The sequence below is a fragment of the Mastacembelus armatus genome, chromosome 1, assembly GCF_900324485.2.
Source record: "Mastacembelus armatus chromosome 1, fMasArm1.2, whole genome shotgun sequence".
NCBI lineage: Eukaryota > Metazoa > Chordata > Actinopteri > Synbranchiformes > Mastacembelidae > Mastacembelus > Mastacembelus armatus.
This window is the reverse complement of record NC_046633.1, coordinates 20170781-20314959: the sequence shown is the minus strand read 5'-3', so window position 1 is coordinate 20314959 and position 144179 is coordinate 20170781. Positions and strand designations below refer to the sequence as shown.

Sequence of the window (144179 nt, the reverse complement as noted above, 5' to 3'; positions counted from 1 at the left end):
TGGGTGTTGCATTGATAACCGAAGAGCCTCATCATGTCAGTGAATAACTCAAATCACACTATTGCACAGTGAAGTTAACGTTTCTGTCATTTGTTCTTGCCTTGCAGCAAAGCCTATCAGTCTGGTAGAGCGGTGCTGGTGTCGGTCCACCCTCAGCACAGTCCCACAGCGCTCCATCAAAGAACTCAAGTTCCTCCATACACCGAACTGCCCCTTCCAAGTCATGTAAGTAAACAAGTCTAAGCAACTGCAGTGATTACCTTGCAGAAATGCTTTTCCTAATGTGACCATCTGATGGTCATTTAAATGATGTAGCTTGTTTGAGTTAATTTTTTTCAGTGTTGGTGTATTATAATGAATTTTAATCACTGTGCTGATGAAAGACACATCTGTTTTTTAAAAGTGAAGTCAAGCTTCTGGTATCCAGCAGTCCTTTGGCATGTTTCCTTAGATGTGCTAAAACCTTGTGCTGCAAAAACAAAAGACCATAGCCCTTTTTCCATAAGCAAAATGAAAAGACCCAGTCCAATTCCCTAACAGATCAGTTTTAGAGGCTTATTGTTTTACCGTAATACTCATGCATTGATATAAAACACCCAACTGGTTGGTGACAGTTTGTGGCCGATACTGGTTTGGTCCATTCTAGTCTGGACGTAATGCTCCTGGATTATATAGCTACACTGCTACACTGCTGTGTCTCGCCCCAAACATATTTATTTTAAAATGTTAATTTAGTAGGAATAAAAGGTATTTATAAGAAAATTTCAACAGATATCTGCTACACAAATGCCCCAGTCATTAAAATTCTTAATGAAACTGCAAACAAATTATATTACATATAAGAAATAATTCCATCAAACTATTGATTTGAATTCATAATTAATGTAGAAAATTACATCCAACAAGAAACTTAATTTTTATATAGTGAACATCAGAAATAATTTTTTAAAAATGTAAAAAACTACATGAACACAAACCCTGGAATATTACATGTAAGATTTAAGGAAAGGAAATACAGATAATCAACAGTTTCCCTGTAAAATACACTGAAAATGGCCATCAAATCTAATCATCTGATAATGAAACATCACTATATTAGAAGCAAAGCAGTAACTTTATTGACCTGTAAGGACTTTTTAATTTAATGTCCTCTATTTCTCCCTTTCCATGTTTTTTGGAATATACATCCAAAGAGAAAAAATCAAAACTAGAAATGTGCTTTTACACTAATTAAGTTAATAAATGAAGTGTAAGTGCATAATGTATGGTGTTAATATCCTTGTATTCTTTCCTGCATAAGAGGTCTGAGTTTAAAACAACATGATCCACTCAAAAAGAGGAAAGCTGTAACAACCGGAGCTTGGGGTGGGGACATTGATGTTTTGTAAAGGAAGCAATAATTAAGGGTCAAAGTGATTACCTTTGTATTTATGTTGACCCCGTGTCCCTTATCCACACTTTTTTTGATTTCCCGGCTCGAACCGCCAAGTAACATTGACTATAATGTCAGTGGTCTGAAACACATTAACAAAAAAAGCCTCATTGATTCGTTCGCTATAGAGAACAGGATGGCAGAAGCCTCACAGCCAAAAGGCTAAAAGGCTGTGGGGCTCCTGCCAAAAAGGAGGAGGGGGGCTGGTGAATGAATGACAAAAGGTCACAGAGGATACACAGTGCTCCAGCCGGGCCACAAACTCTAACCTCTCTGCAAAAAACTGCCAAGAAGTCATTCAGTCGAGGAGCCCGTAGAGCGCTGCTTCGATATCTCAATTGAGGCAGATGAAAGAAAGCCAGTAACACTATACCCTGTCCTCTCCCAACCCTCCGCCGCCTCGTGTCCCACTATGTACCCTCATCTATCCCCCCTACCAGCATGCTGTTGGTATTAACTTGCTGTGAAGTAATTACTACCTGCTGCTTGAGGAACTCCGGCCCTCAAATTCCAGCCAAGTCAATTAGGGTTGAGGCTCTCGGTCATACAGACAAGCAGACAGATAAACAGGATGAAGGGAGACACTTCAAAACAGCACAGAGCTTCTGAGCGGATGAGCTGGCCAGCCCTAATAAAATAAAAGAGGAGGGAAAGAAGGGGACATCCCTGGAGGAAAAGCAAACACAGATCCAGTTACTGAGCTGTTCAGCATATAGTGTGAGGGATTTGGGGCTGATGCTTGAACTGATGTTCCTGAACTGCTCTTTTTAAGTTTAGGGGCCATTTGTTAATTTGCTCGTGTGTGCGCATCTAAATGGGGTGAGGAATAGAGAAGGTGGCAGGGTAAAGGGGTTACAGGGGTGAAGGAGAAATTGAATAAGAGCACAGTGGAGCAAGTTGAGGCACAGAGGAATGTGTTTAATTTGCAGAGTTGTGTGATAAAGAGATCGAGGGAAAAGAAAGATGAGCAGTGAGGCACTACACCTCTGAGTTGTTAACTCTCATATACAACCTTCTGCCACGGAGGTGTGAGACCAACACGTTTGGAACGGGCAAGAACTCGATGCCCGTCCACCCCCCCACCTCCTGCTCTGTTTGTCCCACTGGACCAAAACTCACCCTGTCTGATAAGAACAAATATTTGGCTGAGCTATCCATCAACAGGTTGGCCATCACTTACAAGCCCACTCACTGTCTGTGACTGCAGAGGTGCAAATCAAAAAGTGTAATGCATCCTGACAACTGATCAGCACATAAGTCTTAAAATTGAAGTAGCTGTAAAAAAAACAGTTTAATGTGTGTATGCAGTATACAGTATACATTAGGTCAGTCCTAAAATAACAGCACTGAGATAGCAGTGGAAATAGTGAATGTGAAATGCTGTTTTAAAATTGCCTCAACTAACCCTTTGATAACTAACCTTTGATAGTTATTTTAGCTGTTTTACCAAGTACAATGTCCATATCCTGCAATAAAAAGGCCTGTGGTATTGACTAAAAATTAATTCGTTAAATCATAAAAATCATCATCAAACTGAGCCTTTAAAAACTTTTAGACCAGGCAAGTCTAAACAAAATGCTTTTGCTCTTCACATAAACTGAGTTAAGCTGTTTCTGTGCAGCGTAGAGACGGCTTTACAAGGTCTAGGCTACAGCGTAATCTGCGGTGTGAGCCTCCCTGCCAGCTGTCCCTGAGTGGAAACAGAGAGTTGTGATTTTTCACCACTGACCAGAGGCTGACAGCCTGTTGTGTGTAGTAATCCTTGGGTGTTCAGCCTGGATGTGTTGCAGGATGTGCTGAGGTTTTAGAGCTTAGCTTAGGTGTGAGGGGTTTCTGCACTTAGCCTCATAAACAGTGTCAGATATTATGCTGACATATTGTGCTCATTTCAAAGTCACCCTGCTTTGTTTTATTTCATGTTATGATACACACCAAAAAACATGGGTTCTTTTTTTGGTTAGAAATAATATAGACTGGCTGATGTTACATTAAGCATTTTTTTTTCCCTCTTGACATTAAAGGTGACAGCTTGTTAGAAACAGTAATCCTCTGCTCCTAACCTGAAGGTGTCGAAAGATGATCTGGGCTTTGCAGAGATTAGAGCTTTTTTAAGTGCACTGTAAAAAAATGTCATTAGTGTGATTTATAAGCAACAAGGAACATTAAAGACATATGGGTTTAGTTTGATATGCAACATCTTCCGCATTATCTCATCAACTATTACAATTATCCACCAAAACATGTATTTAGGTCCTATGGTAATCTCAAGAAATGTAAATGTTTTTAATAGCACCTTTAAGAGTGCATGTTTACTGCAAATTGCCTATATTGTACATTTCTGCCCATTGTTATCTAAATCATCAACTAGAGTGAATAGTAAGAAGCTTTTCTCCTTCACAGATTTAACACTTCGTGCACCAATCTGTTTAAAGTTGCTCATGAGAAGTATCACATCACAAGTGTGAGCATGAAATTCTGAAATTTGTGACGGTGCATTGAAGGTCACTACAATAACTGACAGCGCTAACCAGCAGCTATGTTCACATTATACATCTGACAGCTCTCATGTTTGTTTTGTTGTTAGGTTGATGATTACCAGTACTTTACAGAGATGGTCAAATGTCTGATCAAAATATTCCCGTATGGCCTTATAACCCCCAAGCAAGTTCTAAGTATTTATAAGTTCATTTATTGGGCACTGACTTAAGCCGAAACTGCTGGATTCCTAGAAGGTGGGAAATAAACTTCCAAAATTAAATTTTGGAAAAATAAATATGTATCATATAATAAATATTGCAAAACCACTTTTAAAGGTAATAATCTGTCTGTGAGGTCTCGTCACATTTTGAGCAAACACAGAGATAATAAGATACACACAATCTCTGCACAATACACCACCACCGAATGTTTAGCTGCAAAGGAAGCCCAGAGTTGGAGACATTCTCCAGTACCTCATGTCCTCAAAACTGATTGATTATATGTGAATTTGGATCAGACTCAAACATTTTGCTGCTTCTTCATCTCTGTGACTTCTATTTTGTGTAAACATCAGTAGGTGAACATAGAAATTGTAAGAGCAAATGTAAATCTGCAAGTTAAAAATGTCACACAAAACAAGTTAATACATTCTGGACATTTTATCAAAACATCTTCAGAGTCAAATTCTACTTTCTTTCTCCCGCAGTGCCAAGCTGAAGAACAACCGGGAGGTTTGCATCAACCCAGAGACCAAGTGGCTGCAGCAGTACTTAAAGAACGCCATTCACAAGTAAGAACAACCTCCTCACTCTCGTTGCTCAAAATGAAATACAGCGCTCGTCTCCACTGAGTTTAGAGTTTGAAGAGAAGAAATAAACCATCGTGGCCAAAGTGGCCATTTCTCAGTTTCCTGCTGACATTTAACCAGTGAAAACAGTGACATGGTTGATGAGTTATTATCTGTGAAATAATTAGCATCACGTAAAGATAGTCATAAATCTAATGCTGCTGTTTCTGTGTCCTTCTTTCTCATAAGCATGTGTGTGAGACTTCAGCCAAGACGAATCAAATGTACAAGTGATCATCAATTTTACCCTCTCATTATGTTATAACATTTTTGTTTTACTTCTAAAAAGTATTTTACACATCATTTTTATCACTGATATCAGTGACATGGTTGTTCAGGTTGTGGGAGAAAGTTTTCATTGTAACCTCAATATGTCTGATGATTCTTCTCACTAAGCTGCATGTCTGCTTCTTAAAACACCACAAACTGGGTGCACAATGTAAAAACAAATAATTTCAGAGAATTTCCGAGATATGTATAGTTTATTGTGCTAATAAAGTCTGCACGAATACTGTTTACGTGTTCGTAAGTGTTAAATGTAGTCTTATCACGAGAGTCATCACAGTTCGTTGAAGCTGGCATGTAGCAGAGCAGCAAACAGTCCGTCAGACACAGAAAACACAGCTCTTCATATTCAAACTCTTGTATGTGTCTCAGTGAATAGTGTGTGCAGAAAGCAGGCAGGGCAGTTCTCATTTTAACATTTGAGGTTATTGAATGAGGTGTCTATGCAAAAAAAAAACATGAAAATGAGTCAAACTGCAGGTACAGGGTTTAGCATAAGAAGTGTTAAGTGATTTGTACTTGTACTTTACACGGGCTGAGAATGGGAGTCATGAATGAACATAATGAATGAAACTAAAAGCTCCACCTGTTTACACCAAAGCCATGTGTTGAACATGTAGAAAAACAGAAATTGCAGACAAAATATTTTTTCCAGGTCTGTAACACCTTGTGACCTTCTTTCTTTCTTATTTTAATTATTTATGCAGGAAATGGTTGTTGTTGGATGTTCTTTGTCACCAGCACCCTTTTTAATGTTGAGTACACTATATATAAATTACACTTATAGCCCATGATGTCCACCTTTCAAAACTGTTTGCCAACACCTGAGGCCCAGAACATATTCATGACCTGTCCTATGCATAGCATGCAAGCCCTTGTCACCTGTGCCCAGCTGCACATTCATATCCTCTGTTAGAAAAAATGTGCACATTTCATCAATGCTGCCTGGAATATATTCCCTGGCAGCAGTTTTTCAAGTGAATGTATTGCGTGCCGGTTGGTCAGAGGGGAGGTCAGGAACTACTTATGGGGAAGTTTGTGGGAATATTGTCAATAAATTGCAACTCATGCAGAAAAGTTATTGCTACTACTGATATATAATTGTAGATGAAATTATAACATTGTTAATCCTGATGCATTAATGCAAAAGCAGCACTTTACTATTGTAGCTGTTCAGAGTGGAGCTAGTTTTAGTAAATACTGTAGTAAGATCTAGCTTAGTCTTGTAGGTCCCAACCAAACCCAAGAGTCAGGCCATGTCAAAGGGTCACAAGACAAATCCAAGGGGCTATAAACTGATTAGTGTAACTGATCATTAGTTATTGTAAGTTAGAAATGTGCCATATGTTTTCAATTTTATCAAACTTCTATCCATAAAGAGAACAACTGGCTATATGAAATGTAGTAGACTAAAAGCATAAAGTAGTATAAAATGGAAATACAAAAAGCAAAGCACAACTATCTCACACCTGAAAGTAACTTCTAGTATTCCACAACCTGTAGTTGGTCAGACTGACCATCCGTACTGTACTGTACATACATTTTTAAGTCCTTTAACTGCAGGTACTCCATATTGTTTGTTCATTCATTTAGCTTTATAACAATAATATTATCAGTCTAATGAATTACTTATGTGAATCTCCCTACAGGGTGAAGAAATCCAGAAGACGCACTAATAAGAAAAACTAAACACAAGGGAGGACACGTAAACATGCTGTATGTACTCTGTCCACCTCCATGGACCACTAGCAGAACCAGCACTTCCCTGCCAAACCATGCTGTCCCCAGCACCACCACCACTACCCCTGGATGCTCTCACAGTCACTTTCCACCTGCCACTTTAGCATTAAGTGCAATTACACTTTGGGATGACAAGACACAGAGACATATACGTGTGTGAGTGCTGGGTGATGAAGAGAACAAGAGAGTATGTATGTATTTGAATGTGTTTCACATAAACTAACCCCTGTGTGTGTGTGTGTGTGTGTGTGTGTGTGTGTGTTGCATTTTTTTTAGCATTTTTTGCTAATACAACTATAAAGTTAAAATTAAAGCTTTCTGTCTCACATTCAAGGATTTGTGGGTAATGCTACTGTTACTTCACTTCCTGTCACAGTGAGACGCTCACCTAGATTCGTTTTGGCAAACTGAAGGAGCCTCAGAAAGGCCTTCACCTATTGAAAATGATTAGTTATATTTACAAAAATAGACTAAACTTTCACATTTTTCAAAAATACCAAATTCTCCTTTTTATTGTTGATTTTATGTTCATTAAAACATTACTTGGGATGATGGTGTTGTGAAAACACTGACGGGTCTTGAAGCAGATGCAGAGGCTGATGTACCACAAGCCTTGCACTGTTATGCTGAGCTGGCTACAGAACAAAGCAGAACCGCTATGCTATGGTGCTACGTATTCTGTATAAAGGGTCAGAGCCTCTATGACTTCTATGAAACACAATTATATTTTCCACAAAATAGTTAAAGCGCTGTTGTTGAGGTCTGAAGTGTCAGATGAAAGGGAAAGATAATGTTATGCTAAGGCCATGCTGTGCTGATAAAGACGGTAAAGAAATGACTGAAACACTTATCAATGCAGCTTTTTTATTGATTAACCTATCAGGAAACAGACCAAATGTTTTAATACAGTGAAACATGCATGAAGAAAACTGTGGACCTTAAAAGCTGTTTGAGTTATTGTTAGAAAAAGGTAGAAAATCATTGAGTCTGAATTATTTTTTTACTCCTTGATAAAGGGAGTGTGGGAATGTGTATGCCACGATAGCTGAGTAAATTAAATGCAGTATTTTCATACCAACACCGATCCTTGGTAGGAATGAAAAGCTAATAAATTCTCACATAAAACGGCAGAATGATAAATGTAACGAAGGGAATGTTCACAGTGGCAAAAGGAAAGTTTCTGATGGATCCTTTTTTGTATTTGAGCCACTTTATTATCAGATGTGTCTTTTATATGTAATTCTTTTATTTTTATATCATGTATAATCTCACTAAATGTCTTTTTAATGCAATGTACAGTAAGCAGTAGCTACTAAATGAAGGTTATTCCGTAAAGTGTGAGAAACTATTATATTCCATTTTTATTTCATTTTCATTTTGGCCATATTTGAAGTACATGTAAGAGTTGGTTTGAAAATATGTTATACACAGTATGCAACACATTCATGAAACACTCCTACTATCTATTTTTGGTTTTAAAAGAATGAGACCAGCCAGTAAATAGTCTCCTGGTTTGGCTGTGAGTCTCTCCACAATCTGAGATGTACAACAGGTGACCTGAATAAAATCTGTCAAGTCAAACACACAGTGCTACGTGAGTCAGGAAGCTATTCAACACAGCCCACCAGATGTCCCCGTCGAACACTTAGGTGAATTTTTCTATAGTTTTGCTGAGGTTGATGTATGATGTGTCAATAGAGCCACTGAGCCAAAACAGAACAAAAACTTTGACTTGAAATCCAAGTAACTAACATGTGCTTCCAATCTGGACACTCCCAGCACCTCACTGGCCTCTGTTTCATTTCATTTATCTGCTGCCATGCTGCAAAGCTACAGCTCAACAATTGTAATACAAGTTGTGGTCATTGTTTGGTCCTAGTTTTGTTTAGTTTTACATGGTCCATTTGTGAACTGTCTACTTACAGGTGATAATCTTATCAATTTACAGCTAATAGTGCAAAAATCCTGTGTAATTCATATCCCATTAATGTAATAGGAGTTAATAGACATTCATTTTATGTTATTACAGTAATTGTTTAAACACATTGCTAAATAAGAGAAAATGCTTCAGTTTCCAAATGGTTTGATATTTAACGAAATTTGTTACAAAACTCAAAATTTGTTACATGCCCAAATTAGTTTATTAAGTTAGTTTTACAAAGAAAGTTGTGTTGTTACTCCTGTAAGTTTCAACTGAGTAACAGGAGAAAGATGTTGAATTGCCTGTGGTCAAGCAATTATATTAAAATTATAGGAAATACATTCACCACGGCATTTGTTTCATTAATGGTTTGTGTGAATGAGACTCCTTTGTAATAACAAGTAATTAGTGTTTTTTAAATAGATTGTTTATCTATAGTACTGTGGCCCTGTTTAACCCTTGCAGTGTTAGTGCCATAACTATAAAAGCATCACTGTAGACAATGTTTAGGATGTGTCAGCCAAACATGCAGACACCTCATTGTGCCTATTCCAGTAAATGTGTGTAAGAGGGTATATTTTGGACCAAATGTGCACACCAATCTTAAATGTCTAAACACATTCAGGTTCACATGTATTCACTATTAGTGTGTTAATAAATTAATCAACCTGATCAAGTGGATGTATTCTGCTTTAGACCCCAAGACAATGTGAAAAAATGTATTTCTTTTGAGGCAGCTTCTGGCACATATTCTTCATATAGTTGTATTAGAGTATAACCCTCTATATTGTCAGTATTTTAGCTTAAGCCATTTTTCAATAAAGTCATATAAAATAAAATCACATGTATATGTTTTTATTTTTTCATTCCTAATAATTATTTCTGAATTGATTGAAAATGAAAGAGGATTGAGAGATTACACAACCAATTTAAAGATTTTACACAGCCTGGACAGACCATTGATTTATCAAAATCTATCAAAGTTTTTCAGTTATCAATAGACATGGAGCAAAAACAGCATCCCATGGAGTTGAGGTTGTACCTACCTAAAGCCCTGTATTCACTCTCACTTTAGCTTTAATGCTTTAATTTGCTCCTCCAGCTTTAGACAGAAATATCTGGGTTTGTAGGTTAAGGAAGGACTGAGACACACTGATGCTGGGTGCTCGACCCATTTCACATTACAGGGAGTAATTTATTGATTTAACAATAATATCTATTGCAGTTTTGAAGTGGAAAATGCCTCACAGAAGAGCTAAGGCAGATTGAAAAATGTCATGCTTTCAAGAACTGCCATGAGGCGTTAACTACTCACTCTGCGTAATAAATATAGACTGTGCTACACCTCAGACAGGTGCAATGAGTTGTACCATAAACCATGCTAAATGTCTTTCCACAGTGAGAAATAAAACACTGGAGATCACACTTCCCACTTCAGGCTCACCAAAATAAACCTTTGTGTTGGAATAACCACCTTAATGCTTAGTGAATAATTCAACAGCACTATCATTTGACTTTTTCCACCTTAGAACTGAAACCCCATTCAGCAAATCATTTTCCAGTATATGGAGAAACAGGAAAGCTAGATGCCCATTAAAATCCATGTCTCATAAAACACCTGAGATTTCAAAAGTATTCACTGGTGCTGGCTCATTATTCGCCCACAGCACCAGGGAGCCCATGTAGCTTCATAAAGCTGTCAGCTCTAATAAGGTGGAACCATGGAGGGCAGATTAATTTCATGGTACAGCTCTTGCCTCTGACCTCTGTGGAGATACCTATGAGGAACGTGAGACGTGAGTTGGATGTGGACCAAGTGCTTTAAAGGGTCAGAGCTGCATGTTTGGGTCTTTTGAGCACATTCAGAAATGATTATGGGATTGCTATACACTGCTTACTCAGCTGAGACTCGACCATGATGGAGGCAGCTGACATATGTTCAAAGTCTCTTTTAATATGTATTTTTACTGACACATTTCTCCTAACCAGTTCAGATGAGGAATTTAGAACAAAAAGCTAAACAGACACAAAAAGGAGTACACACTAGACATTTGTGACTAATAAAATATAGTCAGTGGACTAATTATAGTCTGAATCACATGTACAGTCCAACAGAGAATAATAAAAACACAGATTGATGAGGAGACATACCAATAAATGTAACAGCCGAGTAAATCAACACAAATTGTGCAGGGAAATTTGACCTTACATACAGTTCAAGGAGACAGAAAAGAATATATGAGAGTACATCTCGTTGCACGTTTATTGTGTTACACAGTATAACAGCACGTATGGTGTGTGCTTGTAATAGCATATTATTATACTGACATACTGTATAAAATGTCCACAGGTAAAGCCGACATATTATTTCATTGCAGTCAGACTTCAGGTCGTAATATTTCTATATTTGTTTTGACTATATTTTAACATTGTTTTAGAGCTAGGCGTAGACTCGTTTTCACTTTAATAGGTATAAAGTCTGCATGTGTATGGCCATAAATGGCAATAAAATTCAACTTGAACTTGAATTTAAAGTTAAAGTAAACTTTCACACCCTGAGCTGTTAACATTGTTATGGTGTCAGTGATAAGGATTTTTTTAACCTTTAAAATATTTATGTCACTAAGGTGGTTAGGAACAAAAAGCACTAACATGTCAGTTTCACTAGTTTCCTATTACACACAATATAAAATGCTTCTAATCAATTATTGTTATAGATCTATATTAATAATAACTGGGTGAGGTGATGATGTTTTTGATATCGCTGATATAAAGTTCAGTAAGTACTCTGTTGTTGCAGTCTCTGCTCACCAAACTGAAATATAAAAAGATATTTTTAACACAGCATCAATTTGCTCAGCACACAGCAGCCTTCAACTTAAATCACCTGAGACAGACAACATAACCAGGTTGGACAACAAATTGCCCAACTGATTTGGTCTTGGAGGTTGTGGGTAATCCAGTGTGATTTGAAGCTCTCGAAAGTGTATCTTTGAACAACTTAATACCCAGCCAGTCGAATGTAAGTTAATAGGAAACATGTTGGCTGTGTGTGCGTGTGTGTGTGTGTGCGTGTGTGTGTGTGTGTGTGTGTGTGGTGACAGTGAAGAAGCCAGTGGGACAGTTTGACACTGGGTGTGGTTCCTACGGACAGACACTGTATTAACAGAAAGTCAAAATTAGGAGACACTAACATGATTTTTACAGATCAGAACGTAAGAACATGTATCAGATATACAATTAAGAAGACGCACCCACACACACAAACACAAGAACACAAGAATAGAATAAATACTCAGGAATTGAATTAGTATTGATAAAGAATTCAGGAGAAAAATGTAAAAATGAACATAGAAAAGAAAACACATAGAGGCTACCATTGCGTCAACACATAGACAAAAAGTTGTGACCTTTAAAACATGAAGCTTCTAATTCATGCATAACATATAAACTAAAAGTAACCACCAAAGCACGGTGAAACTTTCTATAAACAATGTTAAATAATATCTACCACCTCAACTTTATCAACTTTGGGAAATAATTTTAACATCATCAACAAACCTGTGGAAAAACTTGCATTAGCCTAAAATTGCTAAATTATAAATGATACCTTTCAAATGTCAAATAGATAATTAAAAACAAACACTCATACTGTAAATGTAAATTCTTTTTGCTGTGAAAATACACTGAAACGCATGAGGACCCAGCAGACAGCACAATTGGTTTACGGCACTAATGCGACAGATAAAGTCAGACCGTTTTTAGGAAAACTGCTATCTTCCAATAAATGGACGACCTGCTCTACCGCTGAGCCCCACAGTTGACCACTCTGTGATCCCTTCAGCAACATGCGCCCAGCTCTGTGACTGTGTGGTGACCCCTTCACATCAAGCAAACCCCACTTACCCCCTACAGATGTCTAATTCCAGGCCTAAACACACAGACTATCAGCAATTAACATCAACAAACAGGCACAGTAAGACAAATGAGGTTTGAGCTGCCTACAGTGATCTGTCTTTTCATAAGAAAAGAATCAAAGGCAGTGCCATTGTAGGGGGGGGGGTGTAAGAATAAAAGACTTGACAGTCCATGTCACAGAAACCACATATCCCACAAACACTTCTTCTCTATCAAATCAATAGGCATTACCATAAACAGCTCCAGGGTGTTTCGAAATGTCCTCAGATCCATCATAGTCGATATTCAATGTTTCCCTCTAACTTTACAGCAGAGAAAAAGGTCATGGGCTTTGTTATTAGAAACAAGTTGATCACTGTTTCCATAGAGGCACATCCCTTATGTTTGAACAAGAGACAAGGCAGAGCAAAGGGGGAAAAGAAAGTGAAAAAGTGATGAATATCATCATTTATCAGCAATGAGTCCAAATAGTTTCATGGCTGAGAAAAGGATGTAATATATCTTTGTTTATTAGCATTTTCTGAAAAAAAAGTCTGGGCAAGGAAAAAAGAGAGACATCATCATTCACGGCTCATTTTGGAGAACGTCACGTACAAAAGACTCACAGTGATTCCCATTACATGAGTCTTTCCACTGTGATGCAGAACTGTGTCTTTGTTGCCTGGTTATCAGACTCCTCTGCTGGCATTCAGCAGACAAGCATCATTAACTTAGTGGAGAGCTGACTTCCCAGCTATTTCCTTTTGTAAGGCAGGCATGCCCTGCAGGCAATTACTACTGACCCACTCTGATTCCACTGTAAAAGGTGGCAAACTCTTTCACTACTTACTCACTATTTAAGATGCAACCAGTGGGATTTCACCGTTCTGCATCAGAAAATGTTCACAGTGCACAGGGGATTAATGGAGTTGCTGATAAATACAAGAGAATCATTCATCTTTCAAGCACCTAAACCTCCTGGCTCATCTTGGAGCAAAAATCTCCACTGTCTGCTCAGCCAAGTATGTTATTCAGTATGTTAGTGAAAAATGACAGCCATTTTCCATGCAAGCACATTAAAGTGCATTAAAGAGCCAGTCCTTTGAACACACTGTGATGAAACACAGAAAGCAAAGCTCAGGCATTTTCATAATTTGCTTGCTAGTTCAGAAAAGCAGTGCTACAGACATTGCACTCGGTTTTGTCAATTACCATTGTTCTCAGTGTATTAGTGTGTTCACCATCTGCTGTGTTATCTATCATCTATAACATGGAAACAATTCTTTTTAACAATATTCCTTTAGCAATATTTTTTTAAAATATGGTCATGAATGTTCTACATATTTTATACCATATTCAAAATTAGATTTTGCAAAAGTAAAACTGTGTTGGAAAATCTTCATAAATATATAAATGTAATCACCATGGTACCTCACAGGTTATTTTTAAAGAAAGATTTTAGTGACATGCTCTCAAGTTAAAGCTGGATTAAAGCCACAGGTAATGAATGATAATGTTACCAAATGCATCAGTTCTTGTCACACAGGCAATCTGTACAAGGTAACGACAAGCTCAGTCCCCCCTGCACAGAGGCTTAGGCCCAAAGTCGAATGCAAACAAGCTCCCAACATATTCCTTGCAGTGTGGTGGTTATTGGAGTAAATCATCAGATTATATTGGACTGGACTTTCCTGGCTGACCCCCAAGATGTTAAGGTTTTCTCATACCCAGTATAAGTCCAGATCATGAACTTGCTTTACTTGGGAAAAGGGCACTCATCATACGTGTTTCATATGTTTCTGTCTCAAATGACCTCATTTTGTAGGTGTGATGTTAAATACATTGTATGGATTCATGGTTGGTGTACAAACACCAAAGGAAGTGAGCAAGCACAGTATTTGATCGTGTTGAAGTTTACCTCATGTAAGTCTGTACTGAACACAGTGTTATAAGTTTTGTTTAACACTGGACATTGTAGACATTATACAGAAATTGTCACGGATTAAAAAGGAGGCAGGGTCACCCTGTGTGTTTGCCAAGATTTCGTGTCTTCACTGCTTACTCCCATGTGAACAAGAATCATAATTACGCAAATGAATATCCACAACTATTGAAAGAATCCTGCTGGTGTTACTGGTCTGTTCTGAGCTATTCTAAGCAGAGCAGCAGTGGCATCAAGTTTAGAGATACAGGCTAGTAAACTGTAAGGTCCTGAGTTCAATGGCCCAGACTGACAAAGACATGGGAAATACCCCGACACTTGTCCATGCCCCCATTACTCCTAACCCCTATCTATTACGGCACAGCTGGCCAGCAGCCAGTATGTGAGCTGTACAATGCGGCTTACAGGTGTGCATGTGCTGAAATGAATGACGTGCAGGGACCACAACTAAATTTTCCTGTATGAATACATTCATGAAGACCATTTTGAATACTGAGGAAAACCATACACTCTATGGATCAAGAGTAGAATGGGTTCATTGTTACTGCTGAAAAATATACTCACTATAACTTGCAGCAGTTGTTGTCTGCCCTCCGGCCTCAGGGGGCAGTAATGGAGACAGAACATGGAAGAAAAAGGGAGCGGTAACGGTACAAAATGAGTACTTGGTTTTAACAGACAGACAGTATTTTTAGGTTGTACTGTAGGTTTGCTGTAACTTACTTCACATCCACAGATAGGGTTAGACAATACACACTAGGGACTCCATTACCTGCACCAACATTACTTTACTGTTAATCTGGAGCCAAGATGCCAGACATACAGAGAAACACAGCTTAAACCAAATGTAAAACATCCCTGCACTGGCATCTATTTCAGCATGAATGATTTGACAATGAAGCAGAATTTCACTTAACAGTCAAGGATGAAGCAAAATGTGTGATTAATAGCTGGAGCAAAGAGAAACCGACAACGTTATACAGTCAAAACAGTGCTACTATTGCAACTTTCATGAAAGGATGATGTTAATATACAACTGGAAAATATGCTCAGCAGCTACAGGGCACAGAAAGGGTTAAAGCTCTATCTAAATATTCTCTGGCTACAGTGTTGTCTTTTGCTTTTACAGCAACAATGCACAGGCACCTCCTTACATGGCATTCAAGAAATGTTGGCTATAAATAAGATTGGAGCTTTTCCCTACATCAGCCATGAGAAAACCTCTTATGAGTGATGGCTCGACAGCTTTATATATAGACATTAAACTGACAACAAGTGAAATATATGGACCAGTGGGTCTGGTCAAACCTGATTCACAACATCACAAAATCTCTCACGAGAAACACTGGTTGACCATAAGGACCTGTTCAAAAATGTGCATATTTATTGTATACATAGACAGTAAATAGGTGAAGATTCTCAGTAGACATCCATGTACAACAAGTATGTGCACATAGAGAAATCTTAGAGTATAATTTTAGGGTGCAGTTTATCAATTAGGGTCACTATGGGTGGGAAAGTACAATGAAACGCTACATTGGAAATGAACTCTGCTGTGACTCCCTCCCATGGAGAGAAAGCTCACATGGTTTAACAGTCAGAGAGGGATGTCACATAGGTCGCAGGGTGTGTAAGTACCTTGGGTGGCATAGTTTGGCTTTCCCCTATAAAATCCTCCCTTGGGGAGCCATGAGGAGACTTTTAATAGATGTGACAACAGACAAACACAAGTTGATCTCTCATTACCCGACTGTGACTCCCGAGCTACACACTAGTCCCCTGCTAACATCAGGACACACTGGGAAAAAGCTGGTGAGAGAGTTTGATGAGTACATAGATTTAGTCATGGGGGACTTTCAGGGTCATGCCAATATGCAAAAGTTTTTAAAACTCCATTTACATGTCAGAAATCATCTAAACCAGGTTCCATCCATCCATCCATCCATTTTCTATACCCGCTTTTCCTGGCTCAGGGTCACGGGGATCTGCTGGAGCCTATCCCAGCTCTCTCTCGGGTGGAAGGCAGGGGTACACCCTGGACAGGTCACCAGTCCATCACAGGGCTAAACCAGGTTCCTTTTAACAATTATAACATAATGAACAATAACAATAACTGACCTGGGATATTTTAACATGCATTATCAGCGGTTTGCATGTACTGCATGATGATATTGTGTGCTTGTGTGTGTACGTGTGTGAATGCAAACCGATTCATGTCAAATGTATTTATAAAGTGTTTTCAACAATACAGATTTACAACAAAGTACTTTTTAGAGAACACAGAACATAAACAGAGAAAATATCAGACAATGTCTCTGATACTGAATAAGCATGAGGGGGGTGAGGGCCTGCAGGCGGGATAAGGTTGTCCAAAGGGGATTTCAGAAGGCCACAGGAGGCCACTAAACCAAAATAAAGACTCCTGGTGCTTTCCCCAACCGTTCAGCCCTCATCCCCAGTCTTCACTAGATGGCCTGATAGGCACTTGTAAACAGCTGGTAGATCCATAACGCTGAGCACAGGTCGTCCCTGGGGCTGGACAGAGACAGCATTAGCTGTAGCCTGTTGCCGCCACCACAAATAAAGCACTTTGATAAATTCGAGGGAGGACCAGATTAAATTGGGAACAGTGAATGGAGATGTAAATCTGAATGAGAAATGGGTTGCAGCTGCCATAGTCGCCATAACTGTGCATTCTTTGCTGAGAGAAATACAACATTTTGATGCTGAGAAATGCACCACAGCCGTCCTCATGGTAAAGCAAAGGAAGTGTGTGAGTCCAATAAGTAATCTGTGCATTTTTTTTTTCTAAAAAGAGACTTGCAGAGTATTTTCCTCAGATAATTATAATAATAAACCTTTCACATCCATAGAAATATTCAAGATATATTTTATTAAACATACTTTCTCTTGATTCCATTATTTTATGTTGCCATGGATTCAATAGTGAAAACATTAACTTGCCAGTGCCTGAGTAGAAAAATCTGGTAAGCATCAGTTGCAAATCCAGAGGAAGTTTATACTGGCTAAATGTGGAGCGGTTGCGCTGGGGGACAGCAGGCCACCTCCAGGTTTTTTGATTGCTGTAAGGTTATTTTGGCATAATTGTTAATTAAATGTACATAACTAAACTAACATGACAAATTGAATACTGCACAGGGAAACCTACATTGTCTCGCTTGATGTCAAAACTATTTGAACAAGTCTTTCTGAACAACGCTTTCAACCTGCAGAACACTGAGCTTTGTACCTGTTTTGTTCATTTGCTGCTTCCCAGGCCAATTACACTGTGATTCAAAATGAAAAGTCTTCATGCAGTGAGGCTCCAGGATTAGGTGGGTGGATATGTCTATACATGTATGCAAGTGTGTGTGTGCGTATTAAGCATATCACTGTCAGCATGACAGGGCATTTAACCATATGTTGGGTATCTGCCCAGGCCTCTGTTTCTCCATTAATAGCTCTGTCAACAGAGCATGACTGTTCACACCCCATTTTATCTGTTGACTGAAGAGGGAGTGAGCCTCTGAACAGCCTCTGAGGAGAAAACTCAGTGTTAAAAAGTCATTATTCTTGATTAGCTATATGTGTAATTATTCATTTTAAAATGAGCAGAACCAAATGCTGCCATCTGGTCTGGCCACTGTTGACTGCACAAATGAACTAAACCTGAAAAACAGCAAACCACACACAGGCTGTCCATATTCAAAATACACCGCAGTGTGAATGGAAGTGCTGTGGACAAAACAACTATTGTGCACAGGCAGAGAATGTAATGGCTGGTTAGCAGCATTGCAGTTTAGATATAAAAAGAGAAAATTGTATAGAAATTTAAAAAAGTGGCACCTGTGAAGTCAGGAAAGTAAAGAGGGTGAAGAGGTGAGAGTTTGAAGCATCTTTGTAATCAAATCTAATTGTATATCTAAATGAATATATTACAGTGACTAATTAAACTATACATCTATACAGAAAAAAAGAGGGAAAATAAAAAGCACCATAATGGGCATTGTTAGGAAAAGAACCAGCTCTGTGGTTTGATTGCACCATGTCTTTACTCAAAAAAGCTGATAGAGGTAATAACTGCATTTAACCATGCAAGCACTTTCTCAACACATTAATGTTTCCATGTGCAGGACTACAGTTTGCCAACAAATTTAAGAAACACTTTAGACCAAGTACAAATCAAAGAAAAAGACCAACAAAGCAAACAGAGATTAAAATGAAAACAGACCATAAAAGCACAGAAAAATAAACAAAAATAAATAAGACAAGTTAGTGTAATCCTTGTGATATTTGCCCAGTCCTTACCCACAGCAGTCGTGCCATGTTGCTGTGCCAAAGTAAGTATGCACTCCTGACTTGGGCGTTTCAAGCAAATAGCTCAGGGAGCCAATTCAAACCTATTAACATGTTAACAAGATCCACGATATAACAGGATAAACATTTAAACATATTCCTTTGGTTTCTTGTTGTTGTACCATGTTTGTTCAATATAAAATATAACTACTAAGGATAATCTAAGCTATGGGATAATTGTAGAATAAACTTTAGTTACAACATTATGTGATGAGTTTTCTCAGAAAAATTCCCAGTTCAGAGCATTTGGACATTTTGGTGCCACATACCAGACATCTAATGGTAAGTGCTTCATTTATTAAATTGTATAATATAATATAATATAATATAATATAATATAATATAATATAATATAATATAATATAATATAATATAATATAATATAATATAATATGCAGTCAACTTTCTATCTGACTCATGTCATCATCTTATAGTCATTTGTTTGTTGGTGTCTGTTGATTTTTCCTCATTTTCAGCGTTAAACATGAGACACTTATTCACATACTTGATTCATTCGAACTTTCTGATTTCTCTTCATTTCCTTCACATCAGAAATGTTAATGGAAATGGTCAAACACCGCAGTGTACAAAATAATTCATTTTAAGCACAGAAAATACAGATGTTTTTACACATTTGTTTAATCTATTTTAGTTTCATTAGTTATATTTAGAATTTTTTGTTGATTGTATCTAATGTTTTAGTGTGTTTTAATTGCAGCTGTAAAGCCCTTTGAATTGTCTCTCCTTGAGCAGGTTGTACATTGATGTCTGTCTTGCCTTGCATTACTCAGCCATAAAGCACACAGCCTCTTTTCAATGGGTATGTAGCCTGTTATGGTTACATACCATGGCTACCACTGTTTACTCTTCCATGTCCATGGAGCCACAACAACTTTTTTGTTCTTGTTCTTTTTCTTCTACTACTGCTTTTTCTTCTTCTCCTCCATGAGTCTTGCTATCATTTGGAAAACCAAGAACCAACCAGAACATGTATTGCTTTAGCTATCTGTGGTAGAATCAACAAAGTTGTTGCCTTCAATAGTTAGCGCTGTGCATCATGTTGCCTGGCCTCAGCATTAGGGTTAGGTCCATTCAGTGCTGCAGCCAACTGCATGGGCAAGGTCATCACTGACTTTCAGAGCATTTCCCAGACTTAAAGTATAATGGACCATTCTACTGAAATCATCATCAATTTCACAATTGTTCTTTTCTCTCTCCTCTATCCACTCACCCCAACTGGTCGAGGCAGATGGCCTCCCAAACTGAGCCCGGTTCTGCTGGAGGTTTTTATTTCCATTAAAGGGAGTTTTTCCTCTCCACTGTCACCAAGTGCTGCTCATAAGGGATTTGATGGGTTTCTGTTTTTGATTTTTTGTTTTTTGTAAAGTGCCTTGAGATGATTGTATTGTGTTTTGGCGCTATACAAATAAATTGAATTGAATTTATCTCACTTTAAATTGCAAAGATGTTTCAGTATACTGTGAACTACCCCAACACATGGGAAAGACATGGACATTTAAACTGTGCATTTAAAATGAGTCTATAATATCATGAGCACCAAGTTAACCTTCCTCTCTATGATCTGAAAACAGTCAGGTTCACAAAAACAGCCTGTCTACACAGCAGCCTTTGTTCCTACGTCCCTCCGGAGGGCTGCACCCTGCAGTGAATGCAAAACCACTTTCTAAAAACAAAAGCTTAAATCCAACACCAGCACATACATTACGTTCAGATCCCTGTCAAGTCATTTTGGACATTGAAGAAGAGGGTTCAGGGCTTAGCAGGGTCAAGCTGTTACAAATTAACGTATAATTTTGTAGGATTTCTCAGGTGAAGTGGGTCATTCTGTTGACAGCACGAAACACATGTACTGCCGGAAAGTATATTTGTCTTCATGTATAATAAGTGGCCGTGTAAGTGATTCATCGTTGGACGTTGTGATTTTTCTTGATTGAGGTGACTGTTGGGTAACCTGAGGCCCAGTACTGGAGGAGGTAGAGCCTCAGGAGAACGTCCTGTTCACTGTCACCATCATGAGACTCAAGAGCCTGTTATTTCACTAAGAAAAGCACCAAATACAAGTCCTCCAACCTAAACAACCAAATAGGCTGTTTGTCCCTACCCTCTTTTAGGAACTTCTTCAGATTTCTTAGAACCATTGGAGAAGGTTCCTCTTTTTGTGTGTCCTCACTGCAGGACTTTAGAACTTTAACTGTTCTTAAAATGCACTTTTAGGGACTATGTTATCTCCAACTTCGGAGTAGATACTTTTTACTATAATAGAAACCACAAGTGAAATACGTTTACATTGTTTCGTTGAACAATAACTTAAGTCAATGCAGCACCGGCAACCAGGATTTTTTCAAAGTTGTGTAAACAGTTTTCACATGGCAACAAAACTCACACAAATGGACCAACGCAGAGGTCTGGGCCTACACATCTGAGAAATTTCAGAGATTACAGTGAGACAAAGTTTTTGGATGTCATGCAGAAGTAACATCACTGTAGCAACCGTCATGCAACTTGCAATGTGAACAGCTCTCAGGTCTGTTCCTCAGGGATGTATTTCCTACAACTCGTTCCCTAGTTGTGCTTGGTCTGAAAGCATCTACTGTCACTTGAACTTTGGGGCAGGTTGCCTGGTGGCACTTAATCTCAAAACATACAGTTACTGGCCAAAATAATAAAATAAAAAAAGAAACAATTTTTTCAATCATGAAATATAATTGGAAGTGTAACAAAATGACATGTGACAAAATGACAACTTAAAATGTTTTTGGAACTTCATCGTTCCAACCAACCAAACTTTACCAGCACTTTGTGCCCAGCACCTTTTTACCCTTGTGTGTCAAGTGCTGTAGCATGTATGACAGTGGCTATTGATATTTCACCAGTTCACTGAATTATAGCTATTTTACCACAGTGTGCATTGCAAGACATGATGCCACCATCGGAAAGATGTCATACTGGTGCTCACGTCTGCTTTGAGATCAACAGGTGATTGCTAATGTCATAGTAAAAACAAATCATCTAATCATGACTGGAATCTATTAACACTTTACCTCTGTTTGGACTAACTCTCACCCCATGAATGGTGAAATAACAGGCTCTTACTCAGGGCAGGGCGTTTCTTTCTCTCATCAGGACCAGATGACAGAAGTCATTAGTTAAGAACTTGATCTCTACTGGAAAATGCTGAATTTCACAGTTAAAGCCGGTGCTTAATATAACTTAGCTACTTGCAGATGACAACAATGCAACACAGATGCTTTTTAAAACCAATGTCTACTAGTGATATTTTAAATAGAAAATACATTTGTGCCCTGTAGTGTTTATTATGCTGTTATTAATCACATTTTGCCCAAAGCCACTTGACTTCCAAGCTGGATATGTTTATTTAGACAAGTTAAATGCACATAAGAAAAAAGTGCTATTAGGTAAGGTAAAATGAACCTGATGTGTATGGAAGGTGTAAAAGAAAACATGAAGCATGCTTATGTAGAGGACAAAAAAAGCCTTTCAGTTGCCGATCAGTATAACATATGAAGTCAGCAGGGACTTATGAAGGTCTGCATAGCTCAGAGTCAAGGGCATCTGCTGCCAGCTGAGTAAACAACACAGAGGAGGAGACCTAAAAAATCTCAGGACAGAATTTGAAGGCGGTATGGAGGAAGATAAAAAATCTTTACTATATACAGGGTTTCCATATAAAGATGGATGAGTGGAAAACTGGGTGGGCATATTTCCTGCATTGTAGTGATTATGTATAGCATATGGTCAAACGTAAATGGACATTACAGCCATATGTGAATGCTATGTCACTCAAAAGCTATGGGCCATTAATCAAATGCCCTCTACTGATTTGAGAGGGCAAACTAAACTAAGCCACAGGAACATTAGTGAGATTAGTGAATCACTAGTGTTGGGTGATAAGGTCTCTATCGCAGTCAGTGTTCCAGGTTATTTATTTACAATCCTGCCATTGTACATACATAAGGGGAATTATCAAGATAAATCAGGACAGGACCTTTCCCAGATGTGCTGAAAGCATCATCATTGTCTATAATGTCACTGTATATGGTAGTGCAAACAATCAAAACAGTTAACCTGACATGGTTTTCATGATTTCTGCAACATACAGCAACATATAAATAACAGGACATCACAAAATACTGGATAAAACATTGGTGACAAAACAAATCATGCTGTTTATCAATCATATTCAAAATGGGATTTTTTGTTCTTTGTTTACAACCTGGTTGTCAGATGTGTAAATCTTGCAATCTTGTAAATCATTTAACAGTATACAAGATAAATAATTAAATTAATAAAATAGAATATTAGTGATCAGTACTATAATGTAATTAATTGATTAATTATTGTAATGTTCTACACTTTCTCAGCAACTACACCCTCAAATACTCTTTATCAAACACACCAAACGTTTTCCCAGTAACACCTCCTGCTCATGGCCACCCATAAACTGTGGTTGTATCTGTAGCTCCCAGATGAGAGTCTGAACATGAAGCAGGGTGACGCTAAAAAAGAACAAATGTAGTCAGTGTACCTTATTTGGATAAATAAATGTGTACATTTTAATTTAGAACACACACCACATACATTGTACTGCATGAAAGGTGTATGTTTCAGTGTTGTTGTCCAGTTCACACAGTGCAGAGAAGAATTTAGCAATAACAAAAGACCCTTAACACTCAATTAAGACTTACTACTGAGATGATTTATTTAAAAGCAATAACTCATGGCCAATCATACTATCACAGAATTTATTTTTAGAGGATGAGTAGAGCATCACATGCATATGCCAGAACAAATATTTGTGATAATTTGACAAGGAAATTACCCCAAGCTATACTCTCTGTGAGGTGAGAAGAATGTATAAACATGCCATTCTGAACACTACAGAGCTGCCAAGACACAGGGTTAGAAAATCTGCATTTATTGTAAAACCAGAGCTGCACACACAGATTATAACACACACTCACACACACACATATATACTGTATATAGAATTAGGACGAAGAAGAATGCAGCAGAAAGCCTGAAAAGTTGGGTATATGATGTTGAATAAAGTAGAAAAGTGACGTGACCAAAGAACAACAGTAAATGTAATTTACACAATGTATGTTTGTGTTCAGCAGAAAAGACTATAGTGTACAGTAGAAGAAAGTCAGCTGTTTCTAAACTTAGTGTGCCAGACAGGGAGTCTGTTTACCTGCACAGTGTTTATCAGAAACCTGGAATCCCCCTCCTGCACAACAAAAGGTGGACATGTGCATGTGCAAGTGAGCAGTGTTTTTTTTTTTGTTTTTTTTTGTGTGTGAGCATGTGCTCATTCATGTACTCTCAGAAGCAACAGTGCTCTGTTCAGTAAGTCCAACTCACATAGGTGTGACCAGCCCTGATTGGAGCCTCACCTCCTGCTCTCTCCCAGCTCCCCTCCCTTGTCTGAACAGCAAGGTCGAAGGAGAGCATGAGTGAGCGAGGGAGCAGCCCTGACCTCCGGTGCTGGATGCGGAAACAATGGCGACGCACCACAGGGTGACAGTGGGAGACAGGAACAGGCACAAACACAGGAACCGTCCATTCTGCCACAGAGACAGACCTGCAGAGGCCTGAGAATCTGAAGGAGGGACTGTCTCCCTCTCTCTTGCTCCACTGCGCTCTCTTCCTTTTTCAATATGCCCGAATATGTTTATAAGTCATACTGATTGTACTCTGTTATTAGACAGGATTCCCAAAGGGAGAGCCTCTGAGCGCCACAGAGTCTTGGGGAATGAGACCGGGATATTTTAGTAAACAATGATGGTCTCTTTCAGCCAATGTACCTTGCACAATAATTCATAAGCTTCATTTCATAATAAAATCAACAAGAGCTTGTCTCAGGTTAGCAGCTGTGTGTGCTGGTATTTATAGGTATACAAGTACTTTGACCTAAATGGTAACATCCATGTGCTTTGATGCTCTTTAGTTCATATGATGTTTACCATGGTCACAGGCATGAATTAATTAGCAGTAAACACAAAGTACAACTGAGAGTGGTAGGAAGAGACTGTCTGGTTGAGCAAGCATGTATCACATAGTTATGTTTTATAATTAAAGCACTTGTTTCCAATTTCAGATTGACAGTCAAAGGTTTGTTTTTAACCATAACAACAGTTATTCTGTAACTTTAACTCAGGTTTGTGCATAAACACAACTAAACCTTGTCAGATCATATTAGTTATTTATTTTTCAACAGTCACAGTTTATTGGTGGCATATCTCCTGCCACTGTAGGGGTGGTACCTCAGGAAATGCTCCTACTATAGCTTATGTGCGAGAGATATGGACATATGATGTATGCGGTCGTCTAGGTTGGAGGATTTGTTAAATGGGAATCTCCTTACTTGTATGGGTATTTGCTTATAACCTGAATTTATAATCTATTTCACATAAGTACAATCAAATAATATGAATCTGTCCAAAGTTAATAAAATGTCCCTGAAGCTCACTAATTAACAAAGTTTATTTCTATTATTTTAGATGTGGCCTTATGAAGGAAGTCATGTCTGTGGCCTTTAGACAAAGCAAGGCTTGATGTTTCCTCTTTTCTTTTTCCTCTTGTCTTTGTGTTTGCTAACATGCTGTGTCTAGCTTCATATTTTATATACAAACATATCAATCTTTTCCTCAAACAGAGTAAGTGTGTGTGCACTATATACACTATGTACATATATGCTTGTGTGTGTGTTGATTTTAGTGTGGATGGAAATACCAGGCAGTTCATTGCAGAAACATTGAATGACAGGCTCCACCTGATCATTAAAGCAGGGTGTAGACTATGCTGAAAAAATGGGCCTGGAGCTTGGACTGAAATACCAAGATTGTATCTGATTTCTTGAAAACATATCATATTGTAGAAATAAACTCTGTAGATACAGGGAAGCTTTTAACATTATAAAATGAGCAATATCTACTTGCTGAGATTTCATATTCTTGATTACTGCAAACCTCCACCTTTTTTTTCCTACAAAGACAACATGCTGTACTAGAAAATGTCCAAGCTGGGCTGTTGTTTTGAAGATTTTGAGGTATTTGTGCAGTTTCGACCTTATGAAAACACACATTTAAATGAGTTGTAGCTCTTAGCTTTATTCAGCTCACACACTGCTTTATGACGGGATATTAAAAACATACGTTAATCATTGCATTACTGTATACATAATTTTGACATCTTCATCCCCAGAGGCACCATAATTTGTGGGTTGGAAAATGAATGTGTGCTTACTTCAATTGTCAACACCTCTGGCCATCTCAGAATAACAGTATTTAAAAAAGTGTCTGTAGTTTAGCTGCTGCTCATGAAGTGTCTGATTTTTCCATTTGGTTGTTTTAGCAGTCAGCTGTATTTTCTTATTAACAACAGGTTCTGAAAAAAGCTAATATGCTTTTGGAAAATAATTTTCTGAGCTCTCTTTTTCTCTGAGGATGTCAGATGGTTAACAGTAAGTTTAAGAGTGTAAAATAATGCCTGCGCTGAAGTTTGACCTGAATGTAGGGTAAAACAGAAGTCAGTACAATCAAATGAGGGCTTCACTTTTATTGTAGTGAATTGTTTTGCTGAAGAAAAGGTAATTCTGCCAGAAAATAACAAGCAGCAGAGAGCCCATGAGACTATCTGAATACTGTACGTATAGTTCAAGTGAAATCAATTTGACATGTTCTTACATACAGTCAAAATGTGGGCCAGTGCCAGCAAGTGGAACCTGATGTGTTAAATCTACACGGGTAAATGTTCCACTGTGTTCACCATCGGGTCTCTAACCGCACTGTATGTTCAAGTGCTGATGACTTTCAGTGCATCTCTGCTAAAACCAGCAGCCTGCTGTGTCTGGAATCACAAAAGTGATAACAGTGGAGCTGTGAGGAAGCTCTAAAACCAAAACAATAAAGAGACATGCATTCAAATACTTGAGAGGAACTATGGAGTTAGATACAGTAATTCACTCTGGCGCTGATTTTCACTCTGAACCAGCCTTCATGTTAAACAATATCATCTGAAATGCTGTTGACAGATATGCATCTTTAAACGCCATTTACCCATTTTCATCAGATATATTTAATATTCAGCTGAAGTGGAAGAGAGCCACAGTGTTTAGATTTGTCTAGTTCAAAATGGCTTCTCTGTAAAACGTATTACACGTAGAATATGCAACAGGAATTTGAAGAAAACTGCATATAGGGAGCAGCAAAAATGACATTTCTAAAATGTTTTCTTGCAATAGATGAAGCATTTTGGTGACAAATGTACCATTCTGCATGTGTAGGCACTCTGTTTTCTCTGGACTATAATGTAATCCTGAATGAAGCATTGACAAAGTAGATCAGAAGGTGGCAACTGCAATAAAAAAAAAACAAATCACAGTGATACTGGGGCCTTATGCTAACAAATGTATGATACAGCCTACATTACTGTGTGCATTCTTACTTTATTGTCTATTCTACATGTAGAATAGCTAACAGTCCATTCTCATTGTATATACAGTACATACTGTACACAGCAACTCATAAACTGTAGTTTACACAATGGAGCTGCTGATAATGGTATGATTAAGCTATAAATCTGCCAGCTGTTGATATAGACCAAAACAATGACTTCCTCTCTTGCTTATTGTGCTGCATTCAAGGTAGAGTAAGTACTTGAAACCTCAAGGGGCAGCATTACAATAAATGACCAGATTGCATCACTCAGCACTCGAAGGGCACCTACCACCCCACATCACCGCACCCTTGCCCCCTCCTGCGACTGCCTTCCCTCATCTAGTAATGTGGCATTGTTCAGTATTGATTAGATTGACCTTGAGGAAATCCCCCCCAGCAGCAAAGTGGAGACTGTCAGTCTGACAAGTATAGCTGAGGTAAACACTATTAAGCTGCCAATCCGCTGCCCTGGTGTCCTTATGACACCTGTCTCAGGAACCAGGCTTTTCTTACCTTTCAGCATTCAGGAATTTAAAACTGGATTTATAGAGGCACAGGAAACAATGGGGACATAACACTGTGAGTGGAGTAGCGCTCCTCCCTCAAGCCTGTATTAGCGTGTGGGGCCGATGCTGAGCCGCGTTTCTCTTTTCAGCAGGAGCTCCCTGCTGCGTGAGGCATCTCTTTCAAAGAACTGAAATGTGTAGTGTAGCCCACAAGGCTTTTCTCTATAGGTCGAGTGTGAGAACCAGTCCTGCATGCTGGCTTCAGTGTGTTGTTTTAGGGACGGAAATTGTATGACAAAGATTCAGTCCAGAAGGGGCATGTACACCCAGCATGTCAAATTGGTGCAGACGTTATATATATACATGAACCCATGAACTTTGCTGGGCTTCCTGTGAAGGTGGTAATATAATGTGTTTCATAAAGGCGAGTGCTCAGAGCACTTAATTAACCTTATAAGGACATATTGGATCATGTATTGAATCTAGTGTCACTTGGGAAAACTAAATCAAAATGCCCTTCGCTGTGAACACATTTTCTTTAGGAGAAATCAATTTCTCAAATGTTTCCTCAGTGTTGTCACAAAAATAGAACATTTTTGTGCTGTGGATTCCCTGGTGAAAGAATGCTGAAAAGGAAAAGAAAGTTTGGGTAGAGTTCAAAGCAGCGAATATTTGGGCTCCAAGAACCAAACTAGGAGACATTTCACCCCAGAGCACAATGGATGTTGTGATGCAGATTATCCATTGTCTATTGTGAGATTCCCCCAGCCTCACCCTGTGTTACCCGACAACACATCCCCTGTACTATTACTGGAAAAAACATAGGGTGAATTAGTGAATCCCTAGATCTTTTTGTTTTTAGACACATCCCACAGGTTAGAGTTTGGTCCAGCCTTGGCCTCTGTTGCTCTGATGCTTCATCAAAACAGCTGATGAAGCATGAGATGGCATAAGGCCAGTGGAGCTGTATGGAGAACGTCTGCACTTATCTCTCTTTTTTTCCATTTAAAGAAAAAAATCCTCACTCTTCATTAGCTCTGCATATTGGTTATGGCTGGTTTAAGAGGGAAGACTTCAGTAGCTCACCCAAGAATTTGATCCATTGTTTTGTTTTTCTTTTTTGCAGAGTGAAAAATAAGAAGCAGCCCTGCTGATTTATTCAACGGTACATGCTTAACTTCTTTGCTTGTGCACTTCTTTTTTTAGATATTAAGTTTCAAACTTAAGTTGCATAACACTAATTCTATATTTATGAAGTTTCTGTTATTTTGAGTGCATGAGGATAGTTTTTGGAAATGGTAAATGTATACAATATGCTTTCAAGAGTTATACATTTTAACTGCATTGTCATCCAATACAGGAGCTTTTGCTGGTATCTCACAGTAGATTTCCTGAAGCTATTTTGATCAAGTGATACAGAAAGAAATGTTTGGGGTTGTCAGTATCACAGACAGAGCTGAGACGTCTTATGAAAATGTTGGATAAAGAAGCGGGGTATATTGTGTTAGCAGGGATCACTTGGATTTCCTGCCTTTTGTGGCTTTCAACCAAATGTAACTCTTTTCCCTTACCAAACAGGATTTCCCATCACTAATATATAAGGTTTATAATCACACTTACAAGGTTTGTCCAAGTCCATATGGTTTAGATTTCCTTGGAGACATAGTGGATCACAGATATAAAGGGGATAAGTAAATGCTGGGGGGGGTGAAAAAAGCAAATATCCTACATTGCTCAACAGAGAGTAGTGTCTTCCTCAAGACTAGAACCTTCTGGGTAACAAAAACAACAACTTATTTTCAGTGCAAGCAGAAGCACGTGTATATTCTATTAACCAGCTCTATATTCAAAATTTGGTTTGGCTTTGACAAAGTGTTATTTCCGAACATCCTTTAGAATTAGAAGAATAGTAAATGCATGCAACAGTCAAATCCCACTGCCGCCTCTCTGAGTCAACCTGCAGAGCTCTGTCTGGAGTACAGTGACGTTTAATTGAAACATACTAGTATGACTATTCATTTCCCTTGTCACATTACCATGTCTCATAGATTCTCTCCATACCATGCTCCCATCCACCTGCACATTCTAATGAGGTGATTGTAGCGCTCAAATACCAGACTGTGATCACATCGAATGCCTGCCCCATGTGTGCACTTTCCTCTCTTTGTTAGCCCACAGCCTTGCACATGGAGGCCCAGGCGGTTTCCTGCAGGCGAGCGCAGCGAGGTACGTTTCTAATTATAAACCTGATGCAGGGTTAAGCACACGCTCTGCAGGCCACCACCGCCACCTGGATTTATGGTACCAGGGTTCCACCACTGAAAACCCACCAGAGACACAAAGCTGGTCACTTTCTGTGGCTATGGGCCAGTAGCTACCAATCTATAGCAAACTGATTAAATGTGTGAAACTGTCCTGCGGTGGTGCAGAACATGTTTGCTGCTTGCATACATCAGTTCAATGTCTTTATTACTGCTTCACAATTACTAAACTTCACCAATCCACTGAGCATGATTCATTGAGTGGAAAAGAATCTCATTTAGAAATGTCTTTCAATAACTTGTGGGATCCATGCTCCTCCATGGAGCCGTGAATGTTATTAACTGTCTATATTTTAGTTTTGGGGTGGTGTCAAACAGTCAATTACTTTTTTAAGCAGATGCACTTGAGCTGTATCAAGATGCATATAAGTCAGTTTTAAACACTAACAAAGTTTAATCTCTACAAAAATGACGTGGTTGTGGATTTATGGTTTAAATGTCAATAAACTGAGAAAAACTTACATAGACTTGTGTTGATATTCTACAGTACATATGTGTCTGACTAATCAGAGGCATCTTTAAGCATATGCATATGTTAATATATACATTTATTTTTAAATGGTATAAAAATTATTATATTTATATTCATGTTTATATTAATTTTGTAAAATGGGTCATAGTTTACAGAAGAAACATACTGATCTAACATTTGAACCAAGCCAAAATGAATCCAGCTCTGGATTATTTTAACCTGAGCCAACCTGATTATTGAAAACAAGAGGAAATCCTTCACAGACAGGAAGGTTTCCCTTTTGTGTACTAAAGATCCAAAATACTGTGCCAAAAACAATCTGGAATGTGGTAAACAGTGTAAGGGAACAAACTACCCAAATGATACATGTATGATTACCAGGATCTGGCATGCCTGGCCACTTCATAGCAGTGGCATACCCCAGGGAGCAATTGCCTTAGTTTAACATTAATAGGGACTGATACAAACATGATGGTATCCCGGTTGCACTGTGACAAATGCCTCTTTGGGAGTATACACACAGTCAGGCATACTTAAGAATATTACGCACCCGTTGAAACACGTTGCATGCCCCTTCCTATATATTGTTAATGGTTAATGAGTCAGAGAGAAGCAGCCAAAATGTTCATAAACACAGGAAATTGTGTTGAATATAAAAGCAAAATCATTCAGGCAGCAATCAGTTTGAGGTCAATGCAATATTGTTGATCATAGGAAGCTCGTCTCAGTTATTAACAATGACAAAAACAAACAGAGGTGGGTCTAATGCTTTGGAGCAGGACAGCAACAAGTAGAAGCGGGGTTTTCCTACAGCAGAGCAAGGATCTCCAGGGCCCTTTAACACATGAAAGAAGCCCTTGGAGCTGCCAGAATCCCTTTGAATACACGAAGGGTTTGCAGAGGGAAAAAAAACTTTCATTCCAGTACCTTTGTTCCTTTGTTCATGTTCTCAAGTGTTCTTCTGGGAGCCCATAGTTGAATCGAGGGTGTTCTTTATCTGGGGTTTAACTGCAACCACAGAGCCCTATCTGCTAGTTATTTCAGGTAGAGTCGATATATAAATGAACAGAACATAGCAAAATAACCCGCAGGCCATAGGAGGACATATCATGCAAAACATGACAGTGACTTCAACTATGCACAGTCCCCATGCATTATCAGTAGGACCCAGAGCAGAACATATGTATCATATTGAAAAAAATAAAATAAAATAAATGAAAAAATACCCTAAAGTAACCAAGATGGTGGGTAACTGTTAGAGATGGTGGGTGAGGTTATACAATATATCGACCTGGCACACACTGTAATATTCATATAGCAGAAACAAGACAGCAATTACTCACTGGAAAATAATCACAGGTTAAACTGATAACATTAGTTATCATTATGCTCTATCTGTATTGCTGACCTGAGATACTGACACTGTGTTCAGCTGCTAAATTAAACTGTAGATACATGTCTGAGGTATATTACCTGGAGTCAGGTGCCCCCTGGTGGACCAAATAACATACTACAGAACAGTGTAATGAGTGGATTAAATGAGAACTGGGTTTTATCCATCCATCCATCCATCATCTATACCCACTTATTCCTTAACTAGGGTCCCAGTGATCTGCTGGAGCCTATCCCAGCTCTCTTTGGGTGAAAGGCAGGGGTCCACCCTGGACAGGTCACCAGTCCATCACAGGGCCACATAGAGACAAACAACCTCACACACTCACACTCACTCCTATGGGCAATTTAGAGTCACCAATCAACCTGACATACATGTTTTTGGACTGTGGGAGGAAACCAGAGTACCTGGAGAAAACCCACACAAGCACAGGGAGAACATGCAAACTCCACACAGAAAGGACCCTGATGGGTTTCAAACCAGGAACCTTCTTGCTGTGAGGCAACAGTGCTAACCACTCATCCACCATGCTTTCTGGTTTTATCATTAAAGATATTTACCAAGAAAAGAAATATCTTGAAAAGTAAAGACTTTACAGCAAAATCAGGCATACAACTGTGCAGTTTTCATTCACTTCCTCCATCACCTCTACAGCCTCACAAATACACAAATCAGTCTCACAAATACTGGCCAGTTAGCCATGATCCTTTTCAACTTTTTTGGAAAGTTGTGCTATAGTTGCAGAGAAACAACAAATTGATTTGATTTACCTCATTATAACAATATAACACTGACTAAATTTATGTGAAAATCTGCAAAAAAGTAAACACACAACTTGTAGTTTAGGAAATCAGATTAATCCTTTGGACCTGCATGACAGTGATGATGAACCAATAATTATTTCAGTAGCATCAGTAGCTCTCTGTCAGTAACAAACAGCAGTAATCTACTTTTATCACTGTACTACTGTAGAGTGACTCACAGCAGGAAATAAGATAAGCATTTCTTAACATGCACTGACTGCATGTAACATATAACTGGAAACTTTCCATTAACTTTAAAGACTGGTGTTAAAACCTTTTGCCTTTATTTTTTCATTAACTGGATAGTGAACAAATTTAGACTTCTATTCAGCTTCAATTCAATTTACACATCATGAAATTTACATCATGCAAAAAATAGGATGAAATTTAATAATGTGACAGCTGATTGGTTTGGAATTTATAGTGACAAATATCTGAAATGGGGGAATACTATATATCATGTTTTACTGCCTATGTGAAGTGGATGTATGAACCTCAAGAAATTTCATATTTTACAACCTGACAGGCAGCCCATGTGCTGCAGACAGAAATTGTGTCTCAGTAACTCAAAATATTAAGACATTAAAACTGAATTAAGCAAAAAAAAAAAAAAAAAAAGACAGCTGGATATTGATATTCAATGCTTACCACTAAAGGCCCTAAAGATCAGCCCTTAATGGGAGAAAGAGTAAAGAGTATGGGTTGAACTGCACAGGAACCTGACTAAAAAGATAAAGGATGGAAAAAAGTACATGTGACCAGAGATCTGATGTCTGAACTTGTACATATACGCTGAGCTAGAACCAGAAAAGACTTGTTGTGATAACAAACTGACTGGATATGACTTATGTACTAATGCTGTTGATGTTGCTGTGGACGCCTGGTAGGACTGAATTTTTCATTCTTGATGTGTGAAATAGCTGTAAGAATCAGGAATTCATGCGGAAAATAGTATAAAACCTCAAAGGGAGTTCTGCAAAGTCTGATAAAGACCATAAATTTTAAATTCAAAAATGTACAGTAGGCAAGAGGTTTTGACAAGGACTGTTATGAAGTGGCCGGTCATGCCAGATCCTGGTAATCATACATGTATCATTTGGATAGTTTGATAATGTCCTTGAGAGTGTAATATGAAATGAGTGAAGTACTGAACTTTGTTGTTGTCATTGTTATTGCTGCCATTCAACTGCACATAAATGTAGTTTAACTTCTAAGCATTTACAGCTTTATAGCTAACAACTTATTCTATTAGGGCCTGTCAACAATTTTTAATTTTGTGTAACAAAGACTAAATATGACATCAGGACACTCAGTCAGTGTGTCTACCACCCTATTTAGATTTACACAGCGTCTCAGTCTTCCTGTATTGTTTTACCCAAAGGGAATAAGAAACTGTGCACTTCATCCTGCCACCCCCAGCTGAGTCTTAACATCCAGCTGTACAACCAGCCCCAAGCCTTTACTGTACTGAAAGTGTTTGCCATATTAGCCTGTGAATGGGGTTTTTTTTCTGTCTGGAGCTCTGAGGAAACTTAAATACTGCTTTACATAAATGTTTCTTTTTTTCCCTTCTGAATGTTGTTCACTGCAGGACTGCAGGAGAAATCTCCTCCAGGTAAAGTGACAATAAGCAATGATGAAACATCACTGATGTTTCGCTATTTATATGTTCCTTATCTAATTGAGGGTGAATGTTTTGTGTTGATTGCTCTCTTGTCTGTGGTCAGAACCTGGTAATATCAGGTTGATGGGAGGTGCCAGCCGCTGTGCTGGTATACTGGAAATGAACGTCCACAATAAGTGGCTGCCAGTGGATGAGCTTTTCTTTGGCTGGAACCTGAGAACAGCAGCTGTAGTGTGTGGACACTTGGACTGTGGATCTGCTATTTCAACAAAAATTAAATACAGTTATGTCTCCAGATTTGTTTGGAAAATAAATGCTTCTAGTGTTCAGTCTGCGGCAGCACTGAAAGATCATATATTGATGAAGCCCCACTATTCCCCTTCCAGTTTGGAGATCGCCTGCTCAGGTAACACACTGACATCACAATGACATCAAGAAATCAAGATTCAGTAATTAAACCTCACATCATATTGTACTGTCATTATAACGAACAGATAATACTGATTGAAATTACCTGGGAAGAGCTACTTAGTTTGGTGATATAAATAAATACATTTCCAGAGAAATGTCTTCAGTATGCATACATCATTGGAAACTTCATCATTTATATATGCTGAATTGTTTGCTTGCCCTAGACAGCTGTGGCAAATATACTTTTTTTTTTAGATTTTGAACTTTTGTAAATACAGCAATGTAAAAGTACTCCATTACAATTAGAATATAAATATTACTAGAAATAAAAAAAATGTATTAAAAATATTCATATAGCAGTATATGCTGTTTAACAATAAATCATATCTTCATTACAGTTTTTAAAATTTTAATCATTAGAGCAAGTGTAGCTGTCAAATGTAGGGGAGCACAATGTACAATATGTATGTCTGAAATGTGGTGAAGTAATAGTATAGAGTATAGCCAGCAAAGGAAACACTAACATAAGTACTCCAAATTTGCATTTAAGCAGTAATTGAGTACATGTACTTAGTTACTCTTTTAAGACTATGTACATGTATTTTTTGTAACACAAAGTATTTTAGAACCCAGTTCTACAAATCCTGTCATTAGATTTCTTTGAACGGATTAACAATATAGCTTATATGGTAGGTTCTTGCTGCTGTTCCTTATTCTTTATGGGCACCATTATTATTTGAAACATTTTAATACCAGTTACTATCTCTGCCCTTCTGCAGAGTCTGTCAGGCTGGTGAATGAAACTACTCTGTGTTCAGGCACAGTGGAGGTCAGAGCTGAGCAGTCATGGTCCTTAGCGTGCGAAGGTGATTTTGACCTGCAGGATGCAGAGGTGGTCTGTAGAGAGCTTGGCTGTGGGGCACCTTTAAAACTCCAGGAGGCACACTATGGAAACATAAATGCTCTTGAGTGGCTGCAAAATTTCCAGTGCAGAGGCAATGAGTCTACTCTCCTGGACTGTGGGAGAGAAACCTATGAGAAACCTACTGACAACTGCACACCTGTAAAACTCACCTGTTCAGGTAAAGGAAAAGTTAGAGCTTTAATATACCCTGTCGTAATGAATGTCACTTTTGACTAGCAGTTAGCAATCTCACCACAAAATCCATTTAGCAACCGATTTGGAGCTTTGGAGTTACCCAGCTGTAATGGAATTATACACTTTCATATTTGTCAAGAAGATGAGGTTCAGCAATACAGGTTCTCAAAAGATAAAGTTCAAAGACAGACATGGACAATAGCACTGAGAACAAAGGGCACTGAGCCATGTGACTGCTCAGTCGTCCTAGGCTGTCATTTAAAGAACTGACTGGACTGGGCTGACATGTTAAAAGGAAGGAGTGATCCTATTAGGTTTCACTTTTTCAGACCATCTTTGCAAAATTAATGCAAGTAATATATATATGTATATATAAGCAAAAATACAGATGGTTGTCTTAAGATTCAACAATAATTAACTTTGAACTTGTCTCTGTTCAGAGCCTGATAACATCAGGTTGGTGAGAGGAGGCAGTCGCTGTGCTGGTAGACTGGAAATGAAACTCCAGGGTGACTGGAAACCAGTGGATGGCCTTAAAGGAGACCTGACATTAGCAACTTTAGCCTGTAAGCAGCTGAAATGTGGCTCAGCTGTTTCCAGTAAAATGAAGACTTCTACACCACAATATGTGTGGGGGATTTCTTCCACGGTTCAGTCTGGATCAGCACTGAGGGAGCATATATCAACGAGACCGTGGCACTCCTCACTCAGCCTGGAGATCACTTGCTCAGGTGACACCTTCAGTGACTCAGACATGATGGTAATCTCTACAGTCAGCCAGAGGTTTGCTGAACATTACTATAAAGTTATCAAAGACAGTGATCTTTACTGCCCTTTCTCTTTACAGATCTGCTGTTGCAACCAAAAATTTACATCGCTCCTTCCACTAACTGGATCTACATGTACTCCTACTTCACAATCAGCTGCTCCATTCAACCCCAGTACCCAGGAGGCTTTTTCCAGCTCATCGTCGCCACGTCCACCAGAACACGCAGCTATGCCCAGAAATCTGTTAATCACACTTCACACTTCGAGATTCCTGCTGCAGAAAACGGCCACCAAGCAAACATCTGCTGCATTTATCACATCTATATCTTCTCTCATAAGTTCTCCTCGAAGAGCCAGCCCCTGTCTTTCAGTATATCAGGTAACATGACTGAAAGTGTAAAGCTGAATCAGACTGGGAAATGTGACTCTAAGCTATTTTTACATTCACGTTTGGGCAGCATGGAGAGCATTATCAGCTGTTTCCACATCACACTTTAAACCAAACAGATATCAGCCAGTTATGTCTATAAAGATGCAGTGGTTGGATAAATAGCGGCCACTGAAAACCCAGGAAATCAGAATCACTATTTCAAAACATGTAGGAAACACATTTTAGCAGATCAACAAAGAAGGCATGAAAGTATTCAGGCAGTGATACAGTTATACATGTTTTATTAAAATCTCTATAGTTTTACTATTTTGAAATAACAGATGTTTACTAGTACAAAGGAATTTTAATCTCTTGAGGATGCAGGATTGAAGCGTAGTTTAATGATCACTATTACACTTATATTCTATGATTTAATGTGATTGTTGTGAATCTGTTTCAGCTTATCCAGCAGCTTTTATCATTAGACTTGCTGGCCTGCTGCTGATTTTAGCATCAGTTTTCACTGCCATCTATTTCCACAAAAAGGTACAGTGTATGTTTATTCATTAGAGGATTGGACATACAATGTATACACTGTTTGACTAGTCTCTGATGCTATGCTCCCCCCATAGGTACCAAGGGGGCAGGTGTCAGCAAGCCAGGAGGACATTGAACTTGAATATTATAATCTTGGTGCATCCAGAGCTGAAGGTGGGCCAAATGATGCAACAGGGGGCCAGGAAAATGATCACACCTAGTATCCTAATGGATCTCCATCTTAGTGAATGCTATTTCAGTTACAGACATGTTCCTTTTCATATTAAAGTGGGAAATACACAATTATAAATAGAAGGGGTGAGGTGAATATCTAGTCAAATTCATGTTCTTTATTGCAAAAAGAAGAAAGTCTTGTGTACAGCCCAGGAGTGTGCATTCCTCCATCCAACCTACTGCCTACTCCTGCAATCCAGCTGGACAAGAGGCAGAGTGCACTGTGCACAGATCACCAAAATATCACAGGGCTGTTATATTCTATCACACTCACACCTAGAGGCAATTTATGGCGTCATGTGCATACGTTAAGATGCAATTTCTGATGTGGTGCAAAAGTTCTGACATGTATTGTGACGACAGGGATATTCAGATTCAATGTAAAAGCATATACTTTTTTTATCTTTTGTGTAATGGGATTAACAGGTCCCTCATTATAAATGTAATACAGTGTAGAGTACATTAGTCTGTTCACTGCTGAGGCCATAACAGTGCTTTAGCTCTTTCTTGTTATTTTATTTGATTAGAACTTTTTGATTATGACTTCAGTTTTTACTAATGGTCTTTTAATGCACTTTTGTTTACTCAGATGTGTCATGCAGTCGTGTTTGGTCTTTGGCTAAAGATGCAACAAAACTATTTTCACTTTTAAACATTAGGACAATGTTATTTGTATAAAGATGATATAAATTATTTTAGTTTTTCAGCTTCATATATTAACTGGTTACCAGACCAACGTAATCTGAATACTCTTGACATTATTAGTATTATGATTTTGTTATATATTAGTAACACTGATTACTTAGCATGTTGTTCCACTTTAAAGACAAGTCCTGCAGTGACCTGCAAATGTGCCTCCTCACTTTTCAATCACACACATCACAAAAAATATTTATTAGCTAATTATTGACAGTGGCCACAGCAGAAAAGCAGCATACCAGAAACACAATTGGCTACACTGCATAAATCACTGTATAATATCTGACTCTGATACCACATTTCATAGACATCAGGTGCGTCTCATCATAATAATGCTGCATCTGGAGCATGAGTTTCACTTTTGATTAACTTCCAAATCCATGCATTTGTTTTATCATCATCTTACATTTCCAAAAACCTTTTCAAAACCTTGACTGTCCATAACACGTCCAAAATGAGTGGAGAAATACAATGTCTCTGGGCTGCTGTACCTCTTTAGTTTCAGTATTGTCTCATTCACAGAGTCCCCAGTATCCCCAATGGTCATCACATCCGACACAGGCAAGTAGATGTCATGGCGCTTGCCCCAAAAGGTGAGGTGTGACACTTTCAGTGTAGTCTGGGATGGGTCAAGGTACATCATCCCCACAACCCTCCTGAAGAAGTGACTAGCAGTGTACAGCATGACACCAGCAAACAGTGCTATACCAGTTGTATAGCTAACAAGAAAGAAGGAGACATGGCCCTGGAGGTAGAGGAAATACACTGGGGGCAAGATGACTACAGTGATTGCAGTTTGGAGCAGTTTGAGTCTGGACACAGCACGGAGTAGCTTAATGTGTGGGAGGGTGTAAATCATAGTGTACTTCTGTGCAGACAGCTCAGAGAGCCTGGCCAGAGCAGTGACTTTAGGTATAAACAGTCCATGGAAGCGCTGGTGGATGAATTTGTCCACTGATGACTGAGGCTGCTTGCTGTAAGATATGTGACCTGTGAGGACACATGATCCTCTGGTACAGGACAGGATGCGGGAGGTTAATCTGCACAGCTGCACTGACCGGATCTGTACAAAACACCAAAAACATTCAATTTAAAATGAAAGATGACCTCAACATACATGCAGGGGTGGACAAAATAATGAAAACCAGAGCTTTACAGGATGACATATTTCAATTGTTTTCCAACTAACAGTCCAAATCACAAAGATATTCACTGTACTATGATAAAAACACCAACAAACAATAAATATTGGACAGATTAGTGCGCATTTTAAAACGGTTCACAGCTGCAGTTGCATTTAATATGTCATTGTAATTTAACTTGTGCGATCATGGAGAAACCAAGTGGAGAAACGTATGAACAAATACAATGTTCATCGCTGCAAACTGAGCTTTTATACAGTTCCTCTATCTGCTCATGATAACTTGGCAAACAGTGAAAGCAGCATAAGAGTAAAAACGACTCACCATGGCTAGCAAAGACAAGAAAAGTCAGAAACCTCCCAGGATAGCATGAAGCTAACAGCTAGCTATGCACTTTGACCCTAACGTGATCCTCAATGGTAACAGCTTCTTTATTAGTGTTTTGTTGCGCGTCCTTGTGTGAGCTGCAGACTCTAACTTCAGGTCACCTTGAGATTTGTACTTAATTCAATTTTATGAAGTTTTATCTAAACTGCACCTGTGACGGTTATTCCTCGTGTGACCATTTCCGCCGAAGTGTGTAACATCAACAACGTACCGGGTTTGTCCTGATCCTCTAGGAACTGTGTTTTTCATGTTGTCGGCACTTCGGCAGACAGAGCAGCATCCTAGGTCAGATAAAGGCTCTGAAAAATGTGACTTGTCCGGACGGCTGGCTAACGTTAGCTGACGGCAATGCTGCTGCTCGGAGATCAAGTTACTTTCTACTCGATCATTTTCGTGCTGGTCTTGCTCGGGACCCGGAGCCCGGTGTGGACAGTCGTCCTCACCGCCTCCCTCTACCTCTTTATGGCCATGATCCAGTTTCCTCAAGTACCGGCCATCCGAGCTCGACAGGTGCTACACCCAGAGAGGGCCACGGCGGGTTCCGCCAAAGTGTCCGTGGTCGCTCACCGGGGCGGAGGCCACGATGCACCGGAGAACACGATAGCTGCCATCCGTGAGGTGAGAGGTGGACGTGGGCAGGTTTGGATAGGCTCGACACCGATATGTGTTTTCCTAGAAGTCCGGGCAGCTGATTATTTATTATATGTTGGGCCCATTTCTCCTTACTAGGGGTTTTCACCTTCTCTGTCTGAAAGTCGGGGGCGATTGTAGGATCAGACTTTCACAACATAATGTGACGTTTATGCTGGGCCTGATGCTCAGTGCTCCTCTCTGCTCTGAGCTGTCAACCAGTCACAGAATCTATGATCTGATTACAGCTATGAATTGATCAATATCAACTTATAACATTATTCCAATTGAACATTAGATTGATATGATCAGTGCAGTCAGGTAGAGTCACTTTGACCTCACTTTCTCACCTGAACCTCATTGTCTATGGGCTTTCCAGTCAGTGAGGATTTGCCCATGGCTTCAATTCACTGTCCAGAAATGTGCTTGCAGTGCTTTTTAATACTACACCTTATTGGTCCTTCATAGCACTTAAACAATAAACTGGATCAGTTGCAGTGTGGCGAGTGTGCAGCTAAATCAGCTAACGTTGCTGTAACCACACACTTTCTAAGTCACAGTAATAATGATTCAGTGTTCACAGTCAGAACAAGCAGCAACTGGATTTGCTGACATTAAAGTTTCTACTTCCTGGTTTTAATCTCAACCATGAAATCCACTGCGACCTTCTTCTTTTTCTGTGTTGCTTTTACATGTGTGATGATTAGAAAAGTTCACACAATTAACGCATTTGCAAAATTTGCTGTTAGTTCATAATAGGTCATAATTATTGACCATATTGACCCCCCCATATTTTTGGGGGGTGCTGAGATAAGGTTATGTGTGCTTGAGTACCCCTAAAAATGGTGTAGATTTGCCCCTGCTAAAAGTAAGCTTTTATAGGTAACTAATTAAATACATGTGGCTTTGAAAAATGAGACTTTAAACTGTGCTGTTTTTTTTCCCATGAAGTTCTTCTTTTCACTCTTTCAGAAGTTAGTCAGCCCCCACTTGTCCACATCCACTGAGCTCTGGTAGAAAAGCAATTTGAGTGAGACAACATGAAGCGTCACACAGGTCAATGCTGATTATGTTAGAAATGACAATCTACTCAAGTCAGCAAATCAATTAATCGGTCGACCTCAAGTTTGCTTCACATACGCTGAGACAGCTCTTCTTACCCACAGCCTAATGCCAGTGGCTCCTCACTGGATGATGACGTGCTATGTCTTCATTTAACGTTACAGCATCGCTTCTCTTTTAACCACTGGAAGCTACAGTTGTTTCAGCAATATCTCTACTGCAGCGGCACAGTCTTTTGTGGTATAACCAATACATTTTAAACACATCACTAGTGTTGTCCGAAATATTTTTTGCACAAAGACATAACAAATAATTTTGATACGGGTCCTTAAAATGTGTGTTTGAACAAATGAGCAAATCACTGCATGCTGAGGAAAACCATTTGACGGAGACACAGTTTTCAGTTATATAAAATTTCTTTGGCATTTCTGCACAGAAGTTTCATGTCATTTATAGCCCAGCAGGGACAAATATTGATATGTTTTTTCCAAGATAGTACTAACTGATTATATACGCCCAATATAAACCAGTTTTTGTGTCAGGGAAGTCAGCTATACTGTTAAAAATCAGCATGTCTGCAAAAAAGTGTTTTTATTTTCACCTAATGTCAGTTTTCTTAGTAATTCTTAATTTTAAGTTAGGGTACATTTTTTAGATACATATTTTGACTGAGACAAAATAGTATCCTGAGATACTTTCATCCCTGTTTCTTCATCTCTAGGCCAGTAAAAATGGGGCGACAGGTGTGGAGTTGGACCTGGAGTTCTCAGCAGATGGCATCCCAATACTAATGCACGATGAGACTGTAGACCGGACCACCAACGGGTCAGGACCACTCAGCCATTTGAAACTTTCCGACTTGGGAAAACTCGATGCAGCTGCCAAACATCGACTTAGGTGAGAAAGAAAGATAAAGGTATAGTGTACATACAGGCAGATATTTACCTTTTTCTTTATTGCAGCAGATGCTGTAGATTTAGGAAGTAGGGGTGGGCGGATCGATCCAAATATTGATATTATCGATACCAACTTTGGTATCACATTGATCGATACTGAAGTGATGGGATCGATACTTTAAGTTTTACATTCAGTGTGTTGCTCCTGTTCCATCAAAGAACAGACATGTCTGTGCAGGTGTGTAAGTGCAGCTGCTGTCACAGCGTGGAGCAGGCCTTTGCTCCTCCTCCCCCCTTTTGTGTTTTGATGTTGTGCCATCACATGACTCTTTGGCGTCAGGCAAACAAGCAAGCAGGCGGCCAACAGCACAGACACGGAGCAGAGACATGGATAAGAGGAGGAGGAGCTCCGTGTGGCTATATTTCTTGGCAGATAATGAAACAACAGCAAGATGTACAATTTGTACAAAGGCTGTAAGACACAGTGGCAATGCGACAAACTTATACAAGCATATGAAAAACCATGCCAAAGAAAACAGTGAGTTACAGAATTGGAGAGAGGAAGAGAGAAATCCCCCACCCCCTGATCTCAACAGACCCAGAAACCTGATCCAGAGGCAGAGCCCTTTCAGTCTGGCAGAGTATCCAGGTAGATAATAGTGGTGGAAGTAATATTTTGGTCATCTTTGGCATAAGTTAATATTCATTTTCAAAGTGCAATTAGTCATTTGTTACTTTAGCCAACTCAAAAAGTATAAATTATGCAAAGACCTTGATATACTACATTTACAATGCAATGCAACTGAAACAAATATACTGAATACTGTTTTACAGCTAGGAAATATTTTGTACCTGACCCTTGTCACACCAAAGGTTACAGCCTAAAGTGTGTTTACCAATTCATCACTGTAAGCATGAAAACCAGAGCATGAAGCATGTCATCACAATGCAGATTGACTCAGATTCTTCCCGACAACTACACCAAGTTTAGAATAGGTCCAATACAACTGTTTCTTGTACATCTAAATATTTGAAGTAATGCAAATGACAATAAATTAAATTCTGTTTGAATTTGTAATAAGTTCATTCAACCAGGAACAGCTCAGCACCGACCAACACCGATTTGATGAGCTGTGTTACTTGGTGCTATTCTGCTAGTGAAGCACAACACACAATGCAAATTTAAAAAATGGTCAAACTTCACCTATGGAGAAATGCAAGCTGATAGGCAAAAATAAGTCCTAAAGGGAAGGACCTTGTTGTGGAGCATTTCTTTGGTTAGCATGTTAAAGCCCTGAAGGTGTTGCAGCAGGTTAGACAAGTCATTTATGTAGGTGTTCAACATATTTGGCTACAGTATATTTTTGTGATCTGACTGGTTTTCTGTTTCAAATGTACTTTCTTCCTTAGAATTGCCTGGTACACAACATATTGTACTGGTACAACTGCTTGGGACACTGAATTGAGCCCTTTACAGTTAGACTAGGTGAAAGAGTTTATAAAAAATAAATAAGGACTTTGCTTTAACTGATCCTGAAAGGAGAGAGACACGTTGCTATTAATACAGGGACATGCTGTTAGTAATACAGGCAGGAGAATAACCCAGGCGGTTTCTAGACACAGCTCACTTAAGAAAAACAAAAAAAGAAAGAAGGATACAAAACAGTCCCTCAAAATCAAGCTAACAAGTGAAGATGTAGCTGGAATAGATGCAAAATGCCACAGCAACACAAGATTTAAAGTAGAAAAATCTAAGAACCAGAGGAACGGATAACTTCATTTTCTTAATCACCAACATTACAACACATTACAAAACAAAATAGTCATTATTTTTGTAAAGATGAGACAGATTATACACAGTAGAATTCATGAGATATACAGATTTATCCTGTTCAGACAGCATACATTTTCAGTGCAGTGTCTGACAAGTAATACTAAAGAAATCACAGGATGTTTGCATATGTTTTCCATATTTAAAAGCTGCAAATAACTACAGGTTTTATGAATGTAGGCAATTGGCCCCTGTAGTGTGGACAACTGGCATGATGCCCCTAAGTTACGTAAATACTTGATCTTTGATTTGAATTATAATAACATATGATGCTTCTTAGGTAAAGAGTAAATCAGCTTGGAAAGTTGTTTTTGCTCTGTAGGGGCTGGAACATTTGTGTCCTCTGTTAACAGGGAGAAGTTTGCTGGAGAAAAGGTCCCAACGCTGGAGGAGGCAGTGGAGGAATGCATCAAACTGCAGCTCACCATCTACTTTGATGTCAAGGGTCATCCAGATGAGGTGCAGTCAACAAAGCTAACAAACAAAACCAGGCTTGTTTCTGTGCAATCTGTCTCTTATACATTGTTGATTTAATTGATCTGTACCCAGTCAATATTACATCATGTAGAGAACATGATGTGGTGGCCCAGTGATGGCCTTTACTGTGTCCCAGTACAAAATGATCATCACACATCTGCAGGTTTTTGATAGGGCTGTTTTTCAGTAGTTAATGTACACTTATTGCTGAGTCCTTTGGCAAGAATTCAGTTGTACACTGGATTTCCTCCAATATGCACTCAAACAAAAATCATTTCCCTGAAACCTTCTGAAAATGAATGAAACAATGTTAATTAAACATGTTAAACTGCTGTTTGACTGAAAATGTTATGTTAATCCTGATCCTGCTCTGATCCTACAATATAATGTGGGTTTATGTAGTCTGTGTCAAACAGAAAGTAAACACTACTACATTATTTAATAATGAATCAGCCAATCACTTCAGGCCTTATCATTTCCACTGTAAGATGTCCAGAACACTTGTTCCAGTTTGCACTGTAGTTTAGAACAAACCAAACCCCACAAAACACATGCACTTAAATGTTCTCACGCATCGAGGACATTGCCACAGGTGAGTCATGTAGTGGCACATTTTGATAGATTTTTTTTTTTTTGTGCTCAAACCTGAAGTACAACAGTCACTTCAACTGTAAATCATTCTTCATATTAAAAAGCTAATGTTAAGCTGGCATCAGTGTATTTTTTTTTTTTGACTCAGCACATTGTTTGACCAGTAAGGAATGCATGGCTGTGGTGATGGCTGTTGTTTCAGGCAGTAACATCCTCGAGCTCAGGACCCACAGCAGTGTGTCCAGTTGTACACAGCTGCAAGTTAGCGCACAGAAAAACACAAACAGTGTACGCGGTAAACAACTGACTGACCTCCAGTAACTGTGTGTTTCCCTCCCCTCCCAGGCAGCAGCAGCCCTTAAAGACCTCTATAAGAAACATCCAGTCCTCTACAACAGCAGCATCGTCTGTTCCTTTGAGCCCAAAGTCATCTACAGGGTAAGACGGGTCTGTGTTTTTCAGGCTGTTGAACGTGAGCACTCAGCCAACAGCGTACTGTTCCTGAACAAACTAAGAACATGACGATTGGCAGTAAATAAAAGAGGCAGTGTGAATATGTTCATAGGTTTGTGTAACCAGCCTGCAGGTTTCGCAGGTTTGTTCTTGCCAACATAAACACTCTATTATAACAGAGCTAAATTTCCATATTGTCTATGATTGAGTATAAAGCCCGACCACCATGGGAAGACTGAATTGTGCCTCAGGTGATGCTGGTAGAAATTAGTGTGCCATAATTCCAACCAAATAACATTACCAGACTTTGATTACGCAACATGAGTATGTTTTTTTTTGTTTGTCTTCTCTAATACACCAAAGCTCACTATATAAATAACCTGATTACTCTGGATTACTTCACGGACAACATATGATGGACTTGTTGGAGTAGACCATTTTGAGCAGAAAATCCTGGCCTTTTATACGAAAATGAGCAGAACAAATTTTTAAATAAATAAATAGATAAAATGTTTTTTCACATTCATGTCATGTATTGTGCTGTTGTTGTATCAGTCATTTTACCAACATTCACCAAAAGCATAGTCTCTGCCTCTGTTGTGCTCTGACCCAGATGAGACAGAGTGACCCCGAAGTGGTGACAGCATTGACCCACAGGCCATGGAGCCTGAGTCACTTCGGAGATGGCACCCCGCGTTTCTCATCACTATGGAAACACTGCTGGATGACAGTAATGGACATCATGCTGGACTTGGCGCACCATCATGTGCTGTGGAGGCTCTGTGGCATTTCAGCATTCCTCATCCAGAAGAACTTTGTCTCACTGTGAGTTTCTGCTGCTGAGTCCAGTCATATTCTCATCCTAACTAGAACTTAACTCAAGATACATGTAGCCTTAAGAAAGCTTCATTAGATTCATGGGTGTGTAATTGCATGATTTAGAGTGGCGTTTGCTTAACAATTACATAGACTATTTGACTGATAGAAGAGGTATTAGCAACCTGTGTAACAATGGAGTTTCAAATGTCTAAATCCTGCTGTAACTGTGTTTCTGTCCGCAGGGACTATGTGCAGTACTGGGCCCAGAGAGGGGTGGATGTTGTAGCCTGGACAGTCAACACAAAAGTGGAGAAAAACTATTATCAGGAGCTGCTGCAGGTCAACTATATCACAGACAGCCTGGTGGAAGACTGTGAACCTCATTACTGAGTAACACAAGAACCCAGCACACAGCATGCTCAAACACATACTCATTAAAAACACACAGGAAAGGACCATTTCCCTACTCATTAATTCTACTGTAGGTGACATCAGGTTCAGTGTATTCAGAAAGTATTCACCCTTCACTTTTTTCAGTCTTATGTTGTAGCCTGATACTATGATTGTTTAAATTCTTTTTTTTTCATGAATCTACAGTCAGTGCCACATAATGACAAGTGAAAGCAGAATTTTAGGAATGTATGTAAAAATATTATAAAGGAAAAACTCAAATATCGCATTTACATAAGTATTCAGACCCTTTACTCAGTTCTTTGTACAAAAAAAGGAAAAATGTAAACAATTGTAGTATCAGGCTGCAACATAACAAAATTGAAAAAAAGGTGAAGGAAGTCTGAATACTTTCTGAATGCACTGCAAGTGAACACGTGCTACTTTTATTTCCATGCACACTTCACTATTGTGAGTGTGTATTTATTCGAGGGAATCAAACTAAGGAGACTGGGGATGATACTTAATAAAACTAGGCCAATTGAATCATTTTATTACAAACTTTTTTGACTAAGTTTTGACTGTAAAACTATTTGACTGTAAGAAAACCTTCACTAGATGTATTGTATTCAACTCAGGGCTGCAAACATTCTTTATATACATTCTATATACACCTGTATATGTTATGCATTGTCTATGGAAACTACCAAGAAAGGGTTTTTATCACTTAGGAATTATAAATATTAATTCAGATCTAATACAGATAGATACAACCCCGTTGAGGACCTATTGAACTGAAATGTTGATGCCACTTTACTTGGTGTAAAGTGCAGGGGAACAGAAAGGGACTTACAATGAAATATGTAGGAATAATGAGTTAAAATTATAATATTTATTTTATGAGGGTACAAACCTGCAGTAGATCCAAAGAAACTGAATTTAACAGTGGGTTCTTAACTCTAAAGCAGCAGCATATCATATGGGGTGTAGCTGTGCGGTACACAACACTTGATGGGCAGTAAATGCCTCTCTCATGGGAGACATGTTTCACAGCGGATGGAAAGGCATAACTAATAATGGTGGGCTGTTGTATTTTGGTGTGTGACTAAGCTGTGCCACAGAGAGGTCATTATACCAGTGTCTGAAGAAGGACATTCACTGTGAAAAAGGTATAAGAAACTAGACTACATGTGGTTATACAGTATACACACCTTGAGTCAAATATCAACCTCAAATTAATTTCATGTATGTTGAATTTATTCTGAGCATACTATTTACTAATTTACAATCATTGAAAATGCATGTAACAGAAAAAAGCAATTAGTCATTAGTCTTAAACTCTAAAATCGTGAAGATTGATAGTTCACACTGACGAATGACTGAAGTGAATATGATGATGAATGTCTTACTTTAAAATGAACTCAGTGTTTTCTCAGCCTTCAGTCTTCAAAATGAGGAACTGCACTATCTTTCCTAAGGATCCTGGATCAACCTTTAACTGACTGTCCTCTGTAAAGTTTGATAGTGAGGCAGTGTGAACCCAGTGCAATGCACAGTATCATGTTCAGCACAAACTGGTCGTTATTTCGCCACAGTTTGGCCTCAGTTGTTAATGCTAAGTCTGTGTACTGTAGTGTGGACTGTTGAGGCCTCAGGTGATTGACCCAGATAGTGCGGGTGAATGGGGGTGGTGAGTGGGACCTGTAGTGTTGGATATCACCCTGGATAAGCCTGTCTGAGCCGCGTCTCAGCTGATCTTCATTTACTAGTAGCTCACTGTCAGATCACCATGTAGAGTAACCCATGATGGATGCTACTCAGGTTAACCCTGCCATATATAAGTGATTCCTAGTCACAGGTTAGCCCTTATCTAGCATAAAGGATCTTGCATTTGATATAATAAAGGAACGGGTTTATTATAGTTTGTGTCGAACCATGTATAATGTCAGTCCTTAAAGTATGATTTCAGTATTTTAAGTATGATACATTTTGTCATTATTTGAAGTATATACTTAATTTTAATGAAGTTGTAATAAATTCTGCAGAAAGGTCATTTAATTTCATTACTGCCTTATCTGTGTCCTATCGACTTATGTATCTGCGCATTTGGTTTAATGGGTGAAAGGTGATCGTGGCCGCCCCCTCCTTCAAACCTGTTTGAGGGGCGTGTGGTGACGTCACTGTGTAAAGTTTCCAAGCAGAGGTTTAAAGAAACAGCGAGAGTGGAAATAAACAAACTCTGAAGGGAAAATAAAAGTCAAAGCTATGTAGAGAACTGCTTGGTTAACAAAATAATTACACGTTAAATCAATGAAATAAAAATAAAATACACTTTGCAATTAGTTACATTCTAGGCAGGCGATTTGTAGGCAGTTCTGCACGTTTTAGTTGCATAACCAGTTTGCAATATCTGTGAATGTGATAAAGCTTGCAGGGTAAATTAACCTTCCGCGTGTTAAATGGTGCTTGGTGTGTTTTAGTCCATGAGATTTTCGTCAAATGTTTATTTTGAAAAATTCAGACCGGAAGTCCATCCCTGCATTCTTGCTGGCTTGACGCCGGACCAGCATGGTGTGTTTCCGTCCTGTGGACAATATCAAAGTGTGTCGTGTCCTTGTATCCAGTCAGAAAGTGGACTCAGTCCCGGAGCACCAGCGGAGCAGAGAGGACGCAGTCGCCGTCCTCGAGTGTCGCTGTCCTCGGACGTTAGGATCCACAGTGTCCCCGCTCCGAAAGACCGATCCCCGGCATGTGCAGCCGCTTTCTCCTTGACTGACCTAGACGCCACCGCTTGCAGGACCAGCGTACGTCGTTCCCTACAAGTCAACACCTGCAGGTTGGCAGGAGCAGCAGGGTGCGGGCAACAGGTCACAGCGGGTCTGTCGCAGGCTTCAGGCCGACTCTGGAGCAGTTGACCTGGGGAGCAAAATACGACACGTTGCAATATTTTCCCAACCGTGGCTGCAGCAGCAGCAGCAGAGAGCAGAGGACTGGGAGAGACCAGGCGCCGGAAAACCAACGGAAACAGCTGGAAACACCTGAACTGTTCACATGATGTACACAATCACCAGAGGTCCCAGCAAACTAGTGACACAGCGGAGGACAGGTGAGTGGGCACGCGTGGCGCAAAGCGTGATGCAGTGTGGTGTCAGGGGAAGGGTGCGCGTTGTTGCATCAGGTGAAGCGGCAGCGCGTGGAAAGGTAAACTGAGCAGCGTGTGAAGACTGTGTCACTTTTGTCCCTCAGGCCCCACGCAACAGATCGAGAGCAAATTCAGCGACTTGAAGCTCAGGCCGACGTCTTGGCTCTCCTCAAAGTAAGTACATGCTCTCACTCATGTTTTGAGCTGTTTTTGTTTGTTTGTGAAAGTTGTTCGCGTGGGCCAAAAGTACTCCGCACGTGCGCCGTGTGCGCGATCATGTAACACATGGACGTGGCTGCGGTAGAGACGCTGCATCCATTATCGGACACAACTTTCCCGAAGTTTCGCGGCCCGGGCTCCGGTGACCTACATTGCCGTGCAACCTTGTGGTTAAATAACCCACGGCTGTCCACCTGTCCTGTCCGTGCTGTCAATGTTTAAGGCTGTGTGCTTCCTTCAGGTGCTGCTCGGAAATACCAACATATCTAGCTCGAACTAATGAAGTGTGATCCAGGGCTCTGATCTCACTGATAGTAGAGTGGACAATATCACTGCTTCCTGAATAACCCTGTAGTTGGACACACGTGTGTTTCAATAAGAACAGTGTTGTATTATAATGCAGGAGCTTTTAAAGCAGTACAGTTAAAATTCAGGGACCGTATTCATAAAGCTTCTCATAATCCTGTCAGAGAGCTCCTGACTGACCTTAAAGAAGCTTTCAGCCTGGAGTCTTAACCTTAGAGGGAGTGAGGACCATGGACCATAGGACCATGTTAAACCAACTCTGAACAAGTAAAAGACAAAAAACTCGTTTACCTGAGGGGGCGTGGTCTGAGACTGTGGTCTGTGATTGGTTGTCAGAAACACGCCCACATACATACAAACAAAAGAGCATATTATGATGAGCCCTTACTTCGGAAACAAAACAGGTCTATTTTTATACCTTTATATTTGACCCATCAGTAACACCAGGGAAGTCCATATCTGAATGTCCAGAGAGGAGAGTGTTTCTGGACTAATTGTTGGTGTGATCAGGACTGTGACAGACAAGTCATCACTGCTGCACTGTTGCATTTTCCCAAATATCTCTGAGCTGTGATGATTTTCATTTCTGGCATTGTGACATGTTTGATATGGGAGAAAAGATGAGTACTGTAAACTGTATTAATCCCTGTAGGAAACTTCAGGTGGTCTTGCAGTGAAAGTTTTCAGTAGCAGACATAAGTGCATTTGTAATAAGATCAACAACAAACGTTAATCCTGCAGGATCTAATCTGTAAGATTTGATTGAGTCAATCTCATTCAGTGTCTTGAGTTTCTTCCCCTTCTTCATCTTTCATCCTTTGCTTAAGAAACTCCAAAGCCTCTTAAAGTCCTCCTCCCTTCTCCTAACAGTTTTCCACCCTAGGATTTCATCACCAGCAGTCACTCTGTGCTAGAAATGTTTATGAATACGATTTTTGTGTCAGTGCATCAAGAAGCAGATTCTGAAGGTACCAAATGAAATGGATACTTATGTTTCAAAAGGCAAAACGGACTAAAAAGCATTGCAGTGAGACAATGTTGAACTGCAAACACTTTTGTTGCCGTTGCAATGTATTTATGTCCTCCTTCTGCACTATGAAGGGGGAGATAAATTGGAAGGCAACCAGCATAATCTTTGCCATCACTGAGATATAATATGTGTTTTGTTGTGCTGCAGGCTGCCACAACTAACTCTGTCTGCTCACTGCAGCTCTCCACCCCCGAAGATCGTCTTCAACCGCCTCAACGGGAAGCGCTACCACAGTGCGGCGGCGCAGAAAGCTGACAGCCCAGCAGAGGGATTCACTCCTGCACATGAGGAAAACGTCCGATTTGTGTATGAAGGTGAGGCTCAGGATTAATAGAGTATTATCAAAGCAGGGACACATGGGTTTGACCTGCCGTGATCTCCTGCAGCTACAGCTATATAAACATTTACTAAAGTCACACTTTTATGTGAGGAAAACTGTTCTCTCTGATTAACATTTGTTTTAGCTGCTAAAATGTGAAGATATGCCACTCAATAGATTTCATTTTTGACTGTTATACAAAATAAGCAATTGAACTCTGTTAGTTTGGGCTCTAGGAGACTGTAATGATCATTTCCACGTCTTCAGACATTTTATAGACAAAATCAAACAATACAGATTATTCAATAATAAAATAGTTCATTATGGCATTATTTAACATTTTTATCAGCTTCAACTTTAACAATTCTGTGTTTACACATAAGATAAAAGCAGGCATTTCCAATGTAGTCTACCAAAAGAAGCTGGTGTGAATAACAGTAGATGGCTGGCAGGACAAAGGTGTACATAAACAGTCAGTAGTAATCAGCACCATATTTTTCACATTGTCTACTCTGGTTAAAGTCCCTGTTGGATGATTATTAATTATGTTTATCTGTTCTTCTAAAACAATTTCTTGGAAATCAACACAGAAGTCTGTGAGGTGTTACAATAACTACAATAACAATAATAAACCATCAGTGCTGCCACAGCTCAAGGTGTCCACAGAGAGTTTCAGAGGAGAAGTTTGTTTATAGTCAGTAAAATCTAACATTGATTAAAAAGCATGACTGTGCACCATTCACTCAGTCTGTGGCCAGCATGCCTTAGTGCGGGCCAATAATTCATACACTTGTGGAAATGAATGACTTGTGGAGCTGAAGGGGCATGAACCAGATATGTGTTGCTCCTGGACTCCTGCCAGTGAGACTGCATGAAAGTTTGTGTTCAAGAAGAGATGCTGACCTTACAGCCAAAACCTTGAGGTTTATCTGATGGTGAAACTGAAAAACCTTCACCCACAGATTAAACACACACCACAGACTGGTCCACAAGGTGATCCACTTCTTTTATGATGGTGCTGCACTGCATTGGTTCTAATAAACCAAATTATATGTGTAAGGTGGTGCTCTGATGCAGTGGAGGATTGTTGCTGTTTGAGTATAATGAGTTCAGAACAAAGACCAAGTTATCTATTCATATTTTGTGCAGACATTTCTGACTAAATATGCTTTAAGGTTTATTTAGTATGTGCTGTTTTTGTTTGTGTGCAGCATGGCAGGAGGTGGAGCAGAAACTGGGGGATGGTGGGGAGACATCCAACAGCCAAGGGCCCATTCAGTACACTGAGAAGACCCCCAGTGCTGTGATGAAGAGTAAGTCCCTGCATATCCTCTTTTCACATAGACACAGGTTACTTCTCATTTGGACTGATTCAATCTGCCCTCATCAACTTTAATGCCAATACTCAGTTTTATAACATCGTATAACCCCTTGAACTAGTAACCTCACCATGTATTTATTATTCCTCATTATTCAAGCTACTTGAAAGCAGAAAAGCTGCCCTCACCTCTCTGCACACATGCTGTCACATGCTGAGTGTTTTTCAGCTCAAAATGTCTATCTGTAGCCAGAGGGCAACTGTTGTAATAGTTTTGTTTAATTTTTAACCGGTCTATGGGAGCCTGCTTGCTCCAGTTACACCAGACTTGTTGTGTGTCTCATCTTGGCTCGCTCACCATGTCCTCAGTAAAAATATGACTAATGGCCCAGCTGAGACCCAGTGCACTAAAGCCATGAAACTTTGCAGTTTTCAAACAGCCTCAGCTGTACTTTGTGTTGACAATGTTAGCTCATCTAAAGTGGTGGACATTATAGACATTACATTCGCTCAACAACAGGTTAGCATGCTGACATTAGCATTTAGCTCAAAGCACTCCATGATTCATTAGCATGGCTGGAGATCTGTTATTTTAAATTTATGTTTTAGTAGTAATCGTTTACAGAACCTTTGGACGGGTGTATGTTGTTTTTGGGGGTTTTTTTTGTTTTTTGTTTTCTTGGTAATCCTTGTTTTCCCTGTAAACACATTTTTAACTTTTTGCCACATTTATCTCCTATTCCCATCTGAATAGATTTTTATTCCTGGCCTCTTTTTAAAATGAATAAGCTTGAGCTTGGGATACATAACAAAATTAATAATTAACACAACGAATGTATCACAGAGCATGGATTATGCTTTTTGTCCTCGGCATTTCTTTTTTTTTTTATTTGCAGACTTTGTGCCCATAGACCTGGAGGAATGGTGGGCTCAGCGTTTCCTTGCCAATATTGCTAACCTGTCGTAACAGTGAAGCCAGGACAGGAAGCACCGCGTTGACGCTGCAGCAGTGAAGACATCACCAGCATGGAGAGGATCAGTGTGTATCTAGGATCTGCAGTGAGAAGGGGTCGTGCATACTTTGGAATCTCACTTGATGCCCTGTGCTTCATGCTGCTGCAGAGAAATCCAAGGTGCACAACACAAAACCAACCCTCAATGCAATGACAGCACCCTAACTGTGCACTCTGGATGTGACGCTGTGCTGCCACAAAGGACAAAGGTCTCTCTACTTGAATGACGTGTTGTATAGAAGTTGAGATTCTTCTAGTTAAAGAACCTGCCTCCTTTCTCAAGTGTGCTCAGCTGTATGTATGTCTTGGCTGATCTTTGGATAGAAAACTGATGAACCAAAAAAGTAAAACATTTTTCAAAACTTTCTTGTGTAGAATCATTTCTTTGATTAGCACAAATTGCCAACATAGCATCAACATATGGTAACATTAAATAACACAGGATTAACTTACACACATTTACAAATGAGACAAGGCATATAAAATGTATTTGGATGAAAGGCACAACCTGAGACATGGGGCACACCATCTAAAATTTCACTTTTTTTTTTCTTTTTTTTTTTTACAATATTTAATAAAAAAGTTGTCCTGAAGAAACATTTAATTTTAATCCAAACAGTATAATCATAGGTGTCATTTCTCCAACCTCAAAATCTTTTTAAAAATCTTCATAACTTATTTTTTTCATGTCCTCTTTTCCCTGAAAGTTTCACAGAAATTTTTCAAACACTGAAGTAAAACCTGCCACTCGTAACAGTCATAATGTTTTAAAGAATGGTGTTAACACCTTTTTTCCTGCTCACCCCACCTTTACCTGCTGTCTTTGCCCCCCTGCCTGTCCTCTTGCCCTGCCTGCGGCTGGGGGCCGAGTTACCTGGTTTAGCTGTGGTGAAGGTGATGCACTGAGAGTCCAGGTAGTCCACCAGCTTGGCGGCACCCAGGCGGATCCCGGCTGCTTTGAGTCGCTCCTGGAGCTGGGACAGGACCAGAGGTTGGTACTGGAGAATCTGATTGTACAGTCCAGAGTCGGACACAATGAAGGAGCGCACTGCCCTGAGGCGATCCTGAAGGCGAGTTGCAGCCTGAGAGGCAGAGATCCCACCATCACTGTCTGAGTCGCTACAGGAGGAGAGATACAGCTCTGGATTGGACCTAATGAGAGAAGAAAGTGTTTAGATTATCATACTGTATCGATTTTTTTTTTTTGTTTAACTAAGGTACATGAGTACAATAATTATGTCACAATACACCCTTCCACTGATTACAAAAAGAATTTGTAAGGAATGTCGTGTTCCTGCATTAAAACTGCTCTATTTTCCTTAACTTAACTTCCTTAGCTTGAAACTTTAAAAAATTTAAAATACAAAACATTTTCTATACATGAAGTAAAGCCCAACAGAGCTTGATAAAATTCCATTTCAATTCATCCAATGAATGATTGTGTATAAAATGTCAAAAACATTTTTTTTTTGTCTGACAACAGCCCAATACCCAGATACTTAGTGTGCAGTTATGTTACAGATGGCACAATGCACAGCACCTTTCAGATTCTTCACTGGCAGCAGTTGAAGAGGTGTTGGAGCCTTGTGAGGCAGACAGCAGCTCTCCCTCCTCCTCTCTGCTGTGTTTCACAGGGGAGAGGGCAGTAGGCGCTCTGGGCTCTTTAAACTTCACCGTTTGACCGCAGGAGACTGGCCTGCTGCCAGCAACTGCTGAACTGGCAGGAGGGGGCTTCGTTTGAACAGAGCGGCCCTCATCCTCAGAGTCCGAACTGACCAGCTGGTGGGTGTACTGGTGGATCTCCTTCAGTTTGAGGATCATTTGGCGCTTTGGTAAAGGCCGAACAGCAAACCTGCACAGAGGAGAAAGTCAGAAGCATCTGTGATGGACACATAAACGAACAGATGGACTGGAGGAAGACGGCAGACTAAGTGGAATGTGACCCCGGGGGAGATAATCGGATAGGCTCCTCAGTTAATAGTCTTCATTAGGAAAAAAAAAACATGGCCTTTCTTTAACATGAGGGTGGGGATGAGAGTGAATCAACAGACCTGTTGAGTCTGTTCTTGAGCTCCGGTGTGTCCATGTCAGAGTAGTGGGGCATGGGAGTGATGGGCACCAGGGAGACACGTTTTCTATTGCGTGATGACACTGATGGAACACAAACAAAAGAACATTTTTTCCACAGTCAGAATTTGGCAGCAGAACTTAAAAGATAACTGCAGTGAAATCAAATGTTCAAGGTTAGATACTTGTCTAAATAAATAACCAAACAGAAATGAAACAGTATACCCACCCTCCCTAACACTGTGGGATATCATTTACATGTTGATGATGACACGATGTCCAGAACATATTGGTATTATCAGTGAGTGACAGTGTTTACAATAGGATTTTACATGGTGTACCTGTTTTCCTAACACGTGCCTACTTCCCAGAATCCTTTCAGAGGAAAGCCAGTTAAGATGCACAGTGGCTGTTTTTATAGAAAAAAAATTGTGGGAACAAGCGTGTAAGTATAAATACAGCAGCACTATTTTCTGCAACTGGCAACAAAATCTTAAATCTACTTCAAATGGGATCTGACAGCTGAAAAATCCCCATCATCAAACTACCAACAAATTGTGGGATGTGCCAACCTGTCACGATGCTTGGACACTCATCCATGTAAAACAGATTAATCTATGCATTACTTTTATAAAACTGTTACCCCAGAGTGCAAGATGACCTATACTGACATTTTATCCAACAGTCAAAAACCATGAAAATATTTAATTTTTTTTTTTTTCATATAAAACAGAAAAGCAGCTAATTCTCATATTGGAGAAACTGTTTTATTGCTCTGATTTGCATTTGATTAGAGCTAACATAAATAGTTCATTAACTGAGTGGTTCATAAACAGAAAATTAATTGGCAATTTAATATTTTTTTTTTTTTTAAAAATCATTTTTAAAATGTGAATATTTGCTAGTTTGTTTTAGCCTCCTGTGACAGTAATTGAATACGCTGGTTGTTTTCTGAGTCTTAACTGACAAAACAGAGTAATTGAGAAAATAACTGTTGATTGATGTACAGTAATGTCTGTTGGTTTTGAACTGTAGCTCTAAAAATAAAGCTCAAAATAAGGCATTATAAGAAACCTAGGGTAGATTTTCAGCTTAGTGTAAAATCAGAAATCCTGCAGCTGAAGTACAATGACCTACCTGGGGTTCTGAGCTTGGCAGATGGGTTTACCCTTTGAGCAAGAGGAAGAGCCTCCTCCTCTTCGTCCTCATCCCAGCTGTCCCATATTTTTGAGTCCAGGAGGCTGTTGATTGCTGGTGAAGTATGGGTGGTGGGATCAGGCAGTGATGGGGATGGAGTGGAGTTAATCACACCTTCACGACTCTTGAAGGACTGGTCATAGTTCCTAGATGGTGGCGTTTGGCTGTGGATCGAGGATGATGACCTGGCTGTTTCCCTCTGGCCCAGGCTGTGCTCTTTCTGGCTGGAGCCTCCGCTGTTCTCCAGCCTCAGACTGAAGCAGCTTGGGTTTGCTTCTACGCAGGCGTTGAGGCCCCACGAATCATTGAAAGCTATGGGAGGCTCATCCATGTAGCTCTGCTGGAAACTGACATCTGCAACCTCAGCCTCTCCACTTTCTGCTCTTGCTTCTTCCAGTTCTCCTCCTTTGCCTGGTTCTTTATCTTCACAGTTTTCATCTCCTGCTCCAGTCTCATTGCTATGTCCTACTGCTTCAACCCCAGCCTTCCTTTTGAACTTAGTTCCTATGTCATTATGACTGTTGGACTCAATAGAACATCGATTGTCTCTTTGCGAACTCTGAAGACCTTTGTGAGAGCAAGAAGAGGGTGGATCTGAATTCAGGGGGGAGAGATGAAAGCTTCCTAACTCTGACTTCTGGGGGCTTTCTAAGGGCTCCCTCTGCCTTGATCCATCCATTGACTTCTTTCTGTCAGGGCCAGTGTGGAGTGGGGAAGCAGCAAGATGAAAAGGGGGCTGGTGCTCCGTATGTAGGGGAGTACTGATGTAAAGCTGGGGCTGCTTTGAGGACCCTTTTACGGAACGTGACGTAGGGTGGTGTGAACGGTTAGGTTGGGACAGGGGAAGTGCAAAATCCTCTCTATCCATATTCACATAGTAGCTACTGGCTCTTTTTGGAGACAAACTGTGGTCCAAGCTGGAGCTACAGGGAACTTTCGTTTCCAGCTCTGCCATAGGATTTTTGGAGGTCTGAAGTCTGTTACCTGATAATGCAGGGGAAGAGAAAACAGAAGAGGTTGAAACACCATTTTTAGGAAACAGCTGCGTCCTGCACATGCTGCTTTTGGTCTGGGTGGAGCTGGATGTGGTACTTCTTCCAGTACGAACTGGTGTAGATGGGATCAGCCAGGAAACCTCTGGAGAAAAGTCTACTGCATCACCAGGGCCAAACTCCAAACTATTGGACTCTTTATTCTCAAAGGTCGGTTCATCAGGTTTCGGAATCCGCTGGGGTTTGATCTTGGTGTAGCTCTGCAGGTTCTGCACAGTGGAAGGAGATCGAGGAGGAGGACTGGAGGAACTTAGCACTACCTCAGACTCCTCACCTGAGTCAGACAAAACTATGAGCTCAGGTTCCTTGATCGGAGGTGAATCAGGATAAAGGGAGGCACTAATACTACGAGGACCTTGGCTTTCTCGCTTTAAAGGAAGACATTCTTTAGGCATATTCAGTTTAACTGCACCAGTTCCCTTGTCTCTACCACCACCCCAGTCACCCACTTGACCAGGGGACAGACCTGGGATAGGCAGCTTGGATGTACTGGGTAGAGGGCTGAGGGAAAAATCATCAACTTCGCTTGGTGAGGACTGGAGCAAAGTTCTGCCAGATGGTTCAGTTGAAGGTTTATGGGTTGACTGTTGTTTCTGGAGCAGGGAAGGATGTGTCTTCAACAGGCCAGAGGTGGAAGGTAAAGAGGAGGGTTCCTCTTCCTCACTGAAAAGGCGGCAGTAGCTGCGATCCAAGCTGGATTTTGTCTCAGGTTGAGACTTTAGCTTCAGGCCTTTATCACTGAAGCCTCTTTTATATTCTGTCAGTTTTGCGAACACATCATCTTCATCTTCTTCCTCATCTACCTTCCCCTCCTCGCTGTCTCTGTCTTCCTCCCTCTTTTTCTGAGTGGCAGCGAACTCATAGATCTCCTCAAGCTCTTCCTCATTCACTTTCTCCTCCCGTATCTCTCTGTCACCTGATGTGAGATCATCACCATGTTGATCTTTGCCCAATACTCTCTCTTCATCCCTTTCTCCATCAGCGCCCATTTCCTCATCTTCTTCCTCCTCTTCATTCCACATGGAGCGGAGGAGCTCCATGAAGGCCTGGTCTGTTTGGTTGTTCTCCTCCTGGCTGGTGTGCTCATGAGTCTCTTCCTCCCCGGGGTGGAGCTCACAAAGCCGCTGCAGCTCCGGCAAGTCAAACCTTAACAACCACAAATTGAGAAGACAGGGAAGTCAATTCCAAAGTAACTTGAATTTGCAGTGTTTTGTTTTGATATTGGTGCATATTCAAAAATGATGGGTCAAACAAATTTGTTTGACATGCCTGGGCATTCTACCCTGCAGGTATGGGAATTAAACAAAAACAGCAGAAAAGTAACAGAGATTTGGTTTCCTTGCAACAGGCACCCCCATTATACATGACGACAAATGAGAGAACATTAAATTAACCCAACCTTCTGATAAGCATGTATGGCGTGGTTGAAATTGTTCAATAAAAAGAAAAGGAAATGAATAAATATCTGGCCTTTAACCCAACCTGGACGCCAGCTCCAGTACATGAGGCTGCAGCGAGGACGGGATGGAGCAGTGGGCTATGTAGAGGTATTGCAGCAGAGCGAACACCGCCTGCCCTGGGATGTCACTCATCAACACCCTCTGCGCTGCAGGCATGCCCTCCTCCTTCACCCCAAATCCACTTTCATGAACCTGTGAGAGGGTCAGGGGTGAAACAAAGAGGAAAATATATAGAGTATATAGAGTATATATGCAGATGTCAGTTGTATCAAAAGCATCACAAAGGTATTTCAATAAAAAGCCTGAAATAACACATGTATATAGATCCCTGAAGAGTGCTGAAATTGAAATGCTTTGATAAATACTTGAATAACTTTGGCTTCAGTTAGATGGTGACAACAACTAAAATTCCTTCTTATGCTAAAAAAAAACTGAACAAAGCTGTTGATACCTCTTAAAAGTCACAATAGATGGACTGAAGTGATATTTTAAGTAGCCTATTGGTTTCAGCCTTATAAACACACAGCCTATACAAATGGAGAAAAGTCTTCACTGTGCTGTTTTGTATCATTATTTGTGCCATACTGAACATGGACAAGAAAAGAGAAAGGTAGCAGCCAAGCATGGTCATGCTGAAGGCTGTAAGACCATCCCTTAATGTTGATGTTCCAGTTACTAGACTTCCAGTTGCTGTTAACAAGTTTAAGCCGACTTCTCTGGATGTGACTGCATGAGGACACTGGAGCCCAGTTTGAATAGAAGATAAAAAGAAAAGATACAAGATACAAGCTGATCTCTGAGACGAAGGTAAAATATTGTCCAGTTGAACTTTCTGAATCAAGACGATCACTTTTGCTAAAATGGAAGTTGAAAAGCCCCAGTCCTTCTGGGACATGAAACTGAATGAGATTGTTTTGGTCACATCAGCTCTATGTGCACAGAAGAAAGAAATGAAGGGGACACCATCCCCACTGTGAAACATGCTATGTGGCTACTGCCCCAGGAATAAGGTGCCTTAACTTTCTGCAGGTCACAGCAAAAACAGGTCATCAAAGCATTCTGGTGATAAACACATGCCCAGTGTCAGAGGGGTCTGTCTCAATCACAGGTCATGACTCCTCCAGCAGCACAACCACATGGAGGAAAACTGAACAGCGTAGAACTTCACCATTATACAGTCTGGCTTTATAACGGGACACACAAGGGGATCATTTTTACCAGTTCTGCCAGCAGGGGACAGCGTGCGTACACCATGAAGGAATGAGCGAAGTAAACCTCTCCACTGTCCACCTGGAGCTGCACATCACTGAGCTGAGGGTTGTTCACCATGCTGCTCAGATCTGACACCAGTTTTGACAGTCCCACCTGCAACAGCTACACCACACAAGAAAAACTTTACTGTCTCTAAATGTAAAAGTCTGCGTACGTAGATCTGTACTTAACTCTCCAGCAGAGAAAATAAGAATCACTTATTTAGTGTGATTACGACTGCTCTTACTGATGGGTTGCTCTCTTGCTCTTTATCTGCTCCTTGCTGGTCATGATTTCTCCTCACTTGGCTGCAAGTGTCCTTTGAGTGTGTGTGTATTGTTTCTGGTAGGAAGCCGCTCACGCACAGGTGAGTCTGCTCCTCTGCCTCCTCCAGGATGAAGCCGCTCAGATGGAAGTTTTTGGATGCACCAGCACTGCTCTGTCGCTCTGTGAGAACAAAAACAACCAGGACCAGTTACATTTTAACACACCCTGTGAGGCTGTAACTGTGCAGCAGGATGTGAAATCAGGAGCAAAATACAATGAAATGTTATTTCCATCCTGGTGATAGTGATGATAGTAATTTCTGATAATCAGCCATATTTGAATATTCAAAATAAAAACAAATATATTCACTTGTTTTCAAGGTAAAATATGAAGCCATAGCAAGGTAACTTGAAACCTGGACCTAAATGGAAGGAACAGGGAAAACACTTCATGCAACTACAATAAATGGACGTTTTACAGGACAACCAAAATCCACAACAATGGTAGTGGATTTCAGCTGTTTATACTTCCACTGTCAAAAGATTTCTTGTATTTCAACTTCATAAACCATAAAGATTACGTAATGTCAACTTTCATAGCCACTGTCAATGTCTGCACTGTTTATTTGTGTAGAGGAGTCCTCAAAGATAAACAAGTATTTTACAATGCAATCTGTGTGATGTGTGTGTGCATTACCTGCGTCAGGTCCAGTAGCAGCATAGCCGCACTGTGTGAGGGTCATGCCGTCTTCAGCCAGCTCCATCAAGTCTCTCAGAGCCTGGCTGCCCACAGAGAGCTGCCTAGTTCCTGGGGTGGAGGGAGCTGGGGAGCTGGAGGCTGCAGACTGAGAGCAGGAAGGTCCTTCACTGACAGGCTGGAGGGAATGGGGCTTGTTGCTGGTGTTGGAGAAGGCTGCATCAGCCTATAAATGAAAGGAACCAGAATCAGTTTAACTAAGCTGTATTTTGATTTCAGGTTTTTGATCAGTATTGAATGTATAAATTTAAGTAACAAATCACTAAAATGTAAAATACAGCTTTTTTTCAATGTTGAGTTCACTTTTTCAAAAGATCACCAGGGAGTGATCATGCTGCGAAACGATTCTTTCCCAAGTGTGTTGAAAAGCGAGCATACATCCGTTGCCTTCCTACTACTAGTGAAGCAAATGCACTGATTCATTTCTGAAACATAAACTGTAAATAGTAAAATCTATACAGAAGTCCCACTACAGTAACCATCTTAAATTATCTTTAATTTTGGTTTACGCAAAAAGGACAGGAATAAAAAAATTACTTCAAAGACAAGTACCACATGCTGTGATTTTACAAAATATTAGTTGATGTTGCTGTATTTTGGATGTGAGGTAGCATTTATACTTTGTTATAGCCTAATATTTTATTTTATTTCTGCATTCCATTGCAATTACCAAACTCACCAACATATTAACAATATCGATCATCAATTCAAACAAAAAAAATAAAGCTGGATTCTCTGGCAGATGCTACTGACAAATCACAGCATTTGCCTTTCACTGTTTCAGACAGCTTCCAGATTTAATTTCTCAGTTTTATTTCCAGGACAGGACAGAACTACCACACAGTGTTGTGGTTCAGTGAAATTTGATTTAAAAAAAAAACAAAACAAAACAAACAAAAGAACATAAATCTAACATTCAGCTTGACTGCAATTCCCCCATTCAGTTCAAACACTGACAATGACAGTAATACCATATATATATATATATATATAAAGATATCTTTGGCCTCTCTCACCACTGCTGATTTCCCAGGCATGATGAACTCCCTGAGCTCTGGAGTGTAGAAATCAGCTGCACAGGTGGAGCCTTCATCCAGCAGTGCGCTTTTCTGCCACAGGGGGGCAGCACCGTTCCAGCCAGGCAGACTGCTGGGGCAGCGTGTTGGGGTGGGGGGAGACGGGGCCCTGCTGCATAGCAGGAGAGCAGAAATGCGTTCCTGCAGCCTCATCAGGGCCGCTGGAGCATCCTGAACCAGAAGGAGCGGCGGAGGACGAGGCTGGGCAGCTTTTTTCTTTTTACCACGCCCTTTACCTGCACCAAGAGATGGAGAGGAGAGGGTTCAGGAGCTGCCTGCATCTGGATCGTCATAAAACTGAACGGAATTTGAGCATTTAAATATAATGTGTTTCATCACCTGGAAATGTGAATACCACTCTGAAAACAACACCTCTGTATTCTAAATCAATTATTTCCCTCAGCTTAAGCTCTGAAACACAGACAGAATCCTAAAGTATCTATTCCATTAAGACCATTTATCCAACACAGATGACAGAGTGACAGTAATGTACCTATGTCTGGCCTCCACTTTAGCCCTGGAGTCATGGAGGTGTAACAGGCAGTCACCTCTGACTGTAACCGTCTCTCTGCCTCCCTCTCGCACCACTGCTCCTTCTCCTGTTCCAGCAGGGAGGAGGACAGAGCCAGAGCCATCATAGTTCCTTCATCCAGAGGATCTGTCTTCTTCCTGGCCTTCTTCCTTGCTGGGAGCCCTGGCTTGGAGGGGCCTTTCCTTTTGGTGCCTCCAGTCTGTGCCCTGATGAGGGTGGGGGGGGGGGGGAAACAGTACTCAATGGCTAGATTGAGATTTGATTAAGCTTTAGATCAGAGAAACTTGATCAATGTGTAGCCAAAACTTGAATATCTCATAAATGCTTGTAGTGAATACTAAACTACTGTCTCGCGGCTCAACAGACAGAAATGTCGAGTGGGGCTCACAGTGTGTTAGCAGAGGGGACATTCTGGGTCTCTCCAGCCTGTCTCTGCAGAGCCTGCAGCAACACAGCTGAAGAGACGCCCATGTCTGAGGAGCAGCGCTTCAGGTGGGCCAAGCGACTCTTCTGAGACCTGAACTTCATTCCACATATTGGACAGTCAGGGACACCAGGAGCAGGAGGAGGAGGAGGAGGGGGAGGGGCCGGGCCGCTCTCTTCACTCTCATCTAAACACCTAGACAGAGGGATCATTTTTCACTTTGTGTCCACCAGTCAACCAGTAAAAGTTTTTTTTCTGTTGCAAATCACTTTGGGTGGGAGAAGCAGGCCTGCACCTGCAACAGGAACATAAATGTTCAGACCTGTTCAGATGCCGCGTGCGGCCTTCAGGGGTCATGTGTGACAGGTCTTTATGGCAGATCTGACAGAAGAAAAGACCCTCGTCCTCCAGATCCACAGTGTGGGCCTCTGCTGCCTCTCTGTCCAGCTCCTGCTGCAGCTGCAGGGCCAGAGCCTCGTCGCTGTCCTCAAGGAGGAGACCAGAGCTGGAAGACGTCGGACAATCTGGACAAAGAGCGGTGGGTCATTATTTGATCCATTATGAACATGGAAATACTAACACGTTTAACTTTAAAAGCTGTAATTCAAATCTAAGTCTCTGATGTTTACAATACCCTGGTAAACGGTGCAACAGATGCATCTATATGCCATTACACTAATGTCAGGTGAAAAAATATTACACAAACCACCAGATTATAATGACATTAGCAATGTAAGGCTATCTGGTTACAAATAAAGTGTTTTTCCCATTATTGCTCTGCTCTTCTTCATTATTAAAGTCAAGAAAACTAATTTTAAAAAGCAAATGCCCACAAGAAACCAGCACTTACATACACAACCATTATTACAGGAATGTCACTTCCCCTTTCCTTTGTAGCATAAAGTTTCATTCAAGCCAGAACTCAAATAAGAACAAAAACTGGATCAAAACTGTAGCTGGAAATGTGTGTCAACATGTCATCTCACCTTGTGTTTGTGGCTGTGAAGGAGGAACACAGTGGTTTGCTGGCACCATCCTCACTGGACTGGTTCTCCTGAACTGTTGCATCCTCCTAAGTATTTTGTCCTTTGCTGTCATGCTGCTCTGGGCCGTGGGTGCTGATGGAGACACAACCGAGGTTCCAGCTCTCTGGGCCGTGGGTGCTGATGGAGACACAACCGAGGGTCCAGCTCTCTGGGCCGTGGGTGCTGATGGAGACACAACCGAGGGTCCAGCTCTCTGGGCCGTGGGTGCTGATGGAGACACAACCGAGGGCCCAGCTCTCTGGGCCGTGGGTGGTGCTGGAGACACAACCGAGGGTCCAGCTCTCCGGGCCGTGGGTGGTGCTGGAGACACAACCGAGGGCTCAGCTCTCCGGGCCGTGGGTGGTGCTGGAGACACAACCGAGGGTCCAGCTCTCTGGGCCGTGGGTGGTGCTGGAGACACAACCGAGGGTCCAGCTCTCTGGGCCGTGGGTGGTGCTGGAGACACAACCGAGGGCTCAGCTCTCAGCTGGGTCCCAGTGACCACACTCCCGGTCTCACCGCGTTTTTTATGAATCCTCCTCCTGTTGTCCCCGCTCGCCTGACTGGAGGCTTGATGCTCTGCTCTGCTCGGCTCTTTGGGCTCAACCGGCCTCTTGCGGACGCGTTTTAGCAGCTTTGAGCAGAGATCCGCAAAGTCCTGGTCCGAGTCATCCATGATGGTGTCCTTTTCTTCACATCACCGAAGGCTGGTTTGGGCTGAACCAACAGGTAACATCAACATTAACACCACACACAGGCGAGATTCATTACTCTAAATGTTTAGCTACGTTATATCTGGGAAACTGTTTGAAGACACAAGGTTTCAAAGTGTTTGCAGTGAATTAACCAGCTAGCAGTTCATGCTAACGCGTTACCCTCACCCTGATTTGATGAATTAGCGCTTCATCCTTACGTTAGTTCTCAGCCTGATCTCTGCGCGTCGTACTGTGGCGCCTCATGTTGGTTACACGATGACCGGTGTGTGTATTAGGTAAACACCTAATGAAGCAAACAAAACCCCAATCGGGTTTGTTTTCATTTCAAATTCACTCAGTCAACCGCTTCATTCTGAACTTCCGGTCATGTGACAACGAATGACTAAGTGGCTGTCCTGCAGGTCACGTGGGTCTTACGCGTCTCTATGAACTTTTATAAATAAGTTCATGAACTCACTAAGTTAAGTTCAACCATGGTTTTAGTTAAATAACCAAGTGTATATTTTCGTGTGCGTGGATTAATCACAGAGCAGCACAGTTGCCTCACAGCAAGAAGGTTCCTGGTTTGAAACCCATCAGGGACCTTTCTGTGTGGAGTTTGCATGTTCTCCCTGTGCTTGTGTGGGTTTTCTCCAGGTACTCTGGTTTCCTCCCACAGTCCAAAAACATGTATGTCAGGTTGATTGGTGACTCTAAATTGCCCATAGGAGTGAGTGTGAGTGTGTGAGGTTGTTTGTCTCTATGTGGCCCTGTGATGGACTGGGGACCTGTCCAGGGTGGACCCCTGCCTTTCACCCAAAGAGAGCTGGGACAGACTCCAGCAGATCCCCATGACGCTAGTTAGGAATAAGCAGGTATAGATAATGGATGGATGGATTTAATCACAAGCAATTAAATGGATTATAAACATTGAAAAATCAAAACAGGACAATTTATGATTTAAAACATTTATTAAAAATGCTATATGTTTATTTATAATGTCCTGTATTTGTCCTGATGGACAGCTCTCTGGCTTTACCTCCTATTACTAAATCATGGTATGGTCTGGTGCAAAGACTTCTCTGAATCCATGGTTGGCCCATATTCTCATAATCTATATTAAGTATGGTTTAAATAAGATGTTTACCTTTCAACACATCCCTGCAAATAAATGTTACAAAACCTACTTAGCCTTTTTTCCAATGTCTGAAATGTGAGCACATCTGTTGCACAGCTACATGTAACAGCTTCAACTCTTAAAATACTTTTCTGACCCCATCACTTATTTCCCACGCACTGTTGGTGAGCTTGTGATAAAACACTGTTGAAACAAATAAACACAAACCAACAGGAGTGATGCCTCAGTATTTAGTCAACAGAGTACTGGAGTTCTTCTGTTGCACACAGTTTATTTAACAATATGGTATATAAGTAAGAAATGAGTCTTACCAGTTTATACAGTGATTCATTCTTTCTTCCTTATATTTATAGTATTTTGCTTAACTTGATTTACAATAGGAGAAAAAGCAAATCCCCCTAATTCAAGTTTTTGTGAGAGGAATGAGGGTTGATAAAACATTTAGTTTTCCTCAGGGTGAATCTTAAATGTGCCTTCATCCCCAGATAGCACACAACTTAGTGTAAAGTTTAGAGGATGGGGCCTCATCTGAGATGTAGCCAACAAACAACCGATGATCATTCCACCTCAGCTTAGGGGGCTGGTCTCTTTCTCACACTCTCTTTACACTTTACAACATTTGTATGACAAAAGTATGACAAATTCTTTTTAATGTCAAATCAACAACTTTCTACACCTGCAATACAGATTTTTTTTTTCCAAATTCCAGGCCACTGAGACATAGGTTGCAGTCTCTGTTGTCTGTTGGTGAAACCAGGAGCTGGGTTTCTCTTAGTGACTGTGAGGGTTTGTGTCAGTGTCTTCATGTGCGCCCGCATACATGCCTGTGTATACACAACCTGTCGTAGTCCATTTCCTATTTTAATACAACTGAGTGCTCTTCATAACACACAAAGAGGAAGGGAGCGGTCTCTGTCCCTGAACACATCGTCTTGGAGTAAGGGTACAACACTAGATTACAAATGCCAGGAATGACAAATTGAGAAGAGAACAAAAACCTGGCCCAATTCAAGACAACTTATTTTACAGTTTTAACACAAAAAACACTTTCAGATTTTTTTTCCAAAGGTACAAAATAAAAAGATATGAATAATATAATGTAATTGTACATTAAAAAAAGAAAAGAAACGAGAAAGGCATGAAACCATACCAAAAACAAACCAAAAATAAATTGAGTATTGGACACATTTGGTCTCAACCAAAAAATATATTCTTTGCGATTTAAATTTCATTTCAGAAGCGACTTGCAAATCTCTCAACACCTTAAGGAAGAAATACCCATCACTGGGTTTAGGAAACAATTACATTTCCTAGAAGTGTTGACTTTTGTTGCTTGCTTTTTTTCCTTGACCAAATTTTCTTTTTTCTTTTTACATTTGAAACTTTTTACATGTCAGTACAAAAAACCGTTCTCAGCCTTAGAAAGAACAAACAAAGCCCTCTAATTGGATAAAGAGGGATAAAGAGTCCAAGGGGAAACTAGCAGGAAAAGTGGGAGGATGGGTCCCTGGGAGTGAGATTGTGTTCTTTAGTTCCCAGCAGAAATGCTACAATCCCTCCACAAACTTCTCCAGAGTGTCCCCTGTAGCATCTCCCACCATCCCCAATTCACTGTTTAGCCCCCCTCTATTGGGTGTGTTAAGCTGCGGTAGCATGGCGCTCTGTTCTGGTGTCCCCAAGTGTCCCTGCTCCATGGACTGCAACGGGCCCCCGAGTCCTCGGTGTGGGGAACCCGAGTGTGGTGGGTGCTGGGGTGAGGGTTGAGGCTGATTCTGGACCTGGGGTGAGGGACTGGAATGTGGCGGCTGCGGCTGCGGTTGCTGTTGCGAGGGCGGACAAGGGGACTGGACTGGTGCGGGAGAACGAACCTGGTTGCTAAGGGCATTGGCCAGTGCAGGCTGGCCAGGGAGGTGGGCTCCACCCTGGGCCTGGCCAGCCAGCAAATGCGTTTTGGGGCTCATTGGGCTGGGCTGGGCAGGGGAGCCCATCTGCTGCTTGAGGACGGCCTGCTGCTGCTGAGGAAGTTGTTGCTGCTGTTGCTGCTGCTGCTGCTGTTGAAGCATTCGTTGATGCAGCAAGTTCTGGGTGGAGTCCATTCCCATACCAGACTGGGCCATCTGAGCCATGGGTGGGAGCTGGCCTATGGGCCCCCCAGCTGCTCCTGTGCCTGCCTGCATGGCTATTTGTTGTTGCTGTTGCTGCATGCGGAGCTGTGAGAATGTAGCTGCTGCACCCTGCACCTGAGCGGGGAACTGGCCAGGGTGGCCCTGAGCCATCACTCCCTGCTGCTGCTTCTGCTGTTGTTGTTGCTGTTGTTGCTGCTGTTGTTGTTGCTGTTGTTGTTGTTGCTGCTGCTGCTGCTGCTGTTGCTGTTGCTGTTGCTGCTGCTGCTGCTGCTGCTGCTGCTGCTGCTGCTGCTGCTGCTGCTGCTGCTGCTGCTGCTGCAATTGCTGCGGTTGCGGTTGCGGTTGCTGTTGCAATTGCTGCGGTTGCGGTTGCTGCTGTCTTAAGAGATGATGATGACGGTACATCTCCTGGTACTGGGTATTCATGATCTGCCCCTGAGCCCCTAATGCTGCCATGCCCTGTGCAGGAGGCTGCTGGGGCTGCTGAGAGGGCATCCCCGGCCTCTGCACTGGCCCTCCAGGGATGGCCATGGCTGGCATGCCAGGCTGTTGTTGCTGACCGGTTTGCTGCTGCTGCTGCTGTTGCTGCGGCTGGTTGGCATGATACTTGGCTGTTCGCTGTTTGATGAAAGCGGCCATTAGCTGAGGGTTTGATTTGAGGATGTTGAGGACTTGCTGCTGTTGCTGTGGCGAGCTGGGAGACTTGAGGGTGCGGAGAAGGTCCTGCAAGGCATTGGGGGCTATAGCACCAGGTCTCTGGGGTGTTTGAGGTCGGACACCGGGCTGCTGTGGTATCAGCATCCTCTGGCCTGGCTGAGGTTGCTGCCCTGGGGGCATCATGGGTCGCTGTATGGTCATTGCCTGCTGTGGGGTCTGGCCTGGGACAAGGCTTGGTTGTTGAGTTTGAGCTGCCTGCATGGGCCCTGCAGCTCCAGGCCACTGTCCTGGGGCCATGCTGGGTGGCATGACCTGTGGTCCCCGTGGGCCTGGCACCATTTGCATTGGTGGTTGCATAGGTCCGGTCATGCGCTGTGTTTGCTGGGGGTTCATGGGCAAACCATTCACCCGGTAGTTCTGCTGGTTCTGCTGGGCCTGTGCCATCATCTCGATTTGCCGTGCCATCTTGACGGCAGCAATCGGAGGCTGCTGTTGCTGTAGCTGCTGAGGTGGCTGGGGTTGCTGGGGGACAGGGGACTGCTGCTGGTGAAGAGGGGAAGCCTGGGGGCCAGGTTTACCCTGGGACACCGGTGTTTGAGGTTGGCCATTGCGAGGAGCGTTGGGGAAAGAGGGGGACATAACACCAGCTGAGTTGGGAGTCTGTGGTTGATTGGAGAGTGGCTGCTGGGGCGTCTGGGGAGTGTTGGGCTGGGCATGGGAAGTGGGAGTGCTGGGGGCAGCTGAGGCCGGGGGGGAAGGTAGTGGCATGGTTCGGCCTTGCATACTGGCCATTCTTCTCCTCATCAGCTGGGCCTGCTGGAGTCTGTGCTGCAGCTGCTGTTGGCGAAGCTTGTGCTTGATGTTCAGACAGAACGGGACAGGACACTTGTTCTCCTGACAGTGCTTTGCATGGTAACAGCATAAAGCAATAAGTTGCTTGCACACAGGGCAGCCACCATTGGTTTTGCGCTTGCAGCCCTTGGTGTGTTGAACCACTCTCTTCATCTTCTGGCAGGATGGTAGAGAACAGTTGGCGTTGCGACACTGACAAGCGTGGACCAGGGACTGGATGCAGCGTTGTATACTTAGGCGCCGGCTCTCCTGTGGGCTCTTTGAGGCCTCTCCACTCTGGCTGTTGTTGTCGTCGTCCAGCCCGAGACCCCATTTCACCATCTGGTGCTCGTGGCCCTTTGTATTATAACAGTTGATGCAAAGATCAAAGTCCTGAGAAAAGGGAGAAAGGGGGTCAGCGTTTTTAATGAGTCTAACCAAGTGTGATGAACAGATTTATCAAAAGTTTTAAAAATAATCTCTGATCTTGTCTATCCATGTAATTCTACATTCATTCTAATGTCTAATCTGTACATTTAAAAACACATGATTCTGTTTTAGACACTGACACACAATACACTCCAGTGTTAAAAGAAAATAACAGCAACTCACCTCACACACTGTGCAGTGCCAGCGAGTCTCCACATGGTGCTTACACTCGTTGCAGGTGTAAACAAAGCGGTCCTGTCCCTGGTTGTGCAGCTCAACCAGCATGCACATGGTGCTCCACTTGCACCTCCTGAGGGAACTGAACTCCCAGTGCTTGTCCCTGGCTAGAGTCAGGAAGGCATCACGGCCATCCATCAGGTCACACGAGAGCAAGGGGTCAGGGTCAACAATGGGAGGCAGAGTGTTGACCATGGGACCAGAGTGCAGATGGATCACAAAGAACACCTTCAGTAGACAGAAATAAAATGCAGAAATTCAAAAAAGTCAGAGAAGCATGAGTGAAAGCGACAGAGGTGATTAAACATACCCATAAACAGAAAAACAGCTTTTACAGGTTGTAAATTATACAGAAACAAAGCAATCCTGACCTCTTTGTGCTTCTCCATGGTGGCGTACAGTTTTTGGGACAGATCATTGGCTACATTCGGCATCCCAGGCTTCTTCTTATTGGCTCGGCTAATGCTGCTCTTGTTTTTGTTGGTCTTCTTGTTGTTTTTCTTCTTTGCGTTTTTGCTGTCGCCTGGTGTACCCTGAAGGAGACACGCAGTGACAGATATTAAAGAAAATAGCTAGGCACAAGTTGAGAATTTGCAATAGCTATAAAATTAAATTCTAATCTAATCATATTGTCACATATTATTACATATTGTCATACCAGGTTGCATACTAACAGATACTCCAATGGGGCTTTTCCACTAGCACTACTTGGTCGACTTTTTTTTGGTTTTCCATTAGGAAACCTACCTGGTACCTGGTAGCAAGTACTTTTTTAGTACCTCCTCAGCTGAGGTTCCAAGTGAGCTGAGCCGATGCTGAAATGTGACGTTAACAGACTGAGGACCCCCAGTTGGACAGGGAGTGACGTCACTAGAGGAGTCATGAGCACGACATCCAACCGGGTCACACACAAGAATCAAACCCACCATTTTTAAAAACCGGCAACAGCAACTGTTGCAGCAGCTATTGTGCTGCACTAATCCGTCCCATCTACATTGACTGAAAGGCTCATTATGCGCGTCTTTGTCTGGTCGTTCAGTGCGTCTTTTGTGTTCTCAGGTAAATCACATGACTATTCACCCTCAGACACACCCTCTTGCATATGGCCTTTCTGCACAAAAAGTGTCTTGATGAAAATTTAAATCAGTGTATTGTTTACTGTGAATGTGTGAACAAGATGACATTCACAGCACTCTGAAGTAAACACTTTAGCCTACAACATGCTGGTCTCCAAAGTCTTGTGAACCAATGTTCTGTTTGTGTTTTATGGTCTTATTTCAGTGAGTAAAAAATTGTAGTTTTTCACTAGCCATGCATAAACACTTTTTTCTCAAAAACACAATCATGTATAAACTTGCTGCTCACATATTATTGTAGCCCATTTTGTGCTCATTACAGTGTTATTAGACTTTAGACATTAATATGTTTAAAAGACACTGAAAAAAGCACAAATGTCAGGACATGTCAAAATTTGTCCAGGCCCCCAAAACCCCCTCAGACCCCAGAGCGTTAAAATTTTATTGTCTTTAGCGAGGCAAATGGCTAACTCCCAAAACAACACCGGGGTCCTATGAGGAGGTACAGTAGAGCCAATGGAAAAGGGGCATAAACGCATAACATCAGTAATCATTCTACTGATGAAGATATTGGCTATCTTCACTATGCCATTAGTCTTTCAATATGTGTCACCTTAGCCCACCTTCACAGTGTGATGGTAATGATTTTCTAAAGCTCAAGAACTGGTAGCATACAGTCGATCTACAGAAGTTGTGACGTAAAATGGCTTCTGAGGCCAACCCAATGTTCTAACCTCAGGGGTTTCAGAAGCAGCTGTGTTCTCCTCCTTCTTCCTCTCCTCCTCCTCCTGCTCCAGCTCCTTGATGCTCTCCTCCAAAACATTGGGCCAGAAGTCGCCTTCGAAGTATGGCAGCTCATTGGCACTGGTCAGTCGGTCCTCTGTCGCCTGCTTGAAGATGTCCTGAGAAAAAGGGGAAAACAAAGTATTAAAAATGTATTTTACTTGATCGTAATTGAGTATGTTGAGCATTTAATCATTTTGCAAGGTCAAATATGAATAAGTCTCCTGATTAGCAGTAGTTAAAAAAACTCAGCGCAATGTGGATATGATCAGAAACTACCATATTTTCTGGACTGTAAGTTGCACTTTTTGTACTCCTCTGGCTTGTCCTGCAATTCATACAGTGAAGCCTCCGGGAGACCAAAAGAAAGAGCTGTACTGCAGATTTCAAGCTGCTGGTAATAAAGTCTGCAGCTGAAACAAAGTTTGGACTGAGTGTCAGCATTCAGGCAACCTGAGAGGATATGCCGTTTCATCTTCTCCCCGACGCTGGCGCAGACAAATGAATTTTGTAATGCACTTCTGCTTGTTGTTATGCCTAGCCTACATTCTTTATAGGCTAATTTAGACTGTAAATAGTATAATTAGAAATGCAACCTGTACATGGAAACAACTTATATGTTTATTCTGTTCAACTGTTTTTGCTAAAAGTGACGAATATTCCAGAGCGAATTATAGTCAGGAAAATACTGTAATCAAAATTAACAAAATAAATTACTCAAATCTTCGCAGTTTGCAAGTGTAACTTTGACCTTTGTTCTAATTTAAACCATATATTAATAACTAAGCCCTTTCAGCCCATCTGAAAGAAAATTTCTCTTCCTCACTTTGTAGTCATGTAGGATCCTCTCTGCAAAGGCCTTGTCCAGCATCTTCCTGTACCACTCCTGTAGCCTCTTAGGCTTGGGGATCTTCTGATCAGGGGGATGGCAGTGGAAGATGTAGTCGTCTCCTTCACTGGGAGGACATGCCCAGATGTGGCCCTGGGCGTACCTGCGGACAGATGGAGACCAGAAGTCAGATGAAAGACCCAGAGAGATGCTGTAGAGGTTTGGATATCTGTTGGCCTAGAAACGGGTCCCAACTTAAAAATTCTTTTGCAAGACTCTTCTCCATAAGCTTTCAAAATGTAAAGTACAAAAACACACAACGATGCTTACCCGAGTTTTTTGACATATTCTAGATAGCCGATGAGGATCTCATGGTACACTGCTGTTCGTAGAATCCGAGGTCTGAAGAAGTGAATACTGTCAAGGTATGATATGTAGACTCGTCTGCAACGGAAAATGGAGCATTAAACTTTATAAGTGAAGAACCAGCTAAAAATGACCATTCATATACTATCGTGTATCACATTTAATAATTGAATCTACACACCTAGTGTTAGGGAATGGGCAGTCTGACCCATATTCCTGCACATGCATGCCAAAGAAGCAAACATCAACACCATCAATCTCCTCAAATGCGAAAAGTGCTTTGGTTCTGTAGGGAAAGGCCTCAGACATCTCACCCGTGTCAACAAACCTATCATAATGAAGACAAACCAGAAAAAAAAAAACAAATAAAAAATGTGTGAACAGCATTATGTGTGGGGAGCTGCCAACAGGTAGACAATTCTTTACATTGAAATTTTTTAACAATTCTAAAAGCAACTTGTCTTCTTCCAGGAAACAATGTCATGAACCGCTGAAGTTTCCTTACGTCACTGTTTTTAGGGACAATCAAGAGCATAATGCGACGATTAAAATCAAGTGACCTCGAGTCAATAAAAAGCAAACAGCCGTAAGTCCTTCAACATGAAGATAAAAGGTTGTTGTTGAGGGCCCCAGCCCTGAGAGGATGGGATGAGCATGGCAGACTTTGATCTTGTGTGCAGAAACAGTGAACAACCCTCGTACTCGTGCACTCCATCTTGTCTAACATGCAGCTCCTACAATCATACTGAGTGGGTATAAAAGCTTTATAGAGAGCATTCAGCTTTGTGTGGCAGGGACATTAAAAACAAGCTCACGACAAATACAAGCTATGTCAGAATCTACAAATCAAAGGGGGCAAGGCAGGTATTTGTTTGTCGACCATTTGTTTGGTGTCCATCATCTTGTGTCGATAAGAAATAAATAATGATCAAGTAGTAAAAATAATTCTAAGGCTCTTCCTGGAGACTGTTGGCCCTGAGTGGTAAATATTGTCACCCAGCATTTGTGTCTTCCTGCTGTCACTGAAGCTCTCACCTGGCTTTCATGCCTGGTTTAACCTCTACTGTTTTGTCGGAGCTCGCCACCACTCGCACAAACACCTCTCCGGCCTCCGGGTGGTTCTGTCTCTTCAAGTATTTATTCACACGGTCCTCTATGTACATTCCCAGTCGTGTCGACTGCAGCCCTGCAGTGAACAAACACACAGAAGAAATAAAAAACGGTTGATTGAAGGCCACCTAATATAATGATTTGCAGGCACAGAAAAGAATGAAAGCAAAGAAAGAGTTACTTCAAGATGCAGTGGTCTTCCAGTTAGGAACACAAGAAAAGCACTAGAACCTATGGTTAAGACACTAATGGGGGTTTATCTGGGATCAGCAATCTGTAAAGATCGGACATGTTCTCCAGGGCTACATGCACCAGAGGATACAAGTGAAACGGTACAGCTAACAACAAAAAACACAAGGCTGTCACTGCAGGAAAATCACAAATATATGTATATTATTATATATATATATTATTATATTATAATATATGTCTGTGTGGAGATGGATGTAGTTTGGATTATCTTGTGTCTTCGGCACTTGTGAGATAAAACCACAATCATTTATGGACATTTGAAGACCGTATAAAGTACTACAGAGAAAGCTGGATGAAGGATTGAAAAATATCAGTACAGAGAAGAGTACATACTTTTTGCAGTGAACTTGTTTTCCTTTCTTGCTTTTCCACTCTTCTTCGAACAGTTGTCACAGATGAATCTGGAAACAGAACAAGAATTTAAGACTTGTTACAAATAACACAAAAAAATATGAATAGACTTGGAGAAGTTGAGTTCGACAGCTCACCCAGACGGCCAAATGACCTCGTAGTGTAAGACGCATATTTGGTGCATCTTCCGTCCACAATCTTTACATTCAACAAACCTGAAGAAAAGCAAAAACATATGACACTTTCCACATTTGAGTACAGGCCAATATTCATTACATTAAAGACAGTCACTGTCTGGTGCTCTGGCCAGCATTTGTATGAATGTTGATATCCTAACTGGCTCAGGCAGCAGGCAACCCAGACATCTCCACTCAACTTAATGTTCCTCCATTCGTTGCTCACTTGCAAGTGAGCCTATGTGGGAGGTGTAGGATTGTGTGTTTTATTCACACTAACACTAAATGACAACATTAAGACAATGCAGGCATATCCAAGTATTTAGGGACTGTGTTCTCTCACGGCAACAAAAAACTCATTGGACAGAGAGTTGTGTCCAATGCTCAGCAGGGGGCGCTACTGAGTTGTCCTGTGGCTTCACTAAAACCAGTGATTGATCGGCAAGCTCCATAGAGAAAATATGCAGACTGTGCACCAAATGTACAAAACCAAAGCCAGATGTGGGTGGCAGAAAATAACTTCAAGGTGTGATCCAGAAAACTGTTCCCCCTCACTGAAAGGGTGTGAAGTTTGTGTCTACTTACGGTTCAGGGTCAAGTACGTCATTCTTCTTTCGCTCAAACTGGTCTTTTGATATCATCCTAAAGCGATAGGGAAAATGAAGGGAAAAAAGAGAAGGGTGCATAAGTAAGAAAAGCAAACACCTTTTTCAGTGCTTAGCTCTGTGTGTGTTTCATTGCTGGCTGAATCAAAAAAATACACAAAACTACAATAAATGGCCCTGAAGTCAACTAGCGGGCTATTGTTAATTCCTGGCTCAATAATGTTTTCACAGGAGGGTATTTAATTAGTTTTTGCAGCTTATTTTGTGGCACTTAACAATCAGATTGTATGTGTGAGTCGCAATGAGGTTTTGCACCACTGAAAAAGAAGAGAAGAGGCACTCCTGGAAGTTACACATTTGGTGTCATCCTTTAAGGCGTTACGCAAAAATACAGGAGGAGAGAATAGAAATGTATACTCATATCCTCACTGCTGCAGCAGAAGGAACTGAGGCTGAAATTCAACATTAGGGGGAAGCAGGTCTAAAATTTGCAGCACTGCTATCAGCATGGAAGCTCTTATTCATCTTAGACATCAAACATTTAAGGAAAGAGGCTGTTTCTACATCACATCTCTATTTTCGCGATGCCATCCAGGAATGTCATCAAAGGCTGACGAGTCAAAGTCTAATGAGTTAAAGTGAAAATTTTACAAGCAGAAGGTTGTCCAACCGTCAGGATATGCCACAATTACTGTTCAATTTTTTTCAGTTTTTTTTTTTTTAAATGCCTGAAATGAAAAGTAATAGAACCTTAATATTTGAAGATAATCTCATTTTCTACTCTCTGCTGACTGACAGGATCATTAAGTAAAGCCTGTTTGCTTTGATTTTATAATACTATAAAACACGAGGAAAAAAACCATTCACCTATGACCTATGTGGTTGCTGCTTGTAGCTGCCCTGCAGAGGGACATTTCCCTTTACTATGATTATTAGAAAAGTTTCACTAATAATAGGTCACCTATTATCATTTGTTTCAAAACGTAGATATAATTATATAGTTGGTTTATCGATAGCTGGTTTACTTACGTCTGTGGCTGGGCAGGATCATCTCCTAATGTCACACTTTCCCCCTGAATCTCATTAAAGCACTTTTCACAGAAATGATACCTGCAGAAATACACATTCAAAATTCAACACATCCACCCTATAATATATGTAACAGTTCAATGCAGCTCCTTGTGATTTTTTTCCACTGAAGTATAAAAATGCAATATTCAGTATTCAACTACTTGTTGTTATGTGTTCAGTTCAAATGTGCACAAAATGACACTTGTCTTAGGTTTTCTAACAGAGATCAGGGAATCCCTGAGCCCCCATTGAGAGTGTAAATACACTGCACTGCTGGAGCCTCATGCTGGCTGTCAGGCTCTGCTGTATCACTACTACTGCTGTGTTCAAGTGCCCAGTGTGAAAAAAAGGGCTGTAGTTACACAGTTCATACAGCAGGCGGTGCAAGGAAACATGGTGTAAACAGTTACCTCTGTGTTGAAAGACAGCAGATAACAGCAATGATTGGCAATGCCGTGTGTGGCCTTCACTAAAGTGTTATATTTTCATGTCACACAAGAGCGGAGGCAGGAGGAAAAGCAAATTCACTCAGTCTCTCGACAGATGCTTAGAGAAAAATAGTAAACATGTAGCTTTGCTCCAATTCGCTCTCTGATACTCTCTTTGGTTTAGGGTCTTCAGAGTGTTTATGTGCAATGCTGGAACCTGGCTGTTAATAAATGATGTTATGAGCAAAACCATTTTGTTGTCTCATGCTGTGCCAGGACTGGAAGGCAGAACCATTAAAACTTTAGCTGTCAGGATGTCTGCACTGCCTGCAGTTGTCCCTCTAGAGCTATAGAGGAACAGATCCCAGGCTTCAGGGGATGGGTTTTACAGTTCAAATAGCCTGCGTTTATTGCCCATCAAAGCACTTAATAAGCAACTGTGCATGCACACGTGAGACTTGTACGAGATCACCCAGTGCAATATTATTTTATACCAAACATAGTTCACAGGCACTCTTAAGTGCAAATATATACACTGACAAACACAGGCATTTATCCACACACATACCTGTTCTGGTAACTGTAGTATGTGCCTCCAGTGGGTATGGTGCAGAGTTGCTTGCCATAGCAACAGAGGGTTTGAGGGGAGAACTCGAACTGCAGACAAGTGAAATGACAAAGGTGGCTAAGACATTTCAAACTAAAATGTTCAAGAAATCTCTTCTATCAGGTGTAGAAAAATGGATTAGAGCGTCATTTAAAGTTCAGCTCAGGTGTATTTAATTTTACCTCATCTATAGTGTTGGTTGAAAAGTAAAATTCATTCTACTCCTACTGAGCTGTAAATCTTCTGTGAAAGAAGCTAACATAGGACTTTTAGTAACTTGGTAGCATCAAAATTATTTTTCAAACGACTGACATTTATACATCTGACATATCAATAATCTTCAGTCTTTCCTACTCCATTTACTGTACATCATAACTGTCCTGAAATCGTCCCCTTCCCCCTCACCTTCCTCCCGCAGCAGTAGCCCAGGCCCTGCATGACTGGGTCGATCTCCGACTCAAACACCTCAGCCAGCTTGGAGCAGTATTTGTAGACACGTGAAGTCTTGCGGTTGTAAAGCCAAGCATTGTTAAACATCAGCCAGACATCTTCCACATACTGCCAGGGCTCTTGGTATTGGCCTGTGTCGAGCTTTCGCTTTATTGTGGACAAATCTATTGGGTTCTTAACAATGTCAAAGTAGTCCTAGAGACAAAAGGACAGAGTGAAGGTTTGAGTGTAGAAGTCCAAAGTGTACTATATAAATTACACAGTATTTGTCTACTCAAATAGCAAATGCTTTTCATTCTATAATTTCAAATACTTGATTTTTTGGTGAGGATATGAGGTGGTATGTGTGCTACATACTGGGATACCCAGAAGCATGGGGTCTACTGGCTGTCTGAAGGGCAGTGACTCAGGATCCTGCCTGTAGAGAGACTCCAGAGTCGGCATTAGAGCCTGGCGCAACTCCTCTGGTTTAAAGACTGGGGGAAAAAAAGATCAATGAAAAGACAGAACCAACTGTTAAAGAAAGAGACATAATCTAGGGGAAAATTATACCACAAAAAAAAAAGGAAGGAAAGAAGGCTACTGTAACCCATGGTCTTCCTTTTCTTTCTAAAACTCTCCTACATTTTTCCTGTCTTTAACAATAAATGAAATACATTTCCCTTGTCCAGTCACATCATTTTGGGTCAAAATGCTACATTTTCTTAGGTGACAGCCTGACAAACACTAGCGATCTGTGGCTGCCCTATAGGAAATCTCCACACTCAACCACGTCAAACAGGGGAGCAAGAGCTTTGGTTATGTTACAGCTCAACACAGTGTTCTGTGCCTGCAAATCATTATATTAGGTGGCCTTCAAGTTGCTATTGTGATTTGCTGAGGATATTCTATCAAAATCAAAGACGGCTTAAAGTGAAGTCTGGACATTGTTCAGTGTCACACTAATAATCTATAATGTAGTTTTACTGAAATTCAAAGTAAGAAATGATACATTCAATACAGGTTTTACTCATCCCTTGGTTTCAGACTCACTTTTTCTCCGTGACTGAGAGGGGGATGAGGAGGTTGTGTTGTTGGCTCCACCCTCTTCCTCCTCCTTGACTTCTGTCTTCATGTCCGGCTTTTTCTCCTCTACCTCCATTGGCTCTGGCTTTTCCTCTGGCTCCTCCTTCTTCACCAACGTTGATGCAGAGTCGTCCTCAATCTATAGACAGATGAACGGCTCATTATACTGTAGTCATGCTTTAAAATGAAACACTTGGTGAATACAGAAATATGTTTTCCTACTCATTTAAGATAACTATCTCCCTGGGTGTGAGACTGTACATCCATGAGGCAGCTGTTTTGATTCAGCGAGACAATATGCTTATCTCAAATCCACATGAGAAACAATGGTTTGGTGCTTGATCAACAGGCGTCATGATGTATTCAACTGCTTGATGCTGATGACAGCCGTGAAGAAATAAGCTCACTGGCTATTGAGAGCAATGGATTAGGTATATGTTTAAAATAAATAAGATTTACAATGCCAAAGGTTAGAACGTGCGAAATCTTGAAATAATGGATCCTACAAAATTGAAATGTCCAGCTATTCAAACTATATAAGCTTGATTTTATATGAAAATATTGAGTGGATAATTCATTGGCAATTATCAGCAGGTCCTTAGGACACCTGCCCTTCACACAGTAGTTGTGTGATGTGGGTGAGTTTGTTACATTTTGGAAACTTACACAGTCTGGCAGATGCACCCACTGCGATTCAGACCATCAAATACCATTTAACCCTTCAACCTGCCCTTTGTTTGAAGTTTAGTTTGATCTGACCACTCCAACCAACCTCCATCTTGGGCTCAGTTTTGCCGCCAGCGGCCTCAAACTCCTGCTGGTCATGGTGCGTCTCTGTTTTGATTTCCTGAATGGGCAGGTCCGCTCCAACATGCTGCGAGTGCAGATCGGCGCTCGTGGCTGAGGCCGGCGTGGGCACACGGTTATCCAAACTGGCTCCTGGCTGAGACAGCTGAAACACAAAAGAGGGAGGGAGGGATAGAGGCAGAGAAAGAAAAGACGAGGTATTTGAAACAGCTTTATTGCTGCTTTGCATGCATGGCTAAAGCTGATGAACTCCTCCCATTTTTATTTGACTGATCCCTAAAGTAGAAATATGCAACATTTCCACTGTGAAGGATGCGATGAACAGTGCTGAAGATGAAGTTATAAGACAAAGAGGTGGATGTAGGTGAACAGGCTGGTATATGGCAGTCAGAGGGATGGGAGTTTGCGGGGGGGAGGGGGGCATGCGGAGGGTCTAAGGCTCACCGGCGTGGCAGGGGGCTGAGGCAGCGGCTGCGTCTGTGCTGCTGCGGGGAGCTCCACCTGAGGTTGGGGCTGGGTGGGGCAGGGCGGGGTGGCACCCTGGATTGGGGCAGGGCCAGGGAGAGTGGGGGTGGAGCTGCGGCTGGAGGGCTGGGGGTGCGGCAGGTTAGTGGCCCCCCCAGCCGTGGAGGCAGAGGAGGCAGCAGGCGGAGGCGTGGAGTGCAAGGGGGTTTGGGAAGAGGCTAGCTGAGGGCCCAGTGAAGGGCCAAGTGCATTCATGGGGAGGTTAGCGCTCTGCTGCTGCTGCTGGAAAGAAGGACACACACATATAGCGGACGGGCACACGCACACACACGCACACACACGCACACAGAAGAAGCCGACAAACAGAGTAATAATGTCACACAGACAAACACACCACCACACACAAATTAAGATTTTAGAGAGCACCTTGTGATTGGTCTGAAAACAATTCCAGAGCAATTAGTGCATAGCATGATTGGACAAAGTAATTTCAGTTTAGGTTTCCAGCATCTAGGTGGAATTAGCGCAGCATTATAGCATCATTAATAGACAGTAAAAAGACAGTATTGTCAAACTAAAACAATCAGATGTTCCATGTGGTTTACTTCAGCTCCATTCCCCTCAGCTCTCTTCATGTCTCACCTGGGTGACAGCAGCCTGTGCCTGTGGCTGACCCATGCCAGGCCCCACAGTTACATTCATGGCAGCCGTTGCAGCAACGGCAGCAGCTCCTGGAGGAAACTGGGTCTGAGCCAGAAACTGTCCCTGGCTGGCCGTCTGGCCCACCATGTTGCCGCCACCGTGTCCAGCCATCATGCCCTGGGCCTGGGGCATCCTGGAGGGAGACATGCCCATCTACACAGCAGGAAAAGATAATGTTACTCCAAGTACTGACAGGAATACTTTGAGTACTTCCACTGACCAAATGGCACACCAAAGATCAATCACATTACTGCCACTGATGTATTACAAGTATTTTCCATCTACAATAATAGTGTAAGGAGGAAGCATGATGGGGAATGGAGGATGAAAAAAAACTATTTATTTTTGTGTGATTAGATCCTCTACAATCCTCTCCTATCGAGTCCAACTCTATAGTAGCCCTGAAGCTATTATATTCTTGTTTTTCAAAATGAAAACCCAAAACAATTAACTTGTCCTGTGAAATTTCACAAGGTAAACCTATTAAAAATTGATCATTTATTACACTGATGATTTAGGAAATGATGTAAAGTGTATTTCTGTTTTTCTTTTTTTATTTACAAATATTCCTAAAATTTTGTTTTCACTTTCTCATTATGTGGATTGTAGATTAATGAGAATGAATTTAAACATTTGTAGTTTCAGGCTGCAACATAAAATCTAAACAAAAAAAAATGAAGGGGGTCTGAATACTTTCTGAATGCACTATATATGTATATGAATGTACATGCTGTGGTATGTCTGCGCCCTCTGCCACCCATCTCACCGCTGGGACGGAGCTAATGTTCATTTGCGGTGGATGGTTCATGGGTGAAACAGCTCGGGCTCCCATGGGTGCCTGGGACATCTGGGTGTTGGGCAGAGCCATGTGGTTGAACTGGATTCCTGAATAGCACCAGACAAGAAAACAAAGCAGAAGCAAGACATAATGTCAAGACAGCTGTGAACTTTTTACATCTTTTCCTTAGTTTGTACAATTTAGAAGCTCATGGTACACAGTAGTGTAGTGACCTATGATATATTATCATGAAGCTGAAAAGCACCAAGCACCTCTAAGTATTGCTGCAAGGTTCCTGTCTTTCCTCCATGCTACTTTGAGTTTGAATATCTGTCTGTGGGTCTGCTTCACTGACATTCCTTTATTCTAACTTTCAGTTATTGTACTTCATCTTCACAACTTATTATCCTTTCTGTTTCTTTTCATTGGTTCATCCACATCTTTTTCTTCTACATCTTCCATTTTCTTTTAGTCTCTTGGTTATCTTTACCTGTGCTTTAACTTATAGACTTCTCACTTTGTGATAAGCAGTTTCATGGTTTTCCCTACTTTCAGTTCAGTCACATGTTTTATTTAACTCTATGTAAACTTAATCTGAAATGACCACAGGTAAGATGCTACAACCATGACGTACCTTGTGAAACCTGCATGCGATTCATGATCTGATTTGGCATGTTGGGCAGAGGAACAGGTCCATCTATAAAACAAAAAGAAAGTATAACAACCAAAAGTTATTACCAACACTTTTTCAGCTACAAATCAAAAACTCTTGAACCTCCAATGCTGCATTCAGCTTAAGAGGTATACAGGTATTCTTATTTTAACACAAAACAAAAATAAATAAATCTTGTGAAATCAAGTTAAGGACATAATATATAGGGTAATATATATGGATAAAACATTTAAACACAAAAGCCTGCAACCTGTCAAGAGACCTGAAATGGCCTGAGAGCTAAGATGGAAGAGAAGAAGATGTGGAGCATGAGTGAGGCGTCACAAAATGACATCATAAAATTCAATTATGGGGAATGTAACATCTGTCCCCAATAAAAATTGACAAGCTGGAGGCTCTGAAGAAGGACCAGAGTTGCCCAGGAATGCAGCCTGCTATGCTTCACAGAAACATAAATGAATGAACTCATCCTTGAGTCTGTTGAAACTCTGCTGACATCTTACTGACTCACCTTAATATAAAATTTTCACACAGTTGTATTTTTTTAAATTGTTGCTATTATGTGTTTTTTCCAGGCTACATTTAGCTATTTTTATTGTGATTTGCAGTGGTGGGGGTTCAATAAAGTGTCATTTGTAGAATTTATTTTAAAGATGTTTGTTCTGTCTTAGTAGGTTAACATGTCAACTTAAATACTATTTGAGATTTCACCTGAAATTCTGTTGTGCTTCTAAGCATGTATACTCACTCTGCGGCCTTGGGCCAATTGCATTGGGCTGAGGGAGACCAGGCTGCTGGGTGCCCTGGCCAGCCATAGGGGCCTGGTTGATGATCTGCTTTTGTAGCCTTGAACGTCTTTTCTCTTCCAGTTCCTTTTGGATTTTGTATATTTTTTCAGCCAGGAAATGATAATACTCATCCTGTACACAGGAAGGTTTAAAGTTGACAGAAAATAATAATCATACTGGGTCATAAAATGAGCAGCTCAAGTCATGTCCTGGTTGAGAACCGATTTAGACAACCTACCCGGCTGTTAGCTGACTCGTACATGTCCCCCTCCACCTTTCTGGCGTAGGCCACCAGGTTCTCCATTCGCCTGTCCTTCAAAGCTGCTGGGTCAGGGGTAGGGAATATGGCTTGTACTCTGCCACAAAAGAACAGAGTAGTGTTGAAAATCTCTGGCACTTCTCATTATTGTACTTCTAGCCAAGAAAAAAACAAAAACAATAATGGATAACAAAGAGAACACCAGTCATTTCGCCAGATGCATGAACTTACAGTTTGTGTACGAGGTGATTGCGCAGGTCCTGAGTGACATGCTCATGCCAGGCCTTTCTGGTACCTGTGGCAGAGACAGGTGCTGCTGTGGGTAGGTTGCCCATTGATCCCACAGCTGACGCATCTGACAGCAGCTGACTGCAAGTAGAAGAGGAGGGAAAAAAGAGGAGTTACATTTTGTCATAAATGTGAATATTTGAATGTAATTGCACTACAATCAGAAAACATATCATGAGTGTGCTTATTTGTAGTGACTGACTTGTTAGTGTTGAGTGTGTTGGGAAGGGAGTCTGTGTGCAAGTTTGTCTGTTCTGAAGTGGACACGCCAATTGTGGCACCTCCAAGAGTCATCTGGTTACCTGTAAGTACAGAACACTGAGCAAACAGCAATGCCTTGATTTCAAAAGCAGGTTCAGTATATACAAAATGGCTTTGACTGTCTGCCACGTCTATAACTGAAACAAACTCAAAACAGTAAAATGTTAAAGCTGCAACTTGAGAGTAAGCATTTCCAGTAACAGCTTCATGTCTAAACAGAAATGACTTTTCCTTAGGTGTTTTTATTCATTACTTCAATTCACTCATTTAGGACACTTGTGGAGGGAATTTATAAATCAGTAAATACATAATCAACTTAGAGTGCAATGCTGGAAATTTGGTTACAGTCGTCATACAAAATGCAGAAATAAAACCAGCCTGTGTGACTTACCAACTGAATTAATGGGCCTCATCTGCTGCGAAAGTTGCTGTTGTTGCTGGGCCTGTGTGTTCTGAGCCCCTGTCTGTCCTGGGCCAGGGGCCTGCTGGGTTTGGGTCTGCCCGGTGGCCTGACTGCTGTAGGGCAGCCCAAGTGCCGCATAGGCTCTCTGCATGGAGCTGGGGTCTATGGGGGCTGAGGTATTGATGGTAGGAGCACTGGGTTGGCCCACACCAACTGAGGACATGGGGTTCTGGAGGCCTGTACTGGGAGAGCTCAGCATGGCTGGGGAGAGAGACAGAGCCATCAGTCCAAAACACTCAGAATCATGCTTGCTTCACTGTCCGCAGCTTGCAGTGTGGACCACGTTGCTAACTTTAATGCAGCATTAGCTAGAGCATGTTAACAAAATACAAATGTTAATACTGTGTGTCAAGGCCAATAAATCTGAAAAGAATCTATTTTGGTGAAAATGTACAATACTTCAAAAGAAGTAATATAAAATGCACATGCATCTGGACACTTTGACCTATGGCAAGATGAAGCCATAATATGGAAGCATGATACAGTGAGAACACTGGTGTAAGGCTAAACACTTTAAAAGCAGTGAACTGAATAAATGCATAATTCCCTTCAGGGGACACAGCATTAACATATTTTTCTGAGTTCACGCTTTGGCCGGGCAAAAAAAGCGTTCAGTTTGCGCAAAGACAAAAATCAGAGGAGGCAGAACAAAGAAATACTGCGCTGTTTGCATTGGCAGGAGAGAGACAAGCCCTGGCATCAAGTTCTTTAACATACAAGCCAAACAAGGACAGACTGACATTGGAATGCTCTGAGTGATCAAAGATGCTGAGCAGAGCAGTCAAATAAAAATAAAATTAAAATTAAAAAAAAAAAAAAAAAACAGGAGAAACAAAGACGGTGATAACATTTCTAAATGTAAACAACAAATTGCAAATAACCCAGCAACCACTGTCCTGTAAGGGACAGAGATATATCAAAAATATGGGAGGGCACACAAGAGACTGAAGCCATGACAACAGAAGAGACTGAAAAACCAAAAAATAAAAGTAGTTTCAGAATGATGCAAAACCAGTGTCACTCTGTTCTAGTGAGGCGTAGAAGTAAACAGCCAACAGCTCAGCAGGACTTCTCTGTTTCCTCCCTCTCTCCCTCCATCGCACTCCTACCCTGCCTGTGTGTGAGATTACAAGCCCAGCAGGACCACACTCTTACTAATCAAGTGCTTTTAGCCATTGTGGAGACAAACCTAGACATAAATCATCTGACTGGCCTGAATGGCAAAACAAGCATCCTTTGCTTACTTGAGTAGAGCAATAAACAAGTTTAATTCTATCTAAATTTGTCCTATGGGCTATGGAAGCCCAGCATCACAACTTACATATAACTAATGATGATTGACTATTATGAATGAGGTAAAGTTTGAGGCCTTCGCAAAACAAATAGAGATTATGATGACTAAATGGCTCTAACTAATTCAGCAGTCACTGGAGGTGTTTCAGTGAGTGTGTGGTTCCACTGAGCGTTTTGGATATTGGAAAGCAACAACGGGGCCAGAGCTTGCTACTTGTACTTACGCTGCTGGGTGCGCTTGTCGCTGGCGTTCTTCAGCGGCAGACATACGGGACAGTCGTGTCGTGTGCAATTTTTCCAGTGGGAGATGATCTGTCTGGATGACGCACAGTGAGCCACTGCAGAGAAAAACAGACCGGGAGATGGGGAAAGTGAACCAGATGGTCTAAAATCTTTATGCTGACAGTTTCCTGAATCTGGTCACCACCATGCACTCAACAAAACCTATGCGTGTTATAACCTGAAATCAATAGCAGGGTTGTAACATTTTCACAGGTAACAAAGAAACGATGGCACAAACAGATTTGACATTTAGTTTTATACTGTTCTGTATTGTGCGTAATGAACTAAAAATGTATCAACATGACGAATGTGGCATCTGTACCTGTAGTCCACGTAACATCTCAGTAAATGACTTGCTTTAAACTGCCAGCTTGAACAATTCAGATATGACCCCTTTGTTTGAACCCAACAAAAAAGGACAAAAGAACTTGCTGACAGGTAGTGCATTGTTATTACTATAAGTCTTTATAATTGTGATACAATTCATTATTTCTACTGGTTTCTGTTTTGGTTAGTTGCCCAGCCCAACTTGGCACTGTGTCCTGGCAAAACAAGCCATAAGGTCTGTAGGAAAATTGATTTTTCATAACCTGCTTGAAAATATGAAAATAATACCATACACAAAAACAGGTTATATAAATGTAACTAAATGAGCCTGGAGGTCCAATTAGAGAAAGAAGAAAAATGCTAAAAGGTGAACCAGATGTGAGAGAGTAAATGAGGGAATCTAGAGAAAAGAAATACATCTCTATGATACAGCTCAATGCATTTATTTCCAATCTTGGAAGTGGCCCAGTGGAACAGGAACCTAAACCATATTTCCCAGTGCGTGACTGAACAAACTGAAGCGCTTCGTTTCAGATGTGGCCAGGCTAATGTGCTAACAGCTAATCTCACGAAATCACAAGCAGACTAAAATCAGCGTTGCTATCTGCCTGGCACCTCAAAGTGCTGCTTTATATACAGTTGCTATACGGCTGAGGTTTATGCACAAATAAACAGAATAAAATTGTATTATGTACCACCAAAGACATAAGACTCAAACATAGCAGTGTTATCATGTCTGTGTTTTTTTTTTATTATTATTCAGTATGCAGTAAAAAGCAAAAGCCTCTGATTCAGGTCCAAAGCCAATCCAAGCATTATAGTCCTACTGCATACACCAGGGTCCCTCAGGTGAAAATGAGGTAAGCCAGGAGACATCTGATAAAGCTAAAATTGTAGGAAGGATAATCATGTGGTGGGGAATGCGGTTCTCCACGTTTATTTATGTTCCAGACATTGTGAGCAAAAAGAAATGAGCTGACTTGTCAGGAGCAGAGACACAGACTCCTCCTTAGCCTCTGAATATATTTGGCTTGAAACGTAACTTAAGTATTCAGATCTAAGAGCAGAGCAATGTCATGGAGCCAAATTTAAATCAGAGCAGCTTGAGGGGAAATTCTTCACCACAGCGATGCTGGGGTTGAAAAAGGAAGGAGAGGCACAGGGGGTTCAAGAGCAGATAGAAAGAGATGATATCAGCAATCCAGAGGAAGATGTTGGTGGTTAGAGGAGCAGCAAACTAAGACACGATGGCAGGCAGGTAGGAGGTGAGTGTATTCTCAGTGGTTGGAAATCACCCAGTGCTGAGTCTGGATTAATTAGAGACAACATAGCATGAACGACAACAACTGAATGGAAACATACTTTCCAGACTTCAAGTATCATTCTGTATTTCAACACATTCAGTCTGTAATAAAACAAAAGATATATTCAGATGGAGTTATGCAAAGTGCAATAAGAAAGACTGAGTATACAGCGACCTAATTAAAGAAAGAGATCATAGGTATTTGGAGATTATTATTATGCTAAAATGACTATAAAAAGATAAACTAGTAGAAGTTGTACCTGAAAATTACTATGATTGTTGAGAATGACATATATGGGAGTAACTGCTGCTACTAAGAAATATTACCCTAACAGAGTATTATTGTACAAATTTATTTACGTGATTATCACTGTGCAGCTTTATCAATAAACACATTTCTGTGCTATACTGAAGATGTCATCATTTAATCTTAATTGATGACCTTCAACACACACTGTACACCTCTCCCATTAGGGAGTCCCCAACCTTTTTTACCTAATGATGTTATAAATGAGATGTTTTATTGCTTGTCCATTTCACATGATGTTGTAGGTGTTATTTTCACCTGCTGTTTTCTAGATATGCATTGTATCTTGTTGACTACAAAGCACATTGAGTGCCAACGCACTGCAACACACACAACCAATAAAGCTGAGTCTGGTATAGTACAACTAAAAAGTTGTATAAACTTGTCTTTTTGGTTATAATATTCAAAATCTTTGAAATATGCAGCTTTAATCAGAAAAGGTGTATTTTCTAATTGTGAAGTATCACACACACAACATTTTAGCGGCTCAAGACTGACAACAAGACTGACCAAACTTGCATCAAGGTTAAGAAATGTTCTGCATTGTTGTGGACTTGACTGTTGTCAAAGTTTAGATCGTACAAACGTTTTAACATCTGGACATGATCAGGTTCATTTTTTCATCTGATAGTTTAAAATACTCCAACTCACCCTGACAGGATTTTCCAGCCTGGCAGTGGGTCATGTGGTTGAGGACGTTCTTCATGGTGCGGCAGTGAGGCAGGACACAGGCTCTCACCTCCCCGTTAGCCTGTTCCCGTCGCTGGCACTTGTGTGCATGAAGCAGCAGGACCAGCTGCTGCTGGATAAGCTTGCGTTTCTCTGGGTCGGCTGTGGGGCCCGCTGAAGGCACTGCCACACCTCCACCACCAGCCAGGGTGAGCATCGCTGACTGCTGCTGAGGCTGCTGCTGGAGTTGCTACATGGGGACCAAGAAAAAGATACAGGTCAAAGTTTTAATGGGTTAAAATAAAACTGTCAAATAATAAAGTAGCATTATACAACAAAAGTATGGTTTTTATTGAGTAAAAAAATGGCATACTTGCAGACTAAATAATTTGCTCAGGGTCACTTGATCATTTCTCTCCACAAGTCATTTTTAAAATGTTTAACATGTTTTTTAATAAACATGAAGTGAGACATGATTTGTGTGTGTGATAAACCTTAACACTTTTTTTTAAACTTCAAATAGCAAAACCGCCTCCATATTTATTCAGTGGTCTCTATTATCTTATGAAGTTATTAGAGTTTTTCAGTTCTTTGTGACTACCCAACCAATCAACAAAGTTAGATCTAAAGTAGCAGAATAGCCATCCAATTATAGATTCTGTCAACTAGCAATGATCATCAATGAATGCACACCCACCAAAGCGAGATGTAAAACATCACACAAGATCTGGTGCAACTGAATGAACATTAAAAAACAGCAGTACAATTTCAGCAGCTGGAGTTAATTGTGAAATACAGTCAATACTGCAATACTGATTATAGAAAAAAGTAAGAGGTTGAAAGGCTGGGCATGAATTAAAAAATCATCAAGACACTCTGTCACACAGTATGATTATTAATCATGACATTACGATTATTAGTAATTTGAAATACCTAAATAGCAATGTGTATGTTCTGATCATAGCTCCATAGCTGCATCAAGTTATATTCAAGGGCCCAAAACATCCTACAGACTAATGCTGCCTTCATATCTATGTGGAAATGTCTGATTACAATGTCTGACTAACTACTAACCATGTTTGGCACGCTAGTGACAGCGGCCCCTTTCAGCTCATTGGGGAAAGGTGGCAGGCTGTTAGTGAGGGCAGCTTTGTTCTGGAGCTGCTGCTGAGGATTTAGTTGCTGGCCTGGCCCTGTGGCACCCTGACTGTAGGGCTGAGCCCCAAACGGACTCCCATTGCTGCCCAGGCCCATCTGGAAAAACAAAAATATGATAGAAGAGTCAACAAAACGATTTAATGGCATTAGTTTTCCAGACTGACAGAACAAGCTATTTGAAAATCCCAATTCAGCTTAATCAATGATTTCTCAAGTTTAAAATACGTATTTAATAATGCTTAAAACTTTGTCTGCAGGATTACAAGGCACTGTCCCCACCAGTTATTTACACCCTATCAATAGTTGGCCAGCAGCAAAATGATGTCGGGCCATTAACTAAAGTGTTTCCATAAACAAAGACGGTCTGTTCCTGAACAGCACCTATGTTCTGAGAAGTCCAAATGTTATGATGTATTACTATTTACTTTACGTTCTCATTTAAATACATTTTCCAAAAATGTCAAACAAACAAATGCCATTTCAATGCCAATTTGTCATTACATGACACCCTCTGCCAATGTGGGCTTCATTGTAGCTGTGCCAGGATGACTGTGCCTGGTTCCATCTGAAACAGCCCAGTGATGCTCTGACGCCACCACAACTCAGCAGGACACCAGCTATTAGCAGGAAGGATTTCTCCACCTCTCAGCTATAGAAACATTTACAACCTTTGCTCCTCCTCCTTTCTTTTCTGCAATTAGATAATAGTCAAGCTGGCACAGTTAAAACACTACCAACATTGCAGTAACTAGGATGAGGAGCCACCAGACAATGCTGTTATGTATATAATACTACGCTTCTTCAAACAGTCACTTTGACAGGTAAGGAAGAGACCATGGTAAGGCAATTCTGTGTTTATATTTGATTTTCAGTGTAACTCAGTTGTGATGACATGGTCACACTAACTGTTTTACAAATTTTTGTTGAACCAAAGATTACATTTTGCGAAGACTTTCTCACAGTTTATTGCACTGATCATCAGTGTTATATGTTATTTTTAATAAGTTTGTCAAACCATTATATATCAATTTAGTACAGCTATTCTTTAAAATATATTGGCAGTGACTAAAACTACATTACTATGACTATTGTGCAATAATAAAGTATCAACTATTAGATTTTTTTAATTTTTACGAGGTAGTCTAGCCTTTAATATTTATGGTCATTTTCAGACACAGCTACATATGTATCAATGAGCAGCACTCGTTGGTAATACTAGACTTAAGCGAACATTTTAATGCACTACTAAATCAGCTAGTTATTTTATCTGTAAGCATGATTTCTCAGTTGAATGTAAAGAAAATGTACCATATTGTCATATGGATATATGCTATCATTGTCATGCTGGTTTACTGCATGACTCTTAATTCCGAGTGCATGAGTTTTAAGTAGTTGTTCCCAATAAACTGGCAGCTCAGCTTTATCAATATCACAATATGAAATTTGCCTAATAAGGAGTTTACCCAGATCTCTCGTATTAAAGAACCATGACGGGACACATTAAGATGTGAGGCACCAATGTGAAAAAACCTGTCATTGCCATACTTTACACACTGATCGTCATGATGGTGTGCTCTTATCCAAGGAGCTGCCTGGAGACCAGGGCAGACTTCATCATGCCAGGCCAGGCTGATCCCCTCAGGCTGTTGACACCGCTCCAACAGACCAGATAAAAAAGACCCAGCTGAGTCGACCAGACGCTGGCAGCTTTTCAACACAGCTGAGCGGGCGGATACACACGCTCACACACACACCCCCTCCACTCTTCCCATTCAGTCCCCCGCACTCTGACACACTCCACAAATCGGCAGTCAGGACTGTTGCCAAGTATCATCTCACCGCTCTGCTGCCAGGCCACACTATTTAACTGAGAAGCCCTCCCTCCTCCTTTCTCACTGCACTCACCCTCTGTGGTTCTAACTGATGAAGCGGTTTACAATACCTGTCTTCTCCCTACATGACTGACAGGGCAAGCAGACGTCCAATAAGCCAGCGAAAGCAAGGGGTGTGTTCATGCATATACAGTAACAAAGGAGCATGGGGTGGGAAGGAGTGACAGCAGCCTCTCACTAACACATAAGCCCAGGAAAAGATTTACAAGCTGCAATTAAAGTACAATAGAGAAAGCCACACACAAAGACTGGGTCTATTGGTTGTCTCCTCCAAAGCTGCTAGTGACATCATAATCACAGGAGACCAGCTGAGCTTACAACTAACACGCGCACACACACACACACACACACCAAGGCCTCCCCCAACAGACTGACAGTCCGCTCACAGACACTTTTTCATCCGCTTTTGAGCTTTCTTGTGGTTAACCCATGTGTACATATTCTCTTTGAGAATGAATATCAACACGTACGTTCATTTCTCCATTTCTTTTCTCAGTAGCTTGCAATATCTAAGTGTTGTGGTTGGCACTGCTTGGCTCTGACATGCAGCCAATAAAATTGATGGTTTCACACTGATTTCCTGTAAAACCACATTGGTTACAACCTTATGTATGAATAGCCAATTACACTTTGAACTCTCACGCAAAAACACGTATCCATTGTAGAGTACCAAAACTAATCTTGACAACGGCTGAGCAATTGACAGCAGTGTCAATATCAGCTCCTTGCCAAAAGTGAGAATAGAGCTGCCAAGTGCACAGTGTACATTTCATTTCTAAACAATCGGAGCTGAGAATAAGCGGAGACAGAGAAAGACTGTGGAGACTGTGCAAATGAAGCGAACAACCAGAGGATATTTATACACCACAAATGCTAAAAAAAACAAAACAAACAAAAAAAAAAAAACGAACAGCTTGCTGTCTAGGGACTTCATTTAAGTTCAAAATCAAAACATAGAAGAACCTAACTAACTAGTTCTCATGAGGAGCATAATTCAAGTGAAAAAAAGTAGAAGAAGAAACAAAAAATTTTTGAAAGTATTCACACAAGTTAAAAAACAATTTAACATATAACCTATACATAAGCTATAATATATATATATATATATATATAAGAATATTTCTGAGCTGTGGTTTGAGTTGGTGAAGAATCATCCTCTGATGTAGCATTATGTTTAGCTGGGAGCCCTCTCACCAAAAAAAAAAAAAGCTTTACTGAAGATAATCTGACATTAAAAGACAAGTCATGTATGTGGACACTGTACGTAGTCCATGTGCTGCACCATGATGTTGCAGATGTGTTATACATGCACCAGCCACCAAGACTTATTATTAAACTGACATATAAATAACTGACAGTCTGTGTGTTTCCGGAGGACCACACATTTGTGTCCAGTGTTAAAATGGTTTCCCTCCAAAACCACCAATCCAACCACCCTAAAGTCACACAATCTATGACAGACAAATTAAAGATTCTACACAAATAAATCACAACAGGAGACATAATCCACACATGCCATGATACACTGTAGTCAACTGTTCAGGCACAAAGATGCTCTACACTTAAAAGAACTCACCTTGTTCATGTTGCCTGTTTGCTGAGCTGCACTGAGGGTGGCGTGAGCTCCCATCTGCTGCCCCCCCTGCGTAAGTGTGTCCGCCAATGCACTCCCTGTACCCCCTGGCCCTGGTGTGGCTCCCTGCATTGCAGATCCCTGGAACTGCATGCCTGCTACTCCTGCACCACGTCCTCTCCCAGCTCCTGGTCCTAGACCACCGTTCATCACCTGCCCAGGTTGGGGCTGCCCTCCCTGGGCCAGAAGCCCAGCATGGCCCTGGCTATTATTAATCATAGCCTGGTTGAAGCCTGTTGTGTTTAAGCCCATTGTTGCAGCATTGTTGTTATTGTTCTGTCCTGCTACTCCTGTTGGCGTTCCTGCTTTTTGGGACTGGGGGGATGGGTGGTTGTTGGGGGAGCCCTGTCCAAGGGGGCTCTTGCCCAGCGGCGTGCCCAGTTGAGGCCCCATACCACCTGGCTGAGGGCTAGCTGAGTTCAGCCCTGTACCTGTTATACTTGAGGTGTTACCAGCTCGAAGGAGCTCTGAGAGCTGCTTATGCTTGGCGGCTGCGTCCGGGACAACAGGTGCACCACCACCCCCAAGGCCTGCTGGAGTGCCAACTGGTCCCCCACTGCCAGGGGCTGCTCCACCATTTGAAGGCATCCCACCCATCATGCTCATATCTCCCCCATTAGGGATCAACTCATCTGGAAGGTCATTCTCCAAATCATCCCAGGACAGAGAGCCCAAATCTGTAACAGAAGGAGGAGAGTTATTCGGTCATATTCTAAAGAAGTTGAAAGGTTTCATGGGTAGATCTTGAAATTGCCTTAAATGATGTATAGATGATAACATGTCAGTATGAAACATTCAGTGCCTTGTGTCATTGTGCTTGTCTGATCCTTCAAATCTGCATAAAAAGCATTTAGTGCCAAAGGTTTTTTTCCATGTACCACTGGCAAGTCAAGCCACAACTAAACACATGGCAGTAGTTATGTCAAAAAAAGCATCTTTCTATTCTCTGTCTAAATCTAAATCTTTACAAGTATTCCTAGTTAAGGGGGTATTTATGAGCTAAGATGCTAACTGGTGCTACATTGTGGCCTCGTCCTGCCAGCACAAGTCAGATGCAACGTGATAAGAGCATCGCTGCTGGCTCATAAACACAGTGTGACTACAGAGAAAATCCAGCAGCACTCAAGGTTCCTGCTGGGCAGAGAAGGAATATTTGTGTCACACCATCTCGAGGTGTGAGCATAATGCTGAGAGCCTAGGGAGCCATGATCTGTTTGAGGTGAAGTGATTAAGACAGCAAGAAAAAAAACTGGGAGGTGTGTGTATTAGGGGTGTCTTCTACCAGGAAGAGCACATGGCAGACTAATCGATTAGAGCACCCAAAAACTTAGAACAAAGAGAAAAAAATATCCTGTGATATGGGAAAATGTAAATCACTTTTCTTCCATTACTTAAGGCTAAAGGCAGATTCAGACCGATGTGAGCTGTGAAATTAACTGAGCAAGCAAAGTGCACTGGCAAAAAAAAATAAAAATCCAGTCATATATATATTGAAAAAAAAAAAAAAAAAAAGTGAAACGATTTCAACTTGGTTGACTCTATATTTCACCAAATCACAGTGCAACAGTATTTCTTGACACTTGACAATTACCACAAAAAAAAAGAAAAAAAAAAAAATCAATTTCCAAGCTGTAAAATCCTGCATTAGAATTATAAATCATAGTGCAGTACTTTGGTGCATGATAGGCCTTCAAAAATGATGGAGCTCTTAATCAAACTGGATGACATAAATTGTATCTGAAGTGACAGTCTGCTTAAGATTCTTAGTTAAGACTAATATTTTAACTTTTATAATAACGTAAATCATTGACTTCAAAATTAATCTCAAAAGCTTAGTCTTTCAACATATTTTTTTTAACAGGGCTTTGGTCTTAGTGCTAAAGAACAGGACAGGAATGAACAGTGCAGACAGGCAGTGCAGACAGGCAGTCACCCTCCCATCTGCTGCTGCTCGATGTCTTCATTGAGATTCAGTCAGGATCCTGCCTTTAATGAGGGTACTTGGCCTACACACTTCGCTGAGTAAACACAGCCTTCCAGATCTGCCATGCTAGCCTGCTGTCTGTCCCTGGCATCAGGCAAGCAGGTGCTCTATGTAGAGGAAGCTTGTTTAAGGCTGAAGGGACCATCCGTCTTTTCCCCACTCGCTCCCCTCAGCCCCTCCTTTCTAACAAGCATCCACATGAATGCTCTCAGAGCAGCAGCACTGATTTCAGCCACATGTGCTCAGGCCTGGCCCTTCATTCATTTCAGAAGACACACAAATATGCACTGCCACCTCACTCACTCACTCACTCACTCACCCCCAACACATGCAGTCAGGGGAGCCGCAACTATGGAATGACAGGAGACAAAAATGACTATGAGGACTATGGCCCTTATGACTACGGCTCTTCTTCCTGCCCTCCTTAGCTGCTTCCATTTGTTTCCTATTGCTCTTGCCTTCTAATGGACTCCCATCCAATTGTTTCTCTTCCCTAACTGACTGATTGCCACATTGCTCTCTGCTTTTTCCTGTTTTATTCCCTGTGGCTCCCATCTGCGAGTTGGTGGCTATAAATACCTGCAAAAGCAGCCCCAGCTGTGGTCCAGACTGGGCCTGTCTGTCATGTTGCCCGAGGGCAGAGTGTCTGGCCTTAGAGGGACATGTGCTGCATGGCTGCTGGCTGCCTTTCACCTGCTGTTCAATATCACAGCAGAGAAACCAACAAAGCCTATTCTCCACTTTTTAAATTATACTTTAAGGGTACTTTCACACCAGCCCGGTTCGTTTGGGGAGGTGTGAACGTGCAATCGAACTCTGGTGCAGATCAAAGAAGGAAACTCTGGTCCACCTAAAAACACAGGTCTTGGCTCGAATCAAATGAACCAAAAGCAGGAAGCAGAGTGCAACACAGGGCATTGAGGGTAAACAAAACCTAAACAAGCGCATGTACGGAATGATAGCCAGGGAGAAAATGGCTCGGTGTCAGATATGGAGCACAGAGGAGGTAAAAGCGCTGATAGAAATATGGTCAGACAAAAATATCACAGCTGCTGGTAATCACTCACAAAAATAATGACGTTTTCAAACTAATTAGCGGGAAATTAAGGAAGTTGTCCTGCATTGACCAAGAGATGAGCAAGGTTTCTTGTTCATCGCTTAATCGTCTTCTCCTTGAGTAATTTTTGGTGTAGCACTACCATGGCTGAGGGGCGGGGGGTTCATTACTCAAAACATCTGGTTCGTTTGGCAAAGTGCAGTGTGAAAGTGAACTCGGACCAGCTGAAAATGTAACAAATGTTGCAGCTTGGTCCCTAATTGAACTGAGTCTACCGGACTATTAGGTGCGAAAACGACCTAAGTTTCCTTGGAGTGGTTAATTTTACTCTTAAGAAAGTGTGTCCATTTGAAAGCAGTGAGAATTTAAGGAGGTGTGAGAGAAACTAGATTAGCTAGATTTCTTTTTTTTCTAACTCAACACAGTATTCACCGAATTGTTTACTGATTAAAAAAAACAAACAAACAAAAAAAAAAACATCCATTTGATTGTGAACTTGGTTAGTCCAAGAGTTAGTCAATGTCAGTTACAGACCTGTTACTTATTTACACACATTAAACATTTTACAGAATTCAGGTTTCAGTGATGCAGGCCTTAATACTACATCCACAAACTATAAGTGCCTGTTACACAGCATACAAACCACAACAGCTTTGTTTACAATCCAGTTAGCAAGCCCAAACCATAAAACATGACACATGAATCGCAGTCAGCTGCATTTAAAACTGAGCAGTCCCTCAATTATGAATCAGATGTCTCATAAGGCCTAACACATCAATGACTAGGCCTTAGAAAACCACAAGAACTAACTGCTTGCTGAAATGCTTTTCTCTGGAAACTATTCAACAATTATTCAAAGATCACACCAAGCAGAGGTAAGAGGTTAGGCCCAGCGTCTGACGTGGGTAGTGTCATGATACCAAAGTTATGACTTTGATACCAATTCCTGTCTAAGTATCTTGATACCAGTACCTAAAATGATACTACGGAAAACACTAACCCATCAGGGGAACTAATGGATTTATAGATAACATAACATAGAACTTAAACACAAAATAAAGAAAAAATATTGACAATGCCATGATGATTGTGAAAGGGGACATAAAACAACAGGAGTAAATTGTGTTAGTCACACTGGTAAATTACCAGCTAAAAAGTTAAATTAGAAAGTTGCTTTTAATTTCCTTATTAAACTCTGATGCTGATGATAAAATCACACTCCTTACGCCAAATTGCTAACCTGTCATTCTCTCAATTATTTATACAAGTCAGCATGTCTATCAGCGAGGTACTTTGCCAGGTTTTGCCAAGTGCTGGCTCTGATGGTTCATGTAGGCTTGGAACATCTTTTTTCGACAGGCTTTGCAGTGTCTATGGGCCTGCCTTGACTGTTAGCTGCATATGCAAAATAATGCCATACTTCACTTTGTGCTTCCGCTTTGTTTACAAGCCATAGACTGTTGGGAAGTTGCAGCCATGCCTCTTTTTTACTGTGAAAGCTACCTTTAACAGCAGGGTATTGCGATACCTTTCTAGTATTGGTATACAGATCCTTTAAAAGAACTGTATGTTCAGTTGGCTTGACAAATGACAGATTGTGTTTTAACTGTTCACTTGAAATATTTCTCTGTCTTGGTGGAATTCTGTGTTCAGAATCAGTGATAATAGAACAGCTGCACTGATAAAGCCCGAGAGACATGAGATGTATGTGTAGTTTCTTTTCAATCACAGAAAACTGATCAGGAATTGATAATGGAATAGATAAACAATCTAAGCCATAAGCACAATCAATGGTACTGCTATCAGTAAATTCTTATTAATTCCCATTAACAGTCTTCTGTGATGTGTTCATTGTGCATGTTCATATCGAGAAGACTGAAAATACATTTTATTAGTCAGTACTAACTCATGCACATTACTATGGTAACTGTTACATTTTTCACATTAACATACTAAATGTAACTGCAATGCAAAAACATGCATCCAGTTTTTCTAGAACATACTTCATGTGTACAATAAACATTACAACATCATGGGGCCATTAGACTAGAGACTACTCACAGATTCAGTCAGTCTACTCAGAGTCAGTCTTGATGCAACTTCACACTACATTGGTCCCGCAATACAAAGATACACTAGCTTACAAAAAAAACAAACAAAACGCACACTTCCAACTAGTCAGTCTGTAAACCTGAGCCAGTTCACAAAAGATAAACAGGTATTCATGTAATGGCCTAGATTGGCGTCCAATCGAAGATCTGATATCGATACATAAAATACATGGATCGATTTTTTAAAATACATGCCATTTCCAGCATGCTCTGCAGAATAATCATCTTGGGTCTCGTCAGCCTCGCAAGACCGCACAACACTCATGAGGCTGCCCAGCAAGATTAGTCTGCATGGAAGGGGGAACCAAAACATGACAAAAGCTACAACATTGACAGCACTGTCAGGCCTCAAGGCAGATGTGTGGCAGTATTTTGGATTAAAAAATAATGATAAAGAATAGATGGACAAAAGCAAAGCCATATGTAAGCTGTGCCAACTTAAGGTAAAATATTGTGGAAATACCACATATCTCCAAAAATCATTCACTCGACATCAATCTCATTCATAACCAAACAGAACTGGTATTGAATCGAGACCTTGTGAAGTGGAATCGAATCAATTCATGAAATTGGTAGCGATATCGACCCCTACACTAAACAAAAAAAATGTACAGGAAAGATATTTTTAAAAATAACTTTAATGGTTACTTTTTTAACATTAAATTACTGAAACATTTTTGAAGCACAAGATGTACAAGAAACCTAAAAAAAAAAAAAAACGAAAAACTGCAGGTGTGGTGCTTCTAATGCCTTTTTTAAACATCAGTTCATTTCTGGATTTTGAAGACAGGGTTGGGGTTTGATAACATTGTATGCAGTCTAGTGTTAATATACATTAGTTAGAAACTGATATGACCTGTCTGTTTATTAACTGGTGACAAAAAATAAGCACCGATTAACCTGAATATTGTATACACCGAGATTTGCTTAAAAAACTAGGGAAAGGTGTGGCAAGAATTTCATCCATTCTTTGGGTCATATCCACACTTCTATCTGTCTAGTATATCATCAATACCATTATCAGTAATTATTATCTAAAACATTGGTATTTAAGAAAGCGCAGCAACAGCAACTCAATATCTTTCTGGAAATGTAAGAGGTCTAAATAAAACAAATATTAAAAACTATTTTAAAAATTTAGATATCAGTCATCATCACTCGTTAAACATCTGTCCTTCCCTCTTGTAAAGCTAATTTAGACCTGTGTTGTGGGCGCCAACACGTACCTATGCACCAAAGAGATTTATGGGTAAGGTAGGTCGCCAATTATTGCAGACGATCAGACACGCACACTTCCCAAATCTCAACTACGCATGACGTGGAGCTGTGCATCTTGCACACCGATTAAGTAATCCCACTTCCTGCGAGGAGAATGTGGAAAGCACATTTAAATGACAATATGAAGCAACTAGAAGAGAGACTTGCTGATGAACATCTATTCCTCCTCCATTATTCTGCTTGTTTTGCTACTTGTTTTCAATTTTTTTCTTCTGTGGTGATTTCTTCCCTTACTGTGCATGTGGATTGATTTCTGGTGAAGGGGGCTGATTTGGGAGAGAGGAGCTGCCATCTCAACCAGAAGGTCTTCAAGAACTTCAACAGCTGTCATTTGAGCATATCCATAGAAATTTTCTTTAAGTTCACTAGTTTAACAAATACCAATGACAAACGGGGGCTGCAAGGTTTGCTTGTTTGTAACTAGGCAAATTACTCCTATTGGGTTTTATTAGCAAAGGTGCTATTGCATGCAGGAAAAAAAGCATACTTTATAAATCAAGTAAAATGCCATCCTTCACTCTCTCTCCACTGCTGCCGCTCTGCTCAGCCCTACTGATGCTTTTTATGTGTGAAGGAGCTCAGATCCACCCCCTTCAAACAGTTACAGAGCAGAGCACAGACAGCCTGAGAGACATGAGAAGCTACGTGTAACAAACTGCATGCTGCAATTCAGTCTTCCCACTAACTGGTTTCTGAAAGAACAAAAAAGAGCTCTGGATACATACAAATTTAGAACCACCATCATGATGAACACAAGGGTCACATGTGCTAGAGGACTTTAATAAAATACAAAGTAATATTCACCTGCAAATGTAAGCAAAATGCTCACACAAAGTTTCACCTGGACTTATACAAGAGATATATGAATATGATATTCACAGAAAGATATGAAACTACTTAATTTATGTGGCCTTGGTGAACAGCAAAGATGCAGATTTTGAGCAAAATGTAGGCTGTCACAGCAATGAGCACTGTAACCCAATCATGACAAATCACATCATTAAGTCCAGTAGCTCCAGGTAGACAAAATTTAAAAGTACAACCTTTTTCAAAAGAAAATCTACACTGAGTAGATTGTCAGTGTGAATCTGTTGCACATTAACAATTCTGTTCAATTAGACAGCCTTTAGACAGCCACCATTAACAAAATAAACACTTGAGAGGCAAAACAAACCTAACAGAGGCAAACAGACCACATCGCTCATTAATTACATAACATAACATTAATTCAAACAGCAAAATGCTGTTTGGGTTCATTTGGTCCCGACACAGTGCATGCATTAAGAGACTTTGTAACTAAACACTTTTTGACATCTAATGCCTCCAACAGCACACAAAGATTTTTACTGCTCATTAACATCACCGAAAAACACAGTGTGAAGTCATTACACCTTGAGATCTGATAAGGTCGTGTTACAAAACTAAAAGTTAGAAACATCTACAGCAGTCAGTGATTTAAAAATGTGTGTTGTAAATTTTGTCAGTTACCCTTGTGCATGCAGGTTCAACAGACCACCTATACACACACCCAGTGCAGCACAAAATGCACTTTAGTGGTGCAGCAGCAGATCTTTGCCTACATTACCCAAAGCCAATTCACACTTAAAGCATATTTAGATTCACTTTTTTTATGCATTTTTTTCCTCTGGCAAGTTTCAAGACACCTGTTTAAATAACATAAAGCCTGTTTATGTTTATGTGGTGCAAACTTTTTACTGGTATCTAACCAGGCTCCCGCTGTCGCTATCAGCATTCTGGTTTCACTTTATCCTGCCCTCTGTAGCAAACCGGAGATAATCAATAAATTGAATAAATCCATACAAAAAAACTACTGATTTTAAAGAACCTCCATGAAAACTCTTTTTGTCCAGTACATTTCTGCTGTCGGTCAGCCTGGTGAAAACCATTTTTAGGCGGCCGTGATTTGGCCCTTCAGGAGCTGCTGATAGCCAAAAGCTGTTTAGGTCAGAGTAGCTGAAAAAAAAAAAAAAAAGAGTCATATTTAAGAAATAAAAATGTGTTCAGTGTGAATTTGGTGTAGCTAAGCTTTAGCAGCACTTGTGCCGTTCATGCCTCAGTTTCAGCATGGCCTCTACAAGTCAAGTCACAAATCAGTGTGAATAAACATGGTGGAAAGAGAGCAGGAGTAGCAGCAGAGTTTGGGCTGCAAACAACACAACCAATTCTGTTTTGTTGGAACACTATCATCTTTTGGAGCAATATAATCATCTTTAAACGTGGTGATCTTGTTTTCGAACAGTTGCTAATTACAATCCAACAATTACAATGTCAGTGTCATGTTTCTGGCCACCTAGTGAAATGCACTGCAAGCCCAATATTCACTCTGTTCTCCCTGTCTTCCTATTGAAATGCTTGTCTGTTTAGCGTTAAGGTTTTTTTTCTTACTTCTCTCTACTTCACACACAGATGCAGGCAGCTCAAAACAAAAATCAGCAAGGAACACTGGCTAATAGCAACAGATTGTATTGTAAATAGGGAAACTGGCAAACACACCAGCAATGAGCAGGAAAAAAGCCAATTACTTTATGCTGCAAACCAAGCCAACTTCACAAACAAAGCAGAGATGTATCAAAGACAAGGGAGGTGTAGGTGGGTCCCTTCAGCTCCCCTCATCCACTCCACTGCCCCTTTTCATTTTTCACAGGGGTTTTCTGGTTGCCCGTGGGCAGAAGCATAAATGGCTCCATTAGCAGTTGCGTCATGAGTTTACTGTCTGCCTACTAGGCATTAAAGGTGCCATTTGCAAAGTAAGTGAACATTTGGGTGTTTATAGGCAGGGGGTGGAGAGGTTCGCTGACACGGCTGTGACTGAAACACAGAGCTGACCTAAACCCTCAGCAAGGCATGTGTCACATATATGTATATGCTTTAGCACACTTGTGGACTTAATCAACATAAAGACAAATACTGAGTACGCTGAGACTCTACACCAAAAGGTCTATTAGCTGAGGACTGTCTGCCATATACACACTGATTAAAATCCCATCTATCAAAACACAGCAGCTCTAGATGTGGATGAAAACATTTTTCAGAACAACTGTCACTCTCCTAAGTTGAAATTAGCCACTGCAATGTCAAGGCATCTTAATCAACACTGTGTGCATTACGAGTGGACAGAGTAGCAAGGGGAGCTGAGAGACTGCAGGGTGGCAGATGGCCTGAATAGACAGACAGGGGGAATGTGTATGTGCTTCTGCCACAACAACAAAAAGGAACTTCCCCAAACACAAAACTTGACTACACAAAACCCTGCAAGCGTATATACTGCACTACACACACACAAGCATGCAAGCTCAAAACACTCTCCATAAACATGTTACATTACAACCCAAAATGGGATGTACCATTTAAACCAGACTCTACTGCTAAAGTCAAAAGCCAAACATACATGCTGAGATGCAGCTCACAAAGCTCCAGGCCCAAGAATCATCAAAGGGTTAAAGGCAACTCTTTATCTGTGGTAATTTACAGCTGATGATAGTGTTGCCTTGTACTGTCCCATGAGGTCCGTTAACTCTGTATTGTATTGGTGATCACTATAAATAGGAGGTGGAGCACATATAATGATTGATCACTGCAGACATGTGGTGCCTCTACCATGTGTGATGGCCATCGTAATTCATTGTTGTGATCTTTTTGTTACATGGCTGTCCAACTTACTATTTTTCTTGCAGGCTGGACAAAAAGTCAACAAAGAACATGTGCCACTGATGTGAAAACCACTTGGTTAGCTACAGCAGAGTTCCTACAGCCCTATAGCTTTACTATGACACCAAGGGACAAATATTAAATTATTCCTGAAATCTGAAGGGTCTGATCGATGTGACTGCAATTTATTGTAGTAACAAAAAACTGATGGATCTAAGTCTAACAGAGATGTATTATGTGTTGCTTTCAACCCATCTGTTTAAAATATGTCTGCTGCCATTGAACCATCCCAGGAGTGTCTAATAAGTCCAGCTCAGCCTACAGGAGGTGCATGCTGGCTAATGTTACATGTCTTGTTGCCACAGAGGTAATAAATTCCCAATAACCTCTTAATTCAGAGATGGATCACAGAATATCAAGTAATTAAAAATGACAGACCTGGAGAGTGTTACCGAACTATTTTTTTTTATTCCGGTCTCAAACCAAATGCTTTCAAGAGACACAGGAGGTGTAATTATGTTAGTACGGGTCTAAATTTTAATACACCAGTAGCAACCACATTCACATAATTTATTTGTAGGGAATAACTTATATTTTAACAATAAATGCAAAACATGCTTTATATAGTATGACAGCATTTCTTCAAAATGCATTTATGCAGAAACAGTATTCTGAAGAGGAGGTTGTCTTATCTCATATGTCTGGAGAGAGAAATGTAACACAAAACTTTGCCCAAAGTGTAACGTAATCGGCATGAACTTCAGCAAATAAAATATTTACCATACAATCAAAGGCACTCTCTGGTCTGTGGGTTCATATACTTGCTGAGGTTCACTGTGGCCAAGGACACAATTACTGAATTTTTTCATCTGATTTTACACTTGGTACTTGAATGGAGCACCAGCATACAACACTGTAATAAGCTTTTATTTTTCTCACTGGCAAATAACACCCAATTAACACATGCACTGGCCCTGAACAGTGAATGCAACAAATAAAATCTCTCTTCAAATGAATGTAACAACTTGAGCAGCCTGGAAATCTATTAATTCACATTCAGCAAGTCTCATGGTCTGTGGGTTTAGAATTGCTGTTATTCTGTTCATGACATTTCATATTCAAAGCATTATGTGTGTATAACAGATTATCAGGGTCTAAGGTACCACTGTCTTCCTCACCTACAGTTATGAATGTGCCAGACAACCATAATTAATACCCGGGTTGCTGTGGTAGATCTGTCACGTGAGAAATGGTCATATACATGTTAGGGAGCTACAACTTAACCAGTCTAATGCACCATCACTGCAAGAAATCCAACTTTCACCAAGCTACTTGGCTGTTTTAAAGGAGCGCTGCTTTAACTGTGTGGTCATTCTGAAGGCTGCAGTTCATACTACTGTTGTGCACCTAATGAGCTGGCATGGAGTGGCATGGACTGGCATTAGGGTATGCAGAACAGGTCTTTGTAATTACACGCTCACCAGAGAAATAAACCACAACCCTGCAGTAAATGCACAAAAAACCCGCAGCAACTACTACCACCAGCTCTGCTCTGACAACTTTCAACTGCGCTGCCTGAGCGGTCAGTGGCTTGAAGCACCGACATCGCAGGGGGCCTTAGCGTCTAAATGATGGTGATGATGTTTACATGTGCAGACGGTGTCGGGGCCTTTACCTTGTCCATCAGACGCCGACAGGGCAGGTGAATTCAGCTTCGGCCGCTTAGAGTTGGGAGGTCCGACGACGTCCAGCAGGTTTTCAGCCATAGCTGTCGTCTTGTCTGGCTGGTTGTTTACGATATTCAAGATTACCTTATAACAGGGATGCTGTTCTATCACCCGAACCACCCCCCCCCCCCCCGCCCGGTTAGCACATTAGCAAGCAGGGAGCCTGCTAACGTTAGCTAACTGGCTAAAAGCTAGCTGAGTTAACTATTAGCCTTAGCTACTTCTCGCTGTGAGAGTCAGTCTTTTAAAAGAGATGCAATAGCGCCCCGCTTCGCCACCGCCATTCACCCCATGATAATCCAACACCCAACACCCACATTATTACCCTCAAATGCCCCAAAATAAAATGTTCCCCATGTACAGATCGGACCTCAGAACGACAATCCAATAAAATCAGGTGGATTGCTGCATTCCGAGGGGAAAGTCGTAATTTCTAGATGTTCAAAGTGCCCATTTTGCGTGACGTCAAATTTCTTCATGCAAAAATCGCGCGAAGCTCCACAAAAACGCAGGATTGCACAAAAATGCTGTATTTTTCCAAATCTCTTCGAAAGTCACGATCTGGTCTCCGCTCGCCCCCAGTAAACAATGCTGCTCCCGGACGGCAACAGAGGCTGAATCGCCGCACTCTGAAGGGGAAATCAGATATACGGAGCTTTTCTGCCCGACGACCACCGATCCAATTCCCGTTTTTTCGCACAAAATGTCTCCGAAGCGATGTTAAGATTTCGTTTTCCGGGGAAGGACGCTGTCATATCGCAGTAAGGATGCTAGATTTCTACGTAAAAACCAGTGTTGGACCGAAATCCTAATTCCGAGCCACGACAAGATGGCGGCTGTTGATTCCTTCGATACAAAAAAGTTTTTTTTCTTTTCCAGATCGACTGTGGAGGGGGAGGGGCCGAGCTATCACGCCCTGCGTGAAAACACCACCGCAGCCAACCACTGGGGGTGCTACAACACCGCCACACATTATAATACGTCTATAAAGTATTCCTAGAAATTAATTACTGCATGGGCTTTATACATAAAACATATGTTTTTGAAATAAAATATCAATATTTACATACCCGATGATAAAGTAAATTAAAATGTAAAATCCTGTATTTAATGTATTTAAATAGTAAATTTGGTGCTCATATCAAATTCAAAATATTTATGGCATGTTTTACAAACACAACATAATGGGAGTAGGTTTATCGGTCTTTAATTTAAAGTGATCACAAAATGTATTCTCTTATAATAATAATAATAATAATAATAATAATTTATAAATAATAAAATTAAAGCTTGTTTATCCTCCCTGTAGATGAAGATAGCTGCATATTTCACTAATCAATGTTGTTTTTAGATGTCTATCTTTTACTTTGCTTAAGTCATTAATAACAGATACTATATCTAAAGAAAATTAACTTATATGGGTTCTGGCAATGCCAGCATAGTAAAATATACTGTAGATACATACTATATAAGCACTTATTTAGACCTCAAGACGGTCTTGCTAAAATTTGGCCAATTTGCAATGTGCGTTTTGCAAGGTTCAAAAACATTTTTCACTTTATAGTTCACAGTGAACTCAACTATTTTCTCCTTTGAGATTTATTCCACTCATGCTAAAAAAAAAAAGTAATTAAATCATAACACTCACTCAAATAGACACAGACTGAATCACTTTGGTAATATGTGTCCCTTTTCATTGTTTTCTGGCAAAACCTGACACATGCACATGTATAAAAAAATCATATGTGACATAAAATAACTGCATATGTACAAACACTGAGTGCCTTGTGCAAATGTGTACAGATTATGATCACGTGTTGATAAATGATACATGGATAATGTGCACAAAACATACATAATACATCTCATTCATGAACATAAAACAAAGACACAGATTTTAAAATCAAACTATTCTCATTTTTGTCCCAGTGTAATTAAAAATGTATAGGGTTTGAATTTACTAGAAAGTTTATAATAGAAATATGAAGAGCTGTCACCATTTAAATGAGTGATTAGGCAACGTTATTTGGTTATTGTTATTATTTGTGATGTTTTTAACAAGTGCTAATAAAACACCATTCTTTTATGCCTCCCTTATTTTTCTGTCACAGAGAAGAAGCACACTTCTTCAACATAAAGGGATCACTGAACGCTTTAAACTTCTCTTTGACAATGGACATCTTGGGACATCATCTTCTTTTCTTCTTCCAAAATTAAGATAAATATTGTCATGCACACATCATTTCTCAATACACTATCAAAACGGGACAACATCCAAATAACCATAAATGATGCTCAGTGATTAGAGGAATCCTGCAGGTTGGCAATACAAGGTTAAACGTTTCATATAATTATAAAAAAGGATGATGTTGAAATTTTAAAAAAAAAATTACGGTGCAGAATCAAACTGAAAGTGTAGTGCATGCAGTAAAGAAGAAAAATGTTCATTCATTCCCATGCAAACACATTACACAGATCACAAAGACTGCAGGGTTCACTTGAATATTTTATTTATAAGTGTGTACAGATGTGTGCTACTGGAGAGGTGGTGTGCCCATCAAGCTCTGGAGTCGCACACCTCAGATCGACTGGATTGTTTCTGTGCTTGCTATGGCTACAGAAACATGGCTTGAAAAATCACAGAGGACTATCTAACAATGTGAGGCAGGAGGGTCATCTAGAACATGTGAGGGGAAAAATAACTTAATTTCATAACTGATACCTGATATTCTCATCTGTTTCCATAAGTTTGTCAGCAATGGTTTATTAGGTTTGATAATGATATGTGTTTAGAAAATATTTTAAAAATGGTGTTAAAAGGTTTCGACCAACAGAGCAGATCTGATTTTGTGTCTCAATCTCTAGCGAGAGATTCTTTAGATTTTCAGGGTTATTTATTTATGCTACTAGGATTATTATGATTCACTGAGATAAATAATCACAGCTCATATCTGCCGATTAAACATAATAGTAATTTAAAAGGCACTGATTGTGTATGCTTGGAGTGCACAACGGCAGAGGTAAACAAAGATTCATTTCATGCTACAAATGTATCTAGCTACATAAATAGAGATGGTTCCTCATTTTTCCTGCCATCTTTGCATCTACACATGTGGGCACAGCTTCTCAAGGCCAAAATGTTAATTTGTTTCTTGAAGTGGTGGTAAGCATCCAGGCTTGCTTTTCTCCATTTCAAAGAATGCAGCTTTGTGCATGTAATTCTTCAATGGATAAGGCAGCGACAGCAAAATAACAGTTAAGCAGTAGCCATGTAGTTGATTGATTTCTTTTGCATCATATTACAGTGATCTCTTCTGCTTTATTGACTTGGAGTGAAACTTAAATACCTTTCTCACACACATACACACACACACATACAAAGAACAAGAGGGGAACAAGTGCTTTCAGGAAAAGAAGGCAAAGCATGAAGAGAGAACTACAGATACGCCAACTCTTCAATGGGAACACCACCATCTATTCCAAGCGACTGATTAGATACAGAATATAAGAATTGGAAAAGAGCGAAAACAGAGCCAATTTGTCAAAAAAAATAAAATAAAATACTAGCAAAACCTGCACAACAAGCATAATTTCCTCAAACATACAATCATAATCTAACCTCATTTTGACAACAGCATGATAAAAAAATTTCTGAAAACCAAAATACTCAAAAAAAAAACAAACAAAAAACAAACAGTCATACTTTAGGCACCACAAAACAATCAGCTAGTTTAGGTTGCACTGCACCTATAGATCACTCAATTAAAGTGGCACAATTTAAGTATATTGATACAGTAGAGGCTCCCTTAGTGAAGAGGCCACGACAGAATCAAAGTTAAAAGTCCCACCTCTTCAACAGCAAATCACACAACTAGGTACACAATACTTAATTACTTAATAAATCTATAGTGATGGATTCATCAATGTCTTTATTTTGCTTCTCTTAATGAAGGCAATGAATGGAACCTCACTAAAATTGACTCTGAGGTTTTACACACAGTACTGTAGAAACTGTAGTTGATCTGCGCTTTGACATTTAACCACCACTACTGTGGACCACCCTATCATCTATCAAGAACTACACAGTGATTGTCAGACATTCCCACTAAAAGGGATACTCTACCCAAAATCATTTGAGTATCAAACACTCACCCCCTGTGGGCTTTAGAGAAGTCTGGATTTTCTTATAATGTACATATCCCATTGAAGAACCAAAACCAACAATGAACTGGTCCAACTAACAGGCACTGTCTGTGTTGTTCATAGTCTTGAACATCACTGTTGTTCAAGACTATGAACAACACACTCATGAGCCACACTGACCCGTTCTTCATTACAATGAACGTGAGCACTGTAGTTTACTTTAAGTGAACCCCACATCACCATCCTGGGACCAATGCTTGGTAACGCACCAAATAGGCTACTGAAAAGTCACCAACAAATACAATATTTTCTCCTGTTCATTTGCTAAGGACTACATTGTCAAGGCGCCACAGAGCACGTCACCTTTGTTACATGTCATTCAGTTTTCTGTTTTTCCTTTTGTCCAGAAGGTATAAACTGCTCCAAATATTAATTAAAATTTACTTAAAGTCACAAGTAGAGAATTTGCATGTATCATGAGATGGACTCATGCATTGTTAAGTTTGGTCTTGTCATGGGATATGTGGCAGCAACAAAAAGAATAAATATATCCCTACCCTTTAATGTGGGTGTAAAATGTTTAAGTTTGTTTCTTATGTAGCAGAGCAGCTTTCAGTCTAGCATATGCAAGAGCTCCAACAAAGTAGGTACAACCAAGTGAAAAAGCAGACCAGCTCATGAAAAAATGGTTATGATGAAGGATTGGTGTGAGAAGTTTCTAAGGAATTCAATTTTTAAAAAAAGACCAATTTAAAAGTCATCATATGATCAAAGGAAGCATATGTGTTTTCTTTGGAGAAAACTACATATTTACATCCACCCTTCAGGTCTACAGGAGATGAGTGTTGTATACTGAACACACATGATTTTTAAGTACATTTAAAGTGCCTTCCTGCTTTTGTGATGATCGTGCTTTTAAAATCCTTTCTTCCAAATCTATATTCCCTTATCTGATCTGATTTTGTGCTTTGATTGTACTTGTGAAAGATAAGAATTCTGTTTAAACTCTTGAAAGCTTTCTCACAATAACATCTACCAAATACAAGTGGTCGACAAAACGCTGTGCAAGACTTGTGCTTTTATGGGCATTTAGTTGCTACACAATCTAAAATCTATGCAGCCTGCTTTGGAGCATGTCTCCTTTTACTGAGTCTCTAGCACAGATGAATACTGTATTAAGCCCTCATGTAAAAGCAGAATACATAAATTAACACTGCTTCATGTGATTCCCTCATTCTTCCCATAGTTCCCTGCTCAGCCCATCATGTTGCACTGGCACTTATATATAATCTAAAATTATTATAATATTTTCCCTTAACTAATGTCAAGACTTTGATCAAGTTAAAATGAATGATATGGCACAACAATAATGATTGTTAAACAAATACTTGCATTGAAAATAAAAGCATGGCGTAAGAAACCACAGCATGTTCCATAGTCTAAGATTGTTAAAACTTTGTTCAGTATTCATATTTCTTCGTTCACTGTTCTAGTCCTGAAGGCACTTAGTAACAAAAATGATTAAGAAAAACGTGAACAACACCAACAAATCTTCTTTTTCTCTTACTCCCTTTCAGCCTTTGCTCTTTTATAAACCGCTGTGCTCAACACAGGTCCAACCAGCACTCTGTAGCTCTGTAGTTGGACTGATTAACTCCCTCTTCTTCATCAATGCCACTTGCCTAAAGGGAGAGACATCCTTCCCCTAACCTGCATTCAGTCCTGGAGAGGCAGCAGCTTGGAACAGCAGGGGGCAGAGAAAGGAAAGAGAAGAGAAGAGATCAGAGACGAGCATAAAACTCCTCATTGAGTTTTGTTAGCTCATGGGCCTCCTCCTCTTCATATTCATCCTCTTGCAGTACAAGAGGAACGTGCTGCGCCTGGGAGGGCACTTGTGCAGCACTAGGTTCATGGCATAGTTCAGAGCTAGGGGGGGTGTTAATGTCTGAGGCAGGGGACAGTCCAAGGTGGTGTGGAGCGTCCCTATATCCTTCCTCTCTCACTTCTGTGGACTTAGCTGGGACCAGCTCAGGCCCTACTCCTGAAGGCTGTACAGTGCTTTGGGCTTGAGGGGGGAGGGTGGAAATAGAGGAGGAAGGGAGAGTGGAAGAGGAGGGAGGAAGAGTTGCTGCTGGGGCAACAGATTGTAAAGTTTTATTGGCTATGGATGCCACAGATGAGGGTCCAACTCCAATGGTCTGCTCCATGCAATCTTGCAATATACCTTCCCCATTTTTGGGGTACAGAAAGGTTCTCATTTGACCTTTGCCTTTAACATTCACGGTACCTCTATAGTCAAACTCTAAACCCATGTCACTGAGCACAGCGTGGCTCTCCTCGCTGACCTGCACCCGACACTCCACACCGGTGGAGTCCATACGGCTAGCAATGTTGACCGTGTCTCCCCAGATGTCATAGAGCAGCTTAGTGGTGCCGATCACCCCCGCCGTCAATGGCCCGTGGTTAAATCCAATACGGAGTTTGAAACCAAAACCTAGCATGTTCTTGTTGAAGTCGTCCAGGACACCCATCATCTCCAGGGCAAAGTTGAAAAGTGCCCTCAGGTGAGCATGCAGGGAATCATCGTCATTCTCCGCCAACTGCTGAACATTTAGTCCTGATGCTGCCATGTAGGTGGCACCGATTGTCTTGATTTTTTCCACACTTTTGAATTCAGGCTTTCGAAGGAGCTCATCAAAGTCTCCTATGAGCTCATTAAGAACACGGTAGCACTCCTTTCCTCCTTCGTAGCTCTCTTCATAAAACTCACTGAAATTTACAATACTGGCAAATATCACACCCACACTGTCGTGGTTCTTGGAGTAGCTCTGTGTCACCTGGGGAAATAATAAAACAAAGGAAAATGTGAATGTTCATATGTATATATTATTCTACTGATGGCCTTCATAACTAAGATATGATGATGATATTTCTGATATTTTGAAACCTTGAGCTGGTCAGCGACATGGATAGGAATGATGTTGCCCAATAACCACTCAGCCTGGTCTCGCATTGTTTGGATCTTGGCACGATGTTTGTCCGCCTCCACGTTGCCATGATAATGGAGACGATAACTGACCTCAAACTCACGGTTAAGGAACCAGACAAGGAGAAGAAGCAGAAAAAAGGCCAGGACAGCCTCTGGGACCAAAACAGTGAGACGTTGTGGGGGTGGGACAGGGCGTGACACTAAACCACCATCACTAGATGCGGAGATGTTCACTCTGTGGGCGAAAATGAAAAAGGGGGAACAGACAGGATTTGGAGAAATTGTGAAAAAGAACAAGAAGTGCAGATATTTCCTTGTTTAATTTGTTGTGAGATGGTCTATATTGAATCTAGATAACATGCCATCGTTAAAAAAGTTTTATAGACTGTTTTAAAAATAGTGAGCAAACGGATATTTCGAGACTTACAATTTTATACTAGTGTTCACACTGTCTTAAAGTAGGCGGAGACACCAGTTTGTTCACTGGCCTCAATAAATCACAGTCAAAGCTCAGATCTGGTTGACTATCTGGATCCATTTATTAAAAAAAACAATTCCAATTCTCTGAAGCTATTATCAAATAATATTCTGGACAATGTGGTAAATCAATAAATAAATTTTAAATTGATGAGGAATAAAATTATAATACACAGTCAACAGTCATATTCCATTTAAAGCAATAGCACAAATTCTGGAAGTGTGCATCTTCATTTACGAAGCAATAAGGAGTACAGTATAGTGGATAAGATGAAAGCATGAGAAATGTCATCTCATATATATTAATTAACACAAGTGTACATATAGTCATAGTCAATATAACAACCTTTGAAAATTTCCATCTCAGGAATCTCTCATTGTCAAAATGAAAAAAATATTATAAACATCTGAATTTCTGTTTATTGAAGGTTTGACACATAAGGCAACACTTTTAGAACAGCTTTGTGCTCAAATGCAATTCATAATTATTTAGCACAGCTATATTATATGAACTGTGAGTTAATTGTGTCACATTCTATACACAAAAGCTGTGGCCACACCAATGTGTCACTTTTTTCCATACATGACTGAAAGATGATGGAGAATAGAAATGTCAAATTTGTGTTTTAAATTATTTTAATATGATGTAATTTGAAAGACAACTGAGGAGTGTAAACATCTTATTGTATCTGATGATGGGTGTTACGGTCTAAATGCCTTGAACAGAAACTATCAAAGAATGACACTCTTTCCCAGTTGCTCTCTCTTCCTCAGTGGTGTTGTTATTGAACTTGTGGCTAACACAAAATTCAAGCCAGCATGGGCTGTATGAGTCATTTCCACCACTAGTGACATTTAGCAGCCATTACTACTGGGAGAGACAGAGCAAGAGAGAGAGAAGGATATGGGAATAAAGAGCAGGAAAAGCATGATAATGAGTAAAAGCCAGCAAGTGCCATAGATATGAAAAATATAAAAGAGGCTGCTCTCCTATTGACCCTTTAAATGTCACTCATGCATCAAACACCCCTGTTTCCACGGAGATACTCACCCATGAACTGGAGAGCTGTTATTACTGGAGCTGAAAGAGACGAAAGTGGTGTCAGACAGAAAAGAACGGTCACGTACACACATGTATGAAAGCACATATATAATACAGATCAGACTAAATTCTCTTTACAAGCTGATGAACAGGTAGGTAGAGGTACTGTATGTACGGCAACAGCAAACCAACTGGGCTACCACTAAAGGTGGTTTCTCTCATTTTAGGTAGATTTATGTACAAGTGGTCATCTTTCTTTGATTGAGTGCTTTGATTACCTAAAAATAGGTATATTTCAGATGACTGCGACTGGCTGCCTGTTACAGTGGTTCCTTACATTGCTACTATCTAGGCCCCATATTCATGATGTTTTGGGTTTATATTTGAATAGCAGCAGGAAGTAGTACTGCAGTTCAAACTGAAGTCTTTTAATTAAATGAAAAGTGAGATGCTACATTGCCATACTGTGAATAATGTGTGTGTGTGTGTGTGTGTGTGTGTGTGTGTGTGTGTGTGAGGGTGTGTGTGTGTGTGTGTGTGTGCGTGTGTGTATACACATTCATTTATTCACTTGCATGTGATTACTGTATATTAGTACTGCCATTTGTGTACATGTACTCATTTGTACCTGTGTAAGGGGCTGTACAGCAACAGCAGCAAAGCAACACCAGTAGCAGTGGCCAGGACTGAACGCATCCAAAAACTCAGCTGACAGAAGTTACAATACTGGATGATGGCCAGGATGGTGGCACAGCACAGGAACATGGTCACCTGGAGGAAACAAGCTAGTCCTTAGAGTGACTTAACAAAGAAAAAGGGAACAATAAACATGTTGATTTGCCATATGAATGGATCGGTTCATGCACGTGGACACATCAGTAGTGATCTGAGGGCATTCACAGGTGAATAACGATTACACTGACACAATAACATCATTTTCCTGCTCATTGCTACACATGCTCTCCCTCTCTCCCAGTTATGCCCCCTCCCTCTGACACTGTTACTGGGTTCTAATATCTTCAAAGGCATTAAAGTCCAAAAAACTGCATGTCTAATTAACAACGCTTCCTGGGACTACCACTTTGATCTGCGATCCCTGAAGACATGGACAGTGAAAGAGAGAGACAGAGCAGGGCAGGAGGGAAAAGGATAAATGAGCTGTTGAAAATCCTTGAAAAACAAGATATCAAAATAACACACATCTTGCAAGCAGCCGCTGGCTCAGAGCTAGAAGGCAGGAGTCAAACTCATACAAAGCTGAATATGTCCTTGACTCATAGCAACACAACACACTGTAAAATATGGCTGCTATCAACCTTCTCACATGCAGGACTCAGAGAAGAAGTAATGTTAACATTTCTGGTGCCAAGGTCCACAGGCAAAGCCTCCTAACTGTTTTTCTTCTACAGCCCCTATCATTGCCAATGCCAGCTAACAGCTCTGCTGGTCTCTGAGAAATTCTGGCTTCAGACCGCCATGGACAGCTGACTCCTTTCTGCTTACTTTGGCTTAGAGATAATGAGGCCAAACTATTACAGCCTAGAAATGTAGTGCAGCAGCAGCAGAGAGCATAGAGAAACATGAAGTACAATAGGAGCTGATTACTCTGCTGAAGACATACTTTGTATTGAAACATTTTCTGCACCATATTAAGAAGCACCCACTTCAACCATGTGTGCCAAATCTCATCATCATCTGTTGAGGCACTGACACTAGTTGCAGATTCAATCATTCCATTTGTACTTAAAATTAAAAGTATTACAACTGTTGAATTCTCTTAATTGACTCCACAAGTATTCAACTAATTGTGTTAAGACTGGGGCAGCATGGTGGCTGAGCGGTTAGTGCTGTTGCCTCACAGCAAGAAGGTCCTGGGTTCGCAACTCGGCCTTTCTGTGTGTGTCAATTACAGTTTTTACCCCACCACCCAAATACATGTGTTTACCTGGAGGGGCAGCTTGACACTGCAGGTGAGGTGAGACAGGACAGAGATGGCAGGGAGGGAGACTAACACGGCCCCAATCACGTGACGAGGGACCCAGCTAGAGACTACAAGGAGCAGGGAGTGAGTGCAGTTCATCACCTTGTCCAGGTAGAAGGCCATACTGCAGGAGAGGACAAAACATGAAAGGAGGAGAGGAGGACAAAGTGTTAGGTGGAGACAGATAATGCTGGGTGAGTGTGTTTCATTGAGTTTCCAGCAGTGTATTTTCTCACCTCCTTCCTTTTCCACCACAATAAAGGGAAAACTGCATTAGACTCTCATTAGTCTTTAAATGAGGCACATTATTAAAACACAACTATGCTCTCCAATTCCCTGCTAGAAGATGAAGATTTATTGCCCTTTTACACACATGAAAATTAATTTGTATTAAAAACTCTTCTCTACTGATGCATACACATTAAAGAAAACATACTAGAAAATAAGTAAAGCACATCTTTAGCACACCTTATTACTGGAAAGTTGAAGTAGAAAGGTATTTTTAGGTTTATAAGATACCAGGTATTAGTATGTCATTATCCATATTCTGAGCCAGTACTGGTCTTTTACAAAATATGGACATAGGTTCATTTGAGTGACAACAACAGCCTAAATGACAGAGGCCTCACCAAGCTGCCAGTTAAAATGTATCTGTGGAAAACGTTGGCTTGATTGTCATTGTGTTTCATAAAATTGTCAACACCTGAGACAATGCTGAAGATAATATAAACATGGCATTGGCCTTAAAAACCCATATTTGTCAAAACCTTGTTGTTAAAATATGTATGGGTCTATCTGTATGTTATCTGGCTAAACCTCACCGGATGGACAGCACCAGAGAGGCCAGCTCCAACAGACCAGCCAGGGGAGCCACGGCCATGGCAGCCGGAGCTGGAAGGCCTACAGTGGATGGGCTCACCAGAGGTGGAAGGAAGCAGGCCAGCGTCAGGGCCAGGAAAACAAAACAGCTGAGAAGAACATCTAGGAAGGAGCTGAAGGTGGAACTTGCAAATGTCTGCACCTGAACATGGTTTTTCACCTGAAGGAGAAGAGGAATGCGAAACTCAGACAAATCAGTCTCCAAAGCAGTTTTCCCAGGAATCATGCTTACAGCTTACACTGCATTCATATGCATATTATTTTCCCCAATATTTACACATGTATGATTGCAGTGTTAATACAGACAATTCCTGTCAATAATATTATAAGGATAGTACAGTCCACTAAACAGAAAAAAGACAAATATGACAATAAATCCCAAATATCCAAGTGTGCATGGACCCCATGCAAGCACATATCTACACACATGTACACACATGTGCAGTTAATAGGTTAATGTGTAGGTTGTAACAATTATAATTATAAAGGGATTCCCACTAAAATGTCAAATATCACTCTTACTATAACCTCATTTTCACGTATACCAACCTCTATTTAATAATCTTATTTTAGATTACTATGGTTTTGTATTAACTTTATATTTTAATATTTTTGTCTTTTATATCTTATGATAATTTCTTTTTATGACAAATGTAATACCAAACTGAAACCACTTTATCTGATTGTTTGCTCTGTAGTAACACTGGTGTAACAGCAGGGGGCTGCATGTCTGTCAATACAGGCCAGTTGGAACTGGTCCTGGGCGTGTGAGTGTGTGTGACACTAATGTGGCATACACTTTAGGAACCAGAGGAGGATGCAAAGATATCCTATACATTATAACAAGCCTCCTCAATTCACTCGGAAACACATATACACAAAGACAAAAAACACTCACCAAGACCTTTAGACATATAGTAAAGCTACTGTTTGTGTGAGGTCTGTGTGGCTTGTCGGTTTGTTTGGGCTCTTTTTCCTATCCATGTACTTGACAAAAACAATCACACAGATAGGAAAATGAGGAAACGTCTAAATGTTTCAACAGTCCTTTCTTCTGTCAGGAATTAATTTGAGCATGGCAGTGATGAGGATTACAATTACAGTAAAAGGTACAGTTTAGGAAAAAGTGAAATCAGATGTGTGGGGGTGTGTGTATACCTCTCCCTTGTAGCTGCCACGATAGGTCTTTTCCAGAGGTTCCTCTAGGAAATTGAGGCTGAGCTTATTGATGGGTGGCTTGAAAAAGTAGTCCTTCATGAGACTGTTAACCAGAGAGAAACAAGACACAACCTAAAGTAACCTAGGAAATTCCCTGGGAACTCAAATATCATGGGAAAAATGAAACCAAACAAAATGCATCAAAATTTCCTATGTATGGGCACGTCGTGGCTCAAGTCCAGCTGAAGGTCTTCGTCTCAGGTCTACCCCTTCTCTTGCTGTCTCTACTGCACTACCAAATAAAGATATTTATGTTTAACTCAATTTCACATTGAAGAACATCTTTTAAGTAGATGATAAGACTTTGCATTCTCTACTTTTGCACCCTTTTCTGTCTTGTAACGTTGATTTTTGGATGTTCTCAAACCTGCCTATTTAGTAAAGTTTAGTCTGACTGGTTCTACTTTGATATCATTTAATGGGACAGACAAAACATACTGACCTGATAACCACAACTCTAAAAATGCAATTAGATTTCATAATTCTGTCTCTCTCCAAATGATCAAATTGAATATGGCTGGAAAATTCAGTGTGGATGGCATGTTGCTATCTGTGCTCCTGTTGTGTCCCCTGTCATATAACAAAGACATGTAATATGTGAGAGTGAAGACACTTGATACCTACTATCCCTGTGGCAGACTGGTAACCACTGTGGACAAGTAAGCATCTTGAGTACAAACGATTATAATAGTCATATAACTGGTACTTACTGATTTAAAAACGACCACATGGATCCCTTCACCATTAGTCACTGAATTACCCTAATCATACATTATTACTCTTGAGCAACATTAACAGTTCATAAATTCTACCTTTAGCCTCTCTGCTCACCTGTCCACTCTGATAACATCCACAAAGTGGGCGTCACTCTTTTGTCTGAAATTCTTGGCACGCAGCTGGATCAGGGCGGAGTGGTCCATTCCTGTACCCGCTGCTCCTGCGCCACCGGTCATGCCTAGACTAGTGCCAGTCCCTGTGCTAGTGCTAGTCTTCTTCTCTTTCTCCTGAAGCATGTCACACAGGGAGCTCTGGCTGGCCCGCACCGGGTCCTCCAGTGGTGGACTCAGAAGGCCATTGGCAGCCCTGGGATTATGACCTGGGATGAACTGGTGAAGGAAAAGAATGTGAAAAGATAAAGAACAAGAGAGGGACAAGAGTCAACGGATAAGGGATGGGAATGGCAAAGAGAAAGGGAACAAAGAGAGAGGGCACGGGACAAGATTGTTGAGTAGCTTAAGTGACAAACACTTAAAGAGGTGCTTGTCAAGTGCACTGGTGCTGTCACTGTGCATGCATGTGTGTTGTACCTTGGCACTGCTGGTCTTGCGATCTTCCTGGCAGCCATTCAGCACAGCCACATCATCACTTTTCTCTGCCCCCGAAGACAAGACCACACTGTGAGACGCACAGGGAGGCTAGAAAGAGAAAAGGAGAGCAGGGTGTGTGGTTGAAAATTAAAAACATATCATACAGAGCAGTTTGAAAAATACAATCTTCAATCCATATCTATGAATGATTGAAGTCAGGCCATAGTCTCTGACATCATTATCTTCCCCATAGAACTAGAACAAGAGCAGGTATGGAGCCAAAATGACTGGGTGAGTGATTCACATTTGAGAGTAATGAAGGTCATGCTCAATATTTTTAAAAAACTTTCATAATTTCAAAGCTTACTGTAACTTTTGCAATGACTAGATTAAAGGAGAAATATTGAACAGCTGTACAACTGTTACAGCAACACCTTTCATCATGTTGCAGGGTGTGGAGTACAACATTGCCCACTAAATTTACAAAAGCTTCAAAAGGGACAGTCATCATCAGAAGAACTGAGTAAATATTAGTTTTAATTCCATAGATTTGATGTTGTTTCTCAATGCAACAATCACCATCAGTTTGCTTTGTTTTTTACCTTTACTCCTACCCCAATTCTGTCTGGTGGTTGGTGGGGCAGCAGGGGCTCAGCAGCCTGCGCTGCTCCAGGGATGAGGTCTGGTGTGCGAGCATGAGGACAGGAGGACAGGTCAACCCCAACAAAATCCCCACCTGGCAGTCCCACCTGAGAACAGCCACACTGCACATCATGATCCAACCTCCTCCCTGAGATCAAGTAGGTCTTCAGTCCTTAGGAAAGACAGAAAACAACAAAACGTTCACTTTACAACTTTACAAAACAGAACAAAGCAGTGCAGGAAAGCACTGTTACCCACAGATCTCAAGATAGTGGCAATTAACACGGAGATGTTTTTAAAAGGCATCATTCAGGATGGTTACACTGTGAACACATTCCTTTCAGCAACACAAAAGGTACGAGCATCACAAAATAATGAGCAATTTATTTATACCTATCATTGACTGAGTAACATGTGCTCTAATGTGAGGCTTGCTGCATATGTCATCTACGTACTCTAAGCTGGTGCTGAAAGAATAAGTCAGGACAGTTAGTGATTACACCATTGCTAACTGGTTGCTTATGGCACGTATCAAGCACAAATACTCAGTGCATGCTTGCTACAGCTTCAAAGATATCCCTTCATCGGCCAATCACTAAAATCATCTCTCTGCTGATGCACACATGCTGACAAGGATGTGGTAATGCAACAGTGGGTGTCTTAACAACTATGTTTGCCCAGAGCTCTGGCCATGTTCATACTGATGTAGGGCCAACAAGGAATTACACAAACATTGGATTAGAGTGGTGGCCCGTAGCCAGCTGCAATCAGCCTGTCCAAACACACATTAACCTGGCTAGCTGGCCTCTTTGTTCAAACAGCTAAAGATGTTAACCCTATTAGCACGGGATGATCTATAGGCTGTAAAGGCATGTCCAGGATTGTTTATAGGCTCCCTGCTTCAAACTGATTGCTGATGTTACATTTCACTTACACTATTTACTCTTTGAAGAAGCACTCCTCTATGAGCATGAGTTCTTCCTTTATGTATGTGAGATAAATAATTCTGGGACAAATATACAGTATTACTGCTTTTTGCCATATTTTGGATTATCACTGGAAAAATTGATATTTACAAATATCAAATTCAAAAGTATCTGATGTGTTTAATTTCAGTTTTGTATTAGTTTTTTTTAATGAAAACATTTATTTGGTCTCTAAATATACTTGACACTCACTATGTAGAATAAACATGCAACTAAACTCCTACGTAAAATGCAGCTTTTATTCAGTTCCATTTTTGCTATTACAAGACGTTCTCCATTAAGTTTGAAAGTGATCTGGAGTTACTTATCTGTAACTATATGAATGTAGACAAGGACAAAAAATAAGCAAAATGGTCTGGAATTACCCTTTTAAAAAAAAGGGAACGTTGATCATTAAACTTTTGAACTCTTTTCCTGTTGATGCATGCCCTGTTTTTTTTATTATACAGCTATGAGAAACAATATAAGATGATGTGTCACCCTTGTTGAGCAGCAGCTACACTAGTAATACTCCCACCAACCCTAGGTTTGAATTCCAGTTAATCCTGTACAACGGCTCATATTTTTGGCTGATGATTTGGTATATGATTGTTTAACTGACCCGGGGTTAATCTGCCAGCAGCAGCTCTATACATACAGTAATTCGCCAGAGTTGACCACTGTGAAACCAATACCCATGACTAAGTTTCAGTGCAGCTTTTTGACTTGCTTCCTTGTCTGCATAGATAAAATTAGTTATGAATGTGTAACTAACAAAGAACTTATCTTGGGAGTCTAGAAGCCCTGTGTGTCCTGTTCCTGCTCTGGGACAGTGCAGACTTGGCAGACATGCCCATCCTCCAGGCCAACAACAGCCTTAACTTAGGGCTTGAGGCGACAAAGGCCATTTATGAGATCATTGAGGCATTAAGACACACACATAAATGCTATCTTTGTGAGGACACTCACAATGATATGATTATTATATAGGCCCTTACCCTAAGTTTAACTATCACAACTAAATGCCAAAACCAAGCCTATACCCCAACCCTAACCTTATATCTAACCTTAACCCTAAAACCAAATCCTAACCCTCAAACACCCCTTTGATGTGTCAAGACAGGAGGAGCAGCTAAAATGTCTTCACTTAACACAACTGTATTCATTCACATAATATAAAGTTAAAACTGGTCCTCATTATGTACAGCCATACAAGCACACTGTCATGCAAGAGCTCTGCCTCTCTGCCATCCATAAACCTTGCGTACTTGATCAGATCTCAGTGGATGTCAAGAGTGGTCTCTGTACAACAACTGAAGCATATGGTTGGCTGAATGAATGAATGAATGAACAAAAGGATGGATGGAGAGGAAGTGTAGCTGAACTGTCACATTTTACATGTACAGGCTGACACACAGAGCAGGAGATTGCCAGCATAAGGACTTAAAGCAGCTACTGTATGTTAAGTTAAGTTAAGTTATTAGTCCCACAGTGGGGAAATTCCATTACCACCCAAAGTGCACACACACAGCAGTGAACACACACCCAGAGCAGTGGGCAGCCAGTGCTGTGGCGCCCACTGGGGGTCCGGTGCCTTGATCAAGGGTCTCACCTCAATCGTGGTATTGAAGGTGGACAGGGCGCTGGCTATTCACTCCATCCCACCGACAATTCCTGCCGGACCTGAGACTCAAACCTGGAATTTTCAAGTTACAAGTCCGACTCCCTATCTATTAGGTCACGACTGCCCACGACTGCACAGTATTAACCGCATTCACACCGTTCAAAATGCTAGTTATGTGTTGTATGGACATTATGTTATGTTCTGTTATTTTACAAAAAAATCTCATGGATTCAATATTAATGAGTGACAAAAAAACATGAATAAAAAACATCAACAACATCATCAGCAAACTGTAGTACATAAGAAGTAAATAAGTAAGTAAATAATTTTGCAAAGGTAATTTTTGCAGCAGATATTTTATCATCTTAGAAAAAGCACAGGTGTTATAACATTAACAAAAGCTCTGTTCTATTAAAGTAAGTCATGGCATTGTCAAAGTGAGCAAAGAGCTTTCTTGTGAATGTGTGTATATCTGCATGCATGTGTGCAGCAGTAGCAGGAGGTTTAAACTGAGGCAGCCAAATGGAATTTAATATTTAATATTCTTGTTCATGCCTGTGTTTTTACCACTCTACCAAGTATACAGGAGAGACAAAATGCTGACATAGTAGAGACACAGACATAGAGGAGATAACAAAAGCAGAGTGGCAAACAGCACAGAAAAGGCAAGGGGGAGGAAGCGATCAAGCGTACTTTGAAGGTCAATGAGTTTAGCATGCCTTGCATAACCCACATTCCTCGTCTACTTCCATTTCAGCTAACTTGACTGACAGCCTGCTCTATACTCTAAAAAAGGCCTTGAATTGTGAGGGCATTTAAAGACTTGACATAACTGACATTAAAGATTAGGTTAATGTGTGTGTCTTGAGTCCAAAGTTATGAATGTGAACTGCAAATACTACATGTATCTTCTATGTGTTTATCCAGGCACAAAAGCATAACAAAAGCAATCCTTTACTACTGAATTTTAGAGCCAAAATCATTCAGACACACCAAAGAGCTTTCCTGTGAATGTGTGTATATCTGCATGCATGTGTGTTTATGTACTGATCTTCTGCATGTCCTGTAAAGGCATCACTCTGGAAATGAAACTAACACTACCACTCTAAAGTCTGAATGCATCTCAGTGGTTTGTATTGATTTATTCAAACCAGCTGGCTGGAGCTGAAAGGGTTCAGCTGAGGACAGCTACTACTACACCAAACATACAAGCAAAGACACAGAAATGCCCATACAATACATAAATACATACACAGTCATATCCACTAGCAGACTTGGGGACCCTAACCAACCTAAAATACATGTAATAACATTAGACCTCCTGTAAAGAAGGATGAAAAATATGGTTTCAATGTCACAGTTAAAAGCAAGCCTATTTTTAATGAGATGTTTTTTCAAGTAAGATGCCAGCGCTCCGTGGGATAAAATCTAATTGGAAGCAGTGCAGTGAACAGTGTGTGTGAAGTTAGAGCCATTTAAGTCTAATTTGTTCATGGCTTGTAAAGCTCAGATCCAGCTGTTTTCTTCCAGCCAGGTACAAATTTCAAATTTGTGTTAGACCTGTACCTAACATCTACTGAAACTCACAAAACGCACTGAGCTTTGTTTCCATTTCTTGTGGAGACTTTACACTGACTCATTTCCTGAAGACTTGCCCTAACCTCAACCTTAACCACTAGTTGCCTAAACCTAAACCTAATCCTAACCTCATCTCTTTAAAATTCAGTGATTTACATGGAACTGATCCTCACGAGGAAGACAAGTCCCCATGTCACTGTGTGAACAGGTTTCAGTCCCAACAATGTAGCAAAAACATGCTGGTACACACACACACACACTCACTCACAAACACACACACACACACTATTCACACACAAATGTTCAATAGAGCATTCAGAAATTGAGCAGATTTGTGTGAGACTGCCTTAAGTGAACACACATTCAAATCAAGTTTCACCCCATTCATGAGACTGCTGCCTGAGATTAATGACGTCTGTCACTGACACTACAGCCTGCAAGCTTAGTTACATGCACATCACACATGTGCAACTACAAGACATGGAAAACCTCATAACAAGCAACCATAACAAGCAGTTGGATACACTTAATAACAAACAAATATTTAATAAAACCCAAAAAACTGGACAAAAAGACTGAAGTGCCAGGAAATCCATACAAAATCTGTGGCTGTGAAGACAATACCAATTGCTACACATCTAACCCTAGCACATCATGTTCATACTCAACAAACAATTAAGTTGGAATTCCTCTTTAATTTGTAACCTGGTAAGTGCAACTACAGTAATCAGTTGTAAATGCATTTGTTTCTGTTGATTGTGTCTCCTGTGTCTACATGTATAGTGAGTTCATATAAAAGACACTGCCCCAAAGAGAGCACACCCTTTACAGAAAATCCATTTGCTTGAAATATTGGATGGATGATATATCTGAACTCTCACATAGTGCACACACAGCTTAGCATTTTTTTATGGGTATGACTCATCCAAGGTAGCGCACTGCAGTGTGATCGCCTTTGCCCCTCATGTCTTCATATATTAGAAAACTCCCCCAACATGCACACACACACATACACACACACACAACTGCAGTAACTTTCAGAGGACCAAGTGTGAAATGGGCATACACATGAATGAATGAATGAATGAATGAATGAATGAACAAAAGGATGGATGGAGAGGAAGTGTAGCTGAACTGTCACATTTTACATGTACACCCAAAGACCATTTACACTGTGGACACATCAGAAAAGTGATCCTTCACTGACACTATCACTCATACAAACACACAGCACTTGTGCTAATATAAATGTTAATAAAATAATTACCATAAACATCTAACTCACTCCTTTAGCAAAAACATCAAACAGCTGACGCTTCAAGATCAAATCAAATCCAGAGGCACTGCTGATAGACATCCTCGTCCTCTATTAAATTATGAGTCTTTTTTCACCATTTGCTGACATCATATTGAATAAACAACACATCATTTCAAAAAGTAAGACAAATTACTTTGCTATGAAAATCATCATCAGTTACAACCAAGCTCCTACCAACACCACTAGTCACTCACACACAAAAGTTATACTCACATGACAGGACCTAATGCAGAATTCTCATGTTTTTGTCATATTCGGCCTCTTGGCTTCAATAGAATAAGAACAATAACTTCATTTGTGCAACAGCTCAGGTTAAGAGCGCACAGACACAGAACAACAAAAATACGCGTAAAACATACTCATGTGCACTCAGGCCCAGTTCAGCAGTCGTCTTGTGAGAGTGCCTGTTTGTGCCTGAATGTTTTAGACTGAAGCTGAGATTTCAGACAATCCCCAGTGGGCCGCTGCAACCCGCACTCTGCACTTCCTGACAAATGACCTTTGACCTTATAGTGGCTTCCAACCACATGATCAAAACTATCCCAAGTGACCCAAAGGTCGCCAACTCCCCTCTGGTCCCACACAGAAATATGACTGTGTGTGTGTGCATATAAAAGACAAAGGAGGACAAAAACAGACACTGTCAAGATTTGCTCAAACTAATAACACCACAACATGTCGTCAAAGAAACTTCAACTGAAGGAGAAATGAACAAAGTAAGTCAGTCAAGGTCTGATCTTCACGTCGGTCTTTAAGCTTCATCTGAGCTTTTCTTTTTTCACTTTCATCTTGCTGCTGTGAACACTCAGAAAATAAACAACTAGAACTAAAATTAGACTTCAGCTTGTTTTCCTTTATTTGCAGACCTCCAACTATCCAACTTTACTCAACTATCACTCAAACCTTCGCCTTCAACTTTTTCTCTTTTGTCCTGCCAAACCTTACATCTCCTGGCACCTCTCACTACCTCTATCGTTAAATTAAGCTACTCTGTCTCTGCTGCTCTCATTTTTCAGCCACCTTCCCTTCACTTAAAACTTTCTCCCACCACTCTCTGTTTTTTCTCCAACCCCCCTCCCTTTTCTACCCTCCAGTTTTCTCCCTGGTCGGTGCTGGGTCTTGAGAACAGGCCTCATGCAGTAGCAGATGCCTCCATATTTGGACACGCTGATGGAACCGAGGGATGCAGCTCTCAAACAATCCTTCTTCAAATACCCTCCCATTCCTCTGTCCCATCCATCCATCCCTCCTCCCTTCCCTCTTTTGTGCCATCGTTTTAGTCCAGGGAGTTCCTCACTCTCTCCTTTTCCTCCCTTCCTTTCCCTTCCTCCCTCCTTTCTCTCTTTTCTAAATTACACTGCAAGGATTCAAATAAAGCTTCTATAGGCAGCCTGGTGGGATAGTAGGTATGGGTCAAATAGAAAATCTGTCACATCAGGATAAACAACTAGAACTAAAACTGGTTCTAACTGGAACCAATTTACAAAGTCTGATATTAGGAAACAATTACATTTTGTTTTGCCTTCATACATATTTTGGTGGCTTTGTGTGCTTAAACAATGTGGCAAAAATGTTTAACAGGAATAGTCACCAGAGATTTGCAGCACAAATGGAAGAGTAATCATTCCTCTTTCTTCCACTTCTTTTCCACCAACCTTACTACTGTTTAGTAAAGGCAAAATGGTTAAAGAATGCATATGTCCCTTCTTGATCAATCCCCATGTGTTTTTCAGTGGTTCTTCACTCACTGTAAATCCTCCAAGTGTTTGTGTATAACATGTAGCGCAGCGGGTTGACAGTAATAGTGACGCACTCCGACTGTCACTGCGTCACTCTCATAAACACAGACACAGCTGCTAAAAGGCATTTTAGTGTCTCACTTCACCGGGACCCTGAGCTTCTCTCAGGGAGGCTCAGTCGCCCAGTCACAGAGGACAGTCCTTGAACAAGAAATGACCGACCTTGGCCCTGCTGTACAGCGTATGCTGATGACAACTGGTATGTCATGTTGTTTTGTGCATGTTCACACACTTGGCCACATGTAAACTCTAAACATCTTGGCACATGAGATTAAAATCTGGTCATGCAGTGAGTGACAGATGTTTATTCTTGGGTCTTACATTAATGTAATATATTATAGATGTGCAAAAATATCCTTGAATTGCCTTGACTCATATGAGTTATACATTTGTTGCATGGGCTGAATCATTCTACTGTAAGTCATGAATCCAAGATGCCCACACACACACACACACACGCACGCACACCCTCACACACACACACACACACACACACACACACACACACACACACACCTCCCCTCCTGACCAAAGCTAGACTCTGGGAAATCCTTGGGAAAAGGGTTGTGACCAGAAAATATGCTCCCCCCCCTAATCTTCTTCCTTCTAATGTCACACAGCTCTCTCTTGCCACAAGCCACCAGGGAATAGATGCTGTTTATGCTAGGGCTCGACTGAAGTTTTCAAAAGTTAAAGCAAGTATTTTCAGACCGATATCGCAGATATTTAGAAATACTATATCTGAAAATATATAGCCATTGTCATTCTGCAAATGTTAATCATTTCAGTTATTTTATCTGAAATTTGCAGTGGCCGCTAAAGTGTCATTTTACTTCAGTGGGTCTTTTTTTTTTTTAAATAGGAAGTTTGAAAACATCAACATTCAACACTATCAAGTAGAGGCAGAGATACTTAAATTGACCTGAATGCAATGAAATCAATACTGGAGTCAGTTCTGAAATAGTGGATGAAATAATGAATGAAATATCATATTGCTTCTTTTAGATCAAAGTGCATGCTGGGAAGCACATGATAAAACTGACTGAAGTAGGCAGAATTAATGAAGGTGGGTATGCCGAGCAAAACAGATCAGAACAAACAACAAAGCATCCAGTCATCACCACAAAAATAAACAGAATATAAAATATATACTACTTTGTTTTTGATTATTAATAGCTACATAGACAAAGGAGAAAACTAATCAACTCTGAGAGAATTAAGTAGTGGATGCCTAAAAACAACTTCACTACAGTGCTTTTTGTGTAACATTTTATGAATTTAACAAATTAAACAAACTGTATAAACAGTAAAAAGTCACCACATGCTTTCCAGATGTGGTTATGTGCCTCTATGACTGTATCAAAAGTTGACCTTTTGATTTGCTGATGTTAAATAAATACAACATCTGCACTAGAATTTACAATTCAGCAAAATATTTAAGCAAAGTTGTTGGTCTAAAAGTTCCTAATCTTGACTCCTTTTCTTTACTTATGGCTCAGCATGTCTGTGACTGCCCAAATCTCATCCTTACTTTTCCTCACACTGGCTCCAAACGCTCCTTCGCTCTCTCATAAGTACATCGACTATTTAAACCAGTGCAAAGGAATCTCATAGATTTTTTCAGCAGGCTTGAGGCTCTATATGTATTATTCAGAACCACCGTTTAACATAGCACCGGCACAGCACACTGTAGTTGGCACACACACACAAACACACACACACACAAATACACAGTGCAGAAGACACAACTAGCTGCAGCTGCCCGATAATACATACAGCTATGGAGCTCTTTTTAGTGTGTTGCAGACATAAATGTACTCAAACTCAAAATCAAAGTTTACAGAACTCCATGACTCAGCCTTTAATCATCCCCCTTCCCTACAAGAAACACACACTCATTCAGCTGTGGACATCTACTAATCTGACAGTGATGCATTTTGTATGAGATGGTCAATTAGTACAAGCACAACAGGCACATCAGGTAGGCCCTTGTCCCCAGGAAGTGAATTATCAGGACTAGCCAGCATTTGATGGCCAGAAATGTGCAAGGGAAGGCAGACTTCAACATTTCCAACATTTTCCCAAAATAACAGCATTGCAAAACACCACTTATGGTGGGCTAGTGGTCTGAACTGCAGCTTACCACAAAACTGCAATATCCATGGTTTGAACCAAGCCACAGAACTTGATGAATGTTATCCCCCTCGTTCCCTCCTCCCACATTTCTACCTCTGTAATGTACACTATGAACTCAAAGGATCGAACACTGCACTGGGTTTCAAATTACGATTTCACTGCCAAGACCAACAATACTTTAAGATGGCACCTCAGAAGAAAAGTATAATCACATAGGACTAAAACAGCAAATGAGAGCAGGTAGTGAGCAAACCCACCCACAAGTTGCTTTTCAGTAAAACATTGTATTGCTTCATGTGGCCACAATAAAAGCTAAGACCTAATATTGCAGTGCCTGGTAAATACAGGCAAACAGACACGTGTAAAGACTGTAAGTAATGTGCCCTGACACTGTTATGTAATGCCTCACTGAATGCCTCACATTCAAACTTCAGTATGTGTAACCTTAGGTTTCTCTCACAGTGAAAAAACTGGACAGACGTGTCAGAAAGATTAAAAACAATACACGCAGGTGACTCATTAGTTTGGGATTCAGTTAATTACAGAAGTTAACTCAGATGTCTACCAAAAATAGCATGGTGTATTATATGAAGTGCCTGAAAGACCAGCCAAAGATAAAGTGTGCATGTCTGTGTACACTACACATCTACAATCAGGCCAGGACAGGGCTGGGCACGCTTATCAACACTAAACACACACACGGACATATTTGACTCAACACATTCCTGAGCAATAGGAATGACAAACCTCTAGTGAAATATGTGGGGTGAATGAATAAAAGAAAGTTTATTAGACAGCAACTGGAATGGCATACACTGGGTGTTAAATTATGATTTATTGCCCTCCCTGCTTGTGCTTCTAGCAGGTTCTCCCACTTCTGCAGAGGACTTGACCACTGGGTTCTTGGTCACCTGCCTGACCGAAGCCCTTCCGTCCCTGTTGCTACTGAGAACAGACAAAGCTTTAGAAACTGGTTTTATACATTGGCCTCCAAAAATAAAACGGATTGTTAAAATTGTCACTTTTCCATTTTCTTAACAGAGCCTGCTACATCAGGCATACAGAAATGCCCTGGGGCACAATAAGTGATCTGTGTTATATTATATTACCCAATTTGTTTTAAATGAAGATAATGACTTTGTATATTGCACAAGTAGTAACAGTGACCATAACTGAACAGACAGAAAAGAGCTCTGCACAGAATGAGTAGCCTTGTACTGTATACTCTGCACTCTTCTATGCTGAACTCTCAACTTTACCTTAGCTGAATAAAAACTGCTTCAAACCACTTTACCAGTGTAGCGGCACAGTGCTGATGTGCTGGACATCAGTGAAGGGGAACTGTACAGGGTAGACAAGTTACGTTTGAAAGCGTTTTTCCAGTATGTTATCAGCAACAAGTGATTTGTTCCCTGGCTCAGAAAGGGGTAACCCTACAGCAGAAAGTGAGTAATAAAACATGAACCCTGTGCTCTTTGACTGCACACGAGCACTTTTGCCGCACATGATTGTCACACCTCGGATGAAGACATAAATTATAGTACAAAACTTGCTGAAACAGCCTATGTAAATAGCAACTTATGATGATTATTCTTCCACATCAAAAACCCACTGTTATCTCTCTTTTTTCTCTTCAACGATAAATTCCTGCCTGGTCTCTGTCTCTCCTCTGTTTTTACATGTTCAGCTCCAGTGATAACAAACAGGATTTTTCTTTTCATTCTGTTATCATACACACTAACAGGCAGACCTGTTAAAGGACCTTTGAACCTTGGAGCAACAGTGCTGCTGAAAACCAAGGAGGCAGAAGTAGCAAAGGCAAAACAAAACTGAGTTGCACCTCAGCCCTAAGACTTCATAGAGCATTGCTATGTGATGGGCTTATACAAATGTACACATAGCACGGACCCAGTAGGAAAAGAGCAGAAGAAGAGACAAAAAATGGTTGTATTGAATTTTATACAAACTTTACTGTACAGAGCTTCAAGGCCTAAATTAGTTTCTGACCTTTGTGCTCATTTCTGAGTGATACATCTCTTTGTGTAAACATGTATATCTGTGTATCTAAGACACAAAGACTTTGATCATCATTTTGTTTTATGTCCTGGGTGTCTTATCTTTATTATAAAACACATGCACACAGACACTTTGTTTGACTGGCCACACAGCGCTGCAGCTCTCATCGGAGGGTGAAGATTTGAGGACGAGCTGCAATTATAATAAAGCAGAGAGAAACTCTCTCTTACATACTTACATATGGCTAAAGCTGCTGCAGAGAGCCAAGTGAAATATTGCACTTTTTCTCCTGTGCTGCTGTCGAGGTGCATTTTTCCTACTGATTTTGTGTCTAAGGAGCCTCTCAGAACTAACAAAATCTGTCAAATTATTTTGATATATTGAATTTCATTATCTATTTATCTATTGGGTTTGTGAAATGAATCATTTGATTATATGATAAGATAATGGAAAATATGGGATATGTTTGCCAGAAAACTGACTTAATAGTTAAGACGCCTATGAAGATTTTTTTGTTGATCAAGTAATCAGCTGATCTTATGGCTCTGGACTGTGCAGTATGAAAAGAAAAAATAACACTGACAATGGCGTGGTTCTGTTTTAAGCGTGACAATGAGCCAGAATGCCCACTACCTGAAACTGAGTATTCATTTTATTATTTATACTCATCCTTCTCTTACTGTCACATGTCAACGTGTTTTGTGAAGCAAAATATCCATATCTCAACACACTAGTTTGAAAGTGTCTGAAATTCACACAAACTCCTTCATATATTTCCATGAAATCAGGCACATAGCTTGTCAATGACCTACTTACAGTGCATCATGGTGATTTAGGTGTCAAATATCCATGACTCAGAAAACAAAAGGAAAGGAGGCAGTTTCACTGTCAGTCTGCACAGGACGAATTGCCAATCAACAACACAATAGACAAGACTATGACAAAGTGGAGCTGTAATAAAAATAAATATTTCTTTCACAAGAAAATGATTCCACTGCTGTGAGAGAGTTAGAACCTAATGGAAATGCTGATTAAAGGGGGTTCAAAAGTAAGCTACTTCACAGTTCAAATCTTTACAATAGAACAGCAAATGAATCCAAATAGAGAAAGGACTTGCAAAGCCCATGGCCCACTGGGGCTGTCCTGGTTATGGTTTGCCATTTGCCACCACATATTTAGGTGAAATGTTTGATTTAGCACAGAGTAACCAGCCTGGGGCATGGACTTGTCACAAATAAACTGCACTGGAAGGACAGACTTGTTTGTACACATGGGCGTATATGTGTGTCACACAAATGAAACACATGCGGCCATATGTCTATATGCACATGCATACACTAAAATATACACACGAACAGTACCTCCAAAGTCACACAGACTGAAACTGACAAGGTGTCAGTTTCACTCTATAATACCGAGGCAGCAGCTCCAGGTTTAAATCTTTAAATCTGGAGCTATACAACGTCCTGCTATTGTGCAATAGGAACTAAAAATGTATACAAGCTAATGCAAACACACAAGCCCAAAAACACAACAACCTCATTTCACCAGGCAACAACACTCAACAAGGGGATACTGAAAACACATTAACACAGCACATACAGACAGGATATAAAGACCAGATTAACAACACCCCCCCCCACTCCCACCCACTGAAAACTACAAATGTGTTTGTGTACTAGAAACAGAAAAGACATGGCAAAACTGGATCACAAAAGACGGAGGAGTACAATGAATTCAGTAGGAGTGCTGGAAGCAAGCAAGGCAAAGCACAAATACAGAGTATATAAAAATCACTGGATCTCTCGTTTGAATTAAAAAAAAAAAAAGCCAAAGTTAAAAAAGATAACCAGGTTCTTATGAGACAGAGATACAAGTCCTAATGTGCTTCAGTGAAAATTTGCTAAAGAATACATGAACACAAACACACAGCCTGACACAGATTGCAAAATTCGTCAGAAAGTGTAGGCAAAAGAAAAGTGTGACGGTCACTGGGTCACCTAAGGATATAAGAGTGTGAATGTCACTTAACTGACTGACTGACAAGTAAACACAAGCCGCTGAAATGCACATTTGACAGCATCAAACTTGCTCCGACGTGATTCTGTGATTTGGTGAATTTCATTTTTATTCTACTTTTTTTAGAATAAAAAAGTTAGATTGGTTATATTGTAATCTTTTTATTTTGTAACAGCTTTTACTAAAGTGGATATAATATACTCCTACACTCTACTTGTGGATGTTTAAGAGGTCTGCACAGTTCATACTTCACCTAGCCTAAACCTCTCATCTTTCTTTAAAGTACTGTGAAGCATGAAAATATTGCTCATTTTCCAGTGTAAATTCCTCAGCGTGTACCTGCACTGACACTTCTGAAAACAGATATGACTCACTCCTGCAGCTTTCATGAAATACATTAAGCAATGTGTGATGATTGGCAGTTTATATAATCTTGACAAAGATATCTGAGGCAAATCATTCAACCCGGTGGAGAATCTATAGCAAAGTCTTGCCTAAAGCATTAAAGCAGTGGCACCCAGCACGCCGTGGACAAGCAATGCTACCAATACTGAATTACCCACAGTTGGTGAAAACCCAAACACATCTCTCTTCCTGGTGCTCTGCACTTCTTTTTGAAGCCTGTCCCTTGCATTTGCTTTTGCTTACTACAGTTTCAACAGGACTAACTGGTCAGATAACATATCTTAGTATTGTTTGGACAGGCAGTGACCCCACTCAACCTTGATGACCATGTTCAGACAGTACATCAGACATCCTGTAGAGTATGACTTTAAATAAAGTCCTGCTCATATCATGTATTTTGAGCCTTTGTTGCGCTGTATGGTGTACGTCTGAGTTCAGCACTCAGCGTGGTTAACAAAGTCAGTTAATTTTGAAGATAAATGTATTGATCATTTTAAAATTGAAAATTTGTCTTTTAACATAACAGTTTAGCAGTGAAACCTGTGTTCAAGACCAGTTATTTTTGCGACTGCCTTGAATTGCTATAACACAATATTTAACTGTGGTTTATTGTGTATTTCTGTTGCATGGATGCCAGAGATGAACAGACACTTACCTTTCAGTTTCTCCATCACACTCTGCCCGGCTCTCTCTGCCACACATCCATCCTCTATCTGGTAACGGTCATCCAGGAATCGAGCTGTGGCTTCTGACAGATGGACCTTGCCTGCCACACCCAGCTGCTCCATCAAATTAGCCAGATTGACATCATTTGACCATACGTCAAATTTGAAGCGCTTCATTCCCAGGATCCCACACAGGACAGTGCCGGTATGGACGCCAACACGCATGCTGACAGTCTCATGTGTCTCCTGGCAGAACTGCTCGATGGCTTGGATCATACCCAGGCCCATCTCTACACAGCAGTAGGCGTGGTCCGGTCTGGGCTCAGGGCAGCCTGCTACACAGTAGTAGCAATCTCCCAGAGTGCTGATTTTTTCACAAAAGGTTAGTTCACAGAGCCGGTCAAAACGTCCAAACAGATCATTGAGAAGGCCCACCAAGGCTGGTGCAGATTTATTGGCAGACATTTTGGTGAAACCCACAATGTCTGCAAAGAGAATGCTGACAGGCTCCATGCGTTTCATGTTAAAGGGCCGAAATATTATCTGTTCACGGGGAATGGAGGTCTTTTTGCGTTTGTGATTGTTGTGAGAGTGGTTCCTGGGGCTTGTGGCACTTTGGACTTGTGACACTCCACTGCTTCCTCCACCACCCACAGAGACGGCTGAGGCAGAGCAAGCACCAGAGGAATACCGCTTGCCAGAGTTCTCACCACCACCCTCATCATCACCCTGCTTCAACAGCTCATCTGCAACTCTCTGCGGCATGACTGAGTGGATCATACGTTCCTTCAAGGCCTTCTCCACTTCTAAGTCTTTGCCATGCATGATAGCCTGGCCTACTTTGAGGAAAGTGCTGCGCGAACGCACTTCTGACATGATAAATAGGTGGATGCCAATGACATGGGCACACAAGTGGAGCAGAGCTTTGGCTGGACCGAGCCAATGGAGGATGTCCCCTTCCTGATCAGAACCTACCACTAACCCTGTCCCCCATCTGGTAGTGTCATAGCTCCTTTGAAGCAATGGTAGCCATCCTATTGCCTCAAATAATATAGAATACAGGAAGCCCAGCATTATTGAGGCATACAGACGCACGTGGAGGACACTGTATAACAGCAACAAAACCTCCATGCACAGGGAAAAGGTGCCTACAGGGGAGATGCAAGGAGTTGGAGGAGATGCTACTTCATCTGGCGAGAGATGTGAGGCATTTCCACCATCAGCCCACATTTGCTCAGTGTAACTAGTAGTCTGCATCTGTGGAGCTAAGGTGATGGCAAAGGTGATGGCTATCAGGAACAGGGATGTCTGGTTGTACAGCCTTGCGTAGGGCTGAGTTAAAGTGAACAAAAAGAGGAGCACTAAAAGGACCAGAAAGGAGGCAGTGGGGGCGAGGAAGGTCACGGGGTTGCAGCGGTCACTATTGACCCCAAAATACACTGCCCAGAGCACGGCTGCCACTGCCAGGTAGAACAGGACATAACGGAATCGCCGCTGTGTCTGAGGAAAGCACCTCTCTTGACAAGCCTCTTCCAGGACGGGAGAGTCAAACTTGGGGTCCCAGCATTGGGCAGCAGAGCGTTCAAACAGTGGCGGCATCTTCCTGTGCATCCTGGAAGTGGAGGTCACAGCTGGCCTGGAGTCTGCTGAGCTGCAGCTGGACGAGATACTGTATTTGTGAAGATTAGGGTTCATTTTACTCACAGCGCCATAGCCCTTAGCTCCTCCTCCGCCCCCTGCGCCACTGTTGGCAGCCCTTAGTGACTCATGTTGATGCACGTGTGGCGCGCTGTTGGTAATGCGAACGGTCACGGCGCCGTCCCCGCTGGAGGCGCAGCTCACTTCTGTGCCATGCCTGAGAAGCTGCCGGTGATGCTGCAGAGTGGCCATGTTGACTGGTATGACGCGGGGGACGAGGGGTGCAGGAGAGGTGTTAATTGTTAATAATATCTTCTGATGGCGCTCAGGCAATTAGATGCGGTGCGTGGGCGCGGTGTGCTAACATGTGGCACGGAGAGGAGGGAGGATGCGGCGGTGAGAGAGTGACAGGCAGGCAGGCAGACGGAGAAGGAGCGAGGGAGAGCAAAGGTGTTTGTTGGAATAATCACACTGCATGAATGGTGAGCACGGCACAGACGTCTTTGCTACGCACACAGCAGCCTGCACACTCACTCACATCAGATGCGCCGTTCCAGACTCTTAAGCAGTTCATTATCCGACCCCGGGTTTGCGTCAGTACTCATATAACATGGATCCTTCTCCAAAGAGGCTCTGGGTTTGAGCCCGGCTTTCTCTCCAGCTGCGGTAAAAACACTGTCATCACTCTTTCTGCTCCTGAAGTGAACATCCTTCTGGGAAGGGATTGGTTAGTGAAGCAACGGGGTCTAATGCCTTCATCAAGTCAGTCTTGACGTTACATGACTGGAAATGACCTCCTCTAAACGTGTGCAATATTTCGATACTACTGACATTACAAAGTCCGACCGCGTCAGTTAGATCAGGTCCAGGGCTTCATTGTATGAGCAGAAGGCTACAGATAAGAGGCTGTCAACACTTAGTGCCCAGATAGTCCACAACCTGAGCGACAAATGGACACTTCACGCTTCACTCTCCAACTCTAGTCCCTATATTTCTGTGATAAAACATGCCTGTTATCAACTCTGTCATCACACAACATGAAAACTACAAGAACAATAAGGTCAAGGATAATCAGCTCATTAAAAAACACTTTGTTCTTGTTTCGGACAGTTAGTTGGTTTGATATGTTGTGGAAGTTTCACATAACAATAACCAAAATGTGGGTTTTCTCTTAATTCTGTCAATTTTAAAACTTGGCGATGTGTAATTAAGACTCTTTACCTGCCACTACACTCCTTCTCATGTATGGCTCAGTGTGCTAAGATTTGCATTTCTTATTCTCATACATCCTCCTTCCATCTTTATTCCAGCGGGCCCTGGCAAATGTTCCAGACCGAGTTATTTTGAAGCCCTGTCCAGTCCAAGATTCAGATCATAAAAGGCCTGACAGGCAGGCCTGTTCCCACGGATCCAGCCCCGTCCTTTCCTGAACTCCCTCTCCGGATCTCTACCATTTATTCCCCCTCTGCCTTCCAAAGAGGGTGTCGGGGAGGGGTATGCGCTATTCAAAGACGCGTAATCCAAAAAGAGAAGCGCAAAAAATACCATCCGCTGGTCCAAATTAAGCCTAGGTTTGCCTCTGCTGGGAGTGTCTGCAACTTGTTGCGCGCAGTTGGCAAAACATACAGCTATGAGAAACACCCTCGGTCGGAACAGGCTGGTCTATAAATAGTGATGATCAAAACTCTTGCAATAACAACACCAGCGGCATGAAACATATAAATGTTTCCTTCACCTTATTGTGTGGAACAGCCGGGGCGCTAAATCCCAAATAACTAACATGAACTAAAACAAGTCTTACACCGCGTGCAAAACGTCAACTACAGGCCCCCTCTCGTTGCCAATAGCTCCCAAACTTTTCCCAGGCCGTATTTCCTGCGTTTGGACAGGAGCCCCAGTTAGGAGTCTCTGGTTATTTGGAGCTGAGGCTGGGTTTCCTCTCCTCGCATTCCCCCAGAGCAAAGAAGCAGAAAATCCCGAGAGCGCTGAAGAAAAGCCCTTGAACAGCTCCTCGTTGGGATTATCCAAAGAAGACGCCCCACAAACAGCACTGTCTCTTTATCTTAACCAGTTCCTTAAGGCAGGTCTGGATAGCACTAGTTTTCGCTGGCATGCATGTGTCCAACAAACACAACACTGTGCGCTCTAGCTGCGGTGCGTCCTCTTCCGTCCGCCGCTGGTTGCCACCCTTTTCCCCTGATGTAGCTCCCTGCTGGAGCTGGGGACTAAATGCAGGCAGACCCGCAGCGGGAGTTTTGCGGCTGGTTTTCCGTCTTATCCGGGCGAGTGTAAAGTCTTTGCTCCTGTAACTGCCACCATCTTCGCTGTGACTGGGGCGGAAATGCTCCCCCAGCTGTTGTGGTGGTGCGGGTTGGTGGGACGAGCCTGTCAAGCGAACCACAGCTTCACAAAGCACCGCATCCGGTCCTGCCTTTCAATGTGCGGCCAATATGTGATTTCCAAGACAGCATCCACTGAAAAACCATGTGCTTCTGTCCAGTAAAGCAGCAGTAACAGGATTAACAACACACTACAAGTCCTATAATAAACAATTAAACATTAAAGATAATTGTTTCTGTTTATTAGAGTCAAACCAGCTCATTTTCATCTGCTGCTCTTGGCTTTATGATAAAAGACACTGAATTAGACTGAAAGTCTCAAAGCTGGTTGAATAATGACTAAATGTGTACAAACAGTCAGAACAGTTTAACTAGAAATAATATTAGTGATAATGAAAATTTCATCACAAAGTGCTATTTCACTGCTATCTAGTAACTTAGCCTAACACCATAATCCATACCTTGTTAGTGTGGTCCATATAATGATAAATATGGTCAACCTGTAGCTAATGGAATATGAACTAAGGTTAGCTGGACTGTATTTAAAAACAACAAGTAGCATAGTACCAAAGTAAAACACAAAGAAAATAGGTGCCTTTAATTTGAAGGCAGACTCTGAGCTGGCTGAGAGTCCAAACTGCTTGTCTCTGTCTAACTTGACACCTGGTGGTGGGTTGGTGTCTAGAGTGGAGCTCTAAAGTCACACATGAATGGTTTCCACAGTGTCTCTACTGTGCCTTATTTTCATTTTTACTGACTCTAAATGATTAACATATTTAACAAGCGCTAGGCTGCTGTTTATAGACATTACATGCATTGCCCACCAGAGGCGATTTTAGGATCAGGCTTTTAGTGATGCTCAGCCCACAGATGTGGCATTTATACAGGACTTTATGCCAATAGCAAACTTCACATCCAATCACAGAATCTATAATCTAATAAAATCTAATTATTATGGATCAATTTAAGAATCTTAAATTGATCCATAATAATTGATTTATAATATTATGCTAATGGAATATTAGTTTGATATGATCAACACAGTCAGGTGTCATTTTGAACTTTCTGAGCCAGGCTGTCTTGTTCTTAAAAACAAAATGTATATCCACCTATGAAAGAACAGATTCCAAGTTAATGAGGATTTGCCTATGTGTCAATAAATTCTCTGTGTAACTGCATAGCCACTATGTGTAATTCCATCATAAAAACTGCATGCAGCTTAGCAGTGGTTTGTTAGGTTTGTTAGTTTGCCATGTGGAGCAAAGTTGCCTTTATGTCTGTTTTAAACATATAACTGAGCTTTCTTTCATTTGGTAATGAAGAATAATTGCAGTGCTTTATCATACTGCACAGGTTTGGTATTTCTCTCCACTTCAACTAAAATAATAAAACGCCTCAGTTATAGTAGCACCTAATTTGGCAAGTGCTGAGCTAAGTCAGCTAACGTTGTTTGACAATAGTCACACCATAAAGCTGTAACCACACACTTTCTAAGTCACAGTAATAACAACCCAATGTTCACAGTCAGAACAGGCAGCAACTGTATTTGCTAACATTTAGGTTTCTATTTACCTGCAGTTTTAATCTCAGCCATTAAAACCACTACCACCTTCTTCTTTTACAGTGCTTTACCTGGGTGGTGGATAACAAAAACAAGTTTGTAAAATCTGACATCAGTTAATATAAGGCCTAATGCTTAATTATTGTTAGAATTGTTGGTTTGCTTGAGCAGCACTAAAAAGGGTCTAAAATCGCCCCTGTTGCCAACCACAGATGTGTCCTCTTCAGGCAGCAACCTCATGCCTGGAACTTGAGCTGAACCAAACAAGTACTGATACTAGATGCTAGTGTGTCCTATTTATTGATATAGTGCATGATGGGAATCGGCATATTACTAGTTAAACTTTAGTCATCTGACTAAACAAATACTAGACCTTTAGGCAGCATGGGCCCAATAATTGGATGGATATTAGACACAACTACTTCCCAACATTTCTGAGGTTTTGTCCTAAGGCAGTGAAATAGAACATTTAACATCAAAATGTTCATGAGACACTTATAAAGAAACGTTCCACATTTTGACTTGAATTTTGAAAAGCTATTTGTTAATGTTATCATATTACACTTTCTCTGGTTGTTGTTTCACTTTTCTGTGATTACACCTGATCAAATTCATCAAGCAGTCAGGAGAGCTATTTTCCTTTTTCAAGAGAAACAAATTCTCTTATTACCTACATCTGTCTTGTACTGCAATCTCAACTAAAATATGTAGCTGCAGCATATTTTATTTTTCTGTTATTTTTTATTCGTGGCCTGATCTGGTACTGTTTTGAGATTTTGCACGCAATCCGTATCCATATCCATCAGATATAATTAGTATTATTCAGTCTAGACACTGATGTGCAGGAAAATATGGAATCAGATACATTCATTTTTAGTTGTATATCAAATATACAACTTGTAAGTCTTTTCAACTTAATTATTTTACCAATGAAAGGGCTCTGATTGTACTTGCAGTAGGATCAGGTTTTGTTGGAAAATTTCTTCTCACAATAAAAAACAGATGAAGGAAAAAAACCCACTTCCAAACAGGGAATGAAATTTCAAGCAGCAGTGATGTTTTTGTGAAAAAAGCAAACTATTTCATTTTAATGTGGTCCTTTTAATGAGAAAAAACAGCTGGAGTGAGATAAATCCTATGAATTTTATTATTATATCTTATATTATTACTATCTTATCTAAGCACTCCATTTGTCCTGTGTTGTAGTATAGCATACTTTAACAAGATATATTGATTTCTCAAAACGAAATTTGTGTTAATAAAGTCCGAGGGGTTGGAAGAAGACCACTGTTAAATATTGTGTTTCATGGTAGGGGAAGAGTTTTTGACACCGTAAGAATTATCCTTGTGATATTTAGCAAACATATTGTTTTATGCCTTTTAAAATTGATCTAGCTTATCAGATATCATTGGTGGTATGTGTTTTATTGGTGTTTCAATGGACCACTGTCTACTTGTTTCTGGTGATAGTGAAGTGATGAGACTATGAACAGCAGGTGAATAGGAAGAGGACAAATAAGGGCTAGTGCTGAATCTTTAAACTTTGAATGTCCTTCTAATCAGTTCCTTCACACTACCAGTCAGTACCTGTTGGAGGTTCCCAGAATGCATCAGGTGACTGACTATTTGTGGTGGCACTGTTTCAGTTTTATCTGAACTCTTCTAAATTAAAGATCTAAACTAAAGACTCATCTTTTTAGCCAGGCTGTTCCACATGATTCTGACACTCCCCTGTCTTTTATTTTGCTTTTCTTTAACTCTTTAATTATTTCCACATTTTCTGTTCTTAGGTGCTTTTCCCTCACTGCACTGTGAAGCACTTTGGTCAACTTGTGTTGTTTTTAAAGTGCTATATAAATAAACTTTGACTGATTGAGTGATTGATTATGTTCAAGAGCTTACAGAGAAGCATGTTTGTAGAGATAAAGCTACACTGATAAGTCTGTGTTAACATTGTGACTGAAACCGGGGAGCGCTGCCTGTCTGCTCAACAAACATATATTATACACAGAACATGAGCTCTACCACACAATTACACTTGTAACATTTATTATATATGTATGAGTGTGATGATGCTGTATTTGTGTCATATTTTATTTACCACTACAGCAAAATTAACTTCTCATCTGAGCTGAGGGTCAGCTGCAGGACATCTGCAAAGCATCTTGCATGCGTTTGACTCTAATAATCAGTAAAAATTACAGACCATCATACTGTGACCTTCAAACCAAACAT

The 144179-nt window shown here is 40.8% G+C and overlaps 7 protein-coding genes across 11 annotated transcripts in view; 3 read left to right on the top strand and 4 right to left on the bottom strand.

Annotated features, from left to right (window-relative positions):
* Positions 1-7594, top strand: part of cxcl12b (chemokine (C-X-C motif) ligand 12b (stromal cell-derived factor 1)) — a 10084-nt gene extending 2490 nt beyond the window's left edge. The window contains exons 2-4 of the mRNA XM_026304254.1: positions 108-225; positions 4617-4700; positions 6692-7594. Coding sequence (XP_026160039.1) covers positions 108-225; positions 4617-4700; positions 6692-6731 — 242 coding nt within the window. The 3' untranslated portion in view covers positions 6732-7594. The remainder of the gene's footprint in view (positions 1-107; positions 226-4616; positions 4701-6691) is intronic.
* Positions 7595-37526: 29932 nt separating this feature from the next.
* tmem186 (transmembrane protein 186) lies at positions 37527-40488 on the bottom strand. Its single transcript, XM_026304225.2, has 2 exons — positions 40082-40488; positions 37527-39678 (listed from the first exon to the last, which is right to left on the bottom strand). Exons 1-2 carry the CDS (start codon positions 40082-40084, stop codon positions 39013-39015), a joined length of 669 nt encoding a protein of 222 aa, XP_026160010.1. The 5' UTR covers positions 40085-40488; the 3' UTR covers positions 37527-39012.
* Positions 40489-40492: 4 nt separating this feature from the next.
* On the top strand, positions 40493-47358 carry gde1 (glycerophosphodiester phosphodiesterase 1). Its single transcript, XM_026304224.1, has 6 exons — positions 40493-40762; positions 42558-42733; positions 44917-45022; positions 45977-46069; positions 46698-46909; positions 47146-47358. The coding sequence occupies exons 1-6, from the start codon at positions 40493-40495 to the stop codon at positions 47291-47293; spliced, it is 1005 nt and encodes a 334-aa protein (XP_026160009.1). The 3' UTR covers positions 47294-47358.
* A 2464-nt stretch (positions 47359-49822) lies between these two features.
* mcrip2 (MAPK regulated corepressor interacting protein 2) lies at positions 49823-55002 on the top strand. Its single transcript, XM_026303207.2, has 5 exons — positions 49823-50399; positions 50540-50609; positions 52171-52304; positions 53521-53622; positions 54524-55002. The coding sequence occupies exons 1-5, from the start codon at positions 50345-50347 to the stop codon at positions 54592-54594; spliced, it is 432 nt and encodes a 143-aa protein (XP_026158992.1). The 5' UTR covers positions 49823-50344; the 3' UTR covers positions 54595-55002.
* slx4 (SLX4 structure-specific endonuclease subunit homolog (S. cerevisiae)) lies at positions 54470-66815 on the bottom strand. Of its 2 annotated transcripts, none has more exons than XM_026303205.2 (14): positions 66629-66815; positions 65709-66464; positions 65045-65246; positions 64687-64917; positions 64260-64504; positions 63707-64002; positions 62631-62856; positions 61915-62114; positions 61635-61790; positions 60439-60608; positions 57845-60102; positions 56692-56791; positions 56181-56492; positions 54470-55792 (listed from the first exon to the last, which is right to left on the bottom strand). In XM_026303205.2, the coding sequence occupies exons 2-14, from the start codon at positions 66421-66423 to the stop codon at positions 55408-55410; spliced, it is 5496 nt and encodes a 1831-aa protein (XP_026158990.1). In that variant the 5' UTR covers positions 66424-66464; positions 66629-66815; the 3' UTR covers positions 54470-55407. The 2 variants fall into 2 exon arrangements, with proteins under 2 accessions (XP_026158990.1, XP_026158991.1); XM_026303206.2 differs by having other exon boundaries at positions 66661-66815.
* Positions 66816-67796: 981 nt separating this feature from the next.
* Positions 67797-107309, bottom strand: crebbpa (CREB binding lysine acetyltransferase a). 4 transcript variants are annotated; one of them, XM_026302462.2, is made up of 31 exons: positions 107152-107309; positions 95321-96054; positions 91769-91948; positions 90677-90944; positions 88031-88144; positions 86442-86714; positions 85992-86091; positions 85733-85870; positions 85481-85598; positions 85203-85374; positions 84416-84478; positions 83770-83888; positions 82944-83156; positions 82281-82583; positions 81802-81981; positions 80997-81168; positions 80322-80440; positions 79920-80159; positions 79476-79564; positions 78438-78518; positions 77389-77445; positions 76765-76842; positions 76610-76677; positions 75950-76100; positions 75096-75242; positions 74879-74992; positions 74546-74711; positions 73671-73838; positions 72232-72393; positions 71807-72088; positions 67797-71587 (listed from the first exon to the last, which is right to left on the bottom strand). In XM_026302462.2, the coding sequence occupies exons 1-31, from the start codon at positions 107240-107242 to the stop codon at positions 69128-69130; spliced, it is 7620 nt and encodes a 2539-aa protein (XP_026158247.1). In that variant the 5' UTR covers positions 107243-107309; the 3' UTR covers positions 67797-69127. The 4 variants fall into 4 exon arrangements, with proteins under 4 accessions (XP_026158247.1, XP_026158248.1, XP_026158250.1 ...); XM_026302463.2 differs by having other exon boundaries at positions 82281-82580; XM_026302465.2 differs by lacking the exon at positions 82281-82583.
* Positions 107310-108880: 1571 nt separating this feature from the next.
* Positions 108881-139432, bottom strand: LOC113127700 (adenylate cyclase 9). Its single transcript, XM_026302397.2, has 11 exons — positions 136397-139432; positions 121842-122053; positions 121240-121347; positions 120764-121038; positions 119873-119975; positions 118657-118874; positions 117800-117959; positions 116483-116625; positions 115864-115893; positions 114294-114570; positions 108881-114183 (listed from the first exon to the last, which is right to left on the bottom strand). Exons 1-11 carry the CDS (start codon positions 138294-138296, stop codon positions 113128-113130), a joined length of 4482 nt encoding a protein of 1493 aa, XP_026158182.1. The 5' UTR covers positions 138297-139432; the 3' UTR covers positions 108881-113127.
* Between the last annotated feature and the right edge of the window lie 4747 nt (positions 139433-144179).

Bases quoted from the DNA above. Each gene is read 5' to 3' on its own strand.
- gde1 (XM_026304224.1), top strand. From the start codon at position 40,493: ATGCTGCTGCTCGGAGATCAAGTTACTTTCTACTCGATCATTTTCGTG. The intron at 46,070-46,697 runs GTAAGACGGGTC...GCTCTGACCCAG, and splicing joins AGCCCAAAGTCATCTACAGG to ATGAGACAGAGTGACCCCGA. The intron at 46,910-47,145 runs GTGAGTTTCTGC...TTCTGTCCGCAG, and splicing joins CAGAAGAACTTTGTCTCACT to GGACTATGTGCAGTACTGGG.
- mcrip2 (XM_026303207.2), top strand. From the start codon at position 50,345: ATGATGTACACAATCACCAGAGGTCCCAGCAAACTAGTGACACAGCGG. The intron at 52,305-53,520 runs GTGAGGCTCAGG...GTTTGTGTGCAG, and splicing joins CGTCCGATTTGTGTATGAAG to CATGGCAGGAGGTGGAGCAG. The intron at 53,623-54,523 runs GTAAGTCCCTGC...TTTTATTTGCAG, and splicing joins CCCCAGTGCTGTGATGAAGA to ACTTTGTGCCCATAGACCTG.
- slx4 (XM_026303205.2), bottom strand. From the start codon at position 66,423: ATGGATGACTCGGACCAGGACTTTGCGGATCTCTGCTCAAAGCTGCTA. The intron at 65,247-65,708 runs GTGAGATGACAT...CTCTTTGTCCAG, and splicing joins TTCACAGCCACAAACACAAG to ATTGTCCGACGTCTTCCAGC. The intron at 64,003-64,259 runs GTACATTACTGT...CTCTTGGTGCAG, and splicing joins AAAGTGGAGGCCAGACATAG to GTAAAGGGCGTGGTAAAAAG.
- crebbpa (XM_026302462.2), bottom strand. From the start codon at position 107,242: ATGGCTGAAAACCTGCTGGACGTCGTCGGACCTCCCAACTCTAAGCGG. The intron at 86,715-88,030 runs GTAAGTACAAGT...CTCTCTCCCCAG, and splicing joins CGACAAGCGCACCCAGCAGC to CCATGCTGAGCTCTCCCAGT. The intron at 85,599-85,732 runs GTAAGTTCATGC...CTTTTGTGGCAG, and splicing joins AATCACCTCGTACACAAACT to AGTACAAGCCATATTCCCTA.
- LOC113127700 (XM_026302397.2), bottom strand. From the start codon at position 138,296: ATGGCCACTCTGCAGCATCACCGGCAGCTTCTCAGGCATGGCACAGAA. The intron at 121,348-121,841 runs GTAAAAAACAAA...TTCTCTTTCTAG, and splicing joins GAATTGGGGTAGGAGTAAAG to CCTCCCTGTGCGTCTCACAG. The intron at 114,184-114,293 runs GTTTCAAAATAT...TTATTTCCCCAG, and splicing joins ATGTCGCTGACCAGCTCAAG to GTGACACAGAGCTACTCCAA.